We start from the raw sequence: 144,179 nt of genomic DNA, 5'->3' as shown, positions 1-144,179 counted from the left end.
ATATTTTCAGTTTTGTCAGCTTTCAAACGGTTCGTGGTGTACTAATTGTCGCGCTGTACATTTAAGTTGAAATTATTTGGACACTGCACAAGTTTATTTGCTCGGGTATTTATATATTCGCAGAGACTAAAGAAGGGGAATAAGCGTAAGCTTTCCATGCTATGAATTGAATTCCACGCTGACAAAAAATCTTAGACTATATTTCTGTAAATAATGCATATTACATGATGACTATTTAAAGTTATCTATGCCGTAATTTTTATACTCACGAATCAAGCAGAGCTTTTAATATTTAATTCCTCACCAAACATTACCAATATTTTAAGAGTTACCATACTTACAATGCACAGGTTTCAAGAGAGTACAAGTACAAATAGGAGCTGAAAATGTTTCTTGGCTGCCAAAAATCAGCATATTTATATACGACGTTTTTTTCTGTTCAACTTTTAAAATTCATCACACCTGATGATTTTCAATAGATTACTGAAGAAACAATAAAATGTCAAAATATTTGCCAAATTACGATACATATGACTTTAAGTTTGACCCAGTCTCGGTAAAAATCTTGCAATATACATGTATATCATATTCAACTTCTAAAGTGCAACATCCTGGATTGAAACATTTTGTATAAGTAATATGTTTATCTCCTGTTATCTTTTGTCAGAATTTATTTGTAAAATGAAACAATAGGTACGGGGTCAGAAAGACATGAGGTTAATTTATTATAGTGTGTAATATAAGTGTCTTTCATCGTCGTAAATCATGCTCTGTAGTACGTAATATTGACACTGATGTATGTTTCTGCACGCAGGTAAGTAGCCACCTTACCTGGGAAAACCTATGTGTGGTTAGTGTGATAAGGAAAATAGTATACATAGCTCAAAAATTTACCTAAAATGATATTCCGTCCTTACAATTCTTATGACATTATGATTTTCAAACTTTTCTTATTGAAATAAATTCATGAAACGTTAAAAGTAAACAGAAGAAAAGCAGAATACAGCAATATGTCTTATTATATGTTTTGCATCCTAAGTACATATTGTTCTTTAGATCAGGATGACATGTGTGTAGGTGATAAGGTGTTAATGAGTACTACAGGTAATAAATCACCAGGTGTGTGTTACGATATTGTACATTAACACACATGTGCCGATATTGAACAAACAGGAAATGTTTATAATCTTAGGTGAGAAGGATCCTTGTTAACGCTGTACAAAATGTAAATTGGAGCAATAAACACAGTTCATTACGTCACATGTGTAAGTGGGTCATCAATTATTTAATTTACGATGGCGATGATATAAAATAACGCAACATATTGGTTTGGTTGATAAAATATTGCCATTATTGCGAATTCAATAAAAAGTGATAACAAATTGAATGGTATTGTTATAATCATATTTATTCATTACGCCGTATCTTTTATCGCTAAAATGGACTCTCTTGTGTAACAAAGTTTCGTCATATTTCATTTTAATCAGCTTATTAAAATGTCGTCTGACATGCAAACCACATTATTGCACTCAGAAAACCCTTCGCAGAACATCTCAGTGGTTTACCCTGGCTCTGATAAAAGCCGTTCAAGTCACATAACATAAAAAGCTTAGTTTAATTGATGTATGCACAACAATCCTTTATCTGTAACCAGACTGTAAATGAAGCTGTCCCATAGAATTTACTACTTTATTAATCTACCCTATCAATAGCAAAGCTATTTTTCACTATATGCAATGACAGTATATTTTAAAGCTTAATTGTTATAGGAAGCAGTATTTTATTGTTATGTGTAAAACAATAACTTTAATATCATGGTAACAAATTCAAAACTATAATGTGCATTTTTATGAAATCTACAAAAAGAGTTCACAGCATCTGACAGTTGCCTACGTTTTTCGTTGATAATTTGCCTAAGCAAATTGTTAATATACATTCGCTTGTTCATGTTCGCTTCACATATCCTAAAGTTGATCATATTTCGTAAATAAATTTTTAACAGTATCAATTTAAATCTTTATATTTGAACTTCATTTTAAAACGGAAGTATTTGATATATGATCTAGCTTTTGGTAAGATGTCTTGTTTTTTTTCTAAAACTACTGATATATACTTTATGTCTGTGACCATTTTGAATGTCTACTCTTGAAATATTCTATAGGTACTGGTATACTTTCATTTGTCCATTTCCGTTTCCGACCCACAGTTGACCTTGACCGTCAAGTGTTAGGGTAGTTGGACATGTAATGCCATCTTCTTTACGTAGAAGGAAGCTGACAAACTGCCCATGTTTGTCCACGATGTGTATGCAGTGATTATTGGTATCTGCTATAAGTAGCCTGCCGTAGCTGTCACACACAATACCACATGGCGAGAATGGCCTTTCCCATGCCGACGCCGAACATCCATCGTAAATAAATCTGAGATTTCCAAGACAGTCTAGCACCACAACTCGCCCCGATCCCATCGAGGTCTTGTCTGTGACACATACGTCTCCATTGATGTTTTCCACAACACGATAAGGCCTCGTGAAGAGACGTTTGTTTCCATCGGTGTATTCATACGCCTGCACTTGCTGACCCTGGCTATCTAGTCTGGCCACCAAGCGTTTACTTGCCTTAGTGACGGACGTCGAGTACTGGTCCATTAGACACACGAGAAGACTTCCGTCCGACGACACCGCAAGGCCACGTGGATACAGCTCAGTTGAGACCAACTCTCGGACATTGCCATTGTTCTCAATTGCCCTAATTGACCGATCCTGGAAACACGACATGACGACAGAGTGGTCATTTTGCCTTGCTAGATCGTCAATCACAACACCCACTCGTAAACTACTGATAGCTTCTCCTTTTTCGTCCATGAACGCGACTCGGTCCGACTCGCAACCATAACAAACGGCTGTCTGGCCTCCGGATACGGGGGTCATCGCCTGGACAGATTCATTCGCAAAATCATCGTCATTATCCCCATCCGCTACGACCGGGCAATGGAATTCTGAGACAAGATTTATGCTAACATCTTGGGGATCGCCTTGACACATAGAGACAGAACGTGACCAAGTGAAACCAGAGTTTTTGGTGGAACAGTGTCCAAATCCGTTTTTCAGGATATCGGCAGCAAGATCACCTGTCTCAAAAGCAACATCCAACTTTTGTAGTTTGGGCAAAGACCGTTCTGATTCAAGACTATCAAGTAATTCGTGAGATATCTTACTAACACATACGATCTCAACATCGGTCCCTCTTTTTAACACTTGTTCGGTTCTTCTGATACTTTCGCTAGCGGCCAACAACTCCTTCTCTAATTCTAATCTAAATTGCTCTAATCTTGCCAACCCCAAAGATTCTTTTGAATGGACATCTTGTACCATTTCTTCCTTAATTGCGTCGATTTGGTCTTTAATGACTTGTGATCGTTGTATGATATCATCCACCACATTTGCAGCGTTCGTTTTAATTGCATTCATTTGTTTTGGAATATCAGCTAGTTTCCTCTCTAATACACATACATATCCATTTCTAACCGATTTAACTTTTTCCTCGAGGTTTCTTCTCCTGTCTCCGACAATTACTTTAATAGGTCTCGTTCTGTGGCCACGGTGGTCATTTGTCCTACATAGTTTACACACAGCCACATTACAAGGCCGGCAAAAGTAGGCCAGTTCTTCATTATGTCTAGAACATCTGTTTTCAGAACTGTCGCTCTCCTGTGTTGGTACATCCTTCAGCATGGTGATGGTGTGGTGTTTGGAAGCTTTGCTTCGCCTGTGTGATTGATGACAGAAGTTACACATCCATTCCCTGCATTCCAGACACCTGGCCTCAGCAAGGCGGTTTTCCTCACAAAGGTCACAATTCTGGTTATTTACACTTGTGTCTACTAATATATTTCCATTAATAGTATTTCCGTCCTGTTTTTGACCGCATGTCGTTGTGTCATTGACCCCACAAACAGGACAGGAAAATCCAGCGTCGGTCAACTGACCGATATTCGACCCGTGTTTTAGACACCACTCACAGAATGTATGTGCACATTTCAGTATGATGGTCTGTGTTGGAACTTCCCAACACAATCCACATTTGATGTACTCGTCCGATTCCTCAAGAATCGAGCTGTACATGTTGAGGCTCTGTTCTTCCTCGCCGACATGCTGGCCCAGCGAGGACACTTTTTGTACAACCATATCGTTATATATAACGCTGTGTGCACTCACTGTGAATTGTTCCTCAGATTGCGTCGCTCTGTTTATATATGATGTATCAGGGTAAAAACCTACCGTCATTTGTTATTTGATTGTATCATCACGGGCCATGAATACAAATGACTACCGTCATCACATGTGTGTTGTAGGAATATCATTAGTGGAGTTCGCCGCGGGCTAAAGTCGTCACGCTCTCTGACGGTACAACATAGATCTAGATAAAACGCAATTAGGGTCAAAGTAAATTGATATGTTTGTTATTCACACAATCTGTACTAGATAACAGTTACGTGTGATTATTTTACGTTTCACTCGTCAATCAATAAGGTCAATTGATTAGCAAATCATTGAGGCGTTGTTATTGAATAACGAGTTTTATTGATAAATAAATAACACATAAATTTTACATTACTTGTTTATTTGATCATTTCGTCTTTCATTGTAATTGTTTGCTTACTCTTTATTTAGTATATACATGTGTTTTATCCATATTTATTTTACATTTTTCATATTTTTTCATGTCTCATCATTTTGCATCACGTCTTTGGTCCTCATGGCCAAGACCACAAAACATTCATGAGACGGTTACCTTGAACTAATCGTAGTTCGGTGCTTTTTCTCTAAATTCGCAGGTTTTCCGCCATTTAGTAAACCTGGTGAGACTTCAGACAGTCATGAGTATCAAGAACGCACAACCTGACAAAATAAATCAAAATTAAACATGGTGTTCCTCGGATGCTATATTTTACAATCACACCACAAGTTGAATATGATACATTCTTTGAGAGTTAAATGTGATTTCAGCCAATCGCTAACGTGTAACAACTAACTAGTATAGGAGGTAAAATTTTAAAAAAAAAATCACCTACACCATAAAATTCATAATATATTTGTAATTGAAGTATAAAAATGAAAATCAACAATTAAAAAAGTAACCTTATCATAATATAGTATACATTAAAACCCGGTTATAATGAACTTCGAGGGACCGACCAGATCACTTCGTTATCAGCATAATTCACCGTCAACGTTCCGATAAGAAGACTGTAATATGTGTAGTCCGTCTTTGCATATTACAGAGTTAGCTCCTTTTTGGGTAGGTATCGATTGTTATGTCATTAATTTGTGAGCGCAATTCACGTCGTTTTCTCCGAAACGTATGACGTTACGCTCGCAAACATATGACATCACAATTGATACCTTCCCGCAAGTAAAGCTAACTCTGTAATACGCAAATTCGGAATAACGATAAGTATAATCTAGTTGTACTACATTGACATTTATATTTATGTACCAATGATCGGAGTCGAATGAATGCTTCATATCAATAAGACAAATATGTAATTGTCGCAATGTAATTGTAGATAAAAGTGATTTTCTGTGAGAAACAATATATAATAAGTACAGCAATTACGCCAAAAATTATAAAAACACAGACATAAAGCGTATTTCTTTCTTTTTTTCGTTTTTAAATGAGTGATGCCATTGTAGCGTCCAAAGACGAGATGATAAATGATCTTCATGTTTCTGCGTCTTGCTATGAAACCACAGAGTCCGTTAGGCCATTTATCTTTTCATTTCTTATTGTTTGCGGTCCGATCTTATAATAATAGGTAATAATTTATACATATTGCGGTTCCCTCATGTATCATTCATTCGTCCACGGTAGACCGCTGAGCTCAGTGTAAGACCGTAAGTTCGTCGGCGGAACACCGGCGCTGTAAGGGCAATATACCATCGATAGTGTGGAAGAGTTTCGAGTAAAGATTTTGGTATTGATGAAGATAAATGCGGTGCTAGAAATTTGAAAAATGATCTCTATAAATAATACACGGAATATGGTGCTAAACTCATGAGAAAAAAATAGGTTTTTGGTTTTTAGAGAAATTGGAAATTGCATCTTGTCACCAACACTTTTAAGAAAAAGATTTACTGTGATATGGGAAGCCAATTTGCCGGGGCTTGTCGAAATGTAATTGACATTTTATATTGAATGAACCCTGTGTTTTCCTCCGTCACAAATTAACGTCTAATCCACGAGATTGGATTTTTAGCATCCCCATCTGAAAACCTCGGACAAGTCTTGACTTCAGAATTAATCTTTTTCTGTCTATAAAACTCAGCTGCTAACTTTAGGCATGGATAAGATTATGATTATAACCAAATGCATACATGTATATACTGATTCCCAAACAAGACGTTCACCATAAAATGCCAAATAACAAATATTCCATGCTTGTGTACTGATGATTTGCCTATCAAAATGATAAATTAAGAGACTATCAAGTGACTGAATGCACTCAATTATGAATGCAGCTAAATACACGTTTTATGTACTAAAACAGCTTATTCGCTATTCGTTATCCTTTTTAAATGCCAAAAAACACATATTTCAGCACTTTGATAATTGACATTGTACTTGCATTTCAGTAATCCATTTCAATTTGTGTCTACATTTGTAGACGACGCATCCATTATAACACACAAAAACTTTGTTGTTTATTTCAGACAAATAACAAGGAACTGATCTGGTAAATGCCTATAAAAACGAAGACAAATATGACAAATTCAAAGACAAAGGATATGCTACAATTGTATCACTGATCCTTAGATAAAATGTGACCTGTGTTGTTGGACTACAGAATTGAACCTGCAGTCCCCGTTGCATGACCGTAAGGGGCGACAAAACCGGGTATACATGTATTACGTATGTATCTTTTTTCTACCTGAAGTCTTATTGACATCGCCTCACTTTTGGCTACAAGTTGAACATTCGTCCCTGTGAGGTAGGTTCTGGATTCTGTCACCGGGCCGGGACACACACCGTAGTCTATTTAAGTATATAGTGGGTCTTTTAAGAGAATACAATTAGTAGGGTTTAACGACTCTGACAAAAGTGAAACTGTCGATCGTCTAACAAAAATGACAAAGCAATGTTTTATGTTTAATAATGATATTGATCGGACCATAAAAAACTACATTGTAGAATCCTAGATTTTGTAGTGTTAAAATGATGGATTCTCAAGACAGTGTTTCTAGGATACTCTAGTACTGGATTTAGTAACACTTCCTACGTCATCCATAAAGAATGGGGACAGTTGAGCGGAGCGGGATAGGGAATGATGGAATGTGACCGATAGTGACACAATATCATCGCAATGTATCTTAATCCTGTAAATATCAGTTACAGCCACGTGATACATACAGGCTGGGCTATCAATCTCGTCCAGGTTCTCGTACCACCGCCATGATCTAGAGCAGTACTTACTACAAGCACAACCAACAATGAACGGGCGCTATTTAACATCATCGTTACACTGTATATCAATATCCATGTAATACATTGTACATTATTTCTATTTCAGTATGCACAGTTTATTTTTATTTATTTATTTTTTTTTGGAGGGGAAGTGTTATTTTTTGTTTTTTATAGTTTTTCTTTTTTGTTTAATAAAAAGTGTTGTTATTCTGTTAGATGCATGTTATGCCTTTTTACAGATATGAAAGTACGAAACATATGTTGCTCCAATTTCAATAAATATCGATACAGAATAGACATTATAATGGTCACCATATAGGTTACATTTATTCATAACCATAAAGAAACTAAAATAATAGATCTAACATCATAACGAATCGTTTTTGACTTAAACAGATATTTGGCAACAACATTACCTAAGCTTTCAACACCGTATAATACAATGTTTTGGTGATTTAAAATAAAAAACGGAAATTAAAAAAAAATTAAGCGATTTAAGATGTTCGCGATCTTGCTTGAAAAGTACATCAATATACCGCGGTTCTAATTTTTGCGATCATATATATTATAGTACTGCCCATGAAATCTCACAAATATAATACCGCAAAAGAACCGGCGGTTTTTCTCCTTTTGACATATCAAATACAAGTATGATTTATTTATGCGGTCTCAATTAAAAAATAAATTCATTCTTTAATTCAATTTATATGCATTTGTTTATATCTTAAGCATCGTAACGAACAAATAATATGTAAATAACTTCTACATTATATAGATTGTGTCATTTTCATTAAAGAGAAGTTAATAAATATTTCATTATATAATATCTTAATCAGCATGACAAACATATCAACTTTTAACATGTGTGTGAATTTCAATAGTGTATTTAATTTCAATTAATGTGATACTATGTATATCTATTTGATTGTTAATTAGTATTTTGTTACATACATATCCTTATCATTACAAACATATGAAAAACTCAAACTAATTAATGCTCGTAAGGAAATACATGTATGAGTTACAACTAAATAAAGCAGCGTCATGATTCCCAGTACATGTTGTTATGTCAGGAATGATCGAGTACACGGATCTAAATATTTGGTTTCAATCATTTACATATCGAGACAACAATGACAAATTAGAAAGCTATTCATTTGAAATCCCCATATACATTCGGAGATGTCGATTTATGTATAAAACTAATTTGTATTGATCGATGGTTTATGGTTTACAATGACCTGCAGCAGACAAATACAAGATTTATATATATATATTTACGGAAAGAATTTATTACGCAGCAAATTAGAATATCGTAATTAAAGGGGCAATTCAGTGAAGCGAATTTTCACACACAAAAACGAAGGAAATTATTTCGTAAAGCTATTATTGTCCTACATTCCTTATGAAAAACACAATATTAACAAATCCCAAGATCTTGTACGAGTAACAATTTCAATTGATACTGTTGAAATTCCTGGTTGTGTAGCTATATGTACATGTACAATATATATAACCGTCCGAGATGGTTTCCCGTAAGGTTCGCAAAAGTAACAAATACATGTAGTTATCTCTGCGTTGCTAATTATTGCCTCTTGATTAAGATAAAATAACTCTTCACACATGATCACACATCTTAAAATGTAAAATTTATTACTGTAAGGGTGATTGGAATAGTTGTATGCAAAAGTTACTTTACTCCATTAACGGAGGTTCGGGTTCGGCCTACATCACGTAACTCCGCTAATAGCGAGCTCGCGCACACTGCCCATGTATATGGGACAGATTTGTTTCTGATGTAAATCGAAATGGAGGGCTGAAGTTGGTTGCGAGTTCCTAGTTCCTAGTTCCGTTTAATAAACGGAACTAGGAACCAGACCCGAGTTCCGTTTAAGCTTATACGGAACTAGGAACCAGACCCGAGTTCCGTTTAAGCTTATACGGAACTAGGAACCAGACCCGAGTTCCGTTTAAGCTTATACGGAACTAGGAACCAGACCCGAGTTCCGTTTAAGCTTATACGGAACTAGGAACCAGACCCGAGTTCCGTTTAACAAACCTACTGGCCAACGAGCGGAGTTCCGTTTATTAGGATTCCTACCTCTAACTTCATGTTCAATTACATATTATATACAAGAATCGAACTTAAAACTTCCATGAATAATACAACACAGAATCAATCTATTTAACACAGAATTTCATCAGCGGGTTTGACACCTAGACCCCGGTTCCGTTTAACTTAAACGGAACTAGGAACCAGACCCGGGTTCTGTTTAAGCTCAAACAGAACTAGGAACCATATTCGAGTTCCGTTTATTTGATCGGAACTAGGAACCAGACCCAGTTTAGAGCCGACGCTTGCATATATGTGACTTTTTAAGATATATTTTTACAGGAATCGTCTTTGAAATTTCAGGAACATGTAATCAAAGTGAAAATAATTTCATTGTAGATTTCTTTACACGAAGCCGACAACGAAACCTGTTCTGTTCTGTTTAATATTATATGGATCTAGGAACAAGATCCTAGTTCTGTTTAAGCCGATGTTGGCCTATACTATCCTTTAAAGACTTTAATGAATACCCTGATGCTTAATAGGGCCCCGTATCGCAACACGGGTGCCGTATAGTAATCAGGCTGTCGGTCTATCTGTCCGTCCGTCTGTACGTCCGTCCGTCCGCCTGTCCTTTTTTTTAGTTTTTTTTTGTTACCAAGAAGTCTTAAATTGCAGATGTAGGTTACCTTAGTGCCCCTGTTCTGTTGTTACATTTTAGGGCCAATCGACATGATGGCCGACAGAGAAACAACTTTGATTTTGGGTTTTATCTCTATTTCTCAGAAAGCACCAAAGGGATCTGTCTGAAATTTCAGAGGTTGGTTTCCCCAAGGTTCCTAGTTGCGTATAAGGCATTTTTGAACCGATCTATCAACAAGATAGCCCCAAATGGGCCATACAACTCAATGAAACAAAATCAACAAGATGGCCAAGAGGCAGCCATCTTGGATTTTAATATTTATTGTTTAAAAAGCAGACATACATCATTCTTTGGTAGGCGCCAAGAATCCTCTAAGATCTCTTGTACTATACTGTCATCAATCATTTCGAAATCAGAGCTTCAATTGTACATTTCATTGTCAAGATATTACTTTTCCTTATCGCAAAGCACCTTGAGCGGTTCCTTTTTTGACGTGTCAGTGTTCTAGCATTTTACAGTAATCGTCTTCGGAACCTTTAGGAACATATAATCACAGTAAAACTCAATTTAGCGTAGAAACGGAGTCGACAAACCATGTCCGAGTTCCGTTTAAGATCATACGAATCTAGGAATTAGACCCGAGTTCCTTTTAGCCCACGCATTCAAATTCCACATTCAGTTCACGTGCTTTTACTGACCAATGCGTTGAGTTTGTTTATTATGATTCCCACGTGTAATAAGATGTTTACTAGATATTTTCATTGGACAATTTGACGGGTGTTTATCTAACAAGGAAAAGTGGTCAATGGCATTCATATCTTAACTTGAGTTATGAAGAAGAATTTTTCCTCATCTCGCACGCTTAGGTTAGCCCTGTTGCACCTCAGTTTTGGTCAAAGGTTCAAGCCCCTGGTTATGCAATACACGATAGACTGCCGTCCTCTTTGCCAGCTAAGCTTGAGTGTTGAACTCGGGAAACTTGGTCAGTGAACCAGGTAGTGTTCGGCTCCAAGGAGCACCACAAGATGGAGAGGATGTTGCGTCTCTCCATCCAGAATGTCATATATAAACTTGAATACTTCTGCCCTGAACAGGACATTGAGAGCATTGGCTTCTTTGAAGGTGTCATTGCTCGTCAATGTCTTGTTGTCTTGTTACTACAGATGTTGTTTGATGAATGAGTGATTTATGTTCAAATGTTACATACATGTACATGTTAATAGAGTATTTAGATGTAGATAATAAATGTGTACAATATGTATGTATGTATATGTGTGTGTGTGCGTGTGATGGTGTGTGTAGGTATGTAAGGGTGTGTGTGTGTGTGTGTATGTATGTATGTATGTACATTGTATGTATGTATGTATGTATGTATGTATGTATGTATGTATGTATGTATGTATGTATGTATGTATGTATGTATGTATGTATGTATGTATGTATGTATGTATGTATGTATGTATGTATGTATGTATGTATGTATGTATGTATGTATGTATGTATGTATGTGTATGTATGTATGTATGTACATTTGTATGTATGTATGTATGTACATTTGTATGTACATTTGTATGTATGTATGTATGTATGTATGTATGTATGTATGTATGTATGTATGTATGTATGTATCTATGTGTGTGTGTGTGTGTGTGTGTGTGTGTGTGTATGTGTGTGTGTGTGTGTGTGTGTGTGTGTGTGTGTGTGTGTGTGTGTGTGTGTGTGTGTGTGTGTGTGTGTGTGTGTGTGTGTGTGTGTGTGTGTGTGTGTGTGTGTGTGTGTGTGTGTGTGTGTGTGTGTGTGTGTGTGTGTGTGTGTGTGTGTGTGTGTGTGTGTGTGTGTGTGTGTGTGTGTGTGTGTGTGTGTGTGTGTGTGTGTGTGTGTGTGTGTGTATGTATGTATATATGTATGTATGTATGTATGTATGTATGTATGTATGTATGTATGTATGTATGTATGTATGTATGTATGTATGTATGTATGTATGTATGTATGTATGTATGTATGTATGTATGTATGTATGTATGTATGTATGTATGTATGTATGTATGTATGTATGTATGTATGTATGTATGTATGTATGTATGTATGTATGTATGTATGTATGTATGTATGTATGTATGTATGTATGTATGTATGTATGTATGTATGTATGTATGTATGTATGTATGTATGTATGTATGTATGTATGTATGTATGTATGTATGTATGTATGTATGTATGTATGTATGTATGTATGTATGTATGTATGTATGTATGTATGTATGTACATGTATGTATGTATGTATGTATGTATGTATGTATATATACAAGTATTGCATGAATCGTTATTTTTATGAAAATAAAAAGAATAACAGAAAATGCTCAAAAAATTTAATATTCTCATCTGTGAGTGGGAAAAAAAGAGAGAAAAAATGGTCTGTTCTTGAGAATTCAGCCAGTCTCAGTGTGAAGGTCTCGAGATTCCACGTTTTCATCTTCCTGTAGGAGATCGTCAGTCCACCTTCTTTCTAGAGTCAATGGAAGAATATCACACAGGACTCTTGAGCCTTTTCTGTAGTAAAGGAGCGGTTCATCCAGACTTTGTGTCAAAGTATGTATTTTTCCCTCCTTCGGGGGATCCGGAGAATGCAGTTTCCATCCGGGAGGAAGTAGGGACCATGCTTTTAAAGGGCGTGGTCGAGGGGTGCCTATTATGGACTACACACTCGGCTTCTATTCCAGAATATTTCTGATCCGCAAGAGGTTGGGAGCTTGGTGTGCCATCAACTGCTGTTGGTTGTAGTGTGATTTCTGCACTCTAGGGAAGACATGTTCAGGAATCGGGAATCTGTGGATCGGAACACCCTTCTGGTCATGAAACTTTTGCTTAAAGTTGGCTTAGTTCCTTAAAGAATATGAGGTGCCCCTTCTTAAAACATTGTCTTCTTGGAAAACCGTTTTCACACGGTTCATAGTATTGTCATTCCACCTTTCCAAATTCGAGAAGGCCAGATATCTTCCTCTGACCTTCATCGGCCGGTCCCTCGTCGAAATTCGTTGGTCTCTAATATTCTGTGTTATCTCAACTCAAGGGGTTTGCTCGGTGTTGTACTCTGAAAGGCAATTACAAATGTTCTTCAGGGGGTTTCGTTGTCGTCCATGCCAGCTCCCACCGTGATCATGTTCATGGATGCGTTCATGGAAGTGTTAGGGGCTTCCCTCAACATCCATTGCTAGTCGATAGATTAGTCTGGGGAATATGCAAAATATGATGGCTGTTCTGTTTTCTCTGCAGACCTTTTTAGAGGATTCTGCATTCCAATGCGGACAACTCTACAGTGGTCGCTTATCTGGAGAGACAGGGACATCAGCTTACGTCCTTTGTGCCCTCGCTATCCGTATTTCCGTATTATTCCTGTCTATAAGGAAATGCAGTTAACAATTTTAGTCAAGCATCTTCCAGGAAGGGCAAATGTTATGGCGGATAATCTCCAGGCGGCGCCAGCTGGTTATGACAGAACGGCATCTATATCCCTCGACCTTTTTGCCTCTTTCCTCAATAGTCAGTTGTCCACCTTTGTGTCTCCGTGCCAAACCAAATGGCTTGGGCCGTGGACGCAGGGTTCTACAGAAGTTTCCGGAGCATTATTGCTCCCTCTTTCCGATAGCGCCACTGTTGCCGTGACAACCCTGGTTTTCGGAGCTCTTGTCGTTTCTGGTGGCTCGTCCTCTGGTTCTCCCACCAAAAACAAATGTCTTTCGTTAGAATCGGCCCCAGACGTTACCTTCACGCTTGGACATGATTTCAGGAGTCATAGCTCAGACAGGCTTTTCTTCGGATATGTCAGCTCGCATCGCCCGATCATTTAGGTCTTTCTCCTCTGCCGTCTACCAGTCACGCTGGAAGATCTTCTTTGATTGGTGTATCGTCAGGAGGATTGATCCGGTCATGGCCTCTGCCCAGCTGATTGCGAGTTTCCTTCTCCTTGTTGTTTAGGGAGCGCAATAATGTACTATTGCAGGCTATCGCACAGCTATTGCCAGTGTATATTCTTTCCGTGGTAGACCAGAGGTAGGATCTTCATTTCTTTGTCTGTCTTGATTCGGGGGTTCAATCTGGACAGGCCTAACGTCAGCTCCACAGTGGAACCTAGAACTCGTGTTAGAGTCACAAATGGGGGCTTCGGCTTCTAATGTGCCTTTAGGATCGGTCTCCATAAAGTTTTTAACTTTTAAGACTGTCTTCCTGCTTGCTGTTGCCTCAGGCCACAGGAGAAGTGATATTTATGCATTGTCTTTTCGCTCTTCGCGTATTTCTTGGGCAAGAGCTAGCTCTGCCGTTACCCTTCTCACTGATCCTGCAATTTGGACAAAAAATTGGGAACCAAGTTTTTCGCCCCATTCCATTAGAATGCCTTTCCTGTCAGTCTCTATTGAGTCTGGGGAGAATTATCGGATGCTTTGTTCCTGTCGGGACCTTAAAACAGGGTCAGCAGGATATCTCCTCCCAGTCCATCTCCACGTTGATATGTCAGGTGATCAAGATTGCTTATGAGCCGTCTAATGATCAATCTCATGCGAAATGAAAGGTGAGGGCTCATGAGGTTAGAGCCCTTGCGACTTCTTTGGCTCTCCGCAATAGGTCCTTGTACCAGGACATCATGTCTTCTGCCGTTTGGCGTGGTCAGTCTACTTTCACCTCCGGTCTCTGTCCTTCCACTCTGATTGACTGTTTTCCTTGGGCCCAGATGTGATGACATAGTCTGTGACTGTTCCTCCTCAGTAGACATTATATACATATATGGTCTTTTAACCTTTTGCGAGCAGGTTTCACAATGGTGCACCTCTTTCCACGGGGAGGTATATCCGTTTTTTCCTTTGTTCATTCAACCCTGTTTTATATTCTCTGCCTGGGGCCTGTCCCTTACATTTGCCATTTGACTGGGCTGCCTGGCTTCGGCCTCTCCATTACGGTTAGACAAATTCGCGTACCAAAGTTATGGTAGCGTATTACTGAAAAGAAATTGAGGTTTTTCAATGTAAAACCAATTTACATGATGTAAAACTAACAATACCTTTATGGGGTTCCACTCTTCTGTCCTCCCTCCCATTCCTCCTCAGTCATTTGGCCTCGTGGCTACATACATGTAGAGGTTTTTAGGAAGGGACACCATTATATATACTCTCGTCGAGTACGTAATAAGGTACGGTAGGGAGACGGGATTCTCAAATATAATGTTTTCAGGGCTATAAAAATTGGTGTATGTAGTGTATTTGAATTCTAAAGTTATGGTAAGTATTATATCATGAAAAGTGGCTTAACATTGAAAAAACTCTAATTTCCTTATAAAAGACTTCTTCTCTAAAACTTAGCACGATATTTAACAAAAATATTGCAAAGGTAGTATCTGTATGGGGTGAGGATACAAAATTATACAAAGGGTGTGGCTTATCCCCTTAGGCCTGAGGGGCAGGGCCAAAAGGGGTCAATCCATATAAACGACTTTTTCTCTGAAATTAAGTATGGGATAGTACTCATATTGCGATGGTAGCATCTTTAGTGGGAATTCAAAATTGTAAAAATACTGGGACTGACTCTCTACCGCTATTGAATAGCACTCATAATCATATGATATTGAAAACATCATTATATGATGGAGATTTAAAATTAAGCAAATCGTGGAGCCTGTTTTACTATTTCCAATTGTTTTTGTGACAATTACTTCATAAAACAGGTGATTCTTTGTGATCTATTTTGTTGACTCATGGAAGGATATTCTTAACCAAGATCAATAGGTACAATATACATGTATATTTCAAAGGCAGTTTTGGTTTATGCTTGAAGTTCGATAAAATGCACATCAATTTAACAGAATATTAAAATATCAGAAAAATATAAATTTGAAATACTCCTTCACATAAAAATAAAAATAAATGGAGAAAAATAATCTGGAAATCTTAATATTTGGAGTAAACATTGTTAGATTTAAAATTCAAAATAAAATCCTTTTACCATGGTGATTAGATAAAGATATCTGTAAAAATTATATTTACTGGGCTTAAACGGTCTGTAGCCTAGAATTTCCCATTAATTTCAAAGGAATTCCGGTCTCATTCATAAACGCCGCACGTCGCGCTATCGCATAACTTAACTCGGTCCTTTGGACAAGTTGAGCTAAAATGAGTAAATGATATGGCAAGCCAGTTAAAATTTATTGAAGGAGCAAGGTCCATCCAGAATTTAATCGAATTATATAAGATATCTTATATTGATATATTCGATATCGTGCCCTTCGGTTCAGGTGAGCTTTACAAATGTCTATGCAAGCGAGGGGTTATACGAAACTCAGGTCTAGTTCCTAGTTCCGTTTAAGCTTAAACAAAACTCGGGTCTGGTTCCTAGTTCCGTATAAGCTTAAACGGAACTCGGGTCTGGTTCCTAGTTCCGTTTAAGTTAAACGGAACTGAGGTCTAGGTATCAGATCCGTTTAAGGAAATCTGTGTTATAGATATTAATTCTGTTCTGTATTATGAATGTAAGCTTTAAGTTCGATTCCCGTATATAATATGTAATTGAACATGCAATTAGAGGTAGAAATCCTAATAAACGGAACTCGGCTCGTTGACCAGTATTTTTGTTAAACGGAACTCGGGTCTGGTTCCTAGTTCCGTTTAAGTTAAACGGAACTCGGGTCTGGTTCCTAGTTCCGTTTAAGTTAAACGGAACTGAGGTCTAGATATCAGATCCGTTTAAGGAAATCTGTGTTATAGATATTAATTCTGTTCTGTATTATGAATGTAAGCTTTAAGTTCGATTCCCGTATATAATATGTAATTGAACATGCAATTAGAGGTAGAAATCCTAATAAACGGAACTCGGCTCGTTGACCAGTATTTTTGTTAAACGGAACTCGGGTCTGGTTCCTAGTTCCGTTTAAGTTAAACGGAACTCGGGTCTGGTTCCTAGTTCCGTTTAAGTTAAACGGAACTGAGGTCTAGATATCAGATCCGTTTAAGGAAATCTGTGTTATAGATATTAATTCTGTTCTGTATTATGAATGTAAGCTTTAAGTTCGATTCCCGTATATAATATGTAATTGAACATGCAATTAGAGGTAGAAATCCTAATAAACGGAACTCGGCTCGTTGACCAGTATTTTTGTTAAACGGAACTCGGGTCTGGTTCCTAGTTCCGTTTAAGTTAAACGGAACTCGGGTCTGGTTCCTAGTTCCGTTTAAGTTAAACGGAACTGAGGTCTAGATATCAGATCCGTTTAAGGAAATCTGTGTTATAGATATTAATTCTGTTCTGTATTATGAATGTAAGCTTTAAGTTCGATTCCCGTATAAAATATGTAATTGAACATGCAATTAGAGGTAGAAATCCTAATAAACGGAACTCGGCTCGTTGAGCAGTATTTTTGCTAAACGGAACTCGGGTCTGGTTCCTAGTTCCGTTTAAGTTAAACGGAACTCGGGTCTGGTTCCTAGTTCCGTTTAAGTTAAACGGAACTCGGGTCTGGTTCCTAGTTCCGTTTAAGTTAAACGGAACTCAGGTCTGGTTCCTAGTTCCGTTTATTAAACGGAACTAGGAACTAGGAACTCGCAACCAACTTCAGCTTTCCAATCGGAATTTCAATAAACTCTTTGACTAATATTTCCCTTAAGCTTTCGGCTATCGTATCTACATGTAATATCGACCGACAGAGGGGATCATCTAGATGCATATAGTTACCTCATGATATTGTATATCATGTAGGTCTTTGTGGCGGTTTTTTAGGTCAACCCTACTTAGGCTAACATAATTTTGATAAAATTTTATTCTTTAGTTGTAGTAATTTGGATTTTGCATTGATAAAAATCATTTCTTGTTTTAATCCACATGGTGGATCATTAAAAATAAATGTAAATGTCACCCTTTTTGGGGTGGCCATTTCAATTACATTTAGTTGTTGAGTTGTTCTTGATATGTGTAGAGGGGAATAAATGCTAGCTAAGAAATTAGATTATTTTATGCTTGTAACTCATATCAAGCTTTATCATTATGTTTTGTTATCATTTTAGGATTTTTTCTAGGAATGTCTTATTTGGATTTTAAAAAACAATATTGAAGTTTGACTCTTTAAAACTATGATATATACTCTCTCATAATTTGGACAAGGAATCTTTAATGGAATCAATATCTTTTCTGATTGGCTGCTGATGACGGAATGATATCGCAGGCTTTTGATTAGTTAATAATAATAAATAATAAAATATTTTATTTAACCAGTGTTACATATTTAGACAAGTCTAATTTACAATATGGCCCTGCATTAATATATACAGTTATAACAGACAACAGTTTAATACAGACAATACCTTAATTTAAAAAACATATACATTCATATCAACATGTAAATAGGGTTGCTTTCTAAAATATTGGTAGAAAGTATAAAACTAAAATTGTGAAAATACATCCTTCAAATATTTTTGTTTAAAAACAGCAACACTGGGGGCATTTCTAATATCATTGTTCAATCCATTTAGTACATTGAAACAAGTGTAAACAAATGAACGCTTAAAATAACTTGTTCTAGCATTAAGAATCTAAAACTTATTTGAAATTAAAGATCTGGTATTTCTCATACTAATTATATATAACATCCCTAATATATGGGAGATATGCAGAGACTACTAAAGATTTTGAGATACTGCTAGATAACCATATGAAGGACAATATCTATAATAATTACTGATAAATATTTTTATTGAGTACTTGTATACAACTTTACCAGTGACAATATAATTAGTTTATATTATGTCTTATGATATGGACATAGAGGCTTCTAGCCTGCGTCCATTATTTTCCATTAAATCCATTAAATCCATTAATATAGGTAAACATGTTACTGAAGACACTAGGAGTATCCCAATGTAAAATTTTGTAAGCAAGAACAGCTTTCCTAAAAATAAAATAGTTTTCTATTGGCAGCCACTTCAACTGAGTAAAAAGTACTTTGGATGGTGTTAAAATATCTCTAACATGTAATAAAACTCTTGCTGCTCTTTTTTGTAGTTTGCACAATTTATGAATATAAGATTTGTTACTGGCCTCACTCCAAACAACAGAGCAATATATAAATTGTGGAAAAACTATACTTTGGTAAATTTTTTTCAGAACATCATTTGACATAAATGGCCTTAGCCTTTTCAGAACACATCTTTTTTTAGACTTTCTTTGATTCATAGTCAATATGGTCTTTCCATGAAAGACAACGGTCAACAAAAACTCCAAGGAGTTTTGCACAATGTACAGATTCAATATGAAAATCATTTATATTTAAATTCAACTCTCGGCATTTGGATAACCTCTGTGCTGATCCAATCATCATGCACTGGGTTTTGTTCAAAATCAGACTGAGTTTGTTTTATCTCATCCACTTGATTGTACAATGTAAATCGTCTTTCATTTGTGCCTCTAAAAGATCTACTGACTTATTTCTCACACTTTACGAGGTATCATCGGCATACATAATTACAGTAGAATGTTTAAGACATTTAGGATAATCATTTATATTCAAAATAAACAGCAGAGGTCCAAGTTTTGAACACTGTGGTACTCCAATATCTATATGTTTAAAAATCAGACATGACATCCTTGTAGCTTACTGCTTGTGATCTGTTTGTCAAATAAGACTCAAAGAACCTTAATGAAAGAGGTGATACAGCATATGATTTAAGTTTATGTAAAAGAACAGCATGATTAACAGTATCAAATGCTTTTCGAAGGTCGATAAATACAGCACCAGTTAGAAAACCTTCATCAATATTTTTAAGCCATTTATCTACAATATTAACTAAAGCTGTATCAGTAGAATGATTTGGACGAAATCCAAATTGACAATCACTTAAAAGTTTGTTCTTAAAAAGAAAATCATACAGAGTATTGTGAACATATTTCTTTAAAATCTTACTAAGAACACATAATACAGAAACAGGTCTGTAGTTATTGACCAAGTTGGATTCACCAGCTTTAAAAATAGGAGTAACCTTGGCCTTCTTCCATTCCGAAGGAAATGTTCCATTAGAAATGGACATGTTAAACAAAAAGGTCAATGGTGACACAATAGAGTCGCCGGCTATTTTAAGTAGTTTCACAGAAATACCATCAACACCAGTAGCCTTACCATCAGCCATTTTCTTGATTTCACCCAGAACAAAATCTGGTGTAATATTTGGTATAAAATAAGGACTGTCTGTTACAAAATTATCTACTGTTGGTAAACTATCATCAAAGGTTTTACCAATTACAGATCCAATATTACAGAAAAAATCATTAAATGCATTAGCAACTTCCACTTTTTCAGAAATAGTACTTCCGTCAACTTTTAAATTAACGGTCAATGTAGATTTTTTACTAGGTAAAAATTCCTTTATCTTTTCCACAGTTCTTTAGAATTCTTAGAACATTGCATAACAGATTCATCTAAATAGTTTTGTTTGGCTTGCCTAATTTTAAAAAGAACTCTGTTTCTACAAGCTTTGTACAGTGACCAATCAGATTCTAAGTTAGAACATCTGGCTTTGCTATGCAGATAATCACGATTATGCATTTCATTTAGAATATCGTCATTAGTCCATTGAGCAGAATGTGCTTTAACTCGTTTTTCACACAAAGGTGCATGTTTATTTATAACACCAAGAAAAAGATCTTTAAATGTAGTCCAAACATCATCTATATCTTCAAACACCTCAATAGAACTCCAAGGATCCTTTTGCATGTCAGCAGTCAGGTCTTTTAGTTTAACGTCCTTAAATTTCCGGTATTGGACAGTTTTGTGAGAGTTAAGGGACCTTCCCCTAAGCTTACGGATAGCAAATACAAGGTGATGGTCACTACATCCCAAAGGAATAACCCCAGAGACAATATGCCCAATAGAGTCTGATGTATAGATATGATCTATGAGGGTACTTGAGTCTCTGGTTTCCCGCGTTGGTACAGTGATTTGTTGCCGTAGGTTGAATAGCAACATCAAGTCTTTCAGTTTGGAAGATTTCAGTTCATCAACATTGAAATCCCCGAGTACCACTAAGTTATTCTTTTCCGTGGACAATTTCTCCATGACCGGGTCAAATCGGTCATACCAGCTAGCTAATTCATTTGGTGGTCTATACACTGTGACACACGTAATTGGTGAGGAGTTGTTATGCCTAATAGTAATAGATAGTATTTCCAGTTCAGTTTCACATTACTCAGCAGCTGAGGATAATGTATTAAGGACATATGTAACAACACCTCCACCACGCCTGTTCAGGTCCTAACGATACTGTATCCAGAAACAGAAAGTGCACCATCTTCAATTGAGTCATCCAGATGACTCTCAGAGATTGTTAAAACATCAAAAGTTTGGTTTCTCAGTAAAATTCTTATGTAATCCAATTTGCTAAGAAGACCTCTCACATTCAAATGTGCAAATCTTAGTCCTGGAGGTTAACTTTGGACCACTTTATCAGATGACGGATAAAAAACATTAAAAGTAGACATGTGGTCCACACACACATCACATAGCCATTCCAGACCAGCAGGTGTGGTTTGGTCAGTAGTGTTCACGCAGGTAGAGTGGACAATTGTGGGACAGCCAATACAGGTAACAGTCTCACTTGAGTGAACTTCTATACTACATAATCCGCACCCAGTATTGTTGTCAGGAGGTCCTGGGTTCAGATTTACATCGTTAGAGAGTAGTATATACAGATGAAAAGAAACTGAATAGTATTCACTCTCCTGCTGTACTGGCTTTTCTTCAAGGTTTTGAGTCCATTCAAGAAATAAGACATGATGATATCCGCACCAAAACATTTGATTTCCAATGATAAAACAGGAAAACATGTTTCAGGGGTGGTAATAAAATTCTCTGTCAATGTTTGGTTAAATAAACCACCTCTAAACATGGTAAAAACAATACAATTCAGGAGCACTACAGTAAGACATCCACTCCCGGCGGCCATCTTGAACGTTTGAGCAAAAACGTATGGCCTGAGGGTACGCATCCCTATTCTTGATCAGTAGCCATCTCTGATTTTCCTTTCAAGCACTATAATATCTAAAAAGTTTTCAAACCCACCCTCAACCAACCCTTTTAATAGGCAGTTAATGTTTTTGTTCACAGTCGCGGTTTTTGTATCATCCCCACTTTGATTAATATAATTTTGATAAGTTTCATTGTAAATTTAATAATAATTGTGTTTCCTAATATTTTCTTGATATTGTTTATCATGTAGGTAATTGAGCGGTTTTTGGGTCAACCCCACTTAGGCTAAAATAATTTTGATAATTTTTTATTGTTTAGTTGTAGTAATTTGGATTTATCGTTGTTTCTTGTTTTAATCCACATGGTGGATCATTAACAATAACTTTAACTGTCATCCTTTTCGGGGTGGCCATAAAGGGTTATCGCCCTTGATGTTGAAATGACTTGTTTTCATCGCTCCTGACTTTGAAGCTAAAAACTCCAAAATAAATTACACATTTGATCCCCGATATGGGCGGTAAGTGTATCGAATCGTTCTAGCATGTGACATTTGTGATATTTTTGCCAAAGACAATGGACAATGTTGTATAATTAACAAGAATCAATCAATATATAAGTCATAACTGTGTTCACTGTACCACTGTATGGGATACTCGCTACGTCATGCCAGGTAGTAAGAGCATTACGAACAAAGTCGTTAATTTATCGGATGATGAGGAATCCAATATGACCTCTACTCAGATAGATAGAAGTATGTTTGATCATCTAAAAGATTCGGTTGGGTCTCTAGATAGAGAAAGCTTCAAAATTCGCATTGGAGACATTTATGATAATGACATTGATAGTCTTGCTCATGTCCGTCAGTCACTGTACGATCTATCTCTTCAGAGGCTACCCGATACACCTCGCGGTATACTTGTCAAACGTAGGAATGGCATGAGCACAACTGCACTGATGGAGGAACAAGTCATAACGAAGTTAAACATTTGCTTAGGCAAAAGGATCTCTCGTCAACAGACAGTGGTGACGTATCGCTCCTACCCAGTGATCAAACCGTAGTAAAACAAGTACACGATATAAACACTTCGGAGTCACCCGTGCGTAGCGGAACGCCAACCATAGATTGTGGATCAACTATCCTGTCAAATATTGGTAACAAAATAAACAATCAAACACTGGCTGACATGTTCATATTAATAGTTGGAATGAGAAACGAATTAAACGAACAAATCGATGGTATCAATATTGTTCTAAGGGATGAAATAGTCGAGCTTAGAAATGAACTCCGTGAGCTGAGGTCTGAAAAAGATATGAGAGAACAGAAAATATCCTCACTTATGAATGACAATTATATGTTACGAACAGAGTTAACCGCAAAAGAAAACGATATAGCGGATCTAAAATCGGCAAAACGCAGGAAGTCGGTATCGGCAGAAAGTGACGACCCATCTGCAAGTAACACTAATGTTGATAAAATCAAAGCGCTGAAAGTACTTCAGGAGGCTATTCCTAGAGACGCAAAAGTAAACGTTTGCAGTAGTAACCCCAACCATACTGTCAAGCCTACACTTTCGTACGCAGATGTCACGCAGGTGCCGAGTGTCGGAATTGATATCGACGATTCGAGTGTTTTATCTGTCACATGTAATACAAAAGAAAGTTCGAACGGTAAACACAGGAATGTTACTTTCTTTGGTATAATACTACGCAACAACTTGGATCGACCGACGACAATTTACCTCCATACCAATTCCGCGGGGTAAAACGTAAGCCACGTACAAAACAGCTCCTGATGTCAAGGATTACTGCCGACGCTTCTGAGGACGAAGTAATCAGTTCTATAGTCACCTATGCCGCTAACAAAAGTGTGAAGGTAACGTTTATGAAAGTGATAAAGTACTGGGCAGGAAAAGAACCAACGTACACGGCCAGGCTCAATGTTCGCGAGCAAGACTTCGACCGAGTGATAAATCCTTCATTTTGGCCAGAAAACGTTCTTGTTCGTGAGTGGGAACACCGCGACCGCTTCAACAACAATGCGCGTGCTAACAACCAAACCATCATGGCAGTGACAGTAGTGAATAAATATCGAGTCTGTTTATCATTCATAATGATTGCTCTGCTCTCTTGGAATATAAGGGGTATTATGTACGGAACCCCAATGTTATCTAAGTTGTTAAATGAAACAGACATTGCAGTTATAACTGAACACTGGCTCCTTCCAGAGCAGATAAATTTCTTGAATACCATTGACGATCGTTTCCGAGCGTTCGGAATATGCGATAATCGTATTCCTCTGGAACCTGAAAGGAGGCCTTGTCGTCGAGGATTCGGTGGTATAGCTGTGTTATGGAGAAACAATATCAATGTGTCGCCGATTGTGGACGAATGCAACGATAGAATAGTGTGTTTCTCTGTTCAGCTTCTTGACAAGTCACACATATTTGTAATTGGAACATTGTTACCATCTACTAATATTTCTATTGCGATATATATGGACACTCTCAGATGTATATCGGATCTGTACGACCGTTTCTCAGAGCAGGGACATGTTATTCTGCTAGGCGATTTCAACGCGCAAATGAGTAAAGAATTCGGATCAAAGAATCACGACATTGCAAATGATAGAGGTCTTCTATTAGAAAGCTTCGTGAGCGATCGTAACCTAGTTTCGGTGAACTCCCAAGCTTGGGCTAAGGGCAGCTCCGCAACTTATATATCCAAAGACGGGCGTGAGACGTTCATTGATCATGTTTTTGTCCAGAACAATAAAGTTGATTGTGTGAGTGACTGTGCTATTCTCGACGATCATTACCTGAACGTTTCTGATCATCTCCTCATACGCTTGAAGTACCACGTACCTTGTGTGACTATCAAATATGAACACAAAATGCAGTCCGTCAATTGGAAAAAATGTTCTGCTAAGCAGAGCTAGGGTTTGCTAAGAAAACTGGGACAGAAACTTTGTCGCGTAGAATCCCTTCATGATAGGACATGTGATGTACTTTCTCTTGAGGAGAAGTTCAAACTCGTTTCTAGCTGCATACACGAAGCCACTCTCGAAACTCTTCCTCGGAAAACGGTTCCGACCATTCCTTAAACCCTATTGGAATTATGGTCAAGTTATAAGCTTACACTCAACAATGCGCGAAAAACGTTCAAACTGGATTCTTGAGGGTCGTCCTCGCGGAATGGACTTTGAGTCTTACCAACAGTATAAGCAATGTAAGCGTGGTTTCGTAAAGGCACTCTCGACCGCTCGACACCAATACGAGCAGGACCAGCTGAATGAACTCCAAAAATCAGCTGAAGTTGATAGCGGAACTTTTTACAAGGCGGTCCGGGCGAGAAATATAAAATGTGATGAATCCTCAGAGTTGCGAATTAATGGCGCAATTTCACGTGACGTGGATGCAAATCGCTTGTTCTGGACGGAGCATTACAGTAAGCTTGCTCGCGTATCTGAAAACGATCACTATGATGCCAAACATAAGCTAGAAACTGACTCTAAAATCAGTACGTTGCATAGTAACAGTTATTTTAACCCCGACAAAGTATGTAGTGGGCATGACTACCTCGTAGCAGAACATATTAGATATGGGGAGGAACATCTTTTGAAGGTAATTACATGTCTTTATAACGCCATTATTGAAATTGAAGACTATCCTGTGAGCTTCAAGCATGGTATCGTTATTTCACTATTCAAAGGTGGAAAAAAGGACAGATTGGATATGAACAATTACAGGGACATAACCCTTACTCCGGTCCTACAAAAACTATTTGAAAAAGTACTCTACCAAAGAATAGCGAAAGTTTGTTCCGAGATAAGCTTTCCTCATCGCCTTCAGCAAGGGTTTAGAGAAGACTGTGGTAGTATTGTTGCTGCCTTCACGGTAAGGGAAGCTGTAAGTCATCATCTTGAACGCAACTCGAAAGTGTACGCGGCGTTTTTAGATAACGCGAAAGCCTTCAATAGTGTCTGGATAAATGGTCTTCTCACTAAACTCTATAATCTTGGCTTTAATGGTAGGATATGGCGGATAACAGCGAACTCTTTTAAGGGTGTTACATCATGCGTACTGCATGAAGGCAGAACCGTAAGTCCATATCCTGTCGAGCAAGGCGTGGGTCAAGGTCGGACATTATCCTCATGGTTTTTTCTAGTCATGATCAACGACCTTATTCTAGAGCTTGACTCGTGTCCGTTTGGACTCACTATTCATAATCTACACATACCAGCAATATTTCTAGCGGATGACACTTTACTTATGGACTGTTCCATTGAGAACTGGCAGTGTCTCCTAGACTTAGCGTATAGCTTCTCGCGAAAATGGCGTCTTAATTACAACCCCGGGAAAAGTTCTCTAATACAGTTTCAAAGGGGCCACACAAAGCGCGTTCCACGAAATCAATGTGCACTCGGAGAACAACCTATTCCGTGGGTCACAACCAAGGAATACGCCGGTATAGTCTTGACTCAGAATTTGCATTGCGACGAGAGCATAACAAAGCTTGTCAGAATGGGAGACAATCACTGAATTCATTGATAAGCGTTGGTGTTCACGCTGGCGGTATGAATCCTTTGATAAGCTGCAAGCTTATCAAAAGTATAGTCCAATCGCGTGTGTTGTATGGATCAGAATTGTGGGCTAACCCTATGCAATACTCTCCGCAGGAACTCTGCGTCGTTCAACGATATGGTGCCCGGAGATGCCAATGCTTCGAACAAACTTCACCTACATTTTCAACGATATGCTGCCCGGAGATGCCAAGGCTTCGAACAAACTTCACCTACACTTGTAACAACTCGCGCTATTGGACTACTTGACATTGCTGGCGAGGTTGATAAAAGAAAGATGCTATTTTGGAACAAACTATGTGCTGCAAGTAGTAAATACGTGTGGAAAACTCTCTTCATTATTCGTGTTTGTGCTTTCACATTCGGAAACAAGATGCTCCTCGCGGAAAGATTTATTCAAGATATATTTGCAACCGCACAAAGGCTTAATGTAGCATCAGCTCTGTTTGACTTTGTATACGATGGTTTTTGTCCCACTCGCAACTCCTGGCGAAACTTTACCACGAGAATTGTAGAAGAGTTCTACTTCAATAAATGGGCGGACGCTATGGATAATTCGATTGTGCTCAAAACTTACGCCAGCATCCACTCTGTCTGTGGTCCTAATCCACTCTGGATATTGAGTCTTGTTTATCCTAACTACACATGGAAAATGGACGAGTTAATCAAACTCTCGTATGGGTACGAACGTAGTATTGTAGTATGTAGACTATGTGGGAAGAATTCTGACAATATTACTACGCACTTTCTTATCCAGTGCCCGGCACTGTTCTATAGTCGCGATAAAATATTAGACTTTCTTGTAAACTTCCTAGAAGTTACAGAATATGTAACATTCGACCACCTTTCAGAGGAAAAGCAATGCCAATTTCTACTGGGAAGCCAGGTGGATATTCCTCTTGATCATGATGGATGGGAAATAATGATGATAAACATTGCTGACCTACTTCCATCACTAATTGTACATATGAACACTTTACTTTGAAAATGTGATTTTGAAATTCTAAACTGAATATCGATTTGTTTTAATTATAACCTAAAATAGGTATGAAATCTCTGAAAAGAGGAAATAAAGAAAATATATATATCTTTATATATTTATGCATGTACATAGTTTATTGTGTGAAATTATAGTAATTAATTACTAAATACTGAGGAGTGAATGGTTCGATTGATTGAGCGAGTGAATGAACGAAAGGAAGAACGAACGAAATGAACGAATAAGTAGTATAATCAATATGATGATATAGTGGACATAAATTGGCAGAACCAGAGGAGAGGAACGAACGAATGAATTCATGAATTAAGTATAGACCGATGTCTCTTGTTTCATACTCATGATAATAAACTACTGCAGTGTGATATTATTTTGTAACATTTGAACGCTAAAGCATCAGTAGGGCTATTTTCTATGTACCTATTTAGTCAACTGCCACTGTCGACAGCGATAGATATCATGGATCACTATTTACCGATAAGCGAATTAACTGTAATTCGTCTATATACAGGTACATAAGAGTTACCTACCATTTATTTACGGAGAAATAAATGAACATATAAAAAGTATCCTTATTTAACAGAAATGTAAAATTTCTAATCAATTTATTAATGTTCAGCAATTAATAAAACTGTTCTGTAAAAATAGGTTAGGTTGAAATGGAAATAAACAGGGAGCTATGGAAAATATGATTATTTAGCAAGATCTCTGGATTCTAAGATGTGATCATATGATATATAGAAAACTGAAGTTATACATCAAGCACAATGTACCGATGTGTAATCAAAGCTCTCCCTAAACCCTTATTGGCCATCCCGTAAGTTTTGCTTCATCCAAATGAAGATTGTTACAGCGTACTAATACTACACTTACAACTACGTTTGTAAACTTTCCTCTGGATACTCCTACCGTGATAGGTGTGTCAGTATATTAGATGTTCCTGTTTCTGTAGCTATTTTCTTATTGCATACGCCAGTCAGTAGTGGGATGTTTCTTAGGAAATTATAAAATAAAACCCCATAATAATAGACTGAGAGAGTTGGTGAGTGGACTGAGTGGATTACAGACTGTTGAGAGAGGAGGAGTTGATGAGATTGAGAGAGGAGTTGGTGAGAATAAGGGAGAAAAAAATGGATTCCAGTGTCCTATCAACTGGTTACACACATATAGGTATCTTGTCTTTCCAACCGTAATAATCGGTCATGTACAAGTCACATATATTGTTTTAATAATTTGTGAACAATTTTTGTCTACTGCAGTTAACAAAACTAAAATCATGATTTATAAATACGTGTATGTTTGTTTGAATGTATTATGGATATTTTTCGTGTTTTAGAGTACTTCAGCATACAACAAAATTTTTAACTGATTAATGAAAATTACGCAAATTATAAATAATGAAAAGCTACTAAATACCGTTGTTCAGCATAGGTGAGAATTTATTAACTGAGAAAATCTTTTATCTTAATATTTAATCAATAAACAATCTTTTTAATTTTCATTCATAGCCAAAATAAATAGTAATCGTATTTGTAGCTCAAAATCAATACCTGAAGATTTGTTTCTGCTTCAGTGACGACTCCATTGATGTAAATATATAGGTCAATGTGTATAGTTAGTACAGTAACCTACATAAATAATTAATTTATCGATCCATTACAAGTGGATTTGTTTGAGAAGAGGTAAAATCGGTTCGAGTAAATGTATAGGGTAATTTGTTTATGGTTTTGCTCTTTTAAACAAACACATCATTCAAGGGCATCTTAGACCGATAGAACATCAGGTCTTTTGCCTAAGTTATACCGTCTTTGCAAATTAAAGACTCACCGGATCTTGTGAGTAGTTATTTATTGTGACATATTGTGCTTGCGAGTGTAAACGTCATATTTTTCCGGAGAAAACGACGTAAAGTTTTCTACTAAATAATAACGTCCCAATCGATACCTTCCACCAAGGGAGATAACTCTGTATTATGACGGCATTGACTGTCACTAGTGGCAGACGATAAACAGATAAAGTAAAGCAGTTGTGTCTTAGATTACTTCGTCACCATAGAGCTTAGTGTTTTATAGTAAAGAACCGCCAGAGTTCCTGGAGATACACCTTGACCTTATAGTTCACTTTGGTTTCGAATTATTGTCCAATGATAATGATAGAAGGCAGATGTTTCAAGGTATGGGTAAACATGGCCTTTAATGATGGCATTCAAGTTTACTGATGAGTTTGTGAAAATATCTAGTTTTTTTATTGTGTTTACTGTGAGGAAGTCGAAAATTGCATATTATATCTTAATATTTAATCTTAATATTTAATCAATAAACAATCTTTTTAATTTTCATTCATAGCCAAAATAAATGGTAATCGTATTTGTAGCTCAAAATCAATACCTGAAGATTTGTTTCTGCTTCAGTGGCGACTCCATTGATGTAAATATATAGGTCAATGTGTATAGTTAGTACAGTAACCTACATAAATAATTAATTTATCGATCCATTACAAGTGGATTTGTTTGAGAAGAGGTAAAATCGGTTCGAGTAAATGTATAGGGTAATTTGTTTATGGTTTTGCTCTTTTAAACAAACACATCATTCAAGGGCATCTTAGACCGATAGAACATCAAGTCTTTTGCCTAAGTTATACCGTCTTTGCAAATTAAAGACTCACCGGATCTTGTGAGTAGTTATTGATTGTGACGTATTGTGCTTGCGAGTGTAACGTCATATTTTTCCGGAGAAAACGACGTAAAGTTTTCTACTAAATAATAACGTCCCAATCGATACCTTCCACCAAGGGAGATAACTCTGTATTATGACGGCATTGACTGTCACTAGTGGCAGGCGAAAAACAGATAAAGTAAAGCAGTTGTGTCTTAGATTACTTCGTCACCATAGAGCTTAGTGTTTTATAGTAAAGGAACGCCAGAGTTCCTGGAGATACACCTTGACCTGTTAGTTCACTTTGGTTTCGAATTATTGTCCAATGATAATGATAGAAGGCAGATGTTTCAAGGTATGGGTAAACATGGCCTTTAATGATGGCATTCAAGTTTACTGATGAGTTTGTGAAAATATCTAGTTTTTTTTATTGTGTTTACTGTGAGGAAGTCGAAAATTGCATGTCATCTTTCTTGATAAAACTGCTTTAAAGATTTTGTCTGAAAATAACACAGAAAGATCATAAGGACGAAAGTTACATTTTCCTATCATGAATCAAATAACGAACTTCAAACGATGACGTCCACATATAAGACCACATCTTACATTGGTATCTTAATGACGCGAGCATGTATCTCAGTAGCTGCAATATTGTAGCTCTTAAGATTTCTAGACAGATTATGGTGTCGTGATGTAGGCTAGGTACGTATATTCCTTCAATGCCGTCCCTCCATTATGAGTTGGTATCTATGGTGACGTCATTGTTGTGTTAGCGGAATTCACGTCGTTTTTTCCAAAATATATGACGTTACGCTCGCAAAACATATAACGTCATAATCAATTCCCGTCGTTAGAGCAGATAAGTCCGTAATATGCAAAGATGGGACATGTTTCAAATACTGTGACTCAAATAACTTAATATATCAACACATGTTGACATATAACCACTTATTTTCACTAGATATGGTTATATTTACATGTATGCTGCTGATGAATGTGTTCATGGTTAATAAGACTACACAGTAATATCAAGGTTAAGTTTTATCCATAAACATCACTATATTAATTGACAATATACTTTAAGACAAGGTGTAGGATGGAAACAAAACCCAGGTCTAGGATAAAAACAATCTCCATTCTAATTTTTGTATTATAAAATGTGGTCATTTTAACAAGAATTATCAAGATTTAGGGATATCTATTAGAGTATATATGTCTATAGCACTGTAAACTGGGCAAGGAGTAATATGAGACGCACCTTTACAACTTGGTTACCGTCACTCAGAGGTGGGGGATTAGTGGGAGAAGGCCAAACATCTTTATGGAATACAGACGACTAGACTAACGTCGGGGTAGGAACAGGGAGTATAATAGCGACTGTAACATTTCACACACAAACATTATCGGAGAAGTATACGAGTGTTTTATAGTGGTTATAACGATGTTAATCATCGAAGTGACGCGTCATATACAATAAATCTATCGTAAAGCTATCCAAAGTAATTATTGATATTACGCTTTGGTGTATGGATAGATCTTGCGATCGTTATCACTGAAATATCTAGGATCATGACCATGAAATTAGTCCGAGTTTTTTTAGTTGTATCAGTTTAACATCCCAATAACAGTCAGGGTCATTGTAAGGACGTGGCAGGTTTGTTGGTGGAGGAAAGCCGTAGTACCCGGAGAAAAACCACCGACCAGCGGCATCTGCTCCACTTCGAACTCGCGACCCAGATATGGGGACTAGGACTAAACACTCGACATAGTATCCCAAGTGATTCTGAATAGCTCCATTGTTAATTACATATTAGATAAAATGACATGTTATTTTTTGTTGTTTTGTATTTCTGTATTTGCATATTATCAATTTACATTCCTTGTTGGTAGGTATCATTGTTACACCATTATTTTGAGGGAAACTCACGTCGTTTTCTATGAAAACGTATTACGTTATGTTCGCAAACACATGACGACTCAGTCAATACCTAACCGCCAGGAAGTTATTAATTCATACTATACTATTTAATGTAAATTATAATTATATTATTTATTCAAATGTATATCTATTTATCTTACATTCCCGGTGATTCTTTTTGCCAAATACCTTTGAGACAAACCATTTTTTTTCCTTTGAGAAATGATATTGAGCTTGTTAAATGTTCTTTGTTTGGGTTGAAATCACATGATTTTCCATTAAAATTTGTTACTGAAGCAGATGGTTTGGTTTGTGGGAAATATTACTTTTTAAACGTTAATTGATAAATTTAAATTATTCTACAAGTATTCTTTATTTTCCTGTTTTTCTTAACGGTATACTTGCTATCATTTGTCGACTTTCAAAAGTGTTCTTTCATGCAGATGGTTGCATTCCCATCCATCAGTTACATGTTATCATCAGCTGCTTTTAACAAGATTTGAAAAGATAAAGGTCATATACTCGTCTATATGTGTAATGCACATCTACCTATTTATATCTAATATTTGCTAAGGTAACATCCATGACACTACAGCCTCGATACGAACTGAAATAAAAGAGAGTATATCGGAACAAATAATCTCCACATATTTGTCAAAAAGAGTTATTTAAAAAAGAAAAAAATTTCGCAGCTAAGACAATAATACTAATATAATCTAGAAGAGTGGAATAAAATGTTTGGGTAATTCGTGTACAGAGCCATATATGTTGACGGCGTGGTTCGGGGCTCTTTGACATCCCCTGTCACGCCATCACGTACGGTGTCTGCATTATTTATCAGCTCCCGATGAATATATGTGAGTTTTATATACGTGTAATCGAGCGGAGCAGTTCCATTCTGACGTGTAGGTCCAAAACAATATATACAGCATATTACTTATCAATATTGTATATATCTAATTTGGGCGAACACTAAATGTCAAACGAATATTCGCCAAAAAAATTAAAAGAAACTGCATTTTGTGAATCAGATTGAGTACCGGACATTTAGGCGAGTGGAAAAGAATACTACTAGATTAGTGACGAAGGATCACTAGATGGAATATCTATTAAGTATACATTACTCTAATATCACACCATAAAGCTCTATGAGTAGGCAAATGGACAGTGCAAGATATAACAGAATTTCGACTCCTGCTATATAAAATTTACAGGGGATTCAAAAAGAACAAACACGGCAGATGATGTATTATGGACTATTTTCATAAGTAAACATGTTGAAATAGCTTTGTATCGATGGATTCTACTACCGACGTATGGATATCTTACAGGTGGTAATTATGAGAGGATGAACGCCAACTGGACAATGGGAAATACAATGAAGCATACTAGTGCTTCACATTGAATTGGCCTTTGTCTAGTTGGCATTCATGCTCCTATAATGTCCAGCTGAATGTTTTATCATGTACATTTCATAACGATTTTATAATAAAATCTCAAGAAATTTGACACCTATAAATAATAAACATGTCGTTATCGTTTAGGATGGAACAGCCATTTCAACAGCCATCTTCCATGATCGCTGGCATAATGGGGTAGCATTAAAATGTAAATACATGTATTTCCAAAATGGCGTTAGATAACATCTGGTCATTTTAAACGCATTAAAAGGTCATTATAAGTCAATCATAATTATAAACGCTAATCATTTTAGGCGATTATCAATTTTCAAAGGGTCTGAATATTATAATCCAGTTTATTTGATTGATTGCAGGTGAAAATAAAATGTGTTTATTGCATAAATGAATTGTCAGTTGCAATCAAAACATAACTTTTTAAATGTTATACATTTTATAAATTGATGGATAATTGGTTCCCAGTGTTAACCAATCGCGTGGTGTTACTTGCGTGAAAACCGAACAGGAAATACTGGTACATCTTTAAATATGCACACGTTCTATATGACTGATGTAATATGGGAGTTTGCGAAAACAATAACAGGATATTGTTTGCATTATTATACAATATATAGTTTATGGAACAGGATACAATAGTGCATATCGCAAGGTTAAACATTCATTGTTTCTGAACATATTTTGTCCATTGTATATTTCATCATCACTGAACTAAATCGTATACTGTTAACCGGCTACTTAATTTCGCGAATTCCGTTTCAAAACAAGTTCGCGGAGAATAACTTTCGCGGATCAGACCATCGTTCTACTTTCATTACTTTTCCTGACATAGTGTATTTATTAAGTTTTACAGATCTTATTTTGTGAAACAGATTATAGCCGTTTACCTGCGTTTGTAATTAGAAGGTATCTCATTCGTATGTGTTAATCACTATACAAATATGTACAGTACCATAGAATAGAACTCACGATCACACACAAATAAACAATTGAATCCACAAGTATTGGCGACGATCAGTATGCCTGGAGTTGTCTTTGGGTACTAGTGTAGTTAAAACAAAACAAAACAACATCTAAAAAGGATGTAGCTATAAATTAAGATTTCCGTCTGACGTGTCATGGCGGCCAACACAAACACCGTCTCATGCGGACGGTAACGTTCTGGGAATATAAGGTTCAGTTTTACTGAACTTTGAAGAGTTTATTTAGGTTGAATATAGATATTTTACTTCTGAACAAATATAATCATCTTAATGCTAACAAAGCATTTTTTAAATATACAGCCATACTTGTAAATGTATCGATCATAATTCGCGGAGATAAACTTCCGCGATTTTTAGTCAATCGCGAAATTCGCGAAAGCAAATCGCACGCGAATAAAAGTTGGTTTACATTTTTTGTCCACTGGTGTCAATCTTTTAGTATTCCGTATTACCGGAATCAACCCGTCTTTATAAATACATGTACTTCGATTTTAGAAATTTTCTGATATATGAATGCACATTTGATGTATCCCTACTTTCCCTTTACATTATATGGCTATTGAATACACACTCATTATATTAACAAGATAATAATTTACATATAATTACGTTATGATTGGTGTGTATGGATCAATATAAGTCTGACTGTTAAATAATGGAAAAAGGTTCCCTCTGAATACATTTGAAGTAAATAATATGCATTTAGTTTGACCTTTGCACTTGATTTGACCTAGATAAAAGACACGTATCGCGGATCAACCAGAAGACGCTTCTTCTTATGTAGTACTGACTTAGTCAATCATTACTACTTAGTGTCTGATCGCTATTCTCCTCCGATACATTGTTTTAGTCCTTACATATGCCTTTTGAGTTCACCTAGATATATATATGGTACGTATCGACTACTAACCAAAAGACGCTCACTCTCTAGGAACGCTTACATAATATCCATGCCTTATTTAACAACTTCGTGTTCGTCTTTTGTTTATTATCATTTTGTTTTTTATTTTTTAATTTTATTGACTTATTTCTATGTTTGTCATATTGATATTACCTATGTAAATATCATACTATGAACAAATCTTATATATATTCTTTCTTGTGTTCACATAGACTGACCTAGACGCCTCGCTCTACCAATATACATGTGTCACTAAATCAAGCGTCCACACGCAATCAAAGTACATAGTGCTCGTTACCGTTCCAGAGGTATAGCGTGCTAAGAGAGACAGATGGTATTTTTCGTGTACACAATTACAATTACGCCTTGAGTTAAAAGGAAACACCTATCTTATCTGCACGAGTAGAGACGCTGTAGCCTGATACTGAATCTCTGTAATCAGGGAAGATCACTGGATGGAAATAAAATTCACTGGATGTTTGTCGGAATGAATTTCGTGTACTGAATAGATAGTTCACCGTAGTTCTATGCATTTGTGTCCTCGAGTAGAAGCTCTCGAGCGTAGAAATCCTGCAATTTAATTTCGTAGACAACATAATCTGAATTAAACCTATATTCCGCATCTTTAAATTAAAGTATAATTGCTAACCAGAGCAAAACATCTATTTCAAGTAAATTTCAACAATGTTGTAAAAATAGTTATTAATGATTGTTTAGGTTGAACTGAAAATAATAATAAGGCTTGATAAGGTGTACATTGATCCCATATAAAATACCATAGCTTTAATCGTGTGTTACAGATGTGAAGTATAATTTCACAAGACAAATGAGACATATCAAATGACAAATAACAGTTTGGGACTGTTAAATATTATGATAACTAAATGGCATAAATCGTCAGTGCATAAACAACAATATCAAAATATTATCCAAGTATAACCGAGAACTTTGCATAAAACATCACCAGCTGACAAATGACGCAAGCAGCAGACAAATGATAAATTGTACAGAATGAATTCTGCATGTCGTACCCATTTAACTGCTTTATCGACTGTTCGTTACTTGGTTTTCTACAAATATGAATCCTTATACTAATGCGAACAAACAATAACGATGTTTTATAGACCGGTCATGACGTGATAATACACTTAGACTGACGTGATATTATATCGTTTAGATCGATTGTACTACTAATCATATATTTATACGTCCAATTATCAACAGCTTTGAAATATTTATATATCAGTAATGTTTCTGGGGATTTTTACCTTGGATACGTGTAAACGATCCTGGCGTTCGGTTTGTTACGTACAGACTATGAATAGCGAGTATGCGCAACTGCTCATTTATAATTCATTTCCGGAATATGTGCATTACTATTTTTGTCTGAGCTATGTATTGCATCCTTCTCATAATTGGATTTGAATGTGGGCTGTGCAATATTTCAATTTAATGTATGGAGTAAACTCAATTGCGTTTATGATATATTAAAAGGCAGTAGTCAAAACAACTGTGACGTCATAGGGCATGTCATACTTGACATCAGATACGCGTTCAAGGTTACGATTGTCTATACTTACTTTACAGAAAGTGTGGTACCTCTATGTTAGTTGTCCTAAAAGTTTCAGCATATCCATGTTGTTTTCATACAAACAACTATGATCATTTAAGGACATTCAGGTTTAGGAGGAGCTAGGGGAAAGACGGAGTACCCAGAAAAATTTATCTACTTACATTGAAACTGCCCAACTTGGGATTCGAACTCGTAGCCCAATGTTAGACAACCAGACGCCGCTTTCATTTTCGGTATACCCAGCCCTGGACTGTGTCAATGCGAAACTTAAGTCTCTGTAGATGTGTGGAACAATCTATGAAACGTGTGGTCCTTTATTATGTACATTTCATGTAGATTCAATTGATATTCGAAATACGGTGTGTTACTTTGAAGTTGGGCATCACTCTCTGTAAACTTCAAACGAAGTCTCTGTAGACGTTGTGGTTTTTCTCCTAAAAAAATAAGTTTTGCAATGGCATAGTCAAGTGATGCAAGCACGGTGATGATTACTGCGATAAAATTCGTTATATTTATTTTCTTTAAACGATATTTCGTGACAAGGAATGCAATAGACATTTCATATACAAATTTGACCTATTTCTTTAAGTACATTAGCGTCGTCAATTGCATTGCACTCGCGATAGTTGGAATATGGTAATGTATTTCAACTAAAGCAATGAGAGTCCTCGAAATAACTGTCAATTATTGCCATAAATCAATGGTTTTTACATATAATGCAGATTGATACTCAATATTCGGCTAATGCCGTGTGCATGATTTAATTACCAACTGAAAGAGTTTTCAAGATACATTGTTGCAGTATCCTTAAGGGAAAATGACAATGCAATTAAGACAATGATATAAGTAAGTTTACCAGTAATGACATTAATCCTAAATCGACCAGTTTTTACTGCAGATCACAGATTCTCCCACACAGGGTGTTTCCACTACCAGAAAAGTTGGCATTCTTTTTACTACAGAGCGTAGTCGGCGAGGCATTGCGCTATGAGTTTTTTGTAATAACTGTATATTTGCTTATTTTTTCATGGAGAGAAATATTTGCGCATTTGTCTACTTCTAACTGATGTAAGGTTATACAGGTTATTCCACTTACCATGCCATTTTATTCCTGGGTATTTAATTTCGTGGAAATTAACTTTGTCGCAAATATAGCGAAATTATTCCCTGCGAATAATAACAACTTTAAAGTAATTAATGTCAGTATTCTGTTGGTGTTAGGGCTTTTAAATCTCTGCTCATGTTCAGAGATAGTTTTGTGGGATTTTGGGGGGAAAAACCTTAGGAAGTCCTAGGATCCATGAATGTAAACTTTGGTCAATAATCTCACGCATAAACCAATTATTTTCTTTCTTACCTAAAGGAGTTTTCTGGAGAAATATATATGCTGAAACCGCATATGGTATGTCATATCACTAAGTATCATGCCATGTAGTTACCCGTGTACAAAGCATGCTTGATTTATTTTCCTCGGCACATGTGATAATGTCATTGATTACACAGGATGCCGCGAGTTTAAACCCGATCTACCAGGGCACACGTAGGCAATTGTTGGGCAGGTAACGCCTTGATAGTGCAAATGCTAATAGGCCTTAAAACTCTGGCTGGATACCAACCCTTTGTGGCCCCAATACCAACAGAGTTACGGTCAGTCCTACTGTATCAGTTATTGTTCCATAGAGACATCACAAAGCACCAATGGCGGACCATGTAGCTCGAGTCAGATACTCATCTCTGGAGCCGCGTGCGGTTGTGCTATGGTGACGGGAGGCTGGATCAGTGTGTATAGTAACTCAAGCGGAACGCCGCGGAGGTCGGTGAGCGGGTACACGACAGTAGATTAAGGTAAGTGCCGTTAGAAATTGTGACACAAGCAGTCTTAGACTATGGTTCTCATTACCAAAATTAGTTTTCTAGTGAATATGATGGAAATTGATACTCTTTCCATTGAAGATTTTAAAGTGTTTTATACAACGTGTCAGCCAGGGCGGTATTTAGTTGTACCGAGTGTATGTGTCCTTAATGAGATCATAGAAATTACATGGGGAACACTTCTAACAACATTCAGTGGTTGTATACTAGTACTGTTTCTGGCCTTCAGCTATCTATTATTAGCTTTTATCAATAATTCTAATTCGATTAGTACAATAAGGAATTAAAACTAGTAATTGGTTCCAATGTCACCATTGAATATAGACACACAGAAAGGCAATCAATACAACTGAAATTAGTCTCGGCTGATGCTAAATTACTATTTAGTCATATATTATCTATGAACTCCGAATATTAATTACAATGCTTTACTAGTTGAGAAATGACTGATCGTTCAGAGTTCACGATTATGCCGAGTCGAAATGGCACTTAGGGAATATTTCCGCGAGGCATTATCATAATACGTGCGCCCCTATCATTAAAAACTGATCAGCACGAAATACATGCATGTACGCCACAGCCGAGTCGACGCAAATAAAAATAATCCCAGAGGAACTATTGCCGTATACGGGTGAATCCTTATTGAATGTGTGTACTTATAGTGTTTTACTGTGAAAGGGAAAAACGAAATAAAATCAGGTTCCAATGTCAGTGAAATTCCCATTTAAAACCAAAATCGTCTCATATAAACCCCTCTATAATCAATAGACTACACACGGTGATGCTATGTATATTGACTTATGTATTAGTGCCGAGAGAGAAGGTGATTTTAATGCTACGTTGTTCTTGCCTAATCTAATATTTGACTTTCACTTTGCTTAATGCTAACCATGCATGTTGCTTGTGGTTATGTCATGTGTAAATACACTGTAACATTATTTATCGGATCTCTTAGTAAATGTTTTATTCTATCACATTAATTCCTATTTTGGACATATGCATGTCACCTCAATATGACCTCGCCCTATAAAAATAGATATATTGGAAATCTGTCAATAGGTTGAGCAAATAACATGTTTCATTAAAAGCGGCAATGTGCAATAAAGCATGTTTACATTTTATTTTGCTACAAATATCAACACCCGTTCGGGAGTGCTTCACGCGTTTTTGTGTTTGAGTGCTGGTGATATCCATTCCAACTGCCGTTGTCAATATAAATCGAACATTAATGTTAATAATAATGAACAATGCATTCGACATCGTATCTCTTAGAACAAATTAGAGCTATTTTTCCGATGGTATGGTATTGCCGATTTAGTTCACAAAAAACTTTCGTGCCACGGTATCGATATTATGAAATCCATGTGTCATGTAACACAATGATGACAACCAACTGTTGCTCCTAGCGACCGTAAAATCGTTTTATTATTTTTATAACTCTTAATTTTTAATTGAAATGTCATTTTAAATGCATGATCATTTTTTTTCTCGGTGATTGTATATACAAGAATACCAGCGTGCTCGTAGAAACGTAGGGTATTACAGTACTGCCAATGTATAAAGAGGCAACATAAAACTTAAGGTAAAAAGACAAAATGTTAATCGGCATGTGCAAAGGACATATAAAAGATGAAATAAAAAACAAGAACAAAAGAGAAAAAATATGTTTTACACTATTAAATTCCGAAAGACCTTAATATGAATATTCATGAAAATGAATCAAAACTCGACGATCAACTTTGACGAAAATAAATAAGAATATTGACTGGCAGGTATTTTGCTGACATTACACCATCCTCGATACACCAGGGTTTACTATTACTCTCTGGACTATGTCATAACGAAAATTAAGGCATTTTTAGATAAACAAAACCTGACCATTAAAAGAACCAAAGAGACTTCCTTTTGAAGATTACTGAGAACAATGCCCAATTTCAAAGGTATACTTTCAACCACAGTGTACAATTGTTCGATTCCTTTCATCAAAAGACTAATTACCTGTCTCATTTGTCATCGCACACAGAAATTTCAGTTTTGATATGACATAGTCCAGTGGTAGATGTAACGACAGTGATAGTAACCCCTGGAATATCGAGGATGATTGCCATTGGAACTTAAGGTTTGATAAGTTTTGACATTATCTCGCTATTATGATTTGTAAGTAGTTGTGGAAGACTCCGGCATCTCTTTTAGTGTATATAATTCAATAAGTTCTTTTAGTATTTACCATAAAATATCAGCTTCACAAAATACATCACGTGGTTGGCAGGTTAGTTGGTCGAGCGTGACACAACAGCAAAGGTCAGTTAGGATGGTCTCCCTTTGTCTACATGTTTGGAGATTGTGGTATATTCGTGTCTCCGTGTGATGTTGGAGCTCTTGTAACTTTGATGATATCTCACTAAAGCATGACACCAAAGACACCAAACAGCATATCCAACACGGTCACATTATGTCTGATGAAGAAGTATTGAAAACAGCGAACGCATGTGTTATTTATGGGAGCAAAACAGAAAGGTGAATGTCAAATTATGCATTGGAATAACAAATAAAGTAGACTTTGAAACAAAGAAAAAACGAAAACCATGTCATGACCAATTGGCACAAAAAGTTTCAAGTGACTTTTTTAATTATTCTAGTGGCAATAAAAGAGCAATTGACGTGAATAAAGGAAACAATATATTTCACTTTCAGAAATACCGATTCATTCCCTTATGCTTAGAAAATGTAAATGTTTAAAGACAATAGAAAAATTAACGTATTTTTATCAAATTATCTTATGGAGAGAAAAGTAATGTTGGTCGTTTTAAAATACACTTAGGCATTTGTATTTTTTAAATAATAAAAAGGTTAGAAGTCGATAAAAGGAACATAGTTTTAGTCTTAATGTAAAGCATTGCACACCACCATGATGTATTTCGGGACTCAGAGCTTCCTGCTGGTAAAACCAATCGGTCAAGGTTACCAGCCAAATGTATGGACCGATTACCAGTATGTTTGTTTTGTTATTTATGATTATATACTCGTTCGGCTAGCTATGTTACGTACACTCCTGCTGTTGTAATGTGACATTACCCCCGGATGATTGTCTAGAAATTCCATTCCTTAATTAATATAACTTGGGGACACCACATTTTTGTTGACAAATGAAATGCAGAAACAGTTCTACCTTCAATGAACCTGTATAAACCTAATTTGGATGGTGTTTGGTGTGCCCAATCGTGTTGTGTTTGTTTCTCTTTCAATTTCCTAGTAATTGTTTTTCTAGACGTATACTTATTCTGTGTTACCGTTTGGTAGTATTTCTTCCTTACTTTCGAATTCTACCTCGTCAATAACATTTGCTGATATTTTGTTGTTATGTATATTGAGTTTTTGATTGGGTCGACCCGTATCGCCGTTGCTGATTTAGTTTTTTAAGCACATGCATCCCAGCAGGACAAAACAGCTATATGTTTCGGATTTATTTCAAGGTGTATTTCGTTGCAGACATCAAAATAATGATTTTTTTTTTAAATGTTCGCTAGCTTCAAAATACATCTATGCTGTAACTCTAGATGAAAAGTTGATGAAATATTCAATGCATTATTGACAATTCTCTAATATTTCATGCAATTAGTAGATTAGCATACACTGTAGAAAGGTATAAAATTACTGAGCCATTCCAGAACTATATGGACCGTAGCATTTGGTAGTTCTGGGCGAAACAGATATTACATCAGTATTCATGCTAAATCTGGTACCATATCGCCCTTCATAGATAACTCATGATTTTAACTTATGATAGCTATTCTTAATTGACATACGCTTCATGTTTAAATAGAGACAGTGTTTATTGTCTGACAAAACGAAAGCGAGCTAGTCTTTGACCAAATAAAACTATTTATGGCTGAATACGCACAAAACTATTGGCAAAGTCATTAAACGCTCAGTAATTTATTTATCTTACAAAGTTTACGAGAAATCGTCAGTATTTACTATAGCTTTAGGTATTTTTATCTATGTTTTTGTTTTTTAAGTTAAGTGAAAATTTCGAGATGTAATTAAGTGTCACTAATGCGAAGTTTATATGGATGTCAATTTGATCATGATAGCCTGTTAATGGAATTTTACTTAGCGACGACTACCACTAACCTCACTAACACAAATTGACCCAGTTTCACCAATATCCCATGCCATAACATTTCCCTTTGGAATTATTACGAACGCTTTAGGTATACCTTTTCTTGATTTTAAAAAGGTTCTATTAACGGATAATGAAATATAAATGAAATTTGAAATAAGATATACAATGTAATATTTGTATCAAAGCCAAGTAATTGAAAGTATTAACAAATTCAATTCTAAAATATATGTAAATTATAATGTAATAATCCATTCGTCATCTTAACCTTGTGGTAAATGTCTAGTGACCTTAATTAGCTGTCACAAGGTCACACCCTGACACGGGATCTGTTATATTGTGAATGATGACACATCACCGGCTGTAAATAAATATATGGTAAAGTTTAGTGTATAAGCCGTTAGCACCGTAAATTCATCTCCGGCCTCCTTTTCCCTGTAGATTTCGTAAAGGCATTGGTAGGTTGCGAAAGGCTCCGTAGATGCTTACTCATCCAGTATATAGGAAATTAGTCGATTTAAGGGATTTTTTATTTTATGTGGATATACTGCAAGATAATCGGTTTATAAGAGTACAGTCTTGTTATTTTGTTATATATCCACACCTAAACAGTTCATTTTTATATAACCGCGTGAAATTTCCATTGTTTTGAATTTTTTTTCTCTAACAACAGGAGACGTTGTTTCTTTACGTTATCAGACAGTATCCTTTAGCAAAAACATATCCTCGTTCTCATTTCGCTTTTCTTCCTCCAATTTTACTAACACTTCATCTTTCACCACCTTTTGAAATATCGTCGGTGGTCCGTTCTTCCTCCCGTCCGTCAGTCCGTTAACAAATCTTGTTAGCACTATTTCTCAGAAAGTACCGGACTTCTAACATTTTATATACAGGTTTCCATAGGGCCCTAGTTTCGCATATTGCATTTGTGGACAGATCGGTCAACATCCTTACCTCAGGAATGTTCAGGAAATTCCATAATTACGTCAGTATGTGTGTACGGTCACTCATCTCGCCTAAATATACAAAATATCTGTTTGTTGGAGAACAATTCTGGGAGCGTCTAAGCGAACAATGAGTAAACAGGTCATGTACAGGATTCCAGAAAAAAACCCATTACAGGTAGCCTATCCGAAACAGTTTCACCAGCTTTAACTCCGTCTTTGCATTCAAAATAGGCCTACATACACGTACTTGCAAACACATGTCTTTCCTCCGTACAATAAAATAAAAGTCATGACTATTAAGAGTTTAGTATATATCGCGTTCGTACACCGATACATACATGACAAAACTATTTCAAAGATTATAGGATAGATAACCACGTGCACGCATATATATACATCTCTTCGCATCTGTAGCAGTGTGCAGCCAAGCGTGAAGGCGTGATCATGACCACATCAAAACAAAAAACAGTGATCTAGGGTTGGCTGTTCTATTGTTAAGAGGATTAAGTGCTATTTTATAACGACATCTTATCGTTTGGTTGTTTACGCAAATTAAATGAAAAAATCGAAAGGTGTTTAGAATATATATAAAATGAAATTATAAGGGTCAAAGAAGTAATATCAACAAGAGTTTCCAGATGACACGGGATCCAATAAAACGTAAGTATGTTGGATACGAATTACTTCAAATGGTAAATATGGGACAAGGTAAGTAATTCCAACCGTGTGGACAAAACAAAATTGTCAAATTTTCGAGGCGATCTGCCCCTTTATCAAGACAAACAAAACGAACACGATTACATAATAGGATACGAACAGTAATGCGGGACAAAGCAGACAAATATTAAACTATATAGCACAATGGAGCGCAATTTGCCCTTCGGCAGTGGCAGCCGAAGGCCGGATCTACAAAAATGTATCCATGCTGTTTGGCAGAACGCTAAAATATGAGCGATGACTGGAAAGCGTGCCACGTGTGACGTCAAATGTGTGGCGAAATTTATATATATACAGTGCTCATTGGCTATCCCAAAGGCATTAACGAACGTTAAATATACTTATCGACATCAATTGATCACTTGCTTTTCAATTAATTATCCCTACTTCCAGCATTTTCCCGTTCTGTTCTACGCATTTTTGATCCTTTACATATGCTGCCCAGCAAAAGGCGACTAAATTTGGGATTTGCTTCTTTGTCAACACACTGAGAAGATAGGCGACTAAATTTGCATCCTATACCAATGAGCAATATATATATATAAATTTCGCCACATATTTGACGTCACACGTGGCACGCTTTCCAGTCATCGCTCATATTTTGTCGTTCTGCCGAACAGCATGGATACATTTTTGTAGATCCGGCCTTCGGCTGCCACTGCCGAAGGGCAAATTGCGCTCCATTGTGCTATATAGTTTAATATTTGTCTACTTTGTCTCGCATTACTGTTCGTATTCTATTATGCAATCGTGTTCGTTTTGTTTGTCTTGATAAAGGGGCAGATCGCCTCGAAAATTTGACAATTTTGTTTCGTCCACACGGTTGGAATTAATTCCTTGTCCCATATAAAATGAAATTGTAATACATGTACGTAATATTTACAAGATTTTCTGTACTAGTACCTGTACTTATATAATTTGTAATACATTGCTTTTTCTGCTATAATATATTGAAACCACTGAAGCTTACAATTTTTCGTTACTGTAAAGGAAATTTCAGATTTGTACAACCCATTTCAAATAATTCGACTGAACTAAGCCTTCCCATCTTCTCCTCCCGGTAGGAGTTATGTTATTTTTTTCATTATATTGTACAGATCAATGTGAAATATTTAATGTTAGTAGGAATAAAATTTGACATATCTCAGAGTCAGCTTAATTCAGGTGTTCTCTGATAGCAGATAATAAAACCGTGATATTCCACAAATTTGGTACTAATCTGATAGATTTGTATGAATTCGTCAAAACAGTAAAAAGTAAACGTGTCACTATCCTTCCTTAAATCATATACTACAATTATGTTTTCCTTGAACCAAGCCTTAAAAGAACAGTTTTGCTACCAATAGTCATATTTCAAAGTAAATTATCATGCCCAAGCCTTATAAAAACAGTTTTGCCACCAATAGTCAAATTTTAAAGTAAATTATGTCAAAGTAAAATTTCTGAGTGAATTTGCGATCCGAATTTTAGACCTATCCTTGGTGCAAATTTGCTGAACAACTTTCCATAATGTGTAATGAGAAGATATTTACAAATTGTAATTAAAAAAGGACACTGATGACAATATCTGTCTTTTAGTTAACGGGTGTCATTACCGTTTGCTAGGATATATGTTGTGATGTACTACAAACTTGATAGACATAGAGAAACAATATGGTTATTTAGTTTTATAGTTTATAAATATACATTAACGTACTTGAAACTTGATAAAGCATATACCGGTAAACAGCTGATAACTAGAGATTCTCTCTCTCTCTCTCTTTCCCTCTCTCTCCCCTCTCTCCTCGCTCTCTCTCTGATATTTTGCCAAACTAGTAATAGTGAAGTTATGAAGCATGAAGGACATCCTTTATGACAATATACATTAGTTATATATGTTACACGGTCTGACAACCATTATATCTTGTAGTTATAGATAGTATGGTGTTCTTAAACTTGCTATATACATAAGACAGCATTAACAAACTTATGTTTGTTAAAAAGGAAATCCTTGATGTCATTTACATTAGTCATTAAAAGTCAAATACATGTATGGTATTGCTTAAACATTATATGAGATTTTATATGCATATAACCAGTAAGTTTTTTCTTGATAGATGAAGAATTTCTGATCCTACACTTAGCATATATGCCTGTTTATACATATATAATAAGTTGGGTTTTTTAAAATCAATTTAGTTTGACATTACAAGTAACGTAAGTGCATAAAACTTTTTTTTATATATCAATTTGACTTTGTCAACATAAATACTTCCTCTTTGATTGAAGGTTCTGCACTGAAATGCATTATGTGTATATAGAATAACTGGACCTGTACAAAATATGTGAAAATAAGTCAATGTGATAAATTATTACGACGAAAAAACCCAATTACTTGTTTTAGTTTTTCAGTCTTAGTTTAAGTCCTGTGTTCTTTGGATCGTTTTCTAATTTGCAGTTATACTGATAATATAACAACTGACTTATCAATCTTTAACACTCGAATCAACTCCTATCATCCAGAAGTTTTACCGCTTCAGTACTTGCAGTACTTTGATTATAGTTAAAGATTGTTACCGCTATTTCTCATAAAGCAATGGAGGGATCTTTTTCAAAAAAATTGCATGTGTAGGTTCCCCTAGTGCCCTAGTTATGCGTATTGCATTTTGAGTTCGATCGGTCAACAAGATGGCCGACAGGCCGACATCTTCGATTATTTTTGTTGTTGAAGTTTGTTACCGCTATTTTCCAGAAAGTAACGAAGGGTTCTTCTATCTCATATTTCATATGTAAATTCCACTAAGGCCGTTGTTGTACATATTACAATTTGGGACCGATCGGTCAACAAGGTGGCCGACCGGCCGCTTTCTTGGATTTTGATAGCCAGAATTTGAAAAGCAGAGAAAAATCCCTCTTTCATTTATCAGATATAGATCATTCTTTGGTGGGCGCCGAGATCCCTCTTGGATCTCTTCATAAACTCTTAAGAACCAAATTGTGTCTTCTTAAGACATTCACAAGGAAAATATCTATCAATATTTGAGCTACAATATCTAAAATCACAATATTGACATAATGGTTCCAAGAACGATATTTCCTACAATTCCTATTTTTCGCTGATGCTTTGCTTTAGAAAATTTTAAATTAAAGAACTCCCTGTTGAAATTCACCCGATTCAATGTGTTGATGGTTTGGTTAACATAGAATTATCCTTTTTCCATCAAGAAAACTGATTATTTAAAAAGGGTAACCTTGTTAAGTCGCGTAATCTGTAGGATAATCCGATAATTACATAGGACGAGGCTTGTTATGTCATGTTAATTACGTGCTACCTGGATATGCGACAATACCATGTCGTCTGCTTTTCAATTACTGATCTTATCCCAGGTAGTAACACTATTGTGATCAGATCTCTTGTTTATTATCCCAATCGATACTGCCTACTATAACACTCAGGAGACATTCTAAGTTGTAACAGCATTAATATTGCAGATACGTATAACGTATGCCTCTGTCGAGGTCAGCATTGCTATCTTTGGAATTACACTGTAGTTTCCTGCCCTGTGTGTTTTCACCATGTAGCCGTTCCGCCCCATTCCTGTAAGGTAGGAGATCGTCGCCCTGTCTCCTGCTGGCTTATTCCACACGTTACCATTACGACTGTACACTATACTAAAATCGATCAGATGGTAATAAGTCATTCATTAATCAGACAGCACTGAAACTTATCTACACACGTTCTACCAGGCCTTACAACTACACGAACACCCTTGATGGGAGTCAAAGATTTATTTTACACGGTACCATTTCTGGTGGTATTTGCTATCATAAGGGGGTAGTTTCATGTAGTCCCACTGGACCTTATATGCAGTTTGACTTTTATTTCTACACTGCAGTCTAGTCATGTCAGCATATTATTCTGAAAGTACCGTCAAATGTCACATTTGTTATTCACAGTCTGACATTTGACGGATCATTAACAGTCATATGCGATGGCTTTTATTATATTTTTGCACATTTGGGCCCAGTATTCCCATCTCTCAAACTAAATTGAAATGTTGTATTTGCAGGGCGTTGGAGTACAAGATGGCGGAATATCACATCGTCAAGAAGGACGATGATGTCGACGATCCTGGCGATCCACAAGTGGTTGTTGATGTCGGGAACTCCAAAAATTCTCGTTCAAACGGCAAACATCCGGAGGGTGATGACGTGATGGTTCTTATCGGAAATGACGTCATGGATGACAACAATGACCACCCACAGAGCAGCCACCTCCTCGGGGATATGACTGACACGGAATGGACCTACCCTGAAACAAAATGCGAGTAGGTCACATTTTTATGTTAAATATGCATACATGTATTTTCCAAACTTCGTTTGTAGAACTTTGATTTCGTCGAACATCGTTTTTATTTAAAGCGTTCATGCGTTATCATTTGCTTTAAATATCTTAACATTTTTAAAACATTTGTCTCACTTCAAGATACAGAAGTCTAGCTTGACTTTGTCTGTATCATTTACAACAAGGGAACGTGTTCCTGTGAGAACATGAATAAACTGAGATGTGTTTATTTAAATAATAAACTTAAATTTGTATACTGTATAGTCTATTCCCAGTTTCTATGTGAAGTATACAAATCTGAAATGTATAACCATATCCTGTGTAAACATATCAATTTATTTTAAAACTAAGTAAAATGAAAGGGATCATACGCGTGTGTTGGTATGAAACTAGGCCTACGGAGATTTTTCTCTATATCGTTATAATCCTTATAGAAAATGTTTTGCTTGAGAATTCTCTTAATCGTTATAATCCTCAAAGAAAATGTATTGCCTGAGAATTCCCTCAATCGTTATATTTCTTATAGAAATTGTATAACTTGAGAATTCCCTCAATCGTTATAATCCTTATAAAAAATGTATTGTCTGAGAATTCCCTCAATCGTTATATTCCTTATAGGAAATATATTGTCTGAGAATTCCCTCAATCGTTATATTGCTTATAGGATATATATTGTCTGAGAATTCCCCCAATCGTTAAATTCCTCATAGACAATGCATAACTTGAGATTTCCCTCATCTTTGCGATATTTTATAAAGGTGGATCCGGGTATTAAATATCATTTCAAAACTATAGACCTATGATACTATATTATATGTAATATATATGTATTTTCCAGTCGTATCCGGATGCGGATAGGATCAGTGATGGAGCATGTATACTTCCGGTTTTGTACGATTCTTCTCATCCTGGTGGACATTGGTGTGGTCATTGCTGACCTTCTCACTCCGGATACTGTCCACTACCACCTGGCCTTGGAAATCGTGTCCAGAACCATCATCAGTTACTTCGTGCTGGAAATATTTCTTAGAATATTCTACAAAGGGTTCGTATTAATTTGGCTTATCTGATTTAACGTTTTAGAACGTGGAGGCAAGTGGAGTACCCGGAGGAAAAACACCAACCAACGGTCAATACTAACAACTGCTCTGCGTGGTATTCGAACTCGCAATTTAATGGCCGTGAGCTGGTTGTAATATGTCGGGACATCTTAATCAGTCGGTCTCAATGGCCCCGGGCGGGTATTGGAAAGGCTTTGTTATAAATAGATACCAAGGACTCAAAATTTAAAGGTATTCTCAAAATACCATTATTTTCATTAATTTTTATTATATCACAGCGAGCTCGCTCTTAAAATTTGTTGCTTGATTTTAGAAGCATACAAAAATGTCAAAGTAAATTTTTCATGTCAGGTCATTGTGAAATCGGCATTTTCTTATTTCAGTAACAAATTCTTCATGCACTGGGCAGACATGTTGGACATGCTCGTCGTCTTCGCCACCTTCATCATCGATCTAGCTTTCAGCGACTATGCAAGGTGAGATCCGCTATAAACATCTTCAATTCGTTGTCGAAAATCCTATAAAAATCAACGCAACGATGAACAAAAACTGTTCTCTCATCCCAAGGTGGTATCGTGTGGCATTGTAATTTCCTTCTTCGTAATTATACGCGATAGGTGTTCAGGGACAAGGTAGTGACGAAATCGCAATAAAGAGTAATATGAGATCGTAAATATCAGATTTGATTGGTAATTCGTGAGAAGTAGTGTTATTCGTTGTCACTGTCCTTGTCAATGTCTTTCGTAATTATACAGAATAGATATACACGGACAGCGGCGTCAAGGGATCGCAATAAAGATTATTGCAGTTTCGTAAATACAAGACTTGTTTGAAGTTTCGTGAAATGTGGTCTTTATTTCATTATCACTTTTCCCGTATACAAAGCCGCGGAAGAGAAATAAAATAATCCGCACATAGACTTCTTGTAAAATCTTAATCTATCTGACCTTGTGATGGAGATAATATCTCAAAACATATATTTCCCAGTGCATACTGTCCATATGGGACCATTAAAACAATATCGATCTTACAGTTAGCATTACCTGTTGACTTTCTGTTATGTATATAAGCCTGCTGTATTTCATACATGATTATGTCCGGAATGGTAATGACCATTTTTAAAATTCAGATTAGGCGTTGCTGGGCGATTTTTACGGATTATCCGGATCGCACGTGGAATCTATATCATGTCATCAGAGTACAGACATTTCCAAGAAGCCACGCGACAAATGAGGGCACAAAACAAACAACGATATAGGAAAGAGGGATTCGACCTTGACATTTGCTACGTAACTGGTACGTGAATTTTATCTTTAGATTTAAACACTATTACATGAGAACATTCGACCTGACCTTTGATACCCAACTACATCGTAGTAAGTTAACAATCGACCTAGAAATTTGACCATTATCAAGCTAGAATCTCGAACTTTGACGTTTCAAAAAGGTTATTGAGAAAGTTCGGCATAGCCATTTTTTATACAATTCAGAAGTTAATTTACTGTCGACAATAGAAACCCAGTCTTAGCGTCTTCTAGTCACAGAAAGAGGAGCTTTTGACCCTGACCTTTGCTACAAAAACAGATAAATGAAAGCTTTAGTTAACATTCTAGTTTGAGAATTTTCTGGTCTACAAAAGGTACAATTTGACGATAACATCTGCATTTATAGGTTAGACACTATCTGCCTACAATTCTAAACGTGTAAATTCGCCGTTTGCCTTTGCAATACTGCATGGTAAATCGCTGCAATAATAGAACTAGTGAGTTGTCCACTTTAAACTCAACCTTGACCTTTTTCCAGCCATTCGAAAGCGTAAATGACTTCAACATTTGCTGGGTTTGTACGTCGTAAATCACCGCTTTCGTTGAAATCGGGATTTTATCTTCAATAGACTCTGGAAGTTAACAAACGATCTTGACCACCGCTATGGTATCGATTTCCTTAAACTTCACATTTATTTTCGGACCTATTATCCCAGTACATGTAACTGATGACAATTCTGTAAAGTACCTATGAATGCTTTTTACAGTAAAATGAAAATCCATGTGTCAACCTGGATGCTTTCGATCTGGATAAAATAGAATGATGATTATTGTATCATGTCTAATATTCATTAGTATCTTAGAAACTACTATATTTTGTAACACTATCTCTAATTTAGAAGGAACTCATGACAGAGCCCACCACGAAATAATAGTGCATTCAATAATATATTAGTTTTCAGCAACCAGGTTTTGTTGCGTGCTAGGCATGGTCAGTGATAAGCGAGTGAGGTCCGGTCGGACCACATAAAAATCAATTAAAGGAAAGAAATTACTACACATGTCCGCCAAAGATAATAAATTGAGTCAATCGTTAAACACTATTGCATGCTTAGACGTTGTTTTGTCTGTGACTGAGGTCAACACAAGCGAGAAATCGGCGTAGTCTGGTGGATGTACTCAGGGGATAAATAACAAAACATGTTAATACGTTTGGTATTGTAATGGTTTGAAGAATTCTGAAGATTACAGACGTTTTGCTTGCAAAAATAATATTGGGTACTATTTTGCTCACGCAAAAAAAAAATATTAAAAATGCAATACAATAAAAGAATTTTGAGACAGATCTATTATCGATTTACTAACAGAAAATATACCGTGGAACTATATTCGTTATTTTCTCGAGCATGATTTTTTTCGGAATTTCACAGGACAAGGCTATGATCGCCAAAATTTTATCCGCGAAATATTTATAAATATATTGATAGTCATATAGAGCATGAAAGCCAGATCTCGAAGATTTAAAACTGCTAAAATTAAATTTTCTCGTGTTAAGTCAGATTCGCGAAAATTATGACCCACGTAAAAGACACGGTAATACATAATTTTCTTAAACATTGTTTTGTAAGGGGACCGACGGAAATACACAGAAGCCGACTAAAACTATACATTCGAGAATAATAAGCGATACCCGTTACGTGTACAATAATGGCAATATACAGAATGTATCCAATGTTTTATAATAGACATCCAAATCACCGTATAGAATGTGATACAAGTTAAGAACACCACATGTAGGTCAATGTGAAATAAACAATAAATAATTCATCATTGTGATAGATTCAACATGCTTAAATCAATAGAATATACCGCGGTGGTCTCTAATTACATGTCTATATATCACACTGAATGGATTGACATGGCCAGATATATGTATAGCTCCATGCAGTTATGGAACCTATTACTTTATTCGTTTGGAAATTTCAGGAAAACGAGAGTGTGCCTTTACGTTTTGCTAATGTTTATATGAATAACTAGCAGGATGTGAAGGGTGATTAAGTGCCGAAGCTCCACGGAAGTTGTTTTTACTCTAAGACATAATTGTATAAAGTGAACGTCATTAGACCACGATGTCGATCAAGATGTCTATTTAGCTACAATTTTAGTCATTTCTACGGTTTATGTCCCGATGACATTTGAATTTCCAAACATGTTTATGGTACACATATTTTGAATATTATGAATACCACACTCAATTCAAGGACATATGAACAGTAATGCAGATATTCACAGAAATCAAAAGGAACAGAAGAAAATCAAACCAGATTATTCAGTATATGTCGACTGATCTTTTCTTCTATGGCTCAAAATTCATTTTTATGAGCAGCTTCAGGGAAACAATCATAAGAAATACTTGCATATAACATCTTAAAATAACATTTTATTAGACTCCTCTCGAAGTATTACTTTTTGCTCGCCAAGACTCATTTGATATTATCTCATATGAAATAAACACAAATGTCACATAACTACAACAACCTACATTTCGAACGGTCTCAAGGTCAAAAAGGTTGCAATAATAAAGTACTATTTTGTCCTGATTTCATGTCAATACGCTTCCAGCCAATGAAAAGCACTCTATATTATATTACGAAAGCACTGGATATCAGATGAATTTTGTGATAAAAAAGATACAAATGCCAACTTTACGGGTGGGGTTGTAGTTGTAAGCCATTAAGGCGTCTGACCTTCTAACGTAGTTTACCACATACAAGTCGCTGTCCAATGACGATGCGCTGTATCTTGCATTGGTCTATACTAGTCGCTCCTATAATATTTTCTCTTTGTATTTCAGCTTCACGTGATGACTTAATCTATGGCAATATCAGAATGTGTTGCTGTCTTATTTCAGATCGCGTCATAGCGATGTCCTTCCCTTCCACTGGTGTCCGAGCCATGTACAGAAATCCTATCCGGGTAAGCCCGGCGTACTTTTTGTATTAATCATAACTGAAAATATATTAATCGGCTTTTTTACTTTAGTTGTACCTAGTACATTTGTATATATAACTTTGTGAATAGCTTTATTGGTTTATTTGATATCGCCTGTACTGGTTGTCGTTCAATGTATTTTACTGTGGACCACATTATTTTCGCGAGGTACTAATTCTCGCGTTATTTAACGTTATTTCGCGAGAGAGCTCAAACGCGAATTCAAATATTGCATTAGTTAAAGGGACAATATACTCAGGCTAATTCTTTTCCAGAACTAAGAAGCAAACTATGGCATAAATGTATTGTTTTACATTTCTTATGAAACACATAACATAAAATATTGACAAATTCTACGTCATTGTTTAGCATTTTAATTGATACCGTTGTAATTACAAATCGTTGATCAATACGATTAAGCAAGTACAATATGTACGCTGTACCCATATCCGAGCCAAAGTCACGCACGTTAAAAAATGAACTACATAACCACTGTGGAGGTGATAAAATGATTTTTCAGGCAAGACAATTCACATAATAAGGTAAACACACTACTGTCAGAGCGATTTGAGCAGTTCTAGATGTGTAATGGCAGACAGCGAGTGAGTTTGAACATTTCACACGCATTTTACCACATTTCACACGCATTTTACCACCATGGGCTTTTCTAGCATATGACAGTAAAACCGACTGATCAAATTTCCTATAGAACTGGGTTTTTCCGATGTATGTACAAATTTAATGTTCCATTAGACTGAATTGTCCCTTTAAAGCGTTACAGAGATGTACACACGCCAGCAAGAACCCTTTGTTTTCGAATTAATGAATTGAAAAAACGAAGACGCGGAATAGTTTGTACACGAGAATAAAGTGGTTGACGGTACATTATATATTTATAATAATTATGTATCATATTATTCTTTTTTCAATATATATTAACACATAAGCTTCCTCCTGTATCTAATCATCTCCATTACAAAATCTGCTTAATAGGTAAGCATGGATTGAAATTTCAGATTTTGCCAAATTTTCATATTTCTGCCCGACATTTGTATAACATGTTTTTAATTTGTTAAATTATGGAGTTATTCATCTCGTATCTATAAACATTCAAAACAATATGAACCTATTACTTAAACTGAATAAGTAATCAAACCTGACTATAACGACCAAGGTACAGAGGGGAAGTGGTCGTTATAGCCAAGTGGTCTTTAAACACAGGTTGAATTTAATTGTGTTGAAATCGGTTATTTGGGACCATAGAAAAGTTGTCATATTAAATAATGAGGTGGTCTTTATACAGAAGTGGTCGCTATGAGAGGTTTTACTGTATTGAGATCAGACAAATGTGTACAAAAATATTTTCTACCAATTTTAAAATTCTAATTCATTCCTACCACAATTATGAACGATAAAATAGGAAATAAAACTGCTTTTCCTGCTTAATATAACGACCCATCCTGCATGTTGTTGGTCCATCTTCGTAGCCTTGATGTTCATCAAATATTCCTCTGAACCCCTCCCCTGTCATAGATATCTTTATATAATATGGTATTCTATTATAGTCGGAACATATGAAACAGTTAGTTGTAAGTATGTGTATTGTGACATCTTCTCCAATCCCTCTGTGCAGCACCCAACCTCAAACTGAATGCCATTTTTCATACAGCATACGACCCTTCTCCATGAGATGTTACACACCATTGAAGCTCTTAACTGTTAGAAGAAGTACTTTGTAGTGTAAATCATTTCAAAGTAGTCCATCACTGTTGAACTGGAAATGAAACACGGATTGTTGATGTTTGTTTACCTTTAATCTATTAGAATATAGTCATAGAACAATATTGCCAAATTAGAACATGATTGACCTGTCCGACTTCAATATGTGGTAGTGAAAAAATCAGCTCGTAGATATTCATTCGAAGGTTTGATTACAAAATTAAAATTATAAATACCATGTCATCCATGACTAACTTTGATAACAACATTGCCATGCTAACTTCGAGGTCGAATATAAAATATTTAGTAAACTCTCCTATCTTGAATACTTTTTATGATATGAATGACACGACTACGAGTGTATCAAATCTCTCTATGTCTCTTTCTAAGTAACAACCTGCAAATGTCGTGAGACATCATGGCAATCAACATTAAGCATTTGTGTTAACTATTTCGTAATTTCTTAGATAATGAAGAAAAATGAAACTCGTACACAAACAAAAACACACCTTTAACACACGAACGAAAGGATCCTACTAAGAAAAATCACTAAGTTACCTTTAAACTTTCTGCCTGAAATATCATGTAGAAAAGGTCGCTTTCTGGCCACATTGGAATGTCAAAGAAAGTTCAAAGAGGAACAGGGCATATTTTTTTCTGTTAGTTAGACATGTATTTGCAATTCGGTGAAAATATGTGGAAATCTAAGTGAGGGTGTGCTTAGAATAGCTCTACCGGTGATCCAGGTGAAATGTCTTATATAAGTATAGTATAGACATCCACGACATTGACACGTGAATTTGTATAAAAAAGCAGAATATGACAAATGATAAAAAAACATAATTTGTTAATATCTTTATGCTAATATGGCAAAAATAATTAGCATATCATGTAAAGTGTTTGATTGTTTAATGAATATTTGTCAGAATAATATTGAAATATTGTACATGTATGTTATGAGGCCACGGTGTTCGAGTGGAGGATTTTAAGATGTCCCAACATATCACTGTTCGATAATGGTCCACTGCATCACTAATAATGCGAGTCGTTTTAGGATTATGAATCCCATATAGTTGCAGTTGCAAGTCCTTGTAATGACCGTTTAAGATGGTTTTTCTCCGGGTACTTCGGTTTTCCTCCACCATCTAATACCTGGCATATCTTTAAATGACTATTGCTGTTAAATAAACAAACCCATCCAAATATAGGGCTTAACATCTTAGCAGGACTCTCATAATAATGATTAGACCATTAACCACAAACATATCGTAAAATCCATGTAAGAGAGTGCATAATTGCATAAAAAGTCTATTTAAAGATGCTTCACCGCTGACAAATGGTATTTTTTCACTATCAAAAACAGGAGCAGACGATTTAGTAGTTTTCTTCAGTTATAAAAGTTACAAACTTAACATCATTACCACCATTGAAAAGTATGAGCTTCTAATTTTACGTCAAGTTAAAAATATGAATTGCATCCCGAAAAAATTCCGTGGCACTATATCCGATATGGAATGAAGCAATGCTTACGCATGTACCATAGGCATCTTTAAGAATAGAAAACCTATAAGTAATTTTAATTGAGTCTATCTGTAACATAAGGATTGTTTTATTATTTTCATTCATTATTACTCGTTGTTTTAATCAACTCATGCTTTAATATGTTGATTTACTAATTGATCCTATGTTTGCCGTGATAAAATCAGAATAAAATAATCATGGAATCTAAAAACGGATAAATGGTTTGTCATAGGTCATGTTTATATTAGAACTAAAAAATCTACCTTATAATATTGAATCAATAGTTTGCATTTGTTTCATTACTATTGTTAGTTTGTTTCCCGTTTTTTGGTTAATGCGCACCCTATCCTGAGAATGGAATGGGATTTTTCCTTTTCTCTTTTTTTTCCTTTCTCATTTTATTCTTATGGCATCTTTTTTTAATTTGTCTTCTTCTTGGCATGATTTGATATTCATTTCAGTTGAAAAATTATTTTGTTTATACGGTTCTAATACAGTTACGAAATTCATCTCAATTCAACAATCGCTATATATACCATTAAATTTTCAATTCGAGCACCGAAAAGATGGGGTCGGGGTTAATCTATGTCAACTCATAACGGTGTTATAGAGAAAAGATACCCTGGGTGTACTGGGAAATAAATACCTAGATTATTTTCCGTGATAACAATTCTGCAGGATTGAAAAATAAATATCCATATTGATCCTAACACTATTTATGTTTTGACTATATTCCTTACCATCCGTAAAGAATATGAACATATAACAGATAAACATTTCATGTTTCTCTTTTCTTTTCTTTTAGCATACCATATTTATAAGTTACGCTTATTTTGCCTTCAATCTTTCTTGCCATACTTTTCTAGATGGTCAAAAATCGTCAATCATGAAGTACAGGAAGTGGTGAAATCAACTATGCACCATTTCAATACCAACAAGAAAAAGATACCGTAAAATTAAAACCTTATAAAATGCACGGTACCGACCGAAACATTTTAGAGGATGGTGAGTCCGCTAAAGAGTGGAAGAACATGCTTAACATCAAAATTAGCTTTAAAACGTCATGAATCGGATATTATGTCTAATTTCCCCCTTAAAACATGACTTTATTGTATGATATTTACAGAAAATGTAAACATGTCTATATGTGTTTCCTTTCATTATCTAGGCCGTAGCTAAATTCCTCGACACCAAGCACACGGACCACTATCGCGTCTATGACCTCTGTAGTGAGTATTTCCTCATAAGGTATTGAAACTTGTTAATTCGGTTAACATTCTATCATATTAACCTGGTTATCCAAAGTCGATATTTAATAATTTTTATGTTCATGTTCTAACATTCCATGCTTATTTCACTCTAGTAGATAATGTTTAAGATTAGGTGCCCGCATACAAATAGGCTAAATTTCAAATATTGGAAAGTAAAGTTACTAACGATTTTGATTACGAACACTATTTCTTTGCAATTGGATTGAGCGTCACGTTCAGGCGGAGAGCACACATTTTATTGAAGAAACTGTTTTAAAATTCAGTACAGAAATAAAACATTATTGATAAAATTGTATTTGAGTTAATCAGTAGTCACATATAGATAACATATGATATCGAACTGTGATTAATCTTGATATAGAAATCTCTCGCTTAAGCACACTTTATAAAGGTTGTTGATTCACGTAAAGTGGTTTAATGATATAATTTGTCATGCTAATTAAGTTGAGTTATTTAAACAAGATATCTGCAACAACAATCAATCATCTTTTTCTGTTTTAGGTGAACTCAACTATGATAGATCTATATTTCACAAACAAGTACGCAAGGTGAAGATTGATGATCACAATGTCCCTAGATTAAAGTAAGTTTCTTGGAAAACAAATTTTGTTCTGTACTGAAAAAAATGATTTTTTTAAGTATTAAAATATTTATAAGAAATGCAAGAGCGAGTCTTGTATAAATAACTATGTCCTTGTGTCTGTCTGTCTCTCCGCACGTACGCTGTTGGTTTCCAGAGATTTCCTCATTAACCGGGAGGGCTTTTCATTTATTCCACACGGTAATTGCTGGTATTATGTAGATTTGCATGTTTCTGCCTGAGAAATCCTAGATGGTCACTATAGCCCTTCAGGGGTCAAAGTTTAAAAATCATTCGATTTCATCAATATTAGTCAAAATGGTAAAGTAGGGTTTTTGGAAAGTCAATCATTTTTAGGAATCTGATCAATGACAATGATTATATGGGGATGGTCTGAGTCACTTCAATGGAGTACAAGTAAACACAATCACGTCGAAGGGGTGCGAGAACTAAACAAATGACATTTTGGAACATTAAGGGGTTCAATTTCAGTGGAAAATGATATATAAGACTTTGGGGTTAACGGCACCATTTTCGAAAAGCTATTACGAAAGGACTTCAATTTCTAAATCAAATTAAAGACCTTGAGGCAGTTTGCCACATTTACTGCCCCTAAGCACCACTTAGTTGTGGAAACCTTTCTCATAGACGTCAGTTTTCTGCAGTCTGATTAAAACCATATCTAGATTTCACGTCGGTCCGGTAAACCTCCTCTCTGTTACCGGAACGGCGTGAGAATCAAAATATGATTTTAATCAGATTGCAGTTTTCTAGGTTATGTTTATCTTTCTTTATCGTATGTCAAAATTTACCTACTCTGACAGACATGTAATTTTTAAATAAAACGTTATTTTCGCACTACTTTATCACATATTACTTATCATTTTTTGTATCATTTCTACTCCATATATGATAGGTTTTCTCATTTTGTCTACATTGTATTACACCCACAGAGATATAATGGCGTTTTGCCTGGACGTACGAGAATGGCTGACTGCTGATGAGAAAAACGTCATCGCCGTCCATTGCAAAGGAGGGAAGGGACAAACTGGAACGATGATCTGTACTTGGCTTATACAAACAGAGCTATTCACCGAAGTCCAGGTACTAATGCGTATCATTCGCTCAGAGGTCAAGGTCCTGTCGTGATATTGATTGTTCATAACGTACTGCTCTAATAGCATAGTTTGTGTCAACCAGTAAATCTGGTGAAGCTGTACTCACAGCGAGCTACGATAAGTTTTTGATTCGGTGTAAAGTTACCCTCAAATCAATCATCATGTGGCATCGTACTACTAGATTTTTTTCCACAATGACACATCTTTATTCTAACTGTAATAAAAAGGAATCGATTTTTTTCCGGTCATGACATCCATTGTTACCCCCAAAGGGGTTTGCTCCACAGTTTTTTTCCTCAGTCTAGGACTAATTATCTGGATTTCTGTAGCTTTAATAGGAACACACGTAGCACACAGGCGCCATATTGACAATATCCAACATAATTGTCCCCAATTATTTCACAAAAAATAATGATTAATTTTGGTCTCCACCGTTCGATGTTAAACCAATAAAATATTACCAGTGAACTCTATAAACTGAACTTCAAAATAAATATTAAAAAATTCAGAATAAATCAAAAGGCAATAAAAATTAAAAGCAAAATATGGAATGGAATTAACTAAAACCATTATCTCGTAATCATATATGTATGTATGATATGTGTCCTGATGACGGTATTAGCCGTTATCGAAAATCACAAATAATCGCTATGATTTAATACCATTTCCATCATTATCGAGCGATATCATTACCATCGAAAGATGGCATGTTTCACGATGTGATACGAAATGCATTTAAAATTCTCGAAAATGATAGATTTGTTGAGAACTTGGATCCAATGAGGAAATAAGGTAATGAAATACCACTATTACGTTTACGTTTTAGACAGTTGTAAGATCATAGTTCCAGAATTAAATAGTTGCCGTGTATCGTTTGGCCTACCATTGATCAGTCGGCCTCTGTGTTTACACCAAAGCCAACACACTAATTGTAAAATTATCTTCGATTTTGTACTTACACACAGCCAGAATCTTCGCGAAGGAAACCGACGTTTTTCACACAATCAACAAAAATATTTTTGCACCATCGATCAAAATACCCCAACATATCGATTCCAAGTAGTAAATGAAGACATGGTACTTTAATATTAAATAACAGAGAGGGAATCCTGTTATATATTTGTCAGTTGTTCGGGTCGAGTGCTTATGATCAAGTGTGGTTGGCGGTCTCATTGCCTGTAATGAAGATGCATGTAGACATAGTGTATACAAATATCTGAGGGATACTCATTTGACGGTAACGTGGAATGGCGTGTATGACTCTTAAGTAAAGCATACGACATAGACGATTCATTAGTTAATGCAGAACTTGCCAGAAAGTATTTTATCACATGTACTATCACTCTTGATTAAATGTGCGCTGGTGCGTCCCGGTGTGGCTTCTGTGTAGTTTGTTTGACATATTTTTAGCTCGCCTATTCGAAGAATAGGGGGAGCTAATGTTGTCACCCCGGCGTCGGCGTCGGCGTCGGCGTCAGCGTTGGCGTCCAATTTCACGTTAAAGTTTTTGAGCAAGTTTCTGTTTCGTCAATTGTTTAAGCTTAAGTCATCATAAATGTTTATGATTTTTTTAGTAATGTGTATGGATGCTGAACGTGATAATACAACCAATTTGGGGCCCTTTAGGGTTTTTTTGAGTCTGTTAATTTGTCATATTTCCATGTTAAAGTTTTTGAGCAAGTTTCTATTTTGTCTATTGTTTAAGCTTAAGTCATCATAAATGTTTATGATTTTATTTTCCTAATGTGTATGGATGCTGAAAGTGATAATACAACCAATTTGGAGCCCTTTAGGGGGTTTTTGAGTCTGTTAATTTGTCATATTTCCATGTTTAAATAGTAAATACTTGAACATCAACTTCTTCTGAATAGGCGAGCTTTGCTGTTCTCCGACAGCTCCTGTTCTACATGGAGATATGCGAGAATGTGTCTCTTTTTAGTCATATATTTTCATGTCTTCATATATCCTTTGGGGCCGCGGTGGCCGAGTGGTAGTCCGATAAACCTGCCATTATTATTAGTTGTTTTTTTTAATTGTTTTGCCTAATATATAGGCAAACAAAGTCTAATAATATAGGCAGGTTAAGCGGACTAGCCGAGTGGTTTACCCTACATTGCTAGGTTGCGAGTTCGAATCACACTTGGTGCGTGGACAGACACTGGTCGTAGCTCGGTGGTTTTTCTTCTGTTTATCTGACATGCCCCAAACTCATTCTTGATTGAATTGACCTTTGCCGTAATTAATAGGGCGTGCTTAGGTTAACCATTATTTTACCTATGTTATTTTCTGAATTCCCGAGCCAATACATATTTCTTCTTCACCAGTTTGTTTTATTTTTGTGCATCAGGTTAGGTTTTTCGTTGTTGGTTATGAAGCTATTTGTCAAATGTTGTTTTTTGTCCAGTTAATTATGGAAACGAATGGATTGTTACGGACTTTTATATTATAACACAGAAAAAAACAATTAAACCGTTTCATGATGATTTCCCCAAAGAAAAGTTCTTAATTAGGTCATGAACACCAAACGTGACCAGTATCATTCAAACGCTTCATCTTCCCACACCAGCAACCCGGTAATGCCAACAGGCAGATACTGTAATGAAGTTTTCATTGTAATGAACAAACACTTTAACTAGCTATAAAACTGTTATAATTTGTCATCTTCAGGGATATTAAACATTCTGGACATTTGTCTGTCTTTTCAGTTATGGTTATGTTTACCTAAAATGATGTGATAGAAAAGGAAAGTTTAATTAAACGTTCTTATAATGTGGACATAGATCATTGCTCCTGGTTATTATAGGAAAGGTTTTCTACAGTGATTTTCCCGTCATATTTCAGCAAAGTCTGGACTTTTTCGGAAAGAGGAAGACAGAAGAAAATGTAGGAAGTGTTTTCCAAGGCTTGGAAACTCCTAGTCAGGTAAGTCATAATAATGAAAATAAAAATACAGAAAATGATTTTATACTATTTTTCATTTTATCACACTGTATTGTGAGTTTTTTTCTTTAACAATTCTAAAACGTGTGAACAGTTTCTTTTCCTGACGTGTTTAGGTTCGTCCTAGTTAACCGGAAAAGTTCGGATTTTAGTGTAAAGCGTCCTGCTTCAGCCATCAATTCACTTGTTAAGATAAAATTTGATTTTGGTGTTTGCACTATTGAATTTAATGACGGTGAGGTAATTTTATATCAAATTTTATCAACTTCATTGACGTTGAATTATTTATGCGTTTGAAATGTACGATCCAATCTAAAATTTGATCTGATAACAGCCGACTTTAACATGATTATCTGAACTGTGACGGGATACATTGCCATTGAAATTATTCCAAGAAGTAATCCTAAATGGATGATAGAATAACGGTTCGACCGTCAATCTTTTCAACATAGACAAAATATAACGATATGCAATAAAGACCAGTTTACTGAAAGCAGAGCGCATCCTATATTGGGTAATCGATACACTTAACACGTCTGCACTGTAGTAAGGTGATGGGAAGTGCGTAAATTCAATAACCAGAGTCGAATTCTGAATTTTAGTGCCGGTATGTGGAATATTACGAGAAAATAAAGTGGGAACTGGATTGGACCCTTCCTACAGCCCGGTACTTAAAACTAAAGACCGTCAACATAACGTCAATAAAAGGTATGACCATGCTTGAAGTATAAATCAGGCATGTCGCTTTAAATAGGTCTAACTTTATTTTGTGCATTTTGTTTAGTCGAAGCTAAGGGTTCCATTGATATTTCTGATATGTAATTAACGTTATTAATATGGAGAATGTAGTTTTTGTTACGTTGGCTTCTTTGTACCCCTGTGGACAAAAAACGAAGCGGAAAACGCGACGTCATAGCTGTATCATTGATGTTTTCCCCTGTGATTGGCTGTGGATTACTACTCATTCGCTCATGATTTTGTTTTCATAAATATCATTCAAACCACTTCTTACGCATTAACTGCGTTTCGCAAGTTTTCACAATTCCACTTTCGTTCTATTAAATGAGCTGACTTTCTCAGAGTTTAAAATGGTCAATTTCAACACAAATTATTTACTTGGCAATCTAGACCATTATTTCTCGGTTCCTTGAGTGGTCTTAATATAAAGGTTTGATTGTATATTGCATTAAGTAAAATTATAACTTATAACGTTACCAACATGCTGTATTTAAGCATTGTTTGTTGAATGGTTGCTAAGTCAATAAGGTGTATGACGTTTTACCTTTATCTCCCCAACTCCTGGTTATGATTTTTGGCAGTTCCCAGTAAAACATTAACTAAAGTTTAATATCAAGATACCAAATGATATCCATTATGACCTTGACCATGAATGACCACTGCTTTTACTAGGCTATTGAACCAAATCACACTTTATATTAATGTTTATATACATGTATAAACTTCTCATTCTCAATTTCTCATTCAGGTGTAGGTAAAGGCGACGGATCAGATTTATCTATGGAGTTTTACGTACCATCATCAGGGGGCGTGTTCAAGTGCAGCTTACACAATAATAAGAAATGTGATGTAAGTATCAATTCTTATTTGCATATTTCAGAATTATCTACCCTTGTTTTGGTAGGTATTAATTGTAACGTCATATGTTTGCGAGAGTAACGTCATACGTTTTCGAGAATCATGATGTCTCAATGAACCTATCCGCAAGGGAGCTAACTCTGTAATATGCAAAGACTAAAAACTCATAGCAATAACAAGCACATGAACATAGCACGTACATTTATTGGGATATGATTAATTGATTTCGTATTGGGTCTCACTGATTAAATAGTTTAAAAGTTTGTTCACATAGAGTTAAAAGTGCAGGAATTGTTTTCGTTGAGTTAAGGCAATACCATCAATGTGTTCAAAAAAGTAAGTTTTGACATACCTTTCAGCTTACATGTAAGGATTTACTGTCATGCCGTTTCGGTTTTGTAATGCGTCGTTTCGACCGCAATCGAAAAATTTGTAAGATTTTCAAAATATGACTGCAAATACTTATATACGTTTGTACGTAGATTTGTTAGCCAATAAGATATAAAAGTGGCCAATTTCCCTTGTGTTGATATCATTATAACAATTCAATTATATTTACAGTACACACACAACAAGGAGGAGGACAGTATATCAATAACTATAGATGATGATAGTCCGGTTTTGGAGAACGACATCAAGTTCAGGTTTAAATCATCGTCGGTATGTATAATGAAATGCAAAAATAATCCTCTATAGTAAAGTTAACAAATACATGCATGTAGTGTGAAACTCAAATACACTGCACTGAATATGCCTAGTTGTTAACTTTCGCGGGAAAAATTCACGATCCCCTCTTTGATACTCGATCGGAAGAAGAAATATTTGCGCATTTGCCAATCCGAAACTGTAATAAGCTATACTTAGTTGTATTAATTTCCCTTTTATTGTTTGATTTTAACAACCCGCGAAGCGATTAATAGAGGTTCCCTATCAAATTACTATTGTTTATCATGTTTATCAAACTCGAGTTTGTTAATTTTCAAATTTTGAAAAAAAATGAAAATTAACTAACGAGAGTTTAGATAAACATGATAAACAACAGTCACGTTTTGGAGAACTTATTTATCCCATAGTTTTAACTCTATATTTATACCCTTGTGAGCATTTTCTTGTCTTCATTCAGTGAAACTTACCAAAATATAGACTGGTTCCCTTCCCTTAGTTCTCTACTCTCCGCCAGGCTGCGCTCCGCTCACTAGGGACCGGTAGCGGGTAACCATGATGATTTTTTTGATTGGTCAATCTACATATCCGGTTCGCTGGCATCACTTTTTTTAGACGTGGGAAACCCCTTTACGCGCGAAGCGACAGATCGTAACGTAAAGAATAAATAATTTATTTGAACGATATATAAACAAAAGTAAAATTAGGTTTTCAGTTTTGAAATCATTTCGTGCTAACAGAGTTTAGGGTGCTCATAGGAACGACGTTAATGACGTTATTTCTCTTAACGGAAGTAGCCGTCTCCATGATGACATATCATGCGCAGAAATGATGCGCACTCTGGAGTAGGAATTCTCACTCAAGATGGCTACTCGCTACCGGTCCTCAGTGAAGCGTACGCAAGGGAGGTAACTGAGGCGGGAACCAGTCTAACCAAAATACAATATGTAGTGATATCTTTCTGCCATTAAATATAGTGCCTAAATAGAGAGCCAATATTCTATTGTTTAATACTTTGTATATGCAACTACCTTATAAACATTAAATGCAATGCTATTCAAAAGAAAATGCGCTATGAAAAGTAGCCTGAAGTTGAGAGCCAATCGGAATCAAGAGATCTTGTAGTTGACCAATCAGAGGCGTCGTACATGTAGGTGTTAACACACTGGAGTATGTAAACATAAATGATAACCAACTGCTATGGAATTTATCACATGGGTTTTCTATTGTGAAACATGCATAGTTATGGGATAAAATAATATAAAGATTGGGTTTTTAACTGTGGTAAAAAATGTATTTATTTTTTTTCTCTCTTTGTCTTTTTATTAATAGTTCTGCTTTTTGTCTAGAATTGGGAATACGTATTTATATATATATAATTTGTAATTTTAATGCTATTCGATAACCTATTTTTTCTTTTCAGAAAAAGGTTCCTCGGGTATATGATAATTGTGCATTCTACTTTTGGTTTCATACATCATTCATTACAAACAATAGGTAAGAATAGCAAAAATTATTTTATCTTAATTTAAACGTCTCCGAGGAAAACCTATTTTAGACTTATAATGATAAATGTATTCATGAAATGACGAATTCCACTATGTTCTTAACACTAAATGCTAGCCGTTAATAAAATTGTACTAAAATATGGATTTATGTTTCAAAGCGCAATTTTTTTAGTTTTTTATAATACTTTGCGATTTAAGGTCTGAATATTCCCGAGTTTTACGTGGATTTCCTACAATGTATCTATGTTGGGAGATAAGATCTCGCATATCCACACCAATATAAAGCATAACTCGAGGAATGATTTTGGCAATATGCATTGTAAATATGTCGGAACTGGTAAAGGATACGTTTATACTATTTCTATCTGCAGGTTATACTTGCCCCGGGATTTTATCGACAACCCCCACAAGAGGAGAGCTCACAGAACGTATCGAGAAACGTTTAGTGTTGAACTGCTGTTTGAAGAGGCGCCTTCTCCAGAAATCGATAATGACGTCCACGAATGATGGACATTATAGTTATCTTGACACAAAAGTTCTTTGACAAAGAGCCCATAGAAGGTCCTCGTAGACTAAGCGTCGGTCATTTACACTCGGTTTGTAGATGATTCTACTGATACGATCACGTGTATAGGAGCTTTGCCTCATGGGTTGTGAAATGTAGCAGTGTTTGAATGAGATTAGTGAAAGCATTGCGAACTGGAAATCGAAACTGAGTATTCCTGATGGAACAGAGCAGAAACACATGCATAACTGTGAACGGATCACAGTGCTGACAGCACTTCGTTTACAAACAAAATAAAAGGTATTCCTGATGGGAAAAAGAACTGCTTGTTTGGTTGTGAGTATGCGTCAGTCATTGTAATCAAGGTCGACAACTCTCGAAAACAGAGTCCGTACAAATGACTGTACGGAACATATAACAGTCGAGGATAAAAGCCTAGCGTGGATAAAATTTCCATTTGAATTAATGCCATAACGAGGTGTTAACAGTGTGATTAGTACAGACTATTTGGTACACAAGATTGTTATTAATTTTCTATTTGTCTTAATGTTGTGACGTGTTTTTTTCTACTTAACTTGTCGATGTCTTCACTCTGTGATCATTCCGCGACCTTACCTTAACTCAGGACTGTGTTCAATAAGCATCTTTATCTGATAGGTTTTTATGACGAAAAATACCTGAAGAAAGATACTATGTGTATATTATCCCGCTCAGAACATTCATGCAGTAGTGAATGAATGATAAAAAATAGTTTTTTTTGTTATAATGTATCTTCAATTATTTATTCTGTATCTAGTTTTTCAAAATACCAATCATTCCGTCCGTCTGTCTGTCCGTCTGTCCTTTTGTTTTCACTAGGCTACTTTTCTTTCTGTCAACGTTTTTAAAAACAGCAAACTATTGATGTTATTACAATTTGATAAGATTTTTCTTGGATAATGTTTAGAACGAACAATTCAAATGGATTTGTAAATTTGACACGATAGAGCATTAAGCCAACGTTGTAAATCTTAAATGTTTGGACAAGGCTGATGAGATAATCAAAATTACCGGCGGAAGGGTTCAAGATTGCCAACATAAAGGAACAAAAATATTTATATGAAAACAAGTGCCATTTTTATTTAGATATTTAGATATAGAACAATGAACCAAAGCTCGAGTTTTATGTTAGCATTGATGTTGCGGTGTTTTCCTGAACAAAGACAATGCAAACCAAGAAGTCCCAACGTTTATTTTAAATCCAGAAAGATATTTTGAAGCCTGCTTATATCTTTATACTTTGGCTATCGAATGTGCCATATCTAATTACGATTGATAATTTTTAAGCTTGTCTTGTGACTGACAATCGAAATGGGTGACATCTTAAAACATCTATTTTTTTTTTAATTTTTAAGAATTAAATGCGTGGTCTTTTAAAATCAATGATGTGGTATTGTACGTTTTATTAATTTTATGTACCTTTTGTCAAATTTAAAAATTTTTATATCTTGGATAATAATAGGAATTGACTAAGTATAGGTAAGTCCATTTAAGACCAACTAATAAAAAAAGTAAATTACTTTACACTTGGCGCATGTAAAAAAATAAGCTATTCTTCAATATGAAGTTCAAAGGACTTACTTCGTGATGTAATAAATCATCTATATATTTTTTAACTGTTGGATGATTAAGTGTAAAGTATTTTTTTAATAACTGAAATACAAACTAGTATTATTTTGACCCGACAAATGAATTATTCTTGCACATTTAAGAAAATGATTACTGTTTGTTATTCTATCGTAGAATTTCCTTATTTATTTATCATTTCATTTTTATATTTACATATACAAATTAATTTGTACTAAAACAGTATATGAATGTGACTGTATGCATTTTTTGTATGTATCTTTTGATAACACGCTCACGGTTAGCTCCCCTTAATCTATGCACCGGTATGTTTTTATACCACCTTATTACATGTTGTTATTGTTGTGAACTTCCTTCACTTTACATTACTTTTCTTCCATTGAATTTGTGTAAAACATATTACAAACATATATTTAAATGTATAATAAAATATTTTAATACTGATATATAACTGACTTATAATAATTTCTAACTTTGATACCTATGCTGGGTAATATAACAGTTTAGGAGGAGCAATGAAATTCATAAAGCAGTCTGGTCTAAGGTAAAAAAAGATATCGGGAGATACTTCCGATTCATTCACTTAATTCAAAATTTAAGTTCTTAATTGCGTTCTACTTCAATATTATCAAACTGAATTTAATCCCTTGAGAAAAAATCTACAATAATTATCTACATCCTCTATCATGTTGAAAGTATGCAGATTTTTTGTTGAACTGTTCTTTCACTGTTAACCATTTCCTTGTCGTGAGATAAAAACGAGACTTTTGAGTAATTTCGCGAGAGTCTGAACGTGAATTCAAATTTTCGCGAATTATTCTATGAAACGTATATATTAATGCACTAATGCACGAATATCAGGAATGTTTGTGAATTCATACATTCGCGAAGGCACGTTGAATATGTAAAGACGCGAAAAACGTAATTCGCAGTAGCACATTATACGATTAGTATAACAATGCGGTTGTTTAATTAAGGAGAATGATTCACTGTTCGTGTTACACAATTCTTTATTTGCATATTACAGAGTTATCTGCCTTTGCGGGTAGATTTTGATCGGTACGTCGTGTTCGCATGTGTAACGTCACACTCTTCGGCAAAAACGACGTAAATTGCGCTCACACAATAAGACGCCATGATGGATACCTACCCGCCGGGGCGTTAACACTGTAATATGCAAAGACGGAATATGTCATTTTTACACCATACTCTATTTCATCTTCAGATCAATGTAGGCTACAGTTGAGCTTTGTGCAAATTCGTAGAATATTCCAAAAACAGGACACGAACACAATTTAGTATAAACCAATTTTAATATCTCAAATATTTAAAAATGTAAAAATTGTAAACAACTAAAATATAATGAAATGATAAAATTATGATGGTAACTTAAATGGAGTGGTACTGTTTTAAGATACATAATACTTATTTTAGTTGTCATATTTTAAATATTTTCTATTAAGTTCTGTTGTTAATCAAATAGGAATGGAAAACCAAAAATTTCACAAATACATGTATGTATTACAAATCTACCATCGATAAATGCAATGTAACTTCCCAAAGCCAATCCTTCTCATAACCGATAACCTCTTGAAGCCAAACCCAGATGAAATGTACGGAATTAATTCTTCTTATTAAAAGTAATTGAAACTTCCCAATACGATTCCTCTCAATTCCGAATACCGAACCGGTTGAGAAATCGGAATAACCAAATAAAACACTTGTGAATACCGAGCCTTACCTGAGCGACAATATAATGAACTACACAACCGAAAATGTGATTTGTAAGCAAAGGGACATAACTGACTTCCTACCTTCAAAACGTTTCATCTGAATATCAGGTATTGTAGTTTGATGTATGTGTTACAAAACGGCATATGGGATCTGGGAGCAGAACTATGATCTTTTATCCTCTACAAAACCCCCGACACCTTAAATCAGTCAAAATGTCAAATCGAATACATGGACGTAACCAAATTTAAACATATGAAATTGCAATATCCATAAATAATCCAAATTACATAAAAGCAGTTATTCATATATTTTGAATAGAAATAATTCATATATAGTTTAGGTTTATGTAATAGTCGTTAAAGTGAACAGTCGGGCAAGGATGGCTAAAGTCGGTAAAAATGGTGTGAATGTATCCAGTATAATTTCTTATGAAATGGAAAAAATAAAATCTCTCGTCAAAATCTGTCTGCGTGCGAAGAAATTAATTTAAAGTATTGTGAGAACTTTTGGAAGGCCAATGAACGCATTTAGACTGTTTTTCTTTGCCCGACTATTCACTTTAAAATATTTGATAAGTTCTATAATACAAACCTTTCTATTTCATTATAATGTTTACAAAGTCAGTCTACTTCTATGATAGCAATATATATGACTAGATGTTAAAATAGATACTGTAAATGTATATCAAATATTTCGCGTATGTTTATGTTTGTTCCGCAAACCATTTCTGACAAGCGTAAGCTGTTAACAGTATGTTACTAAGGCAAACTAAAATATACTCTAAAGCAATTATTTTTTATTCATTTTTTCCATTGTTCTTCCCGACGGTAAATATTATCATACCTTAAGTGAAACCTGATACTAGATTCCGTCTATTTGAAAAGGATGCGGTAAAAATGTATCCGGAACTAAGAAAACGTATCAACCTTCTATTGATTTTTTGGCCGATCTTGTATGATATTACAATTTAAAGGTATTTCATAACAAGTCTCACTAGAGACTTATACATTAAGGGCTGATGATTGAATGTTGGCTATCAATTTCGATCAAGGACAATAATATAAACAAATATAATCTCAAGTTGGTCAATGTTATTAGTGAGAAGTAGGAAGTATATTATTTCTATTTGATTTATTTATACTTCATACAAAAATACAAAAAAATCATACAATTTGTAGCAAATGAAAAAAATACCAGGGTTTTTTAGGCTGTAATATTAGCCTTAACGAAGTGGAAATTAAAAGTTCAGAGATAACTTCCACAAGGTGGTAACTATAACACCTGGTTATATTCAAATGCAAAAAGTAAGATATCATCCATATCATATACAGACATATAGAGATTGACGTCACAAAGTTAGAGGTAAAATTATGGATAAGGCATGTTGTCATTCAACCATGAAAAACAGCATTATAGTAAAATGCAAATAATTGATTTAGCATTTTTTTACACTGAATAATTTGTTAAATGTAGGCTATTTTTCGTCCTGGAAAAATTATAAAAATATATTACCAAAATCAATAAAGCTCCAATCAAAACATTACTATTCACAAATATTAATGGAAACATTATTACAAAGAGATCTATTTCAACTTATGTCGGTAAAAGAAACAATAATCTGCACCAGGTTTATAATTTATACATTGTTTCTTCAACATTTAGATTAAATTTTATGAAAGCATAATGTATGAAGCATGTTTGCACCTTCCATGAGCCGCTCATTAAAACAATGTATTCCTAATATCTTAAAATTATAGCAGATACAATATTATGTATGAGAATGCACAACCTTACAAACACTTTGCCCTGGCCCTAGGATCGTGAGAGTCTTAGACCTAAGTTTTGACCAATCATAAATGGTGTAACTTTTTGTTATGTCATCTTTAATAAAGACAGTTTTGGACTTAAGTCTGTTTCACGATCCTGAGTCCAGATCCCTGACAACTCACATTGAATGAAGTTGTTCGAATAAGATGAATCCTTGAATTCAGCATAATATGTTAAATGTTACCAAGATGGGCACCGTAAATGAATGATATCGGTCGAATGTGCATTCAATAAAATCAATAAACTCGGTTATAAGCTTTTTCCTACCAAATAAAAATTGATCGCCACAAAAGTTATGAATGTACACATTTAAAAACGGGAATCATAGTAAACACACAACTCAGGACTGTTTGGTTATTTCGGAATGGGTCTAGTATAAATCCATTAAAATAGAAAATATGTAAATCGGACAAACTTCAACAACAAACATTAAAAACAAATTAAAATGTGTTAACTCATAATCTTAGTTCTCGCCTGTGGTCAGTATTATGGCCCATGACCATTTGAACCTTATACACTTTGTCCCATGGTCAGCGTCAGTAACCAGTGGTTAGTTGCCTTGGTCAGTGGTCATTAAGTAGAGACTTGTCGCCAAACTGTTTAGATCCATTCCTATTGTCTGTTGTGGTATTCTACCACGATGGATGAACTTTGAACCCTTGGAATATCACGTGACATCCTCAAAGCTAAGCATCACTGAAAACTCTTCTGTGAATATCTTGTGGACTTTTGTCTTGTGTGGGTTGTCAAGTTCGTTGCGTGGTATAAGCAACCTATGTAGATGGCGAAAACATCAAATAAAACATGCCGACTTTAAATGAGTATTATATCAAAAAAACTCTTAAACAGAATGACCTGGTATCAGAAATCCTGACAGATTTAATTAAAAAATAAGTATTTGTTTCAAAACTGTTAAGGTTATCTTACAATTCTGTAGGATAAAAAATAATTTTACTGCTACAGTTTTCTAATTTTATTGAATGGAGAATACTTGAATTATGAACTTCATTTATTTAGAAACGTATACAATTTTTTAAATGTACGTACCTGTTGTTATGGATGAATGCTGTATGGAACCAGAAATAAAAAGCGCAGTTGTCGTATCCTTTGGGTACAGTTACCTGGAAGACAAAGATATATCTCATTTAATGGCTCACAATTGTTTTATACGATTTCTCGACAATCACAGAGGTAAAGCGCATTTATTTATAATTGATATATTATAAAAAAAACTACGTCATTGTCGAAACACTAAACAAAAATACAATTTTACTTGTAATAAACACTTTCAAACGGCCTAAAAACTTATTTTATAAGCCCTTAAACGAAGATTAGTGTTGCCATTTGTAACGTCACCTCTGATTAGCTGGTATAACAGCGTAATGATTTCAAAGAAACAAGAGGCCCAGAGGGCCTGTATCGCTCACCTGGTTTTTTTTTAGTAATTATCACAAGACTCTGACAATTAGAAAAATAAGCAAAATTGACTCCCAAAGTTTAATTTTGAATCCATACAAATATGCTATCCAATACAAAGGTTCAGAGAAAAAGTAATTTATATGAAAATAGTAGCCTAATTGACCTTTTGACCTCGCATCTATTGCCGTCTAAGGCCCCGGGGGTCAGCCCTATCATTTGTACAATTTCAAATCCCAACCCTATAAGGATGCTTACCATTGCATTATGAGTGCTCTTCCATGTTTAGTTGCAGAGAAGAAGTCGTTTATATAGAAATAGCTAAATTGACCCCTTTTGACCCATCCTTCAGGCCCCCCGGGGGGGGGGGGGGGGGTTCAGCCTCATCATTTGCAAACTTTTGAATCCAAATCCTATAAGGATGTCACCATTGCAGAGTTGCAGAGAAAATGTCATTTATATGGAAATTGACCATTTTTGACACCGCCCCTCAGGCCCCGGGGGGCAGCCCTATCATTAGCACAATTTGGAATCCCCACCATATAAGGATGCTACCATTGCATTATGGGTGCTATACCATGCTTAGTTGAAGAGAGTGTCATTTATATGGAAATAGCCCAATTGACCCCTTTTGACCCTCAGGCCCCCGGGGGTCAGTCCTATCATTTGCACAATTTTGAATCCCTACCCTATAAGGATGCTACCATTGCATTATGGGTGCTATCCCATGCATAGTTTCAGAGAAGAAGTCGTTTATATGGAAATAGCCAAATTGACCCCTTTTGAACCCGCCCCTCAGGCCCCCGGGGGATCAGCCCCATCATTTGTACAATTTTGAATCCCCACTCTATAAGGATGCTACCACAGCATTATGGGTGCTATCCCATGATTGGTTTCAGAGAAGAAGTCGTTTATATGGAAATAGCCGAATTGACCCCTTTTGACCCCGCCCCTCAGGCCCCCGGGGGTCAGCCCCATCATTTGTACAATTTTGAATCCCCACCCTATAATTATACTACCATTGCATTCTGAGTGCTATCTCATGCATAGTTTCAGAGAAGAAGTCGTTTATATGGAAATAGCCAAATTGACCCCATTTGACCCCGCCCCTCAGGCCCCCGGGGGGTCAGCCCCATCATTTGTACAATTTTGAATACCCACCCTATAAGGATGCTACCATTGCATTATGGGTGCTATCCCATGCTTGGTTTCAGAGAAGAAGTCGTTTATATGGAAATAGCCAAATTGACCCCTTGTGGCCCCGCCCCTCAGGCCCCTGGGGGGTCAGCCCCATCATTTGTACAATTTTCAGTTAGTAGCCCATAAGGATGCTACCAGTCAAATTTTGTTGAAATCCGACCAGCGGTTATGGAGAAGAAGTCGATTGTTGACGGACGCCGGACGCCGGACGCCGGACGACGGACGCTGAACGCTGCGGTATCCCATAAGCTCACCTCGGTCCTTCGGACCAGATGAGGTAAAAAATGAGTAAAAATGAACTTTTTTAAGTAATTTTGAAGGGATAAGCTATAGTGGGCTGAACGATAAGGATTGATTTTAATAGATTTTCTCGTGTTTTTATTTGAAGCACGTCAATCTTTTATTGATATATATTAAGACATCATTGTCGATACACTAGACAATGAATTAATATTGTCATTGTCTACACAATAGACAGGGAAACGCGTTGGTCGACACAACAGACCAGGAAATATCAGTTTCGACACGTAAGTAATGAATACAGTGTTTATTGCGAGGCATCCTCGATACTCCATGGGTTACTGTAACTGTCGTTATATCCATTCCTGGACTATCTCATAGTAAAACAGAAGGCAGTTCAAGAGGAAAAAAATCTGACCAATCATAGGCCTTCAAAGACTTCCTTTGAAAACTACAGAAGGAGCGACGCCCAACTTCAAAGCCACACACTCCACCACAGTGTACACTATACATGCTCATGCACATCAAAGGAATCTAAATAACCTGTTCTGTTCTCCAGTTTTACTATGAGAGTCCATATATAGGGGAATATAACGCCAGTAATAGTATCCCCTGCAGTATCGAGGATGCCTCACCATAAGACACGAGCACGTGACTTACCGTTGAGCACGTAAACCTGACTTTGGTGTCCTGTAGCAGTATGGGACAGTTAAACAACTTCATCTCTACCCTGTTGTTGTCCTTGTCATGTGTACGCTATATTATAATAGATAATCATTACAGATATAATTTTTGAAGGAAATGATTTTACATTTACGACACACAACATTGTATATGCAGGGGTGTAAAAATCCACTTGCCCGACGCCCGGGGCAACCAGTTTTTGAGTTCGGGCAAGTAGAAAAAGTTGGTTCACTTGCCCTGGGCAAGTGACAGCTCAGTGAATTTCTGGACATAATTTTTCTGGTGCACTAAGTTTCATGCTATATGAGACTTATAACTAAATACCTGAGGAAACAAACCTGCCTAAATATTACTAAAAATAAATAATTTATTTTAGGATTAGAAACCAATTTTTATTTCACAAAAATAAACAAAAAATCGAAATGGGCATAACTGGGTCGCTAGGTGCACCTTCAGTTCAGAGACGTTTTTCAGACATTCAAGCTGATAAATCCAATAATTAACTGCTTTTAAGTTATATACAAATGCTCATTAGAGCTCACTTACATTATTAGTTGTCTAACCATTATTTTTAGCCATAAGAAAGAAGTTTTTCTCTGTAAAAACGATCTCTGTTCAAGGTAGGAAGCTGCACTTGGGTACTAATAATGGAGCCGGAATCCGGTTTCCGGAATTCAGGAATTTAAAAAATAAAAGTGATAGAGAAACAAAAAAGAAAATTAAAAATGCAAAAAATGCTTCAAATTAATTGCTTTGTTAATTTTTATTTTTCTTATAATAGAATTAGAAATGATTATGAGATAATTCTGAAGTTTTTATTTTTTTATTTTCTAGTTACACTGTAGACTGCGATAAAAAATGGTGTTTTTTTGGGGCAAGTAGAATTTAATTTCGGGCAAGTGAATTATTGGGCTCTACTTGCCCGGGGCAAGTGACTTTGAAAATTTTTTTACACCCCTGATACTGATATGGTTAACCCACTTCAGAAAGGAGTTTACCTTTAGTCATCAAAAAGTTATATATGTACTTAAATGTCTCAGAAAGGAGTTTACCTTTAGTCATCAAAAGGTGATATAAGTACCTAAATGTCTCAGAAAGGAGTTTACCTTTAGTCATCAAAAAGTGATATAGTACCTAAATGTCTCAGAAAGGAGTTTACATTTAGTCATCAAAAGGTGATATAAGTACCTAAATGTCTCAGAAAGGAGTTTACATTTAGTCATCAAAAAGTGATATAGTACCTAAATGTCTCAGAAAGGAGTTTACCTTTAGTCATCAAAAAGTGACATAGTACCTAAATGTCTCAGAAAGGAGTTTACATTTAGTCATCAAAAAGTGATATAGTACCTAAATGTCTCAGAAAGTAGTTTATATTTAGTCATCAAAAGGTGATATAAGTACCTAAATGTCTCAGAAAGGAGTTTACCTTTAGTCATCAAAAAGTGATATAGTACCTAAATGTCTCAGAAAGGAGTTTACCTTTAGTCATCAAAAGGTGATATATGTACCTAAAATGTCTCAGAAAGGAGTTTACCTTTAGTCATCAAAAAGTGATATATGTACCTAAATGTCTCAGAAAGGAGTTTACCTTTAGTCATCAAAAGGTGATATATGTACCTAAATGTCTCAGAAAGGAGTTTACCTTTAGTCATCAAAAAGTGATATATTTACCTTAGTGTCTTACGCTTGTTTTTATTTTACTTATTACCATTAGTGTATTTCATTATCTAAATAATTCGAATAGAAGAATTTCAAAACTACAATAATAATTAAAATAGGCAATCCAACCGGACCAAATCATGACAGAAGACTTTTGAAGTATCTTTGTCTACAGATTTTTTTTCTAACTTGCATAATTAATATATAACTTCGACAGGATTTGAAACACAATAAGGCAAATGAATCAGGAGAAGACTGAGATAGGCTATGCCTGATGTCTAATCCTAATGCCATTTTAACATCTTTTTGTCGATAAATACTTGGAATTTTAAAGTATTAGACAAATATTGTGAAAGGATTCGTTTACGCTTGGAATTTCACAATCCTTACCTCGCAGTTTTCTCCCTTGCCAAAGTTACAATTGAATGCTATATCCCGACCGTTAAATATTGTCATAGTCAGGTCCGACCCATCGCCTTTGCCGACAGCTGAAACAGGGAAAGCATACAAAAACAATGATGACAGTTAATGCTCATCAAATAGGGACATCCAAACACCTGGAGGAGAGTGAAGCACATGTAACGTTACCTTCTGGAAGTTAACAATAGAACAAAATCAGTCTCATACTTTTCAAAAATCGTTTTATTTCAGTTATTAGTAATATTGACAACAGGAAGTCGCAATGGTGTTTTCCCTTGATAAAATGGAAATAAAGATTTTTTTTAAAAGACTAAACGGAATCATTTAGGTTTTCTTGAAACGCATTTAATAATTAAAAAAAGTCTTTTTGACATTTGACATCACCAAAGTAAATCAGTCTTTAACAGCAGTGTTGATTTAAGGCATTTTATGACAGGCATTTCTAGACAACAACCAAATTAAGGAATCCACTTACAACAGAAATAGGTTGCCATAGAAACATTTTATAAAGTGCATTAATTAAACAGAGGTCACGTATGTATAGAATGAAGTGTTATGTGATTTCGTTACTGCCTATATAGCTCACACATACAAAGCGTTGTGATCGATTGATAGGCGACCGTGCGCTTATTGATGCAGACTCCCAAACGCCCGATAGAAGATTTTGTCGGCGAAAGTGCGATCCTATCATCGCGACTGACAGTTCCAGTGTCGGGTTCGAAAAGTTAATTCACATTTCCCTCACAGACGCTGAGTATGACGAATCTGCCCTTGCTTGGACCACTGTGTCCTAATTACTCTTATCGAAGCCTAAAATGTGATTTATCAAATCATTCACGTAACGCGCTTGTAAATCGCTTTTAAGTGACCAGGATGTCAAGTTGTTCACATCCTTATCAATCCACGTGCTGACCTCATGTGTCTGCCTAAAACGTTACATTATCTTAAAAAGGCAGACATTATCAGACGACGTAAACGCTAATACCGGATGTCAGGAAAGATTTCCTTTTTTTTTGTATGGGAATTGGCGCTATGAATACTGATTACATTAAAGATTCGTGCCTTGGACAAGTAATGGATTGAGATTTCACTTATATCCTACATCTATTATCTGTGTGACAAACAAGAACAGCTCATGACTAAATTGAATAATAAACGTAAAACATTAAATCTCCCGAGAGCTAATTGTCCATTTCTAGATAGTAATTAATAACCTCCTTGCATTCCGTATACACCCACTATAAAGGAAACCTGTCTAAATGACACCAGTTTATACAGACTCATCAACTCTATTTGGTATAGTTAACTACATGATCAACCTCTGTATAAAAGACACCTCTCCGTCAATGTCATTTTTTCTATGTTGCTTTGCCGACCTTTATAGACAGGTTTGACGGTATAATTTTTTCCCAAAAGTGTTGCTATCTGAAAGATTCACCGTATGGCGAATCCTACATGTGGCAAAATACGTCAGATAAAATCCCCGGTGATTTCATAGTAGTAAATCATAATTTTCTCGATCGTTGGTTTTATAAAACCGTACTCATTATAAAGGGAATTTAAAGTTATATATTATAGACTTACTTTTGATACCAGTGATCGTTACGGTAGATATTCTTAATTTGACGACGGCTGGAATCTCGCCATTGTATTCTTTCTTCACTTTTTCGTAGTATCCGACAAAACGACTCTGTAGAAATATAAATAGGTCAACCATTTTAAGAAATGGGTTATACTAAATGATATACAGTAATAAAACATCCTGAAAACGTGAAATTAATTGAAGGGGAACAAGATATTTATACTAAATACTGTTAAAATTAATATTTCCATGCTTAAATACCTAACTACATAGCATTGTTAATGGAAAGAACGGAAAAAAACATATTTACTTATGAAACCCGAGGGAAGACCATAGTTTGTGAGACGGTTTGTTTAAATAGCATTTGTAATCCCAATTATTTGACATGTTTATCCTATATGAGTATAATATTTGACCAAAATTTGGACTTAATATACTAAAAAGGTTGAACGGAAATTATTGTTTGAATAGCATCTAACATTAAACAAAGTTATATACAATGAAGTTATAGTGAAAACTTACCAAGTATAATATGGATACTGGAATTAAACACAATTATACAGCTATGATATAAAACAGACACCAATGTTTACTGCGGAATCGTCCAAGAATTGTAACAATGTATTGCCAGGAATATCGCGGATCATTAATATTCCTTTAGAAATGAATAAATCTCAATTTCCATCAGTATTTTACATAAATGCAAGCAAGACAGTGCACGGTCTTAGTTTAATTGAGTAACTAACTAGTTACTGTGATATTTTAATCTAATATCTACTATAATGACTGTTTGTCATGACGGCCTGTTGATGTTCTCCCGGAACATTGAATGAACTGTTAAATACAACCTGTTACACATTTTACTAACCAAAAATCCATACAATGTAAACAATTGTTTATGTGACGTCAATTTAATACCAATGTAGTTTTAAAAAACTATCAAAACAAGGGTACAAATGAAACTAAAGATATTTAATTGGTAAGTTGTTTGGTTTTTTTTTTTTTTTTTTTGGCATTACCGATGATTGTTTAATACAAAATTAGGCATATCAATGGAATTTATTAAGGCTTCCAAATTATGTACGTATATTTGAATTAATATTTTGACTGCAATCTTTAATATCAAATATAAAAGCATTCGCCCCTGGATCCTATTTATCAATATAAATTCGGCTCACTTTCATTACGATATTTCGTAAAGCTGGATATCAAACTAATGCGATAATTTAAGACATGTAAAAACAAATGCAGTCGGAATGTACACATCATCAGATAAAATCTAAAATAACATGAACAATACATGTTGAAAAGGAAAAGAAAGAACCTCTGAGTCATAAAATGAGCAGTATGTTGACTCGGAAATGCAATCGTCCAAAATTGTCATTGACCTTGACGCCATGTATAGACAAGGACAATTTACACTTAACGCAACCTACAGAAATAAATTTGAAATTCTTTTCTGGGATGAGAAAACTGGAAGCTTCTACAATTTGCAGTGATAGTCCAACCTCTGGCAGTAGACATAAAGGAGCAAATGTTGCCAAAAGATAACGATAGTATACAACTCACATTTAAGCATATATTTTCACTGACATTCAATATGATAATTCCAATCTATGAAGACTTTCACACAATCCCTGTTAAGTTGACAAGTCTTTCCAAAATGAGCAGGACAGTTGGTATTGGTAAATAACATACACTTAAGTATCCTATGTGGCCAGCACAATTAAGGAATCAATAACATGGAGGCTAGTTTAGGCCTAAATAATTCACGGGGTCCGTTAATTCATGATAATTTCTGACAGAGCATCGCCCATCCACTAACAACTCTAATTCTGAATAATACATATCGTGGTGTCATTATCAATCTCTGTGATCCGATGTAAAAGTGTAGACTGGAAATCAGTTCTGGTGTTTGGATCTGAGTGGAATCTGCCAATATCTAACAACGACTTCAGCTTAATACATTCGGGCATCCATTAGTTACATCCAGTCTTGATCATACAAACGAGGATTGTTAATAGGAAAACATTAAGAAATATCACCACAATTTGTATCAATCAGAGTTCATCAGAAAACATAATTTATCATCAACTATGAGTAATATTACAATATATTAACCGGAAAATACTAGTATAAATGTATTTATGAGAAACTGAGTGAAAAAGTGATGTCTTTTATACTTTGTCTCTGTACTAAAACACACGTGGAAAAGGCAAATAAAAAGAGTTTTCTAAACGAAACAATTAAGTAATAATAGCTAATTTGTATCAATCGGAGTTCATCAGAAAAATAATTTATCAACTATAATTAATATATGAACATTTGTATCAACCAGAGTTCACCAGAAAATTAACCAACTTGCAAATACATACACCTACAACTAACTGCAAATGACATAAAAAACGACCACAAAACTTCCCGATAGTATTTATCAATAAATTGCCTTACAGCTGTTAATTCCTTAGCTATGTTAATTCCTTAGCTATATTCTAACTTTTCCGTTATCGGTCAACATCTGATAATTAAATAAACTGAAGCACTGACAAGATGCAAGAACGGAAAGCCGCGGTATTCCTATCTAGAATTAGGAAATGAACATTTAGGAATTCGAGTCAACATCCACACAATATATAATTGCAGGTTATCCAAATGTTATTACCGTTATATTCAAATACACTGTATGCTCAAGCGGTTTATATTGAAGAGTTTGTGGTGTTTTTCAGGTTTAATAAATGATTGTCATACATGTAGTCTGTTTAACAGTAAATATATATATTTTTTTTTCATTTGGATCACCTCTGACCTTTTTCACCTCTAACCTTTTTTGTTTTATACGTACCTGACTAGGAGTCTCTACGCCCTGAAATGTCGATCCCACCGACAGATCAGTTCGCCTTCCGCCAAAGTAATCAAGGCTTTTCTATTAGACAATAGAGAGATCAGATTAATTTTTTTTCTGAGAAAGCATAGTAAGGCAAACTACTTACATGAATAAGAATAACAGATTTTCTTAGAGAAACAGTTGTATGATTTGTTATAATTTTCAAAACAACGTCAAGTTATTACGTATTCATTGGTTGCCAAAACGATATTGACATATAGTGGACGTACTTATACCACATTCGACTTTATTGTGTTTTAATCTAAATATAATTGAACTAAACCATTTAATAAAATGGAACACAGCAGTCAACAACTACATGAAAACAAACCTGCATTGTTAACAAGTTAAATACCGTTGGTAAGTTATCGTGTCTTGAAGAGAAGGTAAGAGCGTAGTTTGACACAATTTCGAAATAACGAGACTCACCTCGGCTTCCTCGAACATTTCACAGTCGACTAACCAAGTACAGATCATAGTTCCAGTTCTTCCCTTTCCGCCTTTACAATGGACGGCGATCACATTAGCATCGTCTTCTGACAGGAACACCCGCACATCATCACAAAATTTCACCATGTCTCTATAATATAACGAATTGTACAAAATATTCCTTTAAAGTTTAAATATTCCATTAACGCTTATTCATTCTAAAATATCAAAGCATTCCATCGGATCTTTTAATCATGTTTTTTGTATCATTCTTATATTTTATTCATCATCTCGCATTTACTTTACGCACTTGTATAAGCAAAACATTTGATTACAGAAAAAAACCGTTTTAGATTTTAAAGTTCACATAAATCTGAAATTAAAGGAAAATCCTCTGCAACAGCAATTTTGAAAGTATTCTTTTTAATATTGACTTCAAGACTGTTCAAACGCATTTATTTAACATAGTCCCTGTTTTAAATCACCCCAAAAGAACTTCATTGACTTCGGGCCTTTGGATGACAACACTTGTTAAATCAAGACAGCAATGTTTTTTCTTCCAACCTAGGTCCTCAACATTACACTGAATATGCCACCTCATATCTTTATCAATGATAGATAATAAAACTGAAACAAGAGCTAGCTCTTTAGTTTGATTTTGCTAGCATACATCCTCATTTTCAAGGCCATATTAATCCTCTTATTGGAATATATGGGTTCTGTGTTTGCGTGTGACTGCCTATTCGTTTGCGCTAATCGATATGCCGGTATTGTCTTTCTTGTCATGGCGTTATATTTCAACAAGTCACGGTGTCTGACTAGCTGATATAGGTCACTCTCTCGCGCCAGAAGCACGACATAACAACAACGTGATAAAGCATTATCTACTCAAGTTGATGGTCCTAAAGCTGAGTGAGACGTGGATCAGACTCGTAAACAATGGCAATACCGATCTTCGCTATGTCCCTGTCTACTTAGAAAACATGTATTCACATAAACACGATTGGCTCATTGAATGTAGGATACCGGGAGAAGTCAGATGGTTTTCAGAAATTGTGATCAAGAAATAGATACGTCCTAGTGATTTTACATTTGGTATCGATTGGTGGCTTGAAGACTGACACACAAAACAGGGCTTAACGACAGATGACAATCTCGTAAATAAGAAGGATTAACGAAAAACTGGAAATCAACAGGAAAAGGAAAATTTTAATTTGATTCTTAGGAGTAGGTTTAATTGTTCTTGATATCAATATATATCCCATCCCTTCTCGGCCTATCAGTGAGTTAAATGTACGTTCATACAAGGCAACATATGTCTGATGTTATTACATAAAATATTAATTCAAACAAAATAATCTAGATATGGATTATTTTTGTTATTTACAAAACAGGTGTAATGTCAAAATAAGAGTAGGTGGAAGTAATTTCGTTGATTTCGCCTTTATAACGAAACCGAGAGCAGCACGTAAAAAAAGATTAATTAATATACTATTTATACGGATATACATTAAACTAGAAAGAAGATTGGAGTTTTCATACGCTTAGTTGATGATACAGAAAATATAAAGCACTTCTGTAATTGTCAGTGATACTAAGGCATACAATCACTGTTAAAGGTGTAACCCAGTAACAAGATTCAAACCGATGAAAGAATACCATGAATTAAGAACTGGGAGATGCAAAAAAGTGAATTCAAGAATTTAGAAAATATCACAAAACACATCTTCTCGTGAATACATGAATATTTCTAGCAAACAACCAACACTCTCTAGAAAGTTATTAATTTTTGGGAAGCTTATTTTCGGTTTTCATGTCTAACCACTTCTAATGGCATTTTATTGCGCGGTTTACAACATTTAAAGTTTTTCTATACATACAATTGAAACAACGTATATGGCATTAATTTATTTTAGCAAACTTTTCTCACCCGTATATTACGCGAAATTAAATCGGACGCGATATATGTGAGTTTTCAATGTCAATACATCCACATGACTACTTGGGAATATAAAACTTCATGCCTTGTCCTACTCGTTACTATCTTCATTGACCTATTATGTTTAAATGGATTACGTGGTGAGTCCCTAATATCACGTTATCGGTGAAATATGTTGACAGATGATCTGCCGTCGTGACATTACTTTGTTTGGAGAATGGGAGACTGATAGTGAGAATGGGTCTTCGCCGTCACGATAAACTTACTGGGAAATATTCATATATACATAGTCGTCAGACTCAAAATGTTTCCCTGGCTTTCATTTTGAGATATTATCGTTGATGACGATGTAAATTTATCAGACCGTCATTATCCGAAAAAAACATTCAGAAATCCTTCTTTGCATGCAGAATCTACCTCATACCATTTTAAACCTCTTTTAATCAATATTGACGATATATGTTTCCTACTTCTAATTTCCATACCCGTCATGATATCACACAACATCATGAATTAGAATGTTCCATGACAACGCCATCCGATAGTAGACGATATCGAGATAACACATATTGTCGAAAGCTTAGCTTCACAATTGCGTGACAGACGTCATCCTGTACTCGACAACACTGAGGTAACACTTACTCTAACGTGGGCACGTTGTGGTCGTCAATGTAAACCCTCTCGACCCTGTCGTGGAAAAGCTCAGTCGGGTAATTTCGCTCACCTGTGATAAACAGATTAAGATTAAAATAATATTACTGTATAGAATTGTATCACGTGTTAAATGAAAATATCAAAATTTGAAGCCGTGTCGAAGTTCAAACACGGATGAAATATCATTCAATTCATGGTCAAATGATTTACATTAATTCCAGGACGTTCTATATAAACAGTCACCGATGAAACGATTAATGACAATAATAGTAATAGCAAGTTGGCAATAGCAGGTAAAACCTAAAGACATATTGGTCTTGAGCTCCCAAAATGGTTCAGAGGGTACGGACCAGTTCACCCGCAAGAGTAAGCGCTAACATGCGTCAAATCTAGGTCAAATTTAATTCTCAATGAGACGATGACGGCGGCTACAGAAGAACAATACAAACATCAATTATGCATTTTTGATCAGTTTCCTGAAGTTTTTTCTGACTTAAGTATTTCGAACGTATTTTCGAAGTATTTCATATAAAAAGTGAAATTAAATTATCATTTTTTTATCAGTCAGTAATTGACATTAAAATGCCAAAAAGAAAGAAGCGTTGTCGTCTCAAATCTACTTGGTATGAATTGTAAAGATGTCTCTTGTAAAGCCTACGCCGTTCATGGGCTAGATGTGCGTCCTTTCGGGGAATATGTGCATGTTATTTATCGGCTTAGTTTCTATCAACAAAAATGACAAAAGGCCCTTTATCAATTGTCTAAAGCTCGATTGGGGAGTTTTTCCTCCAGTCAAGAATTGGTTTTTGAAAATTCCCAAGAGAATTGCGCCTGATGTTTGTTAAGTCTATATCTTAGAAATTATCTGTTTCAGACTGACAGAAACCAAAGGTTGCCAGCTCCTAAGTATTTTCTGTATCAATTGAATAAATAAATATTTATTTATATCTACATAGTTTGGCGAACAATGCGATACTGATACCTAGACAATGATAATTGTTTCGTATCTACGCTACTTGGACAAAGAACAGTGACGTATTTTATAGTCCAACATCAGGAACATATCCTCTCTATAAACACATTATACTTTTATGTCCCATATGCACGTCTGCACTTGGTGGCCGCCATCATCAAAACCACGTGTAATGTGTGAGGGTTACCAAGGCACTGCATTCCTTCCACACTCACAGCAGGTGTAAAGTCATGTGCATTACGTGTCTGCAAGTGCAGCTCATACGAAAAAGGATCATAACAACGATGGATAATATATTTTAAAAAATTGTTGAAATTATGAGCTGCTATACGGATCTTTTTTTATTTTACCAGGGAATCCATATGTATACCTACCGGATAATAAATTCTCCAAAACCAGCACCGTCCTAAATTGACCATGGCCGTAACATTTCAAAATAGGGTTACAGGGACATAGAACACAAAAATAACACAAACGCATGAAGTATGCTGCAAGGGTATGTAAAACATCTTTTTTGTTTACACTGACATACAATGCAGCTATAGATAACTACAATGGAAGCAAAGTTTCTAAAAGAATTAAATTAATCCAGTCGTTATTCAGGAAATGACCAAGTGAGAACATACTAAACCACACACTGACCACTGATGGTCATTCTAATCAAGCAATGAGAAGTTGAGTAATGAACATATAGACTTCCAATGTAATTATTAGAATAGACAGAACAAAGAAAATACCTAATTATATTGTACGGATGTTATGATGGTAAACGCCAGAATTTACACCACAATGATAAGACCACTGTTGTTACTTTCGAAACTTTTTTTTCTTCGCCAAGAACCTGCCAATCATTGCCATCTCTCACTTAATTAACAAATAACTCCCCAGTAAGTAAATAGCACAGCGAGGAGGGGAAATGAAACCCTTAACATCCAGTGTTGGGAAGGCTTGGTTTCGTCTGTTCGTAGTGGTGTAATGGAGGAACGACATTACCGATAACTCTAAGGAGGTCCGTTATCGTGAAACTGTTAACAGGTTTAAAATAAAACATCTAGTGTTCAGTATTACTTAAAAACTCTTACATAATACTGCATTGGGACGGGGATCTAAATCTATGCAACATATATACCCTGGCTATATGCTAATCGCAACACGAGGTTCATCCAAACCGTCATTGCTATGCATTAACCAACATGGACAGGCTTGTATAGTTACGCTTTTATGTTGAAAACGTAGACAGAATGATACAACCTGTGAAATGAAATTCACCAAACTGACAAATTCCTTCACTAGATGTATGGCATTGCTTTGATGACCATAATTTACATAACAGTTTCCATGGCAACGATTTACGAGAATTAATCTGTCAAAACCAGTCTTGAGGAAAATGGCAACAGGGGCAAATCAATAGCATTGAGCCATAGATAATCTCGTAATCTGTCTGGTGTATTATAAAGGACCAACTGGCGTCTCCATGGGGGCGCAATAGAGGAGACATGTATTGGCAAAAATCTTTGAAAAAAAACAGTCTTTGATTGATAGGTCAGGACTACCATAGTTTGCGCAATATACAAATAATGATACATTAATGAGGTTTATTTCCCTAAATATGGATTGATTCAGAAATACGAATAGATTGTCAAACAAAATCTACATATACTTCATCATGGATACGGTACCATGGATACCAGGGTATAGCACCAAAAGTGGTCACATCAGTAATATTGTAAGCGTGAATAATTTCATGGCTATTTAAAGATTTTAATTCAATATACAAAAGAAAATCTCTTCAAAATACCAAATTCATTTTGGGACTCTTTTTCCGTGAAATTCTTACGCCGTTATCTCATGGAATCATAATTAACATTACAAACGGCAACGCCATTGAAAGCAAAATAAGTGTAAAGTTTCACGCCGCGAACAGTTTTGTTCAGTCTTGTTAATGCCACTTTAGACAACGTTTTAAAATCATATAGTACGGGTGTACTTACTGCAAAGATCATAAACTTTGTAGTGGCTCGCGTGCTTGGTGTTGAGAAAGCGGGCGACCTCCTGTAATGACAAAACAAAATAATATTAACTCATTATAACTATGTTGTATGAATTACTGTAATTGAGAAGTCGTGGATGAATTATTAATTAATTAAAAGTCCCAGTACTCATATCAATATACATCCCTTACGGGTAATTTCATTATGTAGGAGCCATAACGATGTCGTTCAGTACTCTCTACAGTCCAGAAATATGCACTGGACAAAGATGATCTATAACATATTGAAATCTGTATAATATTTATGGCCAAATTAATTGTCTAAAAGTACTCCACGCTCTACAGGATATTTTTGTTAATTAATTTCTGGGTATGATTGGATTGGATTTTTTGTACTTCACACGATTCATTGATTTATGAACTCAGGCTTCTACAGTTAATATAATATATAGTCAAATAACTGATAAGTATATGGTTTCATACGTCTTATGAATGTTATCCATGACATTATATTAGTATTGTTTGATAAGGCGACACAGACTCTTCAGCGGGATAGCACTATCAACTAGGACAAGACTACTTAAAATGTCCACTACAACAAGGAGACACAACATTAACATACTGCAGCCTCCCAAAACACACTATCACAAGGAGACACAACATTAACATACTGCAGCCTCTCAAAACACACTATCACAAGGAGACACAACACACACTATCACAAGAACATACTGCAGCCTCCCAAAAACACGCATGTTATTCAAGCACGTAACACACCGCATACACGGGAGGGAGACCGTCATTTAATCACTTTAACTGTTCGTAGGACGTTAATCTATTCAATCAATCATCAAAAACACTATATATTTAACTCTACACAAGATATCATTAGTTTTTATTTCACACTTTGAAATCTAAATTTGAGATTGTAGTTATTCCTGGTATTTGATAAAAGATAGAATGAGATATCACTGTAGGTCGTTCTGTAAAATACCCGTGACTCCTTCGTCGATCAATTATTTATGTTTTCATGTCAGGATGCTATTAGTTATCAGTTGTTGATATATGTGTCCGTGCTTTTTCAAATAGCTAATCAGAAATACTGATTCTCCACACGGTAAAACTACAAAATTAGCATCAAACCGAAAAAAAATCATATTAATAATTTCATGTGATAACAAATACCTTTATTGAAGCCTATCTGAACGGAATCGGTTTCATATACATTTGTGTTAATAATTGAAGTAGCTGACGTCCTGTATTATGCATACATAATACATATGTAGCTGGTTAATATCGCAGGTAAAAATCGCGACTTTGACATAAAAAAAATCACGAATCGGAATTTTGCAGTCAGGCGATCAATATATACATGCATGTATAACACCATTACTTATGTTTCCGATAAATTGCGAAAACATCCCCCTAAAAATTACCGGGTATACAGTATTTAAACAGAAATAATCTTTCAGTATCACACAATAGGAGGTTTTAAGCATTAGTCATCTCTATGATACCGTTCCATTTGCCCTATCACAAAGATATATTTTTACGGCTCTCCACAGTCTCCCGAAAGAAAGAAACAACAAGTAAAATCATAGTATTTATATTATATAGAGGGTCTATCCTGTTGGTGAATTCGCGATATACAACTGTCATCGGAATTCCATAATGACAAATAGTTAGTTTTACTCAATCCTATTTCATATATGTTGCGGTTGATTATCACTAATAGGCATTTGTTTAATCTCATACGCATTCAGAAATTTAAATTGAGGAATTTTTAATATATTTTTTGTCTTTTCTCTCGTTACTAGGGTTTTATAGAAAAAATATTAGGTTGGGCGAAATCTACCTTTAACGGTGAGACTGTTTACATACAACAAAACTTTATTAATGTCTCTGGTCTTTGTTACGATAAATGCAGCAATAGTTTCCAATAGTTCACATCTGTACTGAGAATACATGTACTGTGTGACTCTTAGTCAAACAAGTACATTCTTGTGAGTGTATCAATGATATCATAAACTAGAACGTTAGCTAATAATAGTTACAGTATGTATCACGTCAAGCTACATCTGGCAAGAAGAAGAGAATAATAGTTTATACTCCGATTATAAAATATAACTATAAAAGTAAACAATAGATCTCTGATTTTTTATCCGCAACAGCTGAGAGCTGGATCTTTCGCATATATATTAATAAACATCAACGTTATGCTATCGACAATCCTGCAAAGACGACACTACTAATCAACAAGCACAGAAAAGCGGGTTGTCGTCATTAGCATCCACTAGACACGAGTGTGCTTTCTCTATGGTACCATCTCTTGTGAAACACATATGTGAACTTCTAAAGAGACACATTATGAACAGAGAATTTCGGCAGTGTATTGAGAGGCCCCCACTTCTGACATAATACAAAATACACGTGCCTGCACGTGCGTTGGTACTTACATTGATAGGGTTCCGGTACATTTTCCGTATACCCGTGGATGGGAATGACATAGCAATGACTCTCTCTGTGGATTAAAACAGATGTTAGTTAAGTGTGTAAATGGAATACCTTAGTAAGGAACACATTTTATACACAATGTGCATTACTGCGGGCTCTATAATTGCTGATCAAACAAACATTATTTCTACCTAAAATGTCAAATATCTCTGAAAGGGCAAGTAAACATAAACTTTACTCGCCTAGCTTTCCAGAGAGACAGCTATCCATGCGGAAGAAACAGTTTGTGTTCTTCTGCATCGATAATCTATAACAATCTACGAACAACTCAGAAATGATGATGCTTTTTATCTATGGCTGTATTTGGTTTGGTAGTATTTAAATTTGTGCAATATGCTGATTGCGGTTGTGTTCTAGAAGGCTAAAATAGTAACACATAAGGACGTATGTTAACTCTCACTAAAAGTCAGAGGTTAAGTGTGTAATGTAGAAAAAGTAATCCAGAACGAAGGGGAAAATTGAGCAACATTACTGAGCCCTGATTGCAGACGACAGAAATATAGAAGGTCAATATTATATTTAGGATGCAGAGAAGCTTATATCTCGAAAGTTTATAGAGCATCTGCTAATAAATTCAAGAGAAAACGCGAAATCTTCTAACCTGTAATGTAACAAAGGTCAAGGTCGAATCCGTCCTTAAGATACCGCCTTTTGTTTTGTGATACAGTCTTTCTGGTGGCGCTGATCACGTGACGATATTGTTGAATCATGAACACAACACTTCGGCCAATTCGGATGATACGTAAGGTCCGTCCCACGACGCCCCACCTATAAGTCAGGAATTAGTGTGTAATATCATCATGACGTTTAGGAATCCGTTAAGTCACCTCGCCGATTTAGATTAAGATGTATTCAGTTTGAGCAAATAAATTCTATACTAGTATTAAATTCCTGTATTAAAAGTATTTACGAAATTACGTACGATTTCTTTATATATTTGAACTATTGTAATAATTGAATCGATGATATCATATTATCTTTAATAGAATTTAATATGTTGGCATGCTGATACTTAACATAGATGGAATCTCGAAATTGTCAAAATTACGTTAATTTCATTAGTCACTCACCTTCCATAGTTACTAAGCGCCAAGTCGATGATGAATGTGGCCAGTACTATAACCATGTCAGTGACGTCAAAACAGTTCTTAAAGAAACTGACGCTACAAACATAAATCATTAATATGTCAGTTCATCGACAATGAACGCAAAAAACACTACATCGTGGTGTTAATACACACAGAAAATCGCTTCGCTTTCCAGACTTTGTTCAAACCACTTAACAAAGTTGTAAGCCAAAGTAGGATGTTATTTTCACGTATGATATATAAAGAGAGAGCGCTCTGCACCATCAAAGGTTATAAGGAGGCTTTATTTTACAGTAATGTTTGAGAAAAACAACGCATATGAAAGAGTCTTTAATTTATTCATGCTCTTATGATTTATTATGATTTTATAAGACCATTTCAATGGTCGACAAACATAAAACAAGTGAAAAAGTTTTGCGCTACAGAAAGATAATTCTTCAAAATTAAGAATGTAAAAGTTCAATTAACATAGATCTACAAAACTTGATACATTAACCTCGAACATCAGAACAAAACACATTCATCGATTGTTGAATCTGTGTACAAAAAGACCTATGATAAAGCAGGTTCATTCCGTCACGAATATTCCCATTGTAAATATTATCTGTAAGACTAACACCAACCACTTGTCGAAAGCTTATCTCTTGACAAATATATCAGCATTAAAACATGTATCTACAACACCGAATACAGTTGATATCCTTTGCAAATATTCGCATTGCTAAGGTATCAGTAACTTTGAAGAATGCCCACCATTTGATAAATATTCGAACTAAATTGTCAATCTGATTAAAATGCACATCTTTATAACCACTCCGTTCAATAGAGGATCTGACAATATCCGTTTAAGGGTCATGTTCGGATGACCTTTATACCAAGAGTAATTAAGATCAAATGTATTTTCTGCACGTAGCAATATCAATTGACAACGCCATTTCGTCCTAACATACATGTACGTATACTATTAGCTTTGTTGTGCTCTTTTGGCGAGATGACTACGTAAACCGAAATAATACTGATAGATTTTCAAACTATTCCGTCCCCTGAAATTCACTGTCAAAATTTTGACAGCAGCAATTTGCTTGGCCATATCCAAAGATGACAAGGACATGACCCCTAACGAGATTTTCTCAGATCCTCCTATCAAACGTAGTGATATTAAGGATCTGTATTTTAATCAGATCGATTAAATTGTATATCTATATCAAATATCTCTATAAGATGCTTACCCCTTGGCGAATATTCGGAGAATTATCTCGAATACGAAGTAACCAATGATAACACGAGATGTAATAGTGATGTTTTGTGACGTCACTTCGTCCAGATCAGCACAGAAATCGATGATGACGAGAGAAATATCTACGAGGATGAGAATGACGGTGAAAAGGCGGAAAAGGAGATGTTCTACAAGTGCTTTCACCTTCCATCGACAGCGTCTGAAAACAACAAGAACGTTCTGTTACCAAATCAACTCTGCAGTTGGCATCAACCTTTCATGTAATCAACAAATGAGCATATCCAGTAAAAAATACTTTGATAATACAACAAATTTTGTAACTACTTGACTTCTTCTTCTTCTAAATTTGTTCACTTCGATGTCCTTTTCGGAATAGGAAGTCATGGTATTTTAATGTAAAATAATACCGGAAATCTGGTGTAAAATGTATTGATATAAGCCAAAATCTATTTATCGTTTGTAATGTGATAGTAAGCAATACTGTTTGCACGGTAAGATTTTATAATCAATATTTTTAATGGCATTAATAAATTCTTCTTGAAGATGTAATTTACTTTGCCAAATCAATGTACTGCCTAACATCTAGTAACCCAAAGACAAATAGCATTGGCGGTAAATTGACTGTTATACTTCACAAAGCAAACTTGTAGGACAATATTTTTGTGTACACAGATTCAGTCCAATATTGAACAAGATTTCAGCTAGATTAAGCGTTCTTTATATAAACAAGATAAACTGCACTGAAGGTTCGAGAGGTCTCATTACGTGACTTCAGAGAACAAACATGATCTTATATATGTTTTACTATTATAAAGAATATCTAAATGTTTGCTTGGCACTAAATGACTCTTGTAATTATTGACGTCTTTTAAACAATACACAATTAAATGTTTCTGGAATCACATTAGCGTTTACAAATAGACAATGATGGTCGATATGACTTTGGTAATGGGGCGTGTCGATATGAACTAAACAAGTACGGACAAATGTTACTATCTATTATTTATAAATCAACGTCCTCCACTCGACCGATAGGTTCTGTTTGTATACATAAGGATATAATGATAAGATAATGTTTATATTCATAGCCAGCGTGTTCATTCTGACTGTCCATCGTGGCATTGATGTGCGTGTAAAAGGGGTATAGTACTATATTATGAAATGTGATGTTGCAATTGGTATTGGAAAACTCTCATTAAATACAATATCTAATGATTCGAATAATGAAACACACCGTTTCATTGATGAAAATCGTATGTTATTTTCAAGTATCATATTTTGACAGATCGATATTTTCAAAATATACGTTGTTTTTCTTTTTGGCCTATGGGTGCAGTCGATATATATAATGAAAGCAAATTTCAATACTTATTGATTACAAACAGTCAGCATGGTTAAAATGAACCTATGAAGACAAACACTATAACTTCATTATAAACAGTCAGCATGACAAACACTATAACTTTGATTAGTAATGAAACGTTCTGCGGTTTTTTTCATCACCCATCAATATCAATACTTCTGAAAAAATATTGAATATTGTTTATCTTTATTTATATTGACATTAGACAATAAACAAAAACATTGGAATATGACTAATAGAGAATAGAATTTCAATATGAATGAAAATAATTACATGCTTAATGTTAATGATTCGTATATGACAGTCGTACAGTCGTATGGTTTACATACTTGAATCGTGAGGTGGGAGGCACGTTGGTGTTTCCCTCCTCCAGAGGGATGTGTGCATCTGGCGGAGGGGGGAGACTGGAACGGCGACTAGTGTTACTCCTCCTGTCTTCCGGTATTTCCAGCTCCAATCCCCCACCAGTTGGTGGAGGAAGTGTGTCCCTGGGGAGATCCTGGGGAATATCCACGACAACGTTTCCATTCTTCCCTGTTTCCTCCATTTCTACTGAGCCAGCGTTGCTCCTGTCAATAGCATCCACAGACATCAATACACCTTGGATGTCAAACAGCCATTATAGAGAATGATCATAACAAGAATCACACAACACAGTAAAACAGATTCTTACACAACACATGGCTTCTAAAGCTCATTAGCAGATACACATTCGGGCTTTTTTTATATAGCACACGACCATCGATTTTAAACAACGAGTATTCGGTGTGTATGTTATGAAGAACCCTAAAGAACGAACACAGATATTGCTGGTTTCCGCTCTGAGAGTGCTCAAATAATAACAAAAAATCGATGTTAGTACATAATTAACGTACTGACTAAACCTTTTGAGCGAAGTCATATATACATGAGTATTCGACAACGCCTATGATGAGAGTTATACGATGTGTCATCCCCAGTGTCTGTACATGTGGAGATAGTCCGGTGGCCTAAGTATAAACATATCGACAAATGGTCAGTAGTTCCTAACGATGGTCAATACACAGCAGGTACCTGTTGTTAACAAAATGTCTCTGAGGAGTTCACGGTTCGACGCCTGTCTACATACTAAAGAAGTGCTGCTTCGACGGTCGAATCTCATACACTTCAAGCACAGAAGCATATTACATTGTGGCAATGATTTTGGAGCGATCGGCGGTACAGTTGCTGATCGAATGATCCAATGCAGTTTACAGCACAAAGCGGATGGATCGCAAAAGTACAAATGATCCAATGCAGTTTACAGCACAAAGCGGATGGATCGCAAAAGTACAAATGTTGGAAGCATACAAGTTCTAATGCACTATTTAAAAACTGCTTTGTCATCTAGAATTATAAACAATAAGGTCATGAGACTACGATGTATGTCAAATGTAATAGCCTCTATTGTTCTAGTTTCTATATGGTTTAGTAATCTCATTAGGATTGCTAATATCGGATACAGTAGTTTGTTGTCTTAAAAGCTATGTCATCGTAAACATGCTAATGCATTAAAGAACATAATTTCTTTAATGACGAACTGATACTTTGATGAAGCGTTGCTCTTTATATGAAATGTCAAAACATTACAATAATAACATAAACTGGAACATTGATGTTCTTTGATATTTGAATTACGAGCTTAATATGTATCGTCATAACAAACATGATTATTGCAATCTGAATCTCGAAATTACTCGTGGTTGTTAGCTAGGATTTTGCTTCGTAACACAACGTTTTTATTTCATTTTATGATACGTCATTTGATTAGAAAGTTTCCATTGATTATTAATTAAAAGGAAACACCATACCATTTTTATTCATCTCCTAGAATTTTGCTCAAATACTCATGCAATAACAGAAAATATGTCCGTTATTTTTCTAAAATAATGTAATCTGAAAATGATAACTGACCTGCAATTTCAACACTTGAAATATAATAAAGTATGCAGACAATATTGATATGGTTTTTTTAGTCCTCTATATGCTATACCGTCAATGTGCGACCGAAATCGTTACATAAACTGCACTGCTATTGTACTTGTTACGTTCGATACTTCGACACCATCACGCACCTGTCACTCCTCTCGGTAGTCAAATTTCTTTCAATTATTAATTAGCATATATACGGGTAAATGTTGACCACATGGCCACAATGGTCAGTTTCAACACCTAGTGTGACAGCTGGCAAACTAGTTTGCTAGCGACAAGATTCCAAATTACCTTCAAATATTGAACGTGTAGAATTGTATTCGTCCCATGCTTTGTTTTGCTAATAGGGATGATGATATTGACGACAACACGTAAACAATGCCCCCCATTTATAGCTAAAATCGATAATATAACATGATCCAGGTCGGAATCTTTAATTTGAAACCAAACGCAATATTCGCTCGTTAGCTCTGCCTGTATACGGAAGCATATTGAAAGGAATGGCTTCATTTGAGAATTAAACATTTAACAGCAACCGTGTGTGAAAATACATAACAACAATGATTTAAAGGCAATTTATGTTCTGGCAGTACTAGATACTGCAATTTTACACATTTAGCGCACTCCAATTGAAAGACATTAAATCGAAATATATAAATCGCACAAGAGAAAACGGCCATTATGAAACAAATTGAGCGAGTTAAATTGACATGAAACTTTATAGAAAAATATTGCAAACATAGGTATTAAATGCAGTTGACCTGAAAATATGAATGACGCCATTCATCGCATTCATGAAGCGTTCGAAAGGAAGATTTTAAAGATTTATGATGCATAATGCAGTTTTGAAGGAGTTGAGCACATGTATGCTACTGTTTAGGTGATATTTAAAGCTGCGGTTACATCGCCAAACCATCCGTGGTGGATAAGGCACATTAGATCAAGACAATTATGTGTGTAGTGTACACACGTAGGCCCCGTGTTAGTATGGAAATAATTATTGATCAGGGTTGCTTTTGCGTATATATATAGCCCGACGGTATATATGTAAGGCTCCTATAATACAATTAATGTTTTATTGTACCCAAAGGAGTCCTGTTTATAGCCACGTTATGACTGCCAGCGTACAAAATAAACATTCAGAATAGATATCGGAATCTGTTCTATAGATGGGGTATATTTTGGTTAGCTCAAACAATAATTGTTTAAATGAGAAAAATCAATCTTTTCAATACTGTATAACGTAAAATACATGTATTCGAGGTAACGTAAAATACATGTATTCGAGGTCAGGCGTATAAATATCACACATATATCGTCATATTATGCAGCTATATTCACACATTGTATGTTTAACTACAGGTTATTAGAGTGAACAATATACGAAATACAACTTAATGATAACCAAAGATATTTCTAACCATCCATTAAGACGAACGTATATCCACGAAAAAATGCATATTGATACATATATATGTACTTTATGTAACGAATTTCTAGTTGAAGCGAACGGTTCATTTGGGACGGTACCCCCAATAGAAAAGAAATGTACCTTTTTAATTAAATACACAGGACAGCTCAGAAGATTTACAGTTTAAATTTGGGCGATTTAGGTGATTGTATGTCACTCATTCAAACAACATTATACAATGATCGATAAAGTTAACTGTAGCTAAGGTCTGAAAACTAACCTGAACATAGAATCTTATCCATACCAGTATGCATTTCCATTAAAAGAGATTGAATTGTTTTGTAACAGAGCATTGCATGCTACAACTACTTTAAAGTACTTTTAGTATTGGATTATTCTCACGTCAAAATGTAATTGATGACCGAATCAGACTGTAACTATAGTATTTGTGTCATATACTGCCCCAGTGCCATCACCAATAGCCTCTAAACATAACACTTTTAGCATGTGTATCATCACACACGACTATCAAGGGCAGACTACTCACGTTATCTTACAGAGATGACACTTACGAGGACACACAAGTGTTACAATCAAATGACCACAACACCCGGACAAAGTTAGTATCGTTTATGTTTACACCATGCAAACCTTATCCGTTGACACTCAAGCTAAAGATCCTAGTAGGTTTCGTTTTATGCTTTGGCCTGAATTGTCAACACAAAGCGTAAAATGTGGGTAAAGGTCTCATTTCCGGATTGGAACTAGATCGAAGATCCGGAAATGTTGGATTTTGGAATGTCATCTATCGCTTGGACAAGACACTTAGGCAAGGAATCGTGTCCAATTCCGGAGAATGTTTTTATTTCCACAGGGTGATTAGATTTAGGAACATGGCAGAATTGCTACTTGGAGTTCCGATTCCTTCCCACAAGTTAAAGTGCGTATCGATTCGTGTGTATATCAACAATTACTTAGTACAGTTCTATCGACCTCGATCTAGTATCTTATACGTAAAAAGGACCAGGTTATTCGTTACAATTGCCAAACCAATGTCTTGATATACAAACCGGAAGTGCCGTAAGGCTATGTAGTATTGGATGGAAAATGGTGTGCTCACAATCATGCAAATAACCGTGTTATTTTTAAGTCTCTTGGGTATAAATGTAAACATGGTAATTTGGCCACATAGAAAGGAGTTCTATGACGATTTACGATGTTTGAAACGTATGAAACATACGCAAGTTAAAGTATAAATGGCAACGGCAGCCTAGTGGTCAACATGTTTACCATTCTATTTGGCCTACTATGTAATCTTCTGTCGCTGGTAAGCGAGTTCAAGACCAACGTTAGCATTTGCAACCTACTGGCTTCAAAAGCCTGACACGACCTTATCAAATGACTTCGACAGTTAGTAAGAATTTACCAACCAAAGCAAACCAACACGTCGTGTTTGCAATTGGAAGCGAAATAAAGGTAAGTTGTTATAAAAAAACATGGATGGGAATTGGCAAATGATGATCCAGGTACCACATCAGATATGCAATACAGTTTCCATGCTACAACATACAACAAATAAGTTGGAAGGTATATGTCAGCTTAGCTATTTGAAATCAATATAATATCAGTTATTTAATCGCTTTGTTGTCTACAATGAAATGATATAGAACATATCAAATATTATGTGTAGCTTTAATACTAGAAATTCAAAACGCCACCATGACAGATGACCAAAATGTTATGAATAATCTCACAGTATATTCACTGTCGCTTGTCTATCATTATAAAACAAATGGTGTGTTTCTTCGATGCGCTCAAAAGGTTATTGTGACTGTCCTTGATCAAAATGAAGGTGATAGAAATCCATGGAGTGTTCAGATGTAAAAAAAAACACTGTTACCATCGAAGATTGGAAGTGACATGGTCTAGAAAATATGGTACTTTCAGCATAGGTTTATGAAATAAAATGTATTAACGGCTACTGTCGACTAAGTGGTACTCATCGGATATCATTGTAGGAAATTACTAAAACAACAAAACTAGGAAATAGAATTTTGATTGAATACTGCAAAGATGATCACTTACAGTTTATGTAAACTTATATTCCTTCTTACAAACAAGTATATTTCTTGAAAATCCAAAACCTACATGTATTATAAAATCTACTGAACGTAACTATAGAAATTTGAAAAAGGCTGGAAATATTCGTTAACGAAGGCTATACAAGAAAGGAATTTTCTTCGTATGGTAAAAATGCACATTTGAAAGAAAAAAGGGTCCTCCTGCACATTTTTGTACTTCATTTAAGAAATTTTCCGCTGCGCGGCGCGTTTCCTAAAACGTTTAAGTACGTTATTTTCAAATCTTTAATAATGAAAATTCAATACATACGCACTAGACTAAAATGTCCATCAAGGGGTTATACTATTTCAAAAAATGCTTCTTAAAAGATTAATTTGTTTATATGTCTTAGCAAGACAATCAATTCCTTTAATTATTTTGAGTTACATAACAATGTGCCGAAGGTGTGAATCCGGTATGTTCAGATCAAGCAGGGGTGCATAATGGTTTGAAGACACTCACAATTACCATTTCTAAATGTAGGTAACTTTAAATCGAACGATATATAACCGTGTTAAAAACGCTTTAAAATCATCGAAGTGCATCGTAAAACTCATCTCAGCCATTCTTAATCGTAACCTTTTATCCGGGGGAAACTCCCGGACCCCCAAAACACCAAAATCTCGCGCCTTCGGCGCTCGCAAAATCAACAAAATGCATCGTAAAATTCATCTAAGCTATTCTGAATCGTAATATTTTTTCCACGGGATATTCCGGATCCCCCAAATTCGCACGCTAATTATCACCCTGTGGGTGCGATGCGCGCGAGGGGGAGGGGGTGTTACGAAATATTGAGGACCTTTGGCCCCATTACGTTTCATCTTCCTACGCCACTGATTAAAACCCTCAATGAACTATGGAGGAAGTAGGTATTGCTTGATTTTGTTATAAAAATAATAAGCAAAATACAGATTTGTATCCGCTCAATAACTACATTTAGCTCTTGAGATATTCATATTTCATATTGACAATGTATATAATTAAAAAAAATTTATTACTCTACTCAATATAATCAAGTTATTGCACTTTTATGAGTCATGGTAAAGTATTTCTTGACAACGATGTCTTTCTCATGTTTTAAATGCATATCGATTTCCAATAAGTTTTCGTTTTTGATCATTTCTCTTCATGAGTGAAAGGTCTACATCAATTTTAGCAATCCTTTGGTGGTATGCACCATATATCACAGTTTTGATCTAGAACTTTTGACGGATTTTAAAGATAACAAGTAAATCATTGCATTATCATACCAAGTGCATGTACATAACAGGTGTATGTGCGCACGTGCTGGAAACAAAACAGACATGCAGTCTGTCGATATTTATCAGAAATTTCGTGAAAGGTGAAAAGTTACGAGGATTTTATAAATGGACGTCCACATATCTTGTGTAGCACATTTTTTTCTAACACTACTTACTTTATTTATAGAATTGGCCGAAAGTATAATATTCTAATACACAAGAAAAATAATTTCTTATTATCAGTTCGAGTCTAGAAACTAATACTAATCATCAGGAATTCCGTGTTATGCTCGAAAGTCTAATCAGCACTAGACGTTATCTCTCATTTCACCGAAGATTTTCTTGCCAATCTCTAACTATAGACAATACACGTACATGTTCTTGTCTCTCAATGCTGGACTGTCAATGGTTATAGTGCTGGCTCCCGAAACATATCTTCAACTAGGGAAAGTAATTCGGTATTATAGGCGTAAACACAGACCTTTATTGTATGTAGGTTTGATTGGCGTGTAGTATTAGGCGTTCTACTCTTATGGATTGTGACGCTACATGATGGTTTTACTACTATACGTCTGCTTCCTGAACATGAAATACACGTGTAAAATCACGATAAGATCTCTCTGGACACTGGTGTTAAATGATTAACCGCTGTTGAGCATTATTGATATCTATGTCATGAAATGTACAGAAAGAAAGTAAGCACACGCGCACGAGACCGGGGTCAATATGCGTTCTTCTCAATGAAGTCTGGTTGGGGTCGAGGTCAAAAAATAAAGATGGCTATATACATGTATAACTAGAGGTCAAGGTCAATTAACGTGAGAGAGATGTGTCATGGTCTTAGGGTGATCACAGTATCAAGGTCACAGACGAGAACATCTAGAGGTCAAGGTTATAGAAATAGGACTGGGACAAACTACACAAACAAAGGAATAAATGACCAAAAAAGCCGAACCCCTCACCCTACCATTTCTGAGTCAAAGACAAGACCAAAGTGTTCAAAGGTTCGAACACAAAGGTAAAGAAAGCAAACTCAAGGTCAAGGCCACACACAGATGAATCAAAATTCAGATCTGAAGTCGAGGTATCGGGGTCAAAGTGGAGTTGGGGTCATATACGGAGCGGTCATATGGACGAAGAATATAAATGTCTCCATGTCATAATAAAGACAAATGGTCTTGATACACAAGTAAAATCTCACTTGTGTATACACATGACCGTGAATCTCTCTTCCCATCTTAACGCTGGACATTTTAAAAGATACTCGTAGACATACCTGTTAGTTATCTACTATATATATACTCATCAAAGATAAAAAAGAACGAATGTACTATCATATATCTTTTATCTATAAACAAACTCAAGTTTCAACACATGGGTCAAGGTATCCATAAGTATAAAATCAAAGTGACCTGTGTTGCCACTATTTTCAAAACCAAGAATTGTAAACGTCCATAGCCAGAGGTAGGGACATGGATATAGAGGACCAGATTTACATATTAATACATTGTATGTGTATAGGTATGCATTGTCGTACGTGTATGTGGATGGTCAATAATATATAGCGGGGCTCGAACCCAGGACCTCCGAACACCAGTCGGTCGATGCTCTACCTGCAGGCCGATGTTCGATCCAGTCCAGTAACGCTACACATGTACATTGCTTACAGGCTTACAGTCCTAGGACGACACAGCCAAGACAAATATATGCATGTACATGTAAATACATAGTTGGTAGGCAAAACATATGAATGCTACTAGTCATATTAATGTAGCACGTATGTGTACGTACAGTATACAAATCATATGGCACAGTCGACGCAGCTGTCAAACAAAACATAGTCAACAAAAAATATACCGGTACGTGTTATACACATATAATATCAACACGTGTGTACTAACAAAAGGCAATATGTTTGAATGTCTCATACTAATATCATATTTGTCATAACACATGTACATATATATCTAAATAGTTTGGCAATATGAACGTATTATATACATGATTCATTGTTTCATGTACATGTATATAAGAATAAAAAGGTCTATATATCGAAACTAAACATACCGAAACAAGTCATGGAGAAATGGTGACCTACATAAACTCAGACTTACCTGGATCTTTAAAATAAAGTCCGCGTGTCGATGAGCCCGGGGACCCGGGTAACCTTATTTCTTTCCAGCCAGAGTTGATCCCGAGGGTGTACACTCAGTACTAACTAATGGAAGTCACAGGCCGGGGACTACGGGCCCCACGATCGTAACATTCTGACAGCTACGTACGTATACACACATACATTAATATATGTACTACGGGATAACTGTGTCGCGAAGGTGTGCTGTAAATACGACTAGGATACGTATAAATTCCCGGTGTTACACCGGCCAACGATGGTACGACAGACACGCATAGATCTGACACTGTAGAGATCAAGCGACGTATTCATACAAGTATAGTTCATATTGTATTCAAATCAATATCTTGATATTTACCACACCGTGTCTATATCAAGGCCTTTAGTCACAGTCCCCATTGTTGTCTACACTGACTAACGTGTTCAGCTGCCAACAAGTGCCTAATATAAAACGGATTATTTACTTTTTAGTGCGAGCTTTAGAAACCCAGTTTGATTCAAATACATGTAAGCCTGTACGAGTTATCTACCTTTCTTTACAATCAAATTGGCCCATACTTGTAGGTTATAACCGATCCACTATTTTTAAAGATGATTTCTAGCCCTCTTTCTGAAGTTAAAACCACCAAAAAGTATCTCAGACTCCTCTCGATAATTCGTGTCAAATCTAACTTATCAAATAAAAAAATTTATTAGACGTATACAATGGTATATCGTTCGCATGTTTTATTAAAGCCATTGATTTATACATGTAATTCTCACTTTAAAACTTGATTAAAGCCAATATCTTTGTTTCAGCATTTGAGCAACTTTTATAACGAAACATTGCTTTATGTTGATTAAAGTACACATCTTATCATTACTGAATGACGCTATACAATGTTGATATGATAAATATACTGCAGTGTAATATCTTACATTTGTGACCTATATCCCTTGTATGTGTTCAAACTTCTTTTATTCCCAGCTCTCTTTTAACACATGCCGCCATTGTCAATATTGTAGACTTCGTTCAGCCATTTCATATCGTTTGTTTGATTAATTAACGTCCTATTAACAGCTATGGTCATGTAAGGACGGCCTCCCATGTTGTGCGAGGTGCGTGTTTTGGGAGACTGCGGCATATTCATGGTGTGTCTTCTTGTATAGTTGAACTGTTGCCCTTTTATAGTGATATATAACTAACGTATGAGACACCAAGCAAAACACCCCTACCGGTCACATTAAACTGACAACGGGCGAACCAGTCGTCCCAATCCCTGTTTGCTGTGCGCCAAGCCGGAGCAGAAACTACCACTTTTATAGACTTTGGTGCGTCTCGGCCAGGGGACAGTACCCAGAGCCTTCCTCACTGGGGCGAACGCTCAACTCAAGGCCAAAAGTGAGGCGGTGCCAAGGGAGGCTTTAGGAAAGATAAAGTCAGTTAAGAAGAAGAGAAAAGATAAGATCCTAAATTTAGTCGCCTTTTATGATCATGCAATAGGGGCAGCAGGTACAATTCTTACGCCCTACCTGCAGGGCTATCACATCAAATTAGACAATACGTACATTTATTACAGTTTACAGTTGTTTCATGCATTATCACCTAACAGTACTACTGGTCATATCCGATTTGTACTATAATTTTTCTGAGAGGATAATTCGGAATGTGTCTCTGGTGAACGTTTGGACGTTCATGAACATTAAACGAGATCAACAGAATTGATAACTCATATAGAGCTTTAAAAGGCCTGAATATAAAGTGTCATGAAAAAGTGATGACATTTCCATTAATGTTAAAGTTCTCCTTTAGATTAGTTTTCGACCCGACTAGCCATCTACGTATGTACATATATGTAGTACGCGTGTACGTTCGGGGTTAAATAGCATATTTCCAGACGTTTTGGGGAGTCTTAATTGTCCTTAATTTTTATTAGTTAAATGAACTTAACGTGTCAGGTGAACATGAGGAAGGAAATCCGAAGTATCCGGAGAAAAAAACCCGCTTATGCTAGGTTTACACTATGTTCCCGGCGACCACGGTAGCCCCGTTTGCCCGAAACGTGGTGAGCCGTGGAATTTTGGCTATTTTTGTATCTGTATTCAAGTTGAGCTAGGTCTTGTGAAGTTTTGCCACGGTCTTTTACGGATTGCGTGGTGGGTCGTAGATATAGGGGAAAGTGTTGTTCCCGGAGGTTAAAGGAACACTACGGCTTTAGCACGGTCTATCAAGGATACCACTACGTTCTCTCTAGGCCGGTTACGATCTGATGAGGTCTGCTACGTTTTACACGTTTTGATCGAACTCCAATACGTTTTTTCACGGTCCGCCAAGGCTTACTAGGATAAAAGTCTGATGCCGGGCTTTTTGGAGCAACTGAAACAATATTTATAGCTGAAAATGTCATTTCAAACACGTTATAATTACAAAATTTGTTAAAACCACATTTGGTATAAATATATAATTATTATAGCCAAGTGTTTCTACGCAAATATTTTTTTCTGTACTCATTTAATCTGCCTTTTGCAATAATAGCTTTGGTATAATTTGAGGGTTTAAATGTGTTTGATAATGACCATTTCTATTTACTAATACAAACAATTCAACGAAGTAGCAAATATGTACCAGGCCAGGCAATGATACCTCATCATATTTTGCTTGCAACGTAAGACCGCTACAAGCCGTGAGATGCCTTGACAGAACGCATCAAAACGGTTTTCATCCACCTTAGCTTGCCGTAAAAACCTTGACAAACCTGGACAAAACGGCACAAAACGTGCAGCCAATCTGCATCAACCGTGATAAAACGTGGAAACAACGCAACAGAACGTCACTAAACTTGAAATCACCGTGAGATTCTGGGGAACGTGCTTGCTGCCCGTTCCACCACGGACCGTCTTTAAGTTCTGTTACGGCCTCGTACGCACTGTTACGTTTTGTTACGTCAATCCCGTTTTATTACGTCCTGTGGCGTTCTCCATCTGTACCGTGACTGCCGTGGCAAATTTTTTGACAGTTTTAAAAACCTGGCACGGCATATACGGTTATCACGACCGCTCACGTTTGCAATTGTCTATCACGTCCTTCTGCGTTGTCTCACGTTGTCTCGCGGTCACCACGTTTTGTCCACGGCGGTGGCCAGAAACGGGGCTGCCGTGGCCACCGGGAACAAAGTGTAAACCTAGCATTACAAATGTGTGCCTGGCAACTACTCCACACGGGATTCATATTCGCGACTCAGAGGCGAAGGGCTGGTATTTTTTAACAGTAAAATTGGGGGAAAAGATGATGCTTATGATTATTACAATTCACTATTAAATACATATTTTTTAAGGAAATCGATCATTCGATCACAATAAATCAGCGAAATCTAGATGTGTACTGTGTATGACTATCAAAGTGGTATCCGGATATTTAAATTATGTCCGTTTCGTTTCTTAGTATCCTTAATCAGGGTCATTGCTATGTTTGTTGTTGTGAAGCGTCAAGAAGAATAAAGATAGACTCAAGAAGACGTGTGTGATGTTCTTACTGTTGTTTATAAATGAGACCAACGAACCATGCTGTCGTCCATTACTGTATTCACAGGAAGCCGCGATACATGCCCGGATGTAACATATAATAGTTATATCTGAGGATCCGGTGCCGGGTAATCCGGATACGGACATTACATCCCTCCTTTTTCTATATTAGAAACTATAACGAACAGGATGGACATTAATTGACTTTACGAATTATGACTAGAAATTTCACTTGAAATGTCACTTGAAAGTTCTCAAATTATCTTGAACTTAAATATACATGTACTGAAATATAACTACTGAAACTATATAGATCACTATAACAGGTAAATGTCACTTGAACTCAGTCTCTAACACTTTAAACACCGAATTGTAGCAAAACACAAATAAACTAAACTGTAAAAACTAACTCTAAATTCTAATCTAATAGGCTTAGGTATTCTACCCGCCTATAGGTAAATACCGAGGATTATTCTGCCTCGTGCTGGAGTATTTACCTGGTCCCTATATACTACAAAACATTATCAATTAGTAATAAAGTCTTTCAGGTGCTGCGGCTGAAATCTACGTCTTTGGGAACGCCTGGGAATGTCAATTTGTGTCTTAGATTTTACATCTTCAGCCTGCTCAGCATGTTCATCATCAAGTCTGTTGTTCTCAAACATTTCATCCATGTTCTGATTTGTATCCAAATCCTCCGGAACAGCAATAACTCCTCTTCCTCCTTCAATTTTCTTAAAGAAAGACGAATTCCTTGTGATCTTATGTTCATTACCAGTACCTCTCCGTGCAGTGATTTGTGTACCCTTTTTGTTTACTACCTCATATGGAGTAGGATCATATGGCGTAGAAAATTTGTTTTCTCGCTTTGTTTTCACTAGTACGTGGTCTCCGGGTTCTATCTTTGAGTGACTTGCTCTTTGATCAGCATACAGTTTCATCTTTTGTTTTGATTGTTCATCATGAAGACGAATGTCTAAAGCCTTTGGTAGCTTTGTCGCTAGCTCTGGAAGCTTAGTTCGCATCTTTCTTCCGAACAGTGCCTGTGCGGGAGAAATCCCTGTTGAAGAATGCGGCGTAGCGCGGTAATTTCGGAGAAATTTGTACATCTCCTGCTTCCAGTTGCGTCCTTCAGTTCGTGCAGCTTTGATCGCCTTTCCTATTGTGCGCATAAAACGTTCAGCTTCACCGTTTGCCCTTGGCCATAGTGGTGTTATACGATGATGGTAAAAACCAGTGTTCTGTGCATATGTTTTAAATTCATCACTTTGAAAAGGCGGTCCATTGTCGGTTTTCAAACACTCTGGTATTCCATACTCTGAGAAAACTTTGTCAAATTTTGGAATGACACACCTTGCTGACGTCGATCCAATTATTTCGACAATAGGGAAACGTGAATAGTCATCTATGATTACCAGTAGATATTCACCGCTTGGATACGGTCCACTGAAATCGGCTGAAACGTGTGTCCACGGACTTGCAGGTAGTGACGTCATGTTTAACGGTTCGCGTTTGTCACATGGGGTACTGGCTAGACAGGGAATACATGATTTACATAGATTTTCTACCATGTCGTTAATTCCTGGAAACCAAACTTTCTCTCTTAGGAGTTGTTTAGTTTTTACCACTCCTTGGTGACCTTCATGAGCAATGTCAATTACACGTTGCTGAAGTGTTGTTGGAATTACTATTCGCGACTGGTGTAGCAGTATACTTCCATGACATGTAGAAGTAACGGTGAGTTCCTCACGCACCCTCAAAAATTGTCTTGCAGCAGAGTTCCGAAAATCTTCTTTCCATCTGCCAGACACAATTTTCTCAATCACTTCCTGGATAGTATCATCCTTGCTAGTTGCCTCAGCAATTTCTTTCAGAGTCATTGCCCTTGGCACTGCATGGTTCACAATGAAATTAAGATATTCCTCAGCAACCTTTGAGTGTCGAGCTGCGTTGAATGTGTCCGTGGGGTGTCGCGACATGTAGTCTGCAGGATTATCTTTTCCTGGCCTATATTCTACTTTGAAATCATATGGTTGTAGTCTTAGTCTCCACCTTTCAATACGAGCAGGAGGCTTGCTGCTGGCGTTATTGAAAATCACCTCAAGAGGTTTGTGATCAGTAACCAGCACAAACGGTGAGCCAAAGAGGTAGAGATGGAAATGCTCGCATCCCCATACAATCGCTAGGGCCTCTTTTTCTGTCTGTGAATACCTTTTCTCCACGTCAGTCAATGCTTTGCTTGCATACTGTATGACCTTGTTATCCTGGGTTAATATGGCTCCTAGTCCTACGGGACTTGCATCAACAAATATCTTGGTATCCTTCTTTGGATCAAAATAGGTCATGGCCTCACCAATTAGTTTCTCCTTCAACATTTCCAAAGATTCTTCCTCTGCCTTTCCCCAATTCCATTTTACTGTTTTGTGGGTAAGTGCACGTAGAGGAGCGGTGATTGTCGCAAAGTTAGGTATAAATCTTGAGACATAATTTGCGAGTCCAAGGAGACTACGAACTTCTGCTTCATTACTTGGTGATTCAGCGTTGAGGATAGCTTCCACTTTTTTTGGGTCTGCTGAGATGCCTTTACTTGAGAAGACATAGCCGAAAAATTCAATTTCGCTTTTATTGAACTCGCACTTCGACCTGTTGAGAGTTATATTCTTTTCCCTCAATCTCTGCATGACACTGCGCAAACGTTTGTCATGTGACTCTTGGTCTTTCCCAAAAATGATGATGTCGTCACTGATGTTCCTAGCACCATCAATTCCGTTGAGGCAGTCACGAAGTGTAGCTTGGAATTTCTCTGACGCTGATGATATGCCAAAAATCAAACGTTTATATCTGCGTAGGCCTACATGCGTGGTGAAGGTTGTGAGATATCTTGATTCCGGAGCAAGCTCAATCTGATGATAGCCTGAGTTTAAATCAAGTTTTGAAAAGACTGTTGCCCCATTCAAATCAACCAGTATGTCATCGATGGTTGGGGTTATATGTCGTTCTCTCTGTACGGCTTCATTTGGCAACCTCATATCAACGCATATCCTTATTTCTTCTGGATTTTTGGGTTTAGGGGCCACGACAATTGGTGAGACCCATGGGGTGGGGCCATCAACAGTTTCGATAATATCCAGGTCCTCTAAGCGCTTAATTTCGGCCTCAACCTTTTTTTCTCATGTGAAAGGGAATTCTTCTGTGAGGTTGTGTTTTTGGTTGGATCTCCTCATTAACGTGTATCTTTACTTGGACATCTTTTATCTTGCCAATCCCTTCGAACCGATCCTGGTATTCTTCTATAATTGAGTCAGTCTCAGACTTTGAAACAACACGAATGGTTGGAATTATTGATAGGGCTATGGCTGTGTGGTAACTCAAAAGTGAACCAAAGTTTCCTCTTGCGACATAAATTGTAGTTTGTGTGCTTGTCTTCTGTGCTTTGGACTTTATTTCTGTTTCAAATGTTCCAACTATATCGATAGGCTCACCAGATCCATATGGGTATAAATTTGTGTTTGATTTCTGTAGTTTAGGCTTACTCTTCATTGACTGGAATGTTTTTTCATCCAGAATGTTGACAGTGGCACCTGTGTCTACTATAATGTCCATCGGCATACCGTGTATGATAACAGCAGCTTTTGGTTGTCCAGCATTCCTCGTGTTGACATGGAATACATATTCATCATCAGATCCTGAACTGTCATATTGGTGGTTTGCACCTTTTTCTACCTTGTGAACTAACTCTTTCTTCTTAGATCTACACATTTTACTGAAATGGTTCAGTTTTTGGCAATTGTTACATTTCTTACCCTTTGCTGGACATTGTCCTTGATGGGGATAGCTTCCTCCACACCGATAACATTCTGCTGACTTATCTTTTGTCTTCTGATATCCATTACCATGTCTTTGATTTTGCTTCGTGAATCCTTTTTCTTTATTACCCCTTTTTGTATCTCTGGTTCTGCCTTGGTTCCTTCTTATAGTGTTGATCTGTTCAGGCTTGTTTTCTATTTCTTTTGTCTGCTCATCACTCAATTCTAGTGACCGTGCTAATTTCAAAATATCACCCAGTGTCATATCATCATCTCTTAGGACACGTCTTCTTAAACGTGTGGAAGAACAGGACTGAATTATTTGGGATTTTATTTCTTCTTCAAGGTCAAGAAATTCACAATTCTCCCCAAGTTTTCGTAGTCTAGTATTATAAGTCATAATATCTTCTCCCTCCTTTTGTTTAGCCTGGCGAAATTTATATCTTTCATATTCGCGGTTTTTTTTCGGCGTGAAGTAGGCCTGCAGGGCTTCTGTAGCTTGTTTATATACGTCTAGGTCCTCGCCTTCTGGGGGACCTAAGAGCGGAAGCGTACTAAAAACATCTTGTACTTCCTCCCCTGCGTAATGCAACAATAATGCCTTTTTTCTTTCTTTATTTTCAATGACGTCCATTGCAACCAGAAGGATGTCTAGTCTCTCCTTCCATTTTTTCCATCTTACCGATGTCGAACCTTCCCCGTGTACTATAAAGGACGGGAATTGAGGTAAACTGGTCGCCATGTGTAAATAGGGGGGAAAAGTGTACGCACGTGGTTACAAATATTTCGTTCGATAATTGTCAATACAAGAAATCACACGGGGTTTTGACCGGCGTGATATTCTTTTGAAGTTATTACAATTCAAATTGATTCATATTTCTTACACTCCTCGTCGCCATTGTGATGTTCTTACTGTTGTTTATAAATGAGACCAACGAACCATGCTGTCGTCCATTACTGTATTCACAGGAAGCCGCGATACATGCCCGGATGTAACATATAATAGTTATATCTGAGGATCCGGTGCCGGGTAATCCGGATACGGACATTACAACGTGTTATCGTTTATCTGGCGAAGAATTACCCGATACAGCATTTGCCAACCTCTCACATTGCCATATGGTGGAGAATCCGAAGGTTTTATGTACTTGACTTAACATTTCATGCATGTATGTCTGCGGAAAATAAGTTGAATGCCAGTTATTTCGCCCTGAAGTTGGCTAGTGGATAATACCGCGTGGTTATTTTGGCGGGAATTCTCATACCTGAACTGACACCCTCCACGTATTGTTTTATGTGAATGAAGTGAACATGAACTTTTATTGACTATATATATACATGAAATAACAGAATATCATCAATATGTCACTGTCGCTCACCAACCCATTCTTGACAGCTCCCCGTGAGAAATATGATAATTCTGGCTCACCTTCCTTCGATACATCGCCTGTACGTCAGCGTTTGGATTTTGATGCCGTTCAAACGAGTACCGTTGGACATGACAATGATATAAAATACTCTACAAGATCGTTTGTTCAACCACACACAGTACAACCATTTCCAATAAACATTTCTAAATTCAATGGTTATCCCCATGAAGATCCAATAAAATTTCTATCAGACTTCAAAGCCCTTATGCAACTTCAAGGCTTAGACTTAAATGACACCGCTGACAGTTCTCGACTGTTAGCCGCGTTTTCGCTTTACTTAGCAGGCCCCGCCCATACCTGGTTTGAAGGCCAGGATTTCCTTCATGGAGGTTGCTGGAATGTGTTAGAAAAAATGTTTCGTGCGTCATATATAAACAATTCCAACAACAATGCTTCTCTATACATTGAAACCAGGTCTTTCAACACTCTAGCCCTACAGCCAGGCATGTTATTGGAAGACTTCTATGGCCTGATCCTCAAGAAGGGCCACAGACTCGAAAAATCGCCCATGGATATGATGACACAGTTCATTGACGGACTACCTGACCAGTTACAGTTCTTTGTACGCGTAAGTAGACCAAAAACCATTGAAGAAGCCTTCCAAAGTGCACGTATGGGGGAGGCATACAACTTTCGTGGGGACAAGATTCCACTAACACCAACACAGCGATTGGAACCTACAACAGCGCAGACTGTTACAGTTGATGTACTCTCAAAACAAGTTGAACAACTGTCAAAGCAAATTGAAAATTTGTCCAGTGTATCTAATCAGTGTCAGCTGTGTCAGCAGTTTGGTCACAAGGCCAATGACTGTTTTCTTCATTATGGTGCTCATACTTCAGCAGCGAGACCACCACTGGTCCCACCACCATTTCCATTTCCACCACCACCCATCAACTCACCACAAGGAGGAAACCCAAACTTCAATCCACAACCATTCCCAGGGAACAACCCAAACTTGATCGGCCCAGACGCCAGTCGACGAGGACGTCAATACAGGGTGTAAACCGTCGAAACCGCAGTCCACCACCTACGCGCTGGAACAGTGACAGTGACCATTGTCCTCACAGTGATGTAGACAGTGATATTGATGAACAAAATGACAAAGAATACCAGTGTAGTAATGCACATAATGTTAATACAGGGAAAAACACTATAGATAGTGATGAATGTAGCTCAAGTGATGATGAAACTTTTACACACAATGATTTTTCATTTTTGTATCTTCCTGTCACTATTAATAATGTACAGATTACCTCGTTACTTGACAGTGGCAGTTCTATTAATATTATGTCTTACAAATTGTTCAAATCTCTGCCACAAAATAGTTTTTCATCTCAAATCAGAGTAACTCATACTAATGAGAAGATAACTCTTGCTAATGATCAGAAAGTTGAAGTGTATGGTACTGCTAAAGTTAAGGTTGCTACTCCTTATGGTAAGCATAGGATTTTTGTATATATTTTATATAATACTTCGCACCCTCTTATTTTGGGTACAAGTTATTTACAGTTTAAAGGTGTTGTTTTAGACTTTCGCCAGAATCATATCAACCCTACAACATTTTCTGTTAGATCAAGGTCATCGGTTGAATTAGAACCACACACCGAGAGTATAGTGTATGGGAAGTTACCCCAAAGTGTACATATTGGTGCTCAAGGAATATGTCAAACGAGCAAATTTTTGTTATCTACAAACTGTTTAGTTGCTCGTAGTTTAGTTACTGTTCATCTTAGCCGTAATATTCCTCTTAAGATTTGTAACCCTACCAGTGAACTTGTGACAATACCTAGAAACCGTGTTTTAGCAAAATTTGAATTATTGACCAATGATTACATTGTACACACAGATACTAAGGGTCAAAATACAAGTGCTGTTAAACATTCTTGTCAGACTGCAAGGGTTACTTCCCTTGGTACAGATGAAACATGTGTAAATCAAAGTGCTGGTAGTTCTGAATTTTTGTCAGACAATGATAATGTACAAAGTACAAATTTTTCATCAGATTTTGAAAGATTTTTGAGTAACTTTGATATTATTGATTCCTGTTCCCATTTATCTGTACGTCAACGAGATGCTTTATGTGATGTTTTGTATGAGAACAAAGACATTTTTGTAACAAAAGATAGACCATCATTAGGTTTTACTAATGTTGTGAAACACCATGTTCATCTTAAACCTGATTTTGTACCAAAACATCAACGTCCCTATAGACTTAATCCTGATAAGCGTGAAGTGTTACGGCACCATTTACAGGAGTTATTACAGCAAGGAGTTATTGCCCCTGTCCGTGCAGACGAAAATGTTCCAATCACATCTCCAATTGTTTTGGTGTCTAAAAAGAAACAAAATTCAGACAACAGTGTTCTAGGATCAAAGGAGGCTAGTCTGTCACATTTTCGCTTTTGTTGTGACTTTAGATACCTAAATTCCCAGACACAACAATTCAAATATGCGATTCCAGACCTTCAGGAGTTAACCGAGTCATTTACCAACCGCGTACCAAATTACATAACATCGATCGATTTGAGTTCAGGATTCTTCCAAATGGGTATTGATGAACAGTCTTCTGCTTACACAGCATTTAATACATGCTTCGGAACATATAAATTCCTTCGTATGCCCATGGGACTTACCACAGCGCCAAACACTTTCCAACTTTTAATGGATACTGTTTTACGTGGCCTAACATTTCAGTCTACATTATGCTACCTTGACGATGTGATTATTTGTTCCGATACATTTGAAGGTCATCTCAAAGATCTACAGGAAGTCTTTGCACGATTTCAATCTTCCGGCCTCAAATTGGGTCCAAAAAAATGTCATTTTGCCCAAACTGAATGTTTATTCCTCGGACACGTTATTTCGCGCCATGGATTGCGTGCACCTAAGGACAGAGTTAAAGCCATCACAGAGTACAGTCGGCCAAAGTCTGCAAAGTCTCTGCGTCGTTTTCTCGGTCTAGTGGGATGGTTTCGGAAATACATTCCAGAGTTCGCTAGTGTAGCAGATCCGCTATTCTTTCTCCTAAAGAAAGATGTTAAATTTCATTGGACACAGACTCATACTACAGCGTTTCAACGATTAAAGGATCTTTTGCTCTCATCGCCAGCTCTAGCATACCCTCGGTTTGATCTTGAATTTCGAATCGCAGTTGACACATCTAGTCGCGGGATTGGTTACATGCTATATCAAAATCACCCTTCCCCTGACAATACCGAACATGAACCCCGTGTTATTCGCTTTGGTTCCAAGTGTCTTTCAAAATGGCAGAGATCATATGGACCTACAAAGCTGGAACTTCTCGGAGTAGTGACAGCTGTTCTTGATTGTGCGTCTTACGTCCGAGGGACACACTTCGTGATAGAATGTGATCATCAACCTTTAAAACAACTATTTGCGAACAAGCTGAAAGGTGCCGTCTATGATCGCTGGTTAGCGGTGTTACAGGAGTTCAACTTTACAGTTAAATATAAACCGGGAAAGGAAATGTGTGTGCCTGATGCTTTATCACGCGAACCAGATGACAGGGATGACATTCAAGACTCGTTGGACAGTCCTGATGTATCGGATCCTTACTTTCCGTATGTTGGAGAAAGAACTGGAAATATTGACTTTCAGGATAACCAGTTTCCACAGGTCAACAGAGTACAAGTCGCATACCGTCAGTTAAATTCTGACTTTGAGTTTGATGATGGATATGATGGTGATACTGATGACATTGCTGAAACAAATAATGGACAATTACAGAAAGGATACGTTAAATTACGTAAACACAAACGTCATGGTGGTTCGAACAGTTTGAAGACACACAAGATACAGGTAAACGCTATACCCATTGAACCACGGGAACAACACAGGAAAAATACTGCTACAGAGTCAAGTAATTCTGGAAGTGACTTTTCGGATAAGGCCGATACTATTCAACCTACAGGAACAGACAAACATACACCTTGTTCTGTATTTCAAGTTGAAACTGATATTGACAATGCTAAGTATCAAGTGCCTACAGATGATGATTCAGAAATATCACCAGAACTCAAACAAGTCTATCAGATATCTACTGATGTTGATTCTACTACATTCTGCGATACTAACTCTGGTTATCATACACCTACAGATGTAGAGAAGTCGTTGGAGATAAACCCAGTGTATCATATATCTACTGATGTCGATTCTACTACAAGCCACGAACCTAAGGCCGAATATCGTGCATCTACAGATGTTGAGTCCGAAACATTACCTGACATAAAATCGGTTTACTGTGTATCTACAGATGTTGATTCTATCTCAACACATGAAGCTTCTACAGACAGCGACTCTGATACTTATGAGGACGCTCAACATGATGTTGTTACTTGTCAATCTGATATCAAAGATACTAGTGATCGAGACACTTCAGCAAATGATAATCATGATGTACAGTTATTGAATGAAAGAGACCTTCATTCTCTATCCAGTGAAATGGACACACATGTTACCAGTGACAGAGACACAATATCGGATAGTAATGTTGATCAAAGTAACGTTGCATCAGCTGATAGAGATTCAGTGGATAGGCTTCCTCGTGTACATATTGACAATTTCCTCGCCACATTTGATCTCAGTCGTACTAGTATTTGTGTTCTTCAACATGCTGATCCAGATATATTGCCACTTGTGAAATATTTGAAAACCAATGAACTACCTGTATCACAGAAACTGTCTCGGCGGTTACTGTTGGAAGCTTCGGATTATCTCCTAGTTGATGATGTACTATTTCATAAACGCGTCGCCAAGTCGCAACGAACTAAAGGTATGACTCACTACCAACTTGTTCTACCCCAGTCACTGATCAAGACTGTCCTTGAACTATACCATGATTCACCTTTGGGAGCACATGGTGGGATAACGGACACACTAGACAGAATCAAAGAACATTACTACTTTGCAAAGATGTCTGTCTACGTAAGTGACTACGTGAAATCTTGTCTCACTTGTCAGCGTCGAAAACTGACCCAGGTGCATACCAAATCATCCATTACATCCTACCCTACACCAGGCCGCCCCTTCGAGGTCTGGCAGGTTGATTTACTTGGACCACTACCGATAACATACAAAGGTAACTCTTATATATTCACTGCAACGGATATGTTTAGTAAACTTTTGTACGCAGTACCAATACCAAGTAAGGATGCTTTGACCGTCTCATCAGCTATGCATCAACTTTTCACTCAATACGGTGTATGCCAAACAGTCCTCAGCGACCAGGGCTCGGAATTTATCGCTCAAGTTACAAAGGCTGTTTGTAAGGAAATGGGAATTGCCCAACAATTTACACCAAGCTTTACACACCACTGCCTCGGAGCTTGTGAAAGGATGCATAAATCACTGGAGGAACGCCTAACACCCTATGTTGATGATGCTCGTAGGAACTGGGATGACCTTCTTCCTTCTACTGTGTTTGCCATGAACCTAAGTGTCAACTCAAGTTTAGGATTTGCGCCCTTTGAGGTGGTGTATGGTCATCGTCCAAATTTCCCTTTAGTTCCTATCCCACATGGTGATTTGGATGCTCCCCCTGACATCCAAACTTATATGCAGCAGTTTACGCGCAAACTAAACACTGTACGGGATTGTATTCTTAAGAATCTTGAGCAATCAAAACAAACAATGGTAGAGCGTGCAAATAGTTCTGTGAATAACCTTAAGTTATCAAAAGGTGACTATGTGTTTCTCTCAATCACCACTACAGGACAAGGACAGAAACTACAAATGCGTTATTCTGGACCCTTCGTTGTAGATCATATTCCCTCAGACCATCGTGTTATTCTGAAGGACCCAGCTACAGGAATTAGTAAGAAAGACGCTGTACATATCGACCGTCTCAAAATGGCATATGTTCGTGAACCTCACCCTGTGCCTTACCTCTTGGGATCCGTTGTTACACGACAGAATACACCACAAACTCATGTAGCAGTGCAAACTGAATCAACAGAAGACAAAAATGCTCCTGTAACTCGTCCATTACAGGATAAAGGCCTAGGCCAATTACCTATTCCTCCACAAACACGTCCCAAACGAGCTTGTGGTATGCCTCTTCGTTATCGTGACATGGGAATGGATACATCAGCGGACACTGACAGTGCACCTTATTACAAAGTCAAGCGTATCATAGGTCAGAAAGGGACCGAGCCCAATGTCAAGTATCTCATACATTTTGTTGGAGAACCAGCCCAGAACTCAATTTGGGTTGACAAATGTGATTTAGATAGACAAACCCGCAAGGCTATTCAGAAACAACCACCACCAATCCTTACATCGTAATTCAAGAATATGTAGTAATCCAGATTTTTGTCTTGTGTATCTGGTGAACTTTTATATTCCAACTTCATGGGATTGAGACATTTTGGTTACATTATGTTCAACCATTTCATCTACGAAGCGATGCTAATTATACATTATGTATGTAACATTGCTACTTAGAATTATAAGAAGCATTATACACATGTCACGTACATGTATTAAAAGGATTTTTTTTTTTTGTGTAATTGTCTAATTTCAGTCACTGAATTTTTTTTTGTATGACATTCCATAGTGTTTTATTATTTTACCTTTTGCAAGAAGCATATACATGTTACAATTTATAACTATTGATGCATATGGTATTTGATATACTTGTTCTCTTTTATAACCTTTACTTAGGCTCCATTATCTGTCATTTTGGAGTTATGTCCCTTGAGTTTTCGAATAGTTATTGAGGTTCTGTTCTAAATAGCAATTAAGTGATCATGTCTAACTGTTGGTATACTGGATGTCACAGGAGTTTGTGTACCTCTCCTTAATCATGGATATGAACATGTTCTGATGTATTAACCTTTTTTTTTTAACTATTTCAATGTAGCATGATTATTATGATACATGTTATTAGTTATTGGTTCGGAATATGTTGGTTTATTAGTGATCTTAATCACTTTAGATAGATATCCTGCTAGTGATGTGCACATTTGTGAACTTACCATTTAAAGCCACTCTTTTCAGTTATCACTGTAGCTATGCTTGATACTGTATTAGTGCTGGACAGATAAAATAGTTAATTCCTCATTCAATTTCTAGATGTAATTTCACATTGAAAAGTTTTGATTAGCATTACTATATCATTACTGAATAAATTGTCTGTATTGAATTTTTTTTTATGGACATGTACTAGAAGTAATAATTTCTGGATAATCAAGGGCTCAATTCATTTTTGATTTTACCATACGCTATATAATGTTATGTATGTTTTCGAAGCGATTTTCATGTATTTTCTGATTTATTCCTTAGAATCGCTTAATTTCATTAGTGTAGTTTCTATGATACAAATTTCCATACATTTGAATACGTCGATATTGATTGGTTAATTGTACTTCATTGTGATTATGTCTACATTTCTAGTCAATTATCCTTGATATCACTTCGATAGTTATCGTTCCAAAATTGTGCACAATTTTGTTTTGGCCGGGGGGATGTACTGTGTATGACTATCAAAGTGGTATCCGGATATTTAAATTATGTCCGTTTCGTTTCTTAGTATCCTTAATCAGGGTCATTGCTATGTTTGTTGTTGTGAAGCGTCAAGAAGAATAAAGATAGACTCAAGAAGACGTGTTATCGTTTATCTGGCGAAGAATTACCCGATACAGCATTTGCCAACCTCTCACATTGCCATAGATGTTGAATGAACCGTGATTTAATTTTCGAGGAGTTTGTTCACTCATTTTTCACTTCATCCACTCACTATTCATTCATCCGCCCTCTCACTCACTCACTCACTCACTCACTAACTCACGTACATTGTACCCTCAATACCAATTCCCTCACTCACTCACCTCATACCCTCACCTCATACCCTCACTATTAATATCTCGTCTTTTCTCTCACGTGTTCCCCCGTATTCTCACTTCTAATTCTTACCCTCTCTCTCACGTCTTGCCACGTGCCCTCAATACTAATTCTTGTCCACTCTCTCACGTGTTTCCATGTACCCTCAACTCTAATTCTTGCCCTATCTCTCACGTGTCTCTACGTATACCAGAGATTTAAATATAATTAATATAATACTAAAATATAATACTATTTAAATTTCTGCGTATACATACCCTCACTTGTAATTCTTGCCCTCACTCCGACATGTTCCCACTTACCTCATTTTTATTTATTTCCCTCTTTTGTCACGTGTTCCCACGAACCTCACTACTAATTATTGCCCCCTCTCTCACGTGCCCCCACGTACATGTACCCTCACTATTAATTCTTGCCCTCTCTCTTATGTATTTCCACGTATCCTCACTTCTAATCTTTCCCTTTGTCTTACGTATTTCCACGTACCCACACTTCTAATTCTCACAGGGATCTGAAAATTAGTTACAGATTATATAATCATGGACACACCGGAGTGCCCTAAGACCATGTTTAGACGTTTTAAAGGTCTAGATCAAAAAACGATGAAAATCATACTCTACATCAGACTACATGGTACTTTATACTCGTATATATATAGTACCTTGTAGAGTATGATTTTTATCGCTTTTTAATCCAGACTTCTTAAACGTCTAAAGCTGGTCTTAGGGCACTCTGGTAGGTCCATGATTATATTATCTTTAACTAATTTTCAAATTCTTGCGCTAATTCTTGCTTTCTCTCACACGTGTTCCCACGTACAATCACCTATGATTCCCGCCCTCCACTTATCCTTTTTATTTATACATGTAGCATATCATATAGTCTATCAATCAATTTAAAAAAAAAAAAAAAAAAAAAAGATATGACAGATAAAAAAACCCACAAAAGCCATTTTGTAATATCTAGAGATTTTGATTTACTAAGCATTGATGTCACTATTTTTTTAATTTTATCGGGGTATGAAAAACAAATTTGTTTGCAAACTGTGTGAATCAGCGTAGCGGATTCTCACAAAAGTTTGCAAACATTTTTTTTTTCATAACCCGATAAAATTAAAAAATAGTGACTTCAATACTTATAATTGATTTTATACTCTATTTGATAAAATGAAATATGTTTAAATGTAACATTATAGTAGTTTTCAAGGGATTCTTTTTTCCGAATCAATACACAACGTCAATGTCTCTATTGTGACGTCACGATAACGTCGGGGTTTCGCGCCATTCTCGGATTTTTTTTTCATTTAAGCATTGATGTCACTATTTTTTAATTTTATCGGGGTATGAAAAAAAAATTGTTTGCGAACTATGTGAATCCGCTTAGCGGATTATCAAAAAAGTTTGCAAACTTTTTTTTTTTTCAATAACCCGATAAAATTAAAAAAATAGTGACATCAATACTTATAACTAATTTTATACTCTATTTGATGAAATGAAGTATGTTTAAATGTAACATTATAGTGGTTTTTCAAGGGATTCTTTTTTCCGAATCAATACGCAACGTAAATGTCTCTATTGTGACGTCACGATAACGTCGGGGTTTCGCGCCATTCTCGGATTTTTTTTTCATTTAAGCATTGATGTCACTATCTTTTTATTTTACCGGGGTATGAAAAAAAAATTGTTTGCAAACTATGTGAATCCGTACGCGGATTCTCACAAAAGATTGCAAACAATTTTATTTTCATAACCTGATTAAATTAAAAAAATAGTGACTTCAATACTTATGATTAATTTTATATTCTATTTGATGAAATGAAGTATGTTTAAATGTAACATTGTAGTGGTTTTTCAAGGGATTCTTTTTTCCGAATCAATACACAACGTCAATGTCTCTATTGTGACGTCACGATAACGTCGGGGTTTCGCGCCATTTTGGGGTGTTTTTTTTTCATTTAAGCATTGATGTCACTATTTGTTTATTTTATCGGGGTATGAAAAAAAATTGTTTGCAAACTATGTGAATCCGCGTAGCGGATTCTCACAAAAGTTTGCAAACAATTTTTTTTCATAACCTGATAAAATTAAAAAATAGTGACTTCAATATTTATAATTAATTTTATATTTTATACTCTATTTTATAAAATGAAGTATGTTTAAATGTAACATTATAGGGGTTTTTCAAGGGATTTTTTTTCCCGAATCAATACGCAACGTCAATGTCTCTATTGTGACGTCACGATAAAGTCGGGGTTACGCGCCATTCTCCGTTTTTTTTTTCATAGTGGTATGCAAAAAAAATATTGGCCAATCAGAAAGCCAGATTTGGTATGAAAACAAAGAAAAAATAATTATAGGCCCTAGTGCTATGATAAATAAAAAATATTGGCCAATCAGAAAGCCAGATTTGGTATGAAAACAAAGAAATATTAATCATTATTTGTATATACTAACCTGGTTATCTGTGTCGCTAGGAATGTTCCTGAATTTTAAATTTTAATGAATGCATAATGGTATATGGTGTCAAACTTCATCAAGAAGTGCCCACGGAACCCCCAAAACTCGACAAAAGCCACCGGACTAGTATATCTCGAAGAATTCATCTGGAATGACCTGTATAAGGGGAGACTACTCTAACGGCATAAACAAGGTTGCTACGATGAAGCGATCGTAGCATTTTTGGCATTTTACTTTCCATTTTACGTCAACATGGATTCCGAGTCGGCATGTAAAGTGTGTAGTAGACAGGAGCGCGTGATGAAGAGATGCACGAGGTGTCGGAACGTCATCTACTGGTACGTACGTGTGTTTATAATGATATGGTATACAACGTCACCTGTTTTGACGGATAGCATTTTCTTTTACCAGAACGTAATAGTATATTATTGTGGTTACTATTTACAGATGTAATTTGGGTTTTTGCCGGTTGTAATGAAAAAGATGAAATACTCTGTATAGTGCGTTGCAACATAGATGTAGTACATTCACATTTTATTTAAAGTTGACATTGCAAGTTAAATATCATTTTCCCACGATACAGGTGTTGGCTATATAAGATAATTATCCGACCTCTTCTAGTGTTAGACAATAGAAATGGCTTGATAAAAGTTGATACCTTAAATTTGTCATCAAGTATTTGCTCACGAGTTGAACCGCTATCTTATGTACTCTTATACTCAATACTGATTCCATCAAATTATTTTTCCGGAAGCATTTTCAAAAGTTCTTAACTAAAGTCAAAAATAATCAACGGGGTCAATGTCGATTGTAAAGAATTATTTGTTACAGTATTATTATTGAAATATATTAGTACTTACTAAAAATGAGGAGTTTCCATTATTGCAGAGAGACACAAAACGAACACCACAAAACATACAGACATTCATACAACACAGTGAAAAAGACTATAAAAATAAAAATCTACTTGTATATGTCCTCAGGCCAAGTTCTATTATATATGTAGCCAGATTGGACATGAATTAGGATATGCTATTCTTTATACACCATTGCACTCTGTTAATTTCAAAACAAACCGAACGCGTACACATATGTTCATGATTTCAGGATTGAGTAAGTATTTTTTTTCGTCATGTTCACGATTCCAAACTAATCATAAGGTATGCAGTATTATGAGTGTATTCTAAAATTCCGGAGTTCGTAAAGTTGTGGGTTTTTTTTTCAATTTGATTATAATCATACCCATGCCATTCCGTAAACTATTCCTACGTCATAGTAATATTTTCTCCCTATATACCTGCCATGATTTTCTCTTGTTCAGTTCAAGAGCGTGTCAGTTGAGAGACTGGGTAACCCACAAATACGACTGTGTTCGACAGACGGATGGAGAAACCAAAAAGTCAACTTCTGTAGAGGACAAATCTGGTGAAACATCAAAATACAGACACGATGACGGGTCCATTTTCACGGATGGTAAGTATTTTACTAAATAATTGCTTAAAATTAAACAGTTTATCTGTCAATGATATCAAATGAGAAGAGAAATAATTAAAAGAATATTACATCAAAATTGCTTAATTGAATTAGCAGAAGACGTTTTTATATCCGAAACAGCTGGATTCATTGATTGAAACCCAATCTGATTTAAAATACAGATCCCTTTAGTTACTACATGTGTAAAATGATCTGAGGAAATCCCATTAGGAATCATGTTCGGACGACCTTTATACCATGTGTACTTCAAATCAAATGCATTTTCTGCACCTTTCTACATCAATTGAAAACGCAATTTTGTCCCAGTATATAACATATGAAGTTAGCTTTGTTGTGTTTTGGGGCGAGATTACTTACGTACATGAAAACACTTTGACAGTTTTTTTCAAACTATTTCGTCCCCTGAAATTCACAGTCAGATCCCTAATGGGATTTTCTCAGATCCTCTTATCAAACGTAGTGATAATAAGGATCAATCAGATTGATTGAAACCTGAATATATGTGTTTTCATTAGGACAAATATATTCGACTGTTTTCAAGATATAGCCTTTGTAAACCAAGCAACATGTGTTTAAATGTGCAAAATAGGTTCTGCCTTAGGCAAACTGTCGTCAATGTTTGCCAAATACTCATTAAACGGCGTTTCCCATTTTACAGAATGTGATTCAGTATCTCCTGCCAAACCAGACTATCATCCTACGGTGGACTTCAGTAAAGCTCTACAAAAGAAGAGTACCGTGAAACAGGGGCAGACGACAAAGGTGCCAGTCGGGGCTGATAATGGCGCGGCTGGTGCCCGGATGTACCTAAATGACAACATCTACATGGGCGATACCCCTACCCCTGATCTTAGCCAGCCTCATGATAAGATAATTGTCAAGGGAAACAAAGACAAACAAACAATTGTGATTCAATTGATGTGGTCTGGCGAGGAAATATTAAAAGTGATCGCGAGTGAAGTGAAAATCCCCCTCAACAAACTCAAGGTCATACACAAGGGCAAAGTAATGACGTCAGAAAATATACGGGCAGTTATACGGCCTAAGGCCCTATTCCAAGTGATCGGGGAACGTGCAGAAAATGAGGACGGGTTGGACAAACGAGATATTGATATTATGATGTCACAGCTACATGTGGATAGAAACGAGGCTATTATGGCACTGCGCAAAAACGGGGATGTCATTGACGCTCTGTTGCATGCTGGGAGTAAATAAAACCTTTTAAAGCATATGCCAACTTTCTTCTTTTACATGGTGTAATATTGCTTGCGTAACAGTTAACATCGATTTGCCATGATGTTATAATATGTCATGCACATCTAGTCATGGTCCATAACACTTAAATTAAGTTTGAATAGTTTTCCGAGCAGTTTAATTTTTTTACAGACAAGACAACTCCAATTTATCTCGTGATATGGTACGAATACGAGACCAAATATGTGTCGTAGCTTCGTCAGATGATCGTGCAGCGAAACATAATGGGGGACATTTTGGGCTGCTTGGATAGGTTACAATATATATGAAGAATTTTAGGCGTCTCACGGTCTGTAGTACTCTTATGCATGTAATAGAGTTGATTTGGGCTGTGCTGAATGGTGCAGAGCAGTGCACCGTACGAGAAGGGACATTACGCCAAGCTACTTAGAGTGACAGTGTGCATTTATCTCATAGAGCGATGGTCTTCTTCGCATGAAACTCTTTTAATCGCAATGCAGGTTCGTCAATGCAACATGGCCGAAATGACCATCATAATACTTTCCACATTTCGGCAAGGAAGTCTAACAATGGGACCAAACTCATGTACCACATGAGACCAGATAACGTTCGTGCGGTACTATTATCTCCAGTGGTGATGAAACGTAGCCCTTTGTAATCTTCCTGCTGAAATGATGTTATCAAGTATCTCGTGGTGCGTGAATCATTCCCATTGATTTTTTCGGCAAATTATACTTCAGGATATCGAATACTTAGCATAAGCACACATACCTAAATATTCTTAACAATGCAAACCGTTTTAGGGATTTGCTTTTCTTGCAAATGACTGTTTACTCAACTACCCGTACCCCCTTCCCCAAACCCAATTCTTTTGACTATTTACTAAGATTTGTTCTTCAACTAAGAATATTCAGTACAATTTTGGTCAAAACCCACGATAATGTACTTGGCAAGATACGGTCACAACGCCATATCATTGGACTTGGTAAACACAAAATAGAAGCACTAAAGTCTAATTACACAATGCATGTTTAATGATATCACATAACATGGAAGTTTTTTAACAACCATGTAAACATTGCGGGCTACACCTTGTATGAACAAATTACTTATCACAATAAACAATACCGTACAAATAAAGTCTGGATTAACATAACATTTAGAATACAAGCCATTACGTTTCAAATGATTTACATGATAGCAAAACGAGAAGATAGAAACAACAAAAAATTCATTCATATTTATATCCGGTCACACCTAATTATAATTGTAACTCGATCGGCATTATATATACCTATTTGATAGTATGGAGTGTTTATCTACCATCCAAGACAATTGTTCATATTGTAGATCCCCTTATCTTCCTAAGCACACAAGCTCCCATTTCCAATTCTCCTAAATGTACTGAAATTTCTAGTAATTTTACAGTAAGCAAATACTGGTATTTCCTTGTAATGTATTTATTCTTTGGTGTCTTTTTTCTCTTCTGAAGAAGGTTTCGCTTCTCTCTTCCCTGCCGAGGTAGGTTTACTTTCTTTCTGTCCCGCTGAAGTAGGTTTCGTGTCCCTTTTCCCCGCTGAAGCAGTTTTCGCTTCTTTCTTCTCTGGTGCAGGTTTTGATTCTTTCTTCTCGGGTAAAGGTTTTGTGTCACTGTTCTCCGGTTTTGGTTGCTCTTTTTGGGGTGTATCGGATTTGCTTCGTTCACTTTCCGACCCTTTGAACGCACTTATAACTGTTTCTTCCATTTTAATTTTCTCTTTGGACTTTTTATTGATACGTCCCATAAGATTGCTAATATCCGTCTTCAGGTCCTCAAGAGAATCGGCAAGGAGTTCTATCTTCTTGTCAAGGTTCTGTCTGCGCCTTTCCTCTCTTCTTGCTGCCGCTTCATCCAAAAGATTATCTTTTCGAAGGATTTGTTTTCCCTTTTCACTGAGTACTTGCTTTGCTTCTGGATACTCTTGCAGCGCATCCCAAAGATCGTTCTTTGAAAGACAAAACAAGTCTGAATATCCCATACTTCTGACACCAGCGGTTCGTCTGTTTCCTGTTTTGTTTCCGGGTATATTAAGGATACTGACTTCACCGAATACTTTACCGTCACTTAGAGTCACAAACACCGTTTTTCCATCCTCCGAAACAACCTGTAGTTTACCACGTTTGATGATGTACATTTCCTTACCAATATCTCCTTTACGACAGATGTAGTCGCCCGGACTGAACACCTGAAGTCGTAGCTTCAACACCAGTTCTACAAGTAAACCCGGCTCACAATCCTTGAAAATCTCTACCCTTCGGAGCGTATCTAAATGTACATGTATAGATATTTCAGCTCGGAGTTTTTCCGGAAGAAATTCTAGCGCCTGTCTATCATCGACGGATTGCTTATTGTTCCACGTATAGTCGAACCATTTAACAACACGCTCTTGCAGCTCACCACCGACTTTTCGAATCTCCATGTATCTTTTCACGGCATCTACTTTATGTTGAAAGTTCGTTCTCTGGGCGTTCATTTCGTTTATCATTGCACCGACGTTTCCAAAAATGGTGGCGAAAATGAGCACACCAGCAAGACTACACCCGATACAGTACATGTAAGATGCGGTCCTTTCTGGAACTGGGGTATCTCCTATTGTAGTCAAAGTCAATACCGACCAGTAGAAACTGTACACATATTGTTTTATAAACGTTCCATGGTCTCCAGTGGCGGTATCAGGAAAGACCCATTCATCTGTTCCAAATCCGAAATATCGACTTAACGCGAAGTAACAGCAAGCGTTCCAGTGAATGATGACGAGGATCATTAAGATGAGGTTAGCCACGCGGAACATGTTTGGGGAATTGGTGTGCGTCTCGGCCAGTCTGAAGAAATCCCTCATTCTCCAGAGTTTTAGGATTCTATTTAGACGTAATAATGCGTTGTAACCGACTTGCAGATAGAAAAGTTCAAGTGGTAGAATAGCAAGTAAGTCTACCACAAAGGAGTATGATTTGAGATATTCCTTTGACAATCTTCGGACATTCCTTACAAGTAGACCCTGTTCCAAAAACCCTGAAACAACAAACGACAATAATTACCGAAACAAGATATAGACTTCAAATACTAGTTATGTTCATACTTGTGCATATAAGGATTGAATCCCATAACATGTAGCTATGGGGGATGGGCGTCGCTCTCCCCAATCTTCAAAGGAAGTCTCTACAGGTCTGTGATTGGTCAGCTTTTCTCTCCCGAAATCCAGGGATGGATATAACGACAGTGGTAGATGCCCATAGAGTTTCGAGGATGGACCAAATGTTGATAATTGTTCTTCATCATAGATATGGACAAAAAACTACTTTGAGTATAAAATCACTTCATTATCTGGTCTTGCCTCTCCCCGTGGTTCAAGATATTCAAAGACATTATTGGATCATTTTGAATGTCATATGTTGTACCTTTTGTCGTATGTATAGACAAATAAGAGGTCATCAGAAGTTACCCAAAATCACTTCAATCATCATCTACTCAACGTATGACTTGAAATCGCAACATAGAGTTCAAGGACAGTCAGGTCATAAAAAATGACTTATTATAGACATATTAACCTTGAAATTATTGATTTGTTGTAAGCGTGTAGTTAAAAACGTATTTTGCTGTAACTACACTGTATTTGGCTGCCACAACTAAGTGGATGAATGTCCTAACCATTCGGCCTCTGTGACCCTATATGAAAACACGTATAACGTCTTTACACAGTACAGATTTAGCTCCCTTGCGGGTAGGTATCCATCGTGACGTCATCATTTTGTAAACAAAACTCAATTTGTTTTCTCTGAAAATTCGTTACACTGCAAACACATGGCGTCATAAAATGCAGACAACCAATATCTACCCGCAAGGGCAGATAAGTTTGAAATATTGTAATTCAAAAGTAGTCTAGAATACGTTTCGATACAGTATATAAGATCTTAAATAAGTTTTCATTTTTTTCATAAAAAAATTATGAAACGGTTCTTATAAGTTTCTGTCACGACATCCACAAATCCTGATGTGACATCATTTTTAGAAACGTCAATTAATTCATGATATCACAGTGAATTTTCAGCAAATGAAAAGTGTTCAAGGTTACAGTTGTCTGATACTGACCACCGAATGCTTACCCATTCGACTCATGAAAAACATGTCCAGCATGTACAAAAAGTCAGATAAGTAGTCTAGGGGCATCCAGATGGGCATCAGGTCAGGGGTGTTGATTTCGTAGAAGACGCCTCTGAGTATGATGAAGATAAGGTTGTACAGGACTGCTGACGTCACCATGAAAGATAGCCAATAATAGGACGGATTCGCTGGGTTAATGACCAAAGTCCTCCAGAATCTATAAAAAGATACAGAGGGTATTCTGTTACAGTAAAACTTCGATTTTTCTAAGTTGAAGGGACCGTATACTGTGTGTATATGTACAATGTGTATAGGTACGATCATTCCTCAATTCTGATTAGGCCACATACTGAATCTAATATGTTTTCTTCCTTTCTTATTTCTTTCTTTCTTTCTGTGTTTATTTTATTTATCCGATGACAAACATGATATATATATATAAAATATCAAAGAAACACAAATTAACAAAGCATGAGAATTTATTGACTCGTGCCCTATCCGGGCCTCGAACTCACGATCTACGGCACCCAATCGCCTAGCCAAACATACCTGCGCCTTCTACCACTACGCCACATCCACATCTCCAAAAAATGATGTATGTATGACGAAGTGATAGTCGGTTCGATATGCTGACATGATCATTGTGGAAATTGTCAAATTAATCTTTGGATCAACTACACATAGTGTATATGATACATTGTGTTTAGTAAATATTAAATATCAAAGAAACACAATTTAACAAAGCATGACAATTTATTGACTCGTGCCCTATCCGGGCCTCGAACTCACGGTCAGCATATTTAACCAACTATTACTTCGTCATTGAAACATTCTTTTTTGGGGATGTGGATGTGGCGCATTGGTAGAAGGCGCAGCTATGTTTGGCTAGGCGATTGGGTGCCGTAGATCGTGAGTTCGAGGCCCGGATAGGGCACGAGTCAATAAATTGTCATGCTTTGTTAAATTGTGTTTCTTTGATGTTTAATATATATATATATATATATATATATACATATCAACACCTTGTCCTGTAGAAAATGCGAAAGTTTCACTAAAGAACTAAAAAATATAACTTAAAAGGTTTCACTGAATTGATTCTCTCTGTCACACCTCTATATATGTAGCAGAATTTTGGCCTTACGATAGAGTAAATATATCCGAGAAGTAATGTTGATCGAAATCATCCAGAGAGGCTCGCCCAGTGACAGTGAATCTCTCCAAAAATGGATCGCTGACTGCAGCACTCTCCCGGCGGATCTGAAACTTTACAAGTGGCAACCAAATACACGATAATACATTTATGTAGTGGTAACCAAACACACGATAGCACATGTTACGTAAGTGTATGTACAAAGGACATCGGGAGCACACAAAAGCGTATGTACAAAGGACATCGGGAGCACACAAAAGCGTATGTAAAAACGACAACGGGAACACACAAAAGCGTTTGTACAAAGGACATCAGGAACACACAAAAGCGTATGTACAAAGGACATCGGGAACACACAAAAGCGTATGTACAAAGGACATCAGGAACACACAAAAGCGTATGTACAAAGGACATCAGGAACACACAAAAGCGTATGTACAAAGGACATCGGGAACACACAAAGGCGTATGTACAAAGGACATTGGGAACACACAAAAGCGTATGTACAAAGGACAACGGGAGCACACAAAAGCGTATGTACAAAGGACATCAGGAACACACAAAAGCGTATGTACAAAGGACAACGGGAGCACACAAAAGCGTATGTACAAAGGACATCGGGAACACACAAAGGCGTATGTACAAAGGACATTGGGAACGTACAATAGTGTATGTACAAGGGACATCGGGAACGTACAATAGTGTATGTACAATTTACAAAAGACATCGGGATCACAGAGTAGTGTTAGTACAAAAGACACCGGGAACACAAAATAGTTTATGTACAAGGGACATCGGGAACGTACAAAAGGGTATGTATAAGGGACATCGGGAACGTACAATAGTGTATGTACAAGGGACATCGGGAACGTACAATAGTGTATGTACAAGGGACATCGGGAACGTACAATAGTGTATGTACAAGGGACATCGGGAACGTACAATAGTGTATGTACAATTTACAAAAGACATCGGGATCACAGAGTAGTGTTAGTACAAAAGACATCGGGAACACAAAATAGTTTATGTACAAAAGACATCGGGAACATATAATAATGTATCTACAAAGGACATCGGGAACACAAAATGGTTTATATACAAGGGATATCGGGAACACACGATAGTGTGAACAAAGGACATCGGGAACACAAAACAGTGTATGTACAAAAGACATCGGGAATCTATTAATTTCGGTTATTGTTAATGTTTTGTGTTGAGATTTTCAGATTGCGATATTGAACAGAATGTTGTAACAGTATGTAATACTTACTGCAGTGGATCCACGGCGCACCTGCAAAATAAAATATCAAAATGCCACCATAGATTTGAAAGCTGAATATAAGGCAGAATTTAAAGTTATATTTGTGATTAAATTCAACGAAAAAAAAATTCATGGATCAAGATGACTTTCTCTGTCCCCAGGAATAAAGGCGCTACATTCGAGCAACTTCGTGCAATAGGTAGTGCGGTACTGCAGCATAGGGTCTTCTCGTAATACCGAAGGCGTGAGAATTTTGGTGTTTGGGGAGAATGGCTGAGAAGCGTTTAGCGGTGTATAATTTAATGATTTTGCGTATTGCTGGTCCCCCCCGGAAAAAGTATTACGATTTAGAAAGGCTGCGATGAGTTTTACAATGCATTTTGATAAACGTTTACGTCTCTCGTCGTAAAACACACAACCGTATATATTTTATATACTTTTTTTCACATTTCATTACATATAATCCTTGTACACATATATAGACAGTGGCGTCACTAACAGGAAATTAATGAATACGCAAATTGGCGAAATTGGCGTGTGAACGCTTAAGGCGCGAGAATTTTGGTGTTTGGGGGTCCGGGTGATCTCCCCGGAAAAAAATATTGTTATTTAGAAAGGCTAAGTGAGTGTTTTACGATGTATAAGTTAATGATTTTGCGAGCACCGAAGGCGCGAGATATTGCTGTTCAGATGGGTTCGGAGGTCTCCACGGGAACAAATATTACGCTTTAGAATGGCTGAGATGAGTTTACTATGCATTTTGATGGAATTGGGAGCGCCAAAGGCGCGAGATTTTGGTGGTTAGGGTGTCCGGGAGTCTCCCGCATTCACAGGAGGTGATTCATTCAACACACAACCGCATATACTTCATATACTTCATACTCCCCCCCCCCCGGCAAAAATATTACAATTTAGAATGGCTGAGATGAGTTTTGCGATGCATTTTGATGAATTTGCGAGCGCCAAAGGCGCGAGATTTTGGGGGTCTCTCCCAGGAAAAATTATTATAATTATGTTAATTTTTCGATTTCAAGTTACTTGTATTAGGAATGATAGCTGTGAATGTCGTCATACCATGCAACCCAGCTCGATATGAAAAAAACCGGCTTCAATCCATCGGCACATTGTTGTGTAACTCAAAATAGTAATGAATAAATTATCTTGCTAAGACATATAAGCAAATAAATCTTTTACTAATTTTTTTGAAGAAGTATAATATCTTCATGACATTTTTAGTTTAGTTTATGTGTATTGGATTTTTATTATCAAAGGTTTGAATGTGCCGATGCAAAATGTTGGGGGCAAAAAGACTTGTTTGCTCACCGCCCCCGCCCCCCCCCCCCCCCTATTCTAGGAAACGGGAAGGGGGGCACGCTTCCTACGTCCCTGTATCAATAAACTACACAGTAGCATACTGATAAAATCACAGGGTACTTTTCATGAAGCATCGTAAAACTTTGAGAGAACCTTCCAGTTTTTTTTCATAATCAAATTCTCCGATAATTTTCATACCAATGCCCATTTGTCGATATGACATTAACGCATAATGATAGGTTGCTACCATATGTATACATTGTACATGAAATTAGCAAAATAATGGTCTCAATATGTTTCATGTTTGGCCCTACCAAAGATCATAAGATTTACAGTAGCCTAAGCTCATGTCTACATATGCCACGTACTGTCGATATGGCTCTTCCCCATTTCTTTCTAGCGTCACTCTGGCCTTTTCCTGCACTGGAGCTCTTCCGTCGGAGTCTCTCTATCATGTTGGAAGTTCTTTTTTGTATCTTTCCATGGTTTTGAGGTTCTTTCAAAGGATCTCGGACGCCATTTTTCACTGTTTGTCGCGTCGTTGAATGTATCCAGGAAAGTGACGTCATAAATAAAATAGAGTGACGTCATGAAACCGGACGTCATTTTATAAAGGGGCATAAATCTCACCGCAAAAATCTTACTCGTCGAAAGGCATTCTAGCGATTTTTCCCGATGTTGATGCAATCTGAATATAAAAGGCCAATTGTTTATTTATACCTCTTAAAATAAAGAATTAGCATTACATATCCAGATTGAAATGAAGAAAGAAGGAAGAGAAAGATCAAAAGACAGTGAGAAATTATGGATAGAAGATCACCAAAGTTCCATTTTTAATACAGTATAATATATCTTTGCCGTCTGTTTAGTTGTTTTAATTAACGTAGACCGTCCCTTCCGTCCCCATAACGTCGCTATCCGGATCCCAGGAAAAGTATTTTATTTCTCCGTACCAATCTATTAAAACTTGCTTCTGACATCGGCATTCGAGCAATGATTTCGTTCAGAACCTTTCCGAGTGTTAACTTGAAGTGTATCAATCTAAAGGTGTGGAAATCGGTAAATATAGCATAATTTTGAAGATCCGTCCATGAAGTAAAATCCAATAGTCGCTAAACAATTAAAGATTTACCGGGACCCAAAATGAAAAACTTCACGTCAGTAGTAACAAATGAATAACCGTTATCACTATAATTGTATACCTATCGTTTTGCAGAATAGAAATAAATGCTCAGTACTGGATGCCGAAGGAAGGTGTCTCTTCGTAAGATACCGGTATACTAATTTTCGTCCTGGAACGGACAAACAAAATACGAAAATAAAATTGCTGGAAAATATTTTCATTAAATTTTTTATTACTTAACTTATTATTTGAAAGATGCTATGACGGAAAATAGTCCATTTCAATACAGTATCACACAGAGCAAAATATTTGTCTCAGAAAAATCTAATATATTTCCTGCTGAACAAAACTCTTTTTGAAAGTTTGAGATCAGGCCTACATAAATATGTAGCTTGCAAACTGGTTTTTAATATTTTATCTAATACATAAATAAAACCATTAAGACATATAATAATTGTGTTATTTTCTATGCTCCAATAATATAATAAATATAGAAAACTAAAAGGGTAAATGAATAACATAAAACGTTGAAAAGTGTTACGGCTTTGCCTATCTTTAACGTGTTCAGGCTAAAATTTAAGGGTGTTAGAAAGCAAATCGGTCATATTTTGAAAAATAATGCGGTGAGGTGTACTTTTAATTGGCTGTTCTTATTGCAAATAAGCCAATTTTCATGGAACGTTTTTGGTTTTTTTTAGAACATTTTTTTTAGAAAAAAAAAGAAAACGACTATTTTGACGCAATTTTTTTACTAAAATTGGGTCCGGATTTAATTTCAAAATAACGATATTTCGTTTTATTGTGGAAAACCCAGCTTCTTGAATATAGTTATGAATTCTATATCACCTACTGAAAGTATTAACATATTACAGACATATCATTTATATGTAAGGGATGCTACAGGGAGGAAATATTATTTATTTAAAAATTCTTAGAATCCGGAAAATTAAGTCATTAATACATATCTTTAAGCAACCCTGGAAGAAAAATTAACCCGGTGCCATATGATTTTTATTTGGTTTTTGTTATCAGGGTATACATAAAATCAAAATATCAAAAAATGAACGAAATCCTTGAGAGGAAACCAGAAGGGACGGTCTAACTTAAATGTTTGATTTTCGATCCTGGCGCTTATGTAGACGTTTAAGGTTTTCGTATTAGCTAACTATGAGGTAGTATCTCGTAATAAATACTTACCTTTGTCGTAATAACGACTTAGTATCTCGTAATAACGACTTACCTTTGTCGTAATAACGACTTACCTTTGTCGTAATAATAACGACTTACCTTTGTCGTAATAACGACAAAGTGATAAAAAGAAACCAAAGCTTAATTTTTGTTCAGTAGGCTTTGTGTGATTCTTGGATAAGAAATCACAATCAATCACCGAAAGTATTTAATTCGGGAAACATGGATTTATGTGTTATGTATATGTATTCAAGAAATGAAGTAATTTAAAACAGTGAAATTATTGGGACAAGAAATTTAAAGCATTCAATTTTCAAAGAAAGAAAGTGCATGTTTCTACTAAAAATCAAAACATCATTTTAGGAATGTCTGTGCTGTCAAAATACATGTATGTAACCCTATAGAGGTATGCAGGCTGGTAGCCTTGCTTAAGCCCCAATCATATTATTGGTGATAGATGATTGTAACCCTATAGAGATAGACAGGCTAGTAGCCCTGCTTAAGTCCCCATGAATATCATTAATAGATATGATATTTGAATATTTCCTCTAGGTAAACAGGAAGTGGGGTACCTGTTGAACCTTGACAGAAGTTGTTATGTTAGCCGTGTATAATTGTGGATCGCGGGGCTGAGTTAAATTATAGTGTATTTTATAAGAGTACAAGTATTAGTTATTTAATAACAACCATGTATATATTTATTAGGCTGTGTTTAATTTCATAGTGCATTATTGTGGTGTATATAGTGTTGCTTAGACCTAGTATTGATGTGTAGTATATTTAAAGGTCAGTAACACGGGATTGTTTACTCATGTTTGCAGCCAGAGTTAGGTTGTTGTTTTAAGGCATGGCCAAACTAGGTGACCGAAATATCAGTAAATTGTTACGGCACCTACTTAGTAGCGACTATGTGGGATGTTCTGGAAAGCATGACAGGACATCGCACGGTCTATGCACGTGTTAAACTAGGTGACCAACTTATTAGTTAATTGTTACCGAATAGGTATGGATATGGTAGGGACTACGTGGAATGTCTGGAAGGAATGACAGGACATCACGTAGTCCACACACCTGTTTAACTGCGCAGTATAGTTGGTGCAAAATGTGCATATTACAGGCGGTTCTGTCCAGCCTCAACCAAGTCCAGTCAGAAAATCAAAACATTTCTATTTTGTTAAGCCTGCATCAGGCGCCGATAAGGCTGTATTCTGAATTAAAATTAGTAAATTTTGACAGTTTATGATGAGCTGGGTAACCTTTGGGGCAAGCATTGTCCCAACGGCACGTGTACCAGTCACGTACCCAATCATTATAAATAGAGGGCCGCAATAGGCCCCAGTCAGACGGAAACTAGACGGAGACTGAAACTAGACTGAAACTAGACTGAAATTAGACGGACATTAGACGGGAATAAGACTGAGACTGGGTACTTCCGCCTCACATACACCTACGTCACCGCCTCATCTAGGGCCACCCTTGGAGAGAGAGAGAAAGTGAGAACTCTTGTCTACACTTTGAATAAAAGCCGTTAACAAGCTTCTACCCTGCTCCTTGTCGTCATTTCGACCAACACAGCCATCCATAGGGCGACAAGGTGGGGTAAGAGGTTATGTTATTTGGTGCCGTGACCAGGATCTTCAATATAAAGAAGAAAAGAAAGAACCTGAAGACGAAGAAACAGACGGCTAAAGGTAAGCGAAATTTCTCTACTTTGATTAGTACCTCTAGTAGCTGACCATTTTTAATGTTGTTTAGGTATTTAGTGGTATAGTTTGGTTAGTTAGAAACCAGGTACTGTCAGTATACATATTTTTGGCAATATTTAAAAAAAAAAAAAAATATATGTCTCTCAATTTAGATGTAGACATGGCCCAATTAACTGAGCGTATGGCAGGTCTAACACAGACAGAACAAAATAAAAATATGCCCACAGATCAGAATATTTCTCAGGACAATAGTGAGGTAGTGTTCAGAAACATGGCACAACATTTTAAGAACTTCTCTGCAGCTATGACAGCACAGGGAGTTTTCCAGGTCGTTAGGTCATTTGAGGGTGACCCCACTCAATTCAAGACCTGGATAAAAGAAATAGAAAAATACGCGAAATTAGTAGGGCTAGATGACAAGGAAATCCCTAAAATAGCGTATCAAACAAGTGTAGGTTCAGTAGGGGATTTTATCAAACGATATTTAGACGATTTAGAGGGAGATCTGTCTTGGGAGGACCTTAAGAAACTCCTCAAACAAAGATTCGCTGACATAACAGATTCGCATCAAGCTATGGCCTTATTACGTAAAACAATACAGAAACAGGACGAAAGCGTCCAGATATACGCTGAACGACTCCTGCAAGTAGCAGAAGACGCGTATCCTGATGCCCAGGAATGTGAAAAGGGCATTGTTCAAAGACAATTAGTTAACGCCTTTTGTGATGGGTTGCATTTCGACTATGTTAAGATGAAGGTTATGCGCGAGGACCCAGACACATTAGAGAGGGCGGTACATATAGCTATGCGCGAACAGAACCTTAGGAAAAGGTTCAATCTAAGACAAGACATGAATAATGATAATGACATGGTCTTAAGGCCAAGACAGGAACATGTATATGACCCTCAGATAGCCCCCTACGCAAGACACCTACTTTAACCTTAGACATAACGAAACTAACACGAGGCGAGAAGTACCAATGGACATTGACCACACCAGACAGAGACAGTGTTATAAATGTAAACAAAACAATATCATAAGACATAGACCACGCCCAGTACAAGACAGAAATAGTTTTAGGGAAACACAGAGGCAGACACCCCTTAATAGAGCCCCTAGAAATAGGTATTCAGACAATAGCAGATATCATAACCAAACTCAAAATAGGTCGTATAGTACAGGTAACAGAGTGCAAACTCAGAACCCCCCACAAGTGCAGTCATTAGGTCGAAATAAACAAAAATCACAATTCAGATGTTTTCAATGTAATGAAGAAGGTCACATAAGAAAGAACTGTCCCCAATTAAATAGAAAAGGAAGGCCGTTAAAACTAAAGACCTCGCTTCATAAGGAGACCGATGGGGCGAGGTTAAAAAAAGAAATAAGAAGCATGTGTCTAAGAAAATAGAAATATCGGGTAACCCAAGTACAACTGTGATAAAAATAGGTAAACAAAAATTAAGAGCTCTCTTAGACACAGGTGCTGAGGTTTCCATAATCAGCAATAGGATTTTTAAGATGTTACCGAATAAACCACGACTAAGAAAAGAAAGCATGACTCTCCAATCCGTCAGCAGTACACCGCTCAAGGTAATAGGTTCAGCAGACATTTCATTTCAAATAAGACATTTGACCTTAAGACATAAATTTTATGTTGTTGATGGCATGAACAGAAACTGCATCCTTGGTTTAGATTTTCTTAAACAAAATGGCGTTAGAATGTATTTTGACCTTGCATGTATGCGTATAGGTAAGACCTATGTTCAATTAGAGGAAGACATACATATTGCCTCAATAATAAGGACCACCCACAAGACATTGTTAAGACCGCAAACGGCAACGGTATGTCAGGTAAGACTCCCAAGAACTTTTAAGATACCAGGATCAAAGCTCTTAGAGATATCAGCAAATGACACTTGTATATATGCTGAACCTGGTTTGACCTTACAAAACGGTGTAACAAAGGTCACGAACCCTCGCAAGATACCTATCTTGATACTTAACCAAACAAACAGGACGATTAACCTAAAACGAGGAAGTGTAGTAGGCAAAGCACAGGCCTTAGAAGACAAAGACATTTCAAGTATAACTGCGACAAAAGACGATGACAAAGACGAAGAAAACTTTAAGGAGGTAGATGTACCAGACGAGTACAGTGCTGAGACACTAAAGATATTAAGAAGAAACAAGGATCTATTCGCCAAAAAGGATTCTCAGCTTGGACATACAAAGACAGTTAAGATGCATATAGAAACAGGAGATCACAAACCAATTAAGAACCGACCTTACAGGACACCCCTGAAGAAACGTCAAGTAGTGGACGACGAAGCTATTGACGAGATGTTAAAGGCAAAGGTCATAGATAGGTCTAGAAGTCCCTGGAGTTTTGGCTTAGTTGTAGTTGATAAGAAAGATGGAAGTAAGAGAATGTGTGTAGATTTCAGGAGTTTAAATAAGATCGTTACCCCGATGTCAGTACCTCTTCCTTTGATAGATGACATTTTGACCCTCCTAGGACACTCAAAACATTTCACTACATTAGATTTGAAAAGTGGATATTGGCAAGTAGAACTCGACGAGGAAAGTAAACAAAAGACAGCTTTTGCCTGTCACAAAGGACTATTCCAGTTCAACAGAATGCCTTTCGGACTAAGTAACGCCCCTGCTGTCTTCCAAGAATTGATGAATATTGTATTACAAGGATGTGAACAATTCGCCACGGCTTACCTTGATGATGTCATAATTTACAGTAGGACAGCTGAAGAACACCTGAAACACTTACAGATAGTCTTCAACAAATTAAGACAACATGGACTCAAACTAAAGCTTAAGAAATGCACTTTCTTCAAGAAAGAGACGGAATATCTTGGCTTTATGATTACGGACAAAGGTGTAAAGCCGGACCAAAAGAAAGTTGAAGCTATTAGGGCCTTACCAACCCCTACTTGCGTAAGAGATGTAAGAGCGTTCATTGGAATGTGCGGTTACTACAGGAAACACATCCCCAACTTCTCAAAAATAGCGGAATGTCTTACAGAACTAACCAAGAAGTATGCTAGGTTCAAATGGACTGAAGAATGTCAGAAGTCATTTGACTATCTTAAAGAAAGTCTTACAGTAGTACCTCTACTAGCATACCCAGACCCAAACCTACCATATGTGCTTTATACAGATGCATCAGACACATGCATAGGAGCTTGTCTTACACAGAAGACAAAGGAAGGTGAAGAAATGCCACTTTATTACTTGTCACATAAGCTTAGCCCAACACAGCGTAGGTGGTCTGTGATAGAGAAGGAAGCTTTTGCTGTGGTATATGCTCTTCAGAAGCTTGATAACTACTTACACAACAGTTCCTTTGTAATAAGAACAGACCATCGCCCACTTTCTTACATATTCTCAGACAAGAAGACATTGAATAAGAAACTCTCCTTATGGTCCCTTACTGTAGCATCCTATAATTGTAAGGTAGAATATATTGAAGGTAGATTTAATTGTTGCGCGGACTTACTATCGCGACTACCAACAGATACAGCGGAAGAAGCTGAGGATAAGCAAGGAGAAACCCAGGAAACTACAGACATTCATGATGTCTTGGACGTAGATGACAGAGCCTTAGAGATTGGAGCTCTCAACTCTAACAAGTTTAAGCCAAGAGACTTTGTCAGTAGTACAGTTGATACTCCAGACGATATTGTTAAACCTCATATGGATCTCCCTAAAGACATAGACATAAGAAAAACTCAAGACAATGACGAAGACATATCAAAGCTGAGACTTAGACTTTGTAATGGACAAGCAACCAAGAGTGAGGAGGAGCGCTTCTTGGTTGTAGATAACTTAGTGTATTATCTGTCAAACGCGGAATCAGATGACCCGGTCTTGAGACTTTACATTCCGAAGGAACTTGAAGGAATGGTGATAAGACAGTATCATGATTTCCTAGGTCATATGGCAGTTGACAAAACATATGACGTAATAAGAAAGAAGTATTATTTTCCTTTGTTATACAAGAAGGTTCACCAACACATTGAAAAGTGTGTGACTTGTCAGACAAGAAGTCACAGTAACCCTCATCCTCCTCTTCAAGACAGCCAGATACCCCCATACCCTTTTGCTAAGGTAGCAATGGATTTGTCAGGCCCTTACCCCCAGACATTATCAGGAAACAAATACATCGTGTCGTTCATAGATGTTTACTCTGGCTTTCCGGAAGCATTTCCAGTCCCTGACAAATCAGCAGCAAACATTGTACATCTTATCTTGGAAGAACTATTCCCAAGATATGGTAGCGTATTAGAACTGGTTACAGATAACGGTTCAGAGAATATTGCTAGATCAGTAAAGGAGACACTAGAAGCATTGAATATCCACCATGTTACCACTTCTTATTATTGCCCTCAGTCAAATGGAAAAGTGGAGAGATTTCATAGAACGATGGTAGACATTTTGGCCAAGAAGATCAAAGAAAACGTTAACACGTGGGATCTTTTCTTGAACCAAGTATTGGCCGCAGTAAGATTTCATACCAGTGAGGTAACAAAGGCTTCGCCTTTCTTCCTGCTTTATAACCGCGATGTAGTACTCCCCTTGGACACAATCTTAAAGCCAAGACGGCGGTATGCCGGTGAAGAGTTACACAAGATCGCCTTAGAGCAGCAACATAAGTCCTTTGTTCTAGTGCATAGACACATGAAACAAGCGAAGAAGAAACAGAAGAAACTCGCTGATAGGAACTGTAAAGACGAGGATCTTAAGACAGGAGATCCGGTTTACATAAGAAACCATAAGCGTACCTCAAAACTGGACAATAAATGGACACCGTACTATAGGATTATAGAGCAAACTGGACCAGTAAGTTTTAAGGTAAGAAACCAGCTGACAGGTGAAGTCACGAAGACACACGCGAGGCATTTACGATTAGCAAATGTTGATGAATGGGAGTTGCCCAAAGATAATATAGGTCGACCTTTAAGGAAATCGACATATGTAGTTCCCCCTGAGAGCAGTTCAGAGGAGTCTGAGGAGGAAACATCCTTAAAAAGAGTCATAAGATATAGAAGACAAGAAAGGTCAGATTCGGACTCTGAGGATGATATTCCGTTAATGGAGCTAAGACAAAGGCTCCGGACTCGAGAATTGGACAAAGCTAGTCCTATTGATTCAGATGATGAACTTATACCTTTATCACAATTGAAAGGTAAGTTAAATGAAAACAATAACGCTGACACTCAGACAGATGGTGTTGACGATGTTGATGATGCGTCTGAGACAGGTTGTACTGCTGATGACATGGAGATTGATGCGATAAATAAATTAGCAAATGAAGTTACGACCCAAATCTCCACCGCAGTAGATAAAACATGTCAAGATGATAGGCTCAACAATAGAAAAGATGTAGATTCTAAGAACCAGACAAAGAAAGTTAAGAGAAATATATCAAGAGACTCTGAGGACAATTCAGAGCTATTTAAAAAATGTCTGAAATATTTTCTTCTAGATCAATAACGAGATTCATTAGTGAATCGTTTCTTATCGTTTCAGAAAACGAAATATAAGCTTTTGTTCTTAATCTAAGATATTGATGAATATTTAGGTACATACACTAAGATCGACAGGGCCCTTAGTGAAGCAAAGGAATTAGTTGGATTAGCTAGAGATTATCTTAATCATTTGAAACTTCGGATCAATATGCTATCTCTAGGACATTTAAGCCCTTCAGTCATTTCACCCCCAGACTTGTACGAACTCCTTATAGAAGTAGAAAGCAAACTTGACCCAGGTGTAAGAGTACCTTTTGACCCGGAAACTGACCTTTGGAAATTTTATAAGACAGTGACCTGTACGACACTTATTAGTACTGATAGCCTTATTGTAGTTATTTCCATTCCATTAATAGACATGATTGGCAAGTTTGCTGTGTACCGAGCACATAACCTTCCTCTTCTGTACCTTGGATCGAATCAAACAAATATTTTGGCGACTTATAAATTAGAAGCAGAAGCTCTTGCAATCAATGAAGCGAAAACACAATTGGTTACAATGACAATTGAGGAGATGAATCAATGTGTAAATAACGTTAAAAACTACTGCAGGTTTCGTAGTCCAATGTATACTGTAATGGGAAATAAGAAATGTATTGTTAATCCTTTTATGAATTGGACCAATAATTTAGTTAAATATTGTACTACAGTAGTACAAAATACAAACACTTCCCATATGGCCCAGTATTTGACCAATGGCCAATGGATAGTTGTCCATGATAGATCCTTGACCTTTACACTGAAATGCCCCTATAGAACCCAATCTGGTACTGTGGTG

At 36.3% G+C, this 144,179-nt stretch overlaps 6 protein-coding genes across 10 annotated transcripts; 2 read left to right on the top strand and 4 right to left on the bottom strand.

Moving 5' to 3' along the window:
* Positions 1-1,401: 1,401 nt before the first annotated feature.
* Positions 1,402-4,226, bottom strand: LOC138327628 (tripartite motif-containing protein 2-like). The gene has a single exon (XM_069273890.1). It carries the CDS (start codon positions 4,184-4,186, stop codon positions 2,156-2,158), a length of 2,031 nt encoding a protein of 676 aa, XP_069129991.1. The 5' UTR covers positions 4,187-4,226; the 3' UTR covers positions 1,402-2,155.
* Positions 4,227-38,720: 34,494 nt separating this feature from the next.
* Positions 38,721-69,949, top strand: LOC138327627 (phosphatidylinositol 3,4,5-trisphosphate 3-phosphatase TPTE2-like). Of its 2 annotated transcripts, XM_069273888.1 has the most exons (16): positions 38,721-39,017; positions 48,881-49,138; positions 49,994-50,200; positions 50,600-50,692; positions 51,346-51,512; positions 54,393-54,457; positions 56,038-56,061; positions 58,881-58,941; positions 59,485-59,566; positions 60,517-60,667; positions 63,523-63,603; positions 64,224-64,329; positions 65,108-65,208; positions 65,779-65,877; positions 67,304-67,377; positions 67,760-69,949. In XM_069273888.1, the coding sequence occupies exons 2-16, from the start codon at positions 48,897-48,899 to the stop codon at positions 67,893-67,895; spliced, it is 1,689 nt and encodes a 562-aa protein (XP_069129989.1). In that variant the 5' UTR covers positions 38,721-39,017; positions 48,881-48,896; the 3' UTR covers positions 67,896-69,949. The 2 variants fall into 2 exon arrangements, with proteins under 2 accessions (XP_069129989.1, XP_069129990.1); XM_069273889.1 differs by lacking the exon at positions 56,038-56,061 and having other exon boundaries at positions 38,722-39,017; positions 67,760-69,948.
* Positions 69,950-71,753: 1,804 nt separating this feature from the next.
* LOC138327626 (phosphatidylinositol 3,4,5-trisphosphate 3-phosphatase TPTE2-like) lies at positions 71,754-104,680 on the bottom strand. 2 transcript variants are annotated; one of them, XM_069273886.1, is made up of 15 exons: positions 104,190-104,680; positions 95,682-95,921; positions 93,982-94,188; positions 92,735-92,827; positions 92,266-92,432; positions 91,607-91,671; positions 89,152-89,212; positions 86,176-86,257; positions 83,595-83,745; positions 83,124-83,204; positions 80,284-80,389; positions 78,670-78,767; positions 76,597-76,692; positions 74,128-74,201; positions 71,754-73,853 (listed from the first exon to the last, which is right to left on the bottom strand). In XM_069273886.1, the coding sequence occupies exons 2-15, from the start codon at positions 95,897-95,899 to the stop codon at positions 73,748-73,750; spliced, it is 1,605 nt and encodes a 534-aa protein (XP_069129987.1). In that variant the 5' UTR covers positions 95,900-95,921; positions 104,190-104,680; the 3' UTR covers positions 71,754-73,747. The 2 variants fall into 2 exon arrangements, with proteins under 2 accessions (XP_069129987.1, XP_069129986.1); XM_069273885.1 differs by lacking the exon at positions 104,190-104,680 and adding an exon at positions 96,228-96,539.
* A 6,186-nt stretch (positions 104,681-110,866) lies between these two features.
* Positions 110,867-112,258, bottom strand: LOC138327038 (uncharacterized). The gene has a single exon (XM_069273029.1). The coding sequence runs from the start codon at positions 112,256-112,258 to the stop codon at positions 110,867-110,869; it is 1,392 nt and encodes a 463-aa protein (XP_069129130.1).
* A 10,666-nt stretch (positions 112,259-122,924) lies between these two features.
* On the top strand, positions 122,925-126,014 carry LOC138327625 (uncharacterized). The gene is made up of 3 exons (XM_069273884.1): positions 122,925-123,603; positions 124,587-124,738; positions 125,418-126,014. Exons 1-3 carry the CDS (start codon positions 123,518-123,520, stop codon positions 125,972-125,974), a joined length of 795 nt encoding a protein of 264 aa, XP_069129985.1. The 5' UTR covers positions 122,925-123,517; the 3' UTR covers positions 125,975-126,014.
* Positions 126,015-126,985: 971 nt separating this feature from the next.
* Positions 126,986-134,394, bottom strand: LOC138327623 (cyclic nucleotide-gated channel cone photoreceptor subunit alpha-like). Of its 3 annotated transcripts, none has more exons than XM_069273881.1 (5): positions 134,209-134,394; positions 132,536-132,556; positions 131,257-131,378; positions 130,118-130,332; positions 126,986-129,026 (listed from the first exon to the last, which is right to left on the bottom strand). In XM_069273881.1, exons 1-5 carry the CDS (start codon positions 134,293-134,295, stop codon positions 127,435-127,437), a joined length of 2,037 nt encoding a protein of 678 aa, XP_069129982.1. In that variant the 5' UTR covers positions 134,296-134,394; the 3' UTR covers positions 126,986-127,434. The 3 variants fall into 3 exon arrangements, with proteins under 3 accessions (XP_069129982.1, XP_069129983.1, XP_069129984.1); XM_069273882.1 differs by having other exon boundaries at positions 131,257-131,372; XM_069273883.1 differs by having other exon boundaries at positions 134,155-134,271.
* Positions 134,395-144,179: the final 9,785 nt, after the last annotated feature.

The sequence above is a fragment of the Argopecten irradians genome, chromosome 7 (assembly GCF_041381155.1).
Source record: "Argopecten irradians isolate NY chromosome 7, Ai_NY, whole genome shotgun sequence".
NCBI lineage: Eukaryota > Metazoa > Mollusca > Bivalvia > Pectinida > Pectinidae > Argopecten > Argopecten irradians.
This window is presented reverse-complemented; position numbering and strand designations above follow the sequence as displayed.

Coding starts and splice junctions, on each gene's coding strand:
- LOC138327628 (XM_069273890.1), bottom strand. CDS start 4,186: ATGGTTGTACAAAAAGTGTCCTCGCTGGGCCAGCATGTCGGCGAGGAA.
- LOC138327627 (XM_069273888.1), top strand. CDS start 48,897: ATGGCGGAATATCACATCGTCAAGAAGGACGATGATGTCGACGATCCT. Junction 65,209..65,778: donor ACAATAATAAGAAATGTGAT/GTAAGTATCAAT, acceptor TTATATTTACAG/TACACACACAACAAGGAGGA. Junction 67,378..67,759: donor TCATTCATTACAAACAATAG/GTAAGAATAGCA, acceptor TTCTATCTGCAG/GTTATACTTGCCCCGGGATT.
- LOC138327626 (XM_069273885.1), bottom strand. CDS start 96,253: ATGACTTCGCTCAAAAGGTTTAGTCA. Junction 92,433..92,734: donor GCGCTTAGTAACTATGGAAG/GTGAGTGACTAA, acceptor CCTGACTTATAG/GTGGGGCGTCGTGGGACGGA. Junction 83,205..83,594: donor AAATGTTCGAGGAAGCCGAG/GTGAGTCTCGTT, acceptor ATTGTCTAATAG/AAAAGCCTTGATTACTTTGG.
- LOC138327038 (XM_069273029.1), bottom strand. CDS start 112,258: ATGGCGACCAGTTTACCTCAATTCCCGTCCTTTATAGTACACGGGGAA.
- LOC138327625 (XM_069273884.1), top strand. CDS start 123,518: ATGGATTCCGAGTCGGCATGTAAAGTGTGTAGTAGACAGGAGCGCGTG. Junction 123,604..124,586: donor TGTCGGAACGTCATCTACTG/GTACGTACGTGT, acceptor TCTCTTGTTCAG/TTCAAGAGCGTGTCAGTTGA. Junction 124,739..125,417: donor CGGGTCCATTTTCACGGATG/GTAAGTATTTTA, acceptor CCCATTTTACAG/AATGTGATTCAGTATCTCCT.
- LOC138327623 (XM_069273881.1), bottom strand. CDS start 134,295: ATGATAGAGAGACTCCGACGGAAGAGCTCCAGTGCAGGAAAAGGCCAG. Junction 132,557..134,208: donor GGGGAAGAGCCATATCGACA/GTACGTGGCATA, acceptor TTTATTTTGCAG/GTGCGCCGTGGATCCACTGC. Junction 130,333..131,256: donor TCGGATATATTTACTCTATC/GTAAGGCCAAAA, acceptor ATCTTTTTATAG/ATTCTGGAGGACTTTGGTCA.